Source organism: Scyliorhinus torazame, chromosome 19 (assembly GCF_047496885.1).
Source record: "Scyliorhinus torazame isolate Kashiwa2021f chromosome 19, sScyTor2.1, whole genome shotgun sequence".
Lineage (NCBI taxonomy): Eukaryota > Metazoa > Chordata > Chondrichthyes > Carcharhiniformes > Scyliorhinidae > Scyliorhinus > Scyliorhinus torazame.
The window spans coordinates 78008296-78152474 of record NC_092725.1 but is presented as its reverse complement, the minus strand read 5'-3'; positions in this window follow the sequence as shown (position 1 = coordinate 78152474).

Sequence of the window (144179 nt, the reverse complement as noted above, 5' to 3'; positions counted from 1 at the left end):
AAATGAGTCCGACACCCTCCTTCACCAGGGTCTTCGGTGGACTTTGGGGGGGAGGGATGTTATAACCTGCCTGCTTACCATTGGCTGGGGACTAATGACAATCCCACAATCCTGTGGGAGTATGAGCTTCCCCAATGAGGGAGGCGGAGAAATCATTAGCAGACTCCCTGTATAAATAAAGCTGTCCAGTTTGGAACCAGCAGGAAGGAGTGAGCAGCAAGCGAGGTTGCTGCTGCCGCTGTTGTACATGTATGTTATTGTAAATAAATGTTATTTCTTTGTATCCTTAAAACTCGTGCTGGATTCTTTGTGGCCCTCAGAAAAGGGGAATAGTGGGGGAAGTGGTTGGTGAAGGATGCCCCAGCTGATTATCAGCCCATTAAACCGAGTTACGAATGCCCCTTCTGTGGCCGACATGTCCGGCCGTTATCTGGTTTCGATGGAACACCTTGTTACCACTATGCATCGGTGGTGGAGGGAGTGAATGTTTAAAGGTGGTGAATGGGGTGCCAATCAAGCAAACTGTTGTGTCCTGGATGGTGTTGAGCTCATCCAGCATTGTTGGAACCTCCGTCATCTCGGCAAACAGAGAGTATTCCATCACACTCCTGACTTGTGCCTTGCAGATTGTGGACAGGCTTTGGGGAGCCAGGTGAGTCACTTGCTGCAGATTTAAATTTCTGGTGCTTGCGATAGCTCAATAGCGAGGCAACATTACAACAGTTGTTTTTCTCTGGTTGCCTCAACGAATGGGGTGAAATTTCAGGGTACTTGTTTCCATGCTGCTCTGGATTAAAGTGTTTGCTGTGGTCAAAACATTCTTTAAAATATTTCCATTACCATGTCACACTGGATGCCTATTGTATCCTGGCACAAACAGCTTCCAACATTGCTGAGGTGATAATTATGTCATGAATACATTATGTCATGCAATGTCATGCAGACATTAATATTTTTTTTCAAATTGACTCAAACATTTTCCTTCTCGTCCTCTGATTTCCTCTATACAAGAAGAAGAAGCAAGAATAAGGCTCCTTTTCTAAGCTAAGCTGCAATAAAGAGAAAGGAAAAAGGGACAATGACAATAAGTTAAGGGAAGCACACGTTCTGCAACAATTCAAGTTCTTAGTGAGATAGGAGATGTTAGAATTAGAAACAAAATAAAGTTATAAAAATCCAACAACCAAGTACCAAAATTACTTTTGAGTATAGCCTATATCACCCTGTCCCAAAATATTCAGTTTTATTCCCTATTGCAGAGTTGATAGGCCTAATGTAGACCACAGGCAGTTCCAGAAAATGATCCTGACATTAAATCGGTGCTAAATTTGAAAGTACCGAAACATATTTCTGGGATCATGAATTTCAATTAGCTCACCACATTGATTGTCATGTTGGGAACATGCAAACTTTGTACTGCCTATTTATTTCAGTCTCCAGTCAGTGCTAATCATTCTGTTTGTTGACTGGATGCATCAACAGGGAGCCTATATTGTGAGGTGCAAGCACCACTTAAAGCTAGCTTGAACTCCTATCAGTGAGCCTGCACCTCTTAAAAGGGACATACATTATGGCTGGAATAGGTGATAGCAATCGTGCCGGAAATAGTAACTCTGACCTAGAACATATTGAAGAATGGCAAACATGGAAGAAAGCCAGCTTCAGGTTTTCTGGATGAAGGCGGTGGAAAGGGGAAGAGATAACATTTATCTGCTGGGGACCAGAAGACCGTCCAGACACACCAAAAAAAACAGTGGAAACAAGTAGCCATAAGCATCAATGCCAGGAGGTAAACTTCAAGGTGGATGCAGTGCTGTAAAATGTTCAATGGCCACATATGAATCATAGAATTCGTACAGTGCAGAAGGAGAGAAGGAGGCCATTTGGCCCATCAAGTCTGCACCGACCCTCTGAAAGAGCACTCTACCTCAGCCCACTCCCCACCTCGCCTACGTATCTTTGGACACTAAGGGGCAATTTAGTATAGCCAATCCACCTAACCTGCACATCTTTGGACTGTGGGAGATACACGGAGCACCCAGAAGAAACCCACGCAGACATGGGGAGAAAGTGCAAACTCCACACAGCCAGAATTGACCCTGGGCTCCTGGCGCTGTGAGGCAGCACTGCTAACCACTGTGCCACTGTACCGCCCTGAGTAGTCAAGGTCAGCAACTACATTTTCAATTGCTATATCCAATCAAATGTACCAGTAGCTTCAAACACTGGTCAGTTCATCCTCTCCTTTCACACTCCTGCCAACAATCAGAACTCTGACATTCATCTGCTCTACTACACCCTCACACACTTAGTACTACTACAAATCTCACATCCATGTTTAAGAAGTTTCATACATTACCAATAATGAAAGCCACATTACCCCACTGATTCCACAACACTAACTCACACACTTCCCTTTCTCTTAGGAGACAGTGATGCATAATCAAAAGCAGCAGAAGCTGACCAAAGGAGGAGAGATGTACCTGCAAAAGCTCCATGAGGTGAAGTGCTGGCCATTATTGGAATGCCCATTCGTGAGGCAGTGGCTAGTACAGGCTGAAATCATTGAAGATGATTATGTTTGTAGGTAAATGTCCCTTTATAGGAACAGGCAGCAGAAGACATTCTGTGCTTCACCACTGTTTTATTATATTTTAGCCCAGTACCAACATTCTCCACTGTTCCTTCTGGATACTCTCCCTGTCGAGAAACAACTCCGTCACTGGGGATCAGTTTGTAAAACAAAGATAGTTTTACGGGATTTTTATTTGTATTGGCAAGGTATAGATTTAAGTGGGTTTATTTTAATGTTTTTTGTGGCTGGAAGGGTAAAACCTTCTTGAACCATTAGATCCATGCTGGACAAAGGTGATTGTACGTGTGCAGGCTGGCTTCAATTCCAGCTGTAATTCTTTTCATTTTTTATATTTAGAATACCCAATTCATTTTTTTTCCAATTAAGGGACAATTTGGCGTGGCCAATCCACCTAGCCTGGGTTGTGGGGGTGAAACCCACGTAAACACGGGGAGAATGTGCAAATTCCACACAGACAGTGACCAAGAGCCGGGATCGAACCTGGGACCTCAGCACCGTGAGGCAGCAGAGCTAACCCTCTGTGCCACCGTGCTGCCCTGATTCCAGCTGTAATTCTATTGTGCTTAGAAAGGGACAGGCCGTGAAGAATAAATTGGCCAATAGAGGTATGCAGTGTTGCTTAGCAACTGGAGCCGTGGAAGTTAGAGAAGATTTTAGGTTTTTATTTATATAATTTGATTGCAGTTGGAGATAGGACCTTGGGGAGTGAATATCTTTCCACTCTGCCAGAAGAAAGGACGGGAGCTGCAAAGAAGCAGGCTTCCTAAAGTACATGTTACAGTCCTTGGTAACCAAGGAATTGGGACAGAAAGAATGTTTAAGATGAGGGGTTGTGAACTGAGACCAAGGTATTGTTCAGAGGAATTCAAGGACGAGTAAAAAAAAGTGTTCTGAGGTAAAGAAACAATTGAAATAACCATATTTAAAGTGGGACTTCAGCCTTTAAAGATAAATCAAATGTCTGATGCCATTTTAATACAGTTGGGGAATTGAGAGTTAAAACAATTGTGAGGTGTTTGCACAGCAGTCAAGACAAAGGAATCCTAAAGGATTTGGTGTAAACTCCTGGGCTGGAATTGCTGTTGAAGGTGGAGTGGAAGCTTTGTTTAAAAGCGAATTAGGAAAACTTTATCTGGGTTTTGGAATGCAAACTACCAAGGGAAAGCATTGTTATGAGAGAAGATTTTAAAGGGTGTTTTGGGAGTAGAGTTTGGAAACTCTCACATGACAATCATTTTTTAAAAATTCATTTACGGGATGTGGGCATCGCTGGTTGACCAGCATTTATTGCCCATCCCTAGTTGTCCTTCAGGAGGGGGTGGTGAGTTGCCGTCTTGAACCGCTGCAGTCCTTGAGGTGTAGTTACACCCACTGTGCTGTTGGAGAGAGAGTTTGAAGATTTTGCTCCAGCGACAGTGAAGTAGTGGCAATATATTTCCAAGTCAGGGTGGTGAGTGACTTGGAGAGGAATATCTAAGTGGTGCGTTTCCCAGGTATCAGCTGTTCTTGCGCTCTCGATGGTAATGGGTTTGGAAGGTGCTGTCTAAGGAACCTTGGCAAGTTACTGCAGTGCATCTTGCAGATGCTATACATGGCTGCCACTGTTTGGTGGTGGAGGATTTGAATGTTTGTGGAAGGAGGAGTAATCAAGCGGGCAGCTTTGTCCTGGATGGTGTCGAGCTTCTTGAGTATTGTTGGAACTGCACTTACCCAGACAAGTGGAGAGTATTCCATTACACTCCTGACTTGTGCTTTGTAGATGATGGACAGGCTTTGGAGGTTGGGTTCAGGAGGTGAGTTACTTGCCGTAGGATTCAGTACCTTTGACCTGCCCTAGTAACCTAGTATTAATAAGGCTAGTCCAGTTCAGTTTCTGATCAATGACACATAGACACATCGGACATACAGTGCAGAAGGAGGCCATTCGGCCCATCGAGTCTGCACCGACCCACTTAAGCCCTCACTTCCACCCCATCCCCCTAACCCAATATTCCCTCCTAACCTTTTTGGACACTAAGGGCAATTTAGCATGGCCAATCCACCTAACCTGCACGTCTTTGGACTGTGGGAGAAAACCGGAGCACCCGGAGGAAATCCACGCATACACGGGGAGAACGTGCAGACTCTGCACAGACAGTGACCCAGCAGGGAATCGAACCTGGGACCCTGGCGCTGTGAAGCCACAGTGCAAACCACTACGCCACCGTGCTGCCAGCACGGTAACCCCTAGGATGTTGATTGTGGGGGATATTCAATGGTAATGCCATTAAATACCAAGAGGCGATAGTTAGATCCTCTCTTATAGGAGATGGTCGTTGCTTGGCACTTCTGTGACGTGAATGTAACTTGCCACTTGTCATCCCAAGCCTGGATATTGTCTACATCTTGCTGCATTTGGATATGGACTGCTTCATTTTCTGGGGTGTTGCGAATGGTGCTGAACATTGTGCAGTCATCCGCAAACATCTCCACTTCTGACCTTATGGTGGAAGGGAGGTCATTGATGAAGATGGTTGGGTCTGGGACACTACCCTGAGGAACTCCTACAGTGATGTCCTGGAGCTGAGATGTTTGGCCTCCAGCCACCACAACCATTCTCCTTTGTGCCAGGTATGACTCCAACCAGCAGAGAGTTTGCCCCCAGAGTCCCATTGACTCCAGTTTAACTAGGGCTCCTTGATGCCATATTCGGTCAAATGCTGCCTTGATGTCAAGGGCAGCCACTCTCAGCTCACCTCTGGCATTCAGCTCTTTTGACCATGTTTGAACTAAGGCTGTAATAAGGTCAGGAGCCTGGCCCTGGAGGAAGCCAAACTGAGCACCCGTGAGCAGATTATTGCCGAGTAACTGCCACTTGATAGCAGTGTTGATGACTCCTTCCATCACTTTGCTGATGATGGAGAGTAGATTGATAGGGCAGTAATTGGCTGGGTTGGATTTTTCCTGTTGCTTGTGCACAAGACATACCTGGGCAATTATCCACATTGCCGGATAGATGCCAGTGTTATGGGTGGCACGGTGGTGCAGTGGGTTGCACTGCTGCCTCACGGCGCTGAGGACCCGGGTTCAGTCCCGGCCCTGGGTCACTGTCCGTGTGGACTTTGCACATTCTCTCGTGTCTGCATGGGTCTCACCCCCACAACCCAAAGATGTACACGGTGGTTGGATTGGCCATGCCTAATTGCCCCTTAATAGTAAAAAAAAAAAAAGAATTGGGTACTCTAATTTTATGAAAAAGAAAGATAGATGTCAGTGTTGGAGCTGAACTGGAACAGCTTGGCTAGGGGTGCGGCAAGTTCTGGAGCACAATTCTTCAGTACTATTGCCAGAATATTATCAGAACCCATGGCCTTTGCAGTATCCAGTGCCTTCAGCCATTTCTTGATATCACAAAGAACACAGAAAAGTACAGCAAAGGAACAGGCCCTTTGGCCCTCCAAGCCAGCGCTGACCATGCCGCCTGTCTGAACTAAAATCTTCTACACGTGGAGTGAATCATCTGGGGAGATTCTGAGGAGAAATCCGCAGACACTAACTTGAGTTCAGTTTGAAGTGAGTATTTGAACACAGCCAATTTGTGTGTTTAAGGGGACTTTGCGTTAATGGGACCTTTAACTTTGTACTTTGTAATCTGCGTTAATATTAATATCGGTGTGTATTTGTTAAGCTAAGTGGGGAGTAAAGAAGTATTGCATGATAATCTAACTTTTGATGTTTAATAAATGTTTCTTTCTTGTTAGAACTAATTAGCCGTCCTGGGACTCTGTTCCTCCCCGTTTTATTTTTAAAAAGTAAAAGTTATGTTTTTTTGAGCCAGGGTTCCATTCTGCAATTACGTAAGCATGCAACTCTTACTTTTTGCTACTGCATCCTGCTACACTGTTGCTGCGCCACAGCAAGACTTGTGCCTTTCTCCTTACAAAATTACAAGAAGTGCATCCTGAACAGACAATGTATGAACAACGAGAAGACAGTGATGATAAAGAGGATCCATCACTTGATTTTACACTTGCACCTCAGATTCTGACACTGCATAATTTAGAGGATAGCATAGAGAAAGGATCCACAACAAGCATGAGTGCTGGGGCAGAGGTAAAAATTGTGCAGCTACCAACTTGCTGGAGGTTGAGGCCACAAATGAGGCTGCAAAGGACTCAGATGAGCACTTTAATGTGTTGAAGAAGGTTGAAGGAAATACACAACAAAATTATTGATGTACTGGGAAGCCTGCCAGAAAGTCTGTGGTCAATATCAAGGAGAATGGAAGAGTCCAGTACCAACTTGGCACAAGACTTTGTGCAAAACGTGGATTCTTTCCTTTCCATCGTGAAAATGGTGGCCAACTGTTTGCCCACTTGTGGGCCCAACCATGATGCAGCACCTGATGGCTAATGTTATAACTTCCATTGCAGCACAAGCAGCAGTCACCAAATGTCTGACTGCAAGAATCATAGCTGTGGATTAGAGTACACAAATTGGCTGTCACAGCAGTCCAGCAATTTGTCCCCCAAGAGATGGAGTGACTACTTTGGGGAATGGCAGCTCTCCTCCTCCTCACACTCCTAAGCTGCTTGCTATATAGCGGATAGCAAGAGCTCCTCCTGATGGTTAAAGTGATGGTGCAGCATGCAGAAGACCATGATTAATCTTGACACTGTTGAGTACTGCAAGGCACTTCCAGAGTGTTTCAGGTAGCAGAAGAATTTGTTTCACTTTGTCAATGATGTACTCTATCACATTTTATATGGCAGCATTGTATGTATGCTGTACGTGTATGCATTGGTTGCGCACCTGAATCATCAGTGATGTGGTCAGTAGAGGGCATAACACCCAGTAGCCATTTATTGGTATGGTGTGGGGATTGAAATGCAGCCAGCCAAAAAATGCTGTCAGAATACCAATGTTTTGCTGCCTATGATCATATACCAGCTGGAGATTGAGAAAATGGAATTCCTTTTGTTTCTGATACAGACCAGAGTTGATATGCAACATGTACAAAATGATGTCTGTGCATTCAATGATGCCCTGCACTGAGGGAACCCTGCAATCATAGTGAAGCTGCACACTCACTCCTGGCAAAAGGGAGTTAAATATACTTCGCTCTCACTGAAAAGCAAACCTCATAACCTCCATTATTGAAGACTTAATCTGCGAGATGTTGCAAATATATCCAGCTCCGGACTGGAAGGAGTCTGACACATACATGTTCTTCCCTGTAGTCACCATCAAAGCCATTGGCAATGCGGTCCTTGCTCTGCTCTGAGGATTCAGTTGTGGTTGCAACAGGTGGCATATTTCAGTAAGGACATCCTTAATGACAGGAGACATCTTACACATTATTTGTCACTAAGTTTCAGGTAGAAAAATTGCACACTATGGGCGAATGTGGCCTGCAGCTGAGAATCTTCTTTCTCTCCCCTTCCCTCTTCCAGCAGCATGGCCTTCTCTGTGTTCTTCATTTATTCTAATAATCATGCTGTATTCCATGTGTGGGGGCAACTGGTTTGTACAGAAACTTTGAAGTCAGCAAAAACTCCTTCAGTACTTACCACGCCATTCCCTGTAGATCTTTGCAAATTGAAACTATAAAAAGCACCAAATACTTACAGAATCAAAGCAACAGCCAGACGATATCAACCAGTAACCAACTGTAAGTAGATTATGATCCCCTTTAATTAGCAGTGGCAGGAGTTGTCCTTCCTGCTGCTGAATATATTTAACTGTGTAAAGAACATAAGAACTAGGAGCAGGAGTAGGCCACCTGGCCCCTTGAGCCTGCTCCGCCATTCAATGAGATCATGGCTGATATTTTGCAGACACAACACCACTTTCCCACCTGAACACTATAACCCTTTATTCCTTTATTATTCAAAAAACTATCTATCTTTACCTTGAAAACATTCAATGAAGGAGTCTCAACTGCTTCACTGGGCAGGGAATTCCATAGATTCACAACCCTTTGGGTGAAGAAGTTCCTCCTAAACTCAGTCCTAAATGTATTTCCCCTTATTTTGAGGCTATGCCACCTAGTTCTGTTTTCACCCGCCAGAGTAAACAACCTGCCCACATCTATCCTATCTATTCCTTCATAATTTTATATGTTTCTATAAGATCCCACCCCCCGCATCCTTCAAAATTCCAACGAGTACAGTCTCAGTCTACTCAACCTCTCCTCGTAATCCATTCCCCAACTTTGGGATTAACCGAGTGAATCTCCTCTGCACGCCCTCCAGCGCCAGTGTGTCCTTTCTCAGGTAAGGAGACCAAAACTGAACACAATACTTCAGGTGTGGCCTCACCAACACCTTATACAGTTGCAGCATAACCTCCCTAGTCTTAAACTCCACACCTGTAGCAATGAAGGACAAAACTCCATTTGCCTTCTTAATCACCTGTTGCACCTGTAAATCAACTTTTTGTGACTCATGCAGTAGGACACCCAGGTCCCTCTGCACAGCAGCATGTTTTAATAGTTTATCATTTAGATAATAATCCCTTTTGCTGTTATTCCTACCGAAATAGATAACCTCACATTTGTCAACATTGTATTCCGTCTGCCAGACCTTAGCCCATTCACTTAAACAATCCAAATCCCTCTGCAGACTTCCAGTATCCTCTGCACATTTTGCTTTACCACTCATCTTAGTGTCTGCAAACTTGGACACATTGCACTTGGTCCCCAACTCCAAATCATCAATGTAAACTGTGAACAATTGTGGGCCCAAACTGATCCCTGAGGGACACCACTAGCTACTGATTGCCAACCAGAGAAATACCCATTAATCCCCACTCTTTGCTTTCTGTTAATTAACCAATCCTCTATCCATGCTACTAGTTTACCCTTAATGCCATGCATCTTTATCTTATGCAGCAACCTTTTGTGTGACACCTTGTCAAAAGCTTTCTGGAAATCCAGATATACCACATCCATTGGCTCCCTGTTATCTACCGTACTGGTAATGTCCTCAAAAAATTCCACTAAATTAGTTAGGTACGACCTGCCCTTTATGAACCCATGCTCCGTCTGTCCAATGGACAGTATACATCCAGATGCTTCGCTATTTCTTCCTTGATGATAGACTCCAGCATCTTCTCTATTACCGGTTAAGCTAACTGGCATATAATTACCCGCTTTCTGCCACCCTCCTTTTTTAAACAGTGGTATCATATTTGCTAATTTCCAATCCTCTGGGACCACCCCAGAGTCTAGTGAATTTTGGTAATTATCACAAGTGCATTTGCTATTTCCTTAGCCATCTCTTTTAGTACCCTGGGATGCATTCCATCAGGGCCAGGAGACTTGTCTACCTTTAGCCCCATTAGCTTGCCCATCACTACCTCCTTAGTGATAACTATCATCTCATGGTCCTCACCTGTCATAGCCTCATTTCCATCAGTCACTGGCATGTTATTTGTGTCTTCCACTGTGAAGACTGACCCAAAAAACCTGTTCAGTTCCTCAGCCATTTCCTCATCTCCCATTATTAAATCTCCCTTCTCATTCTCTAAAGGACCAACATTTACCTTAGCCACTCTTTTTTGTCAAACCCCACAAATGGGCCGTTAAGTGCCCTGACCATTCCAGGTGATAACCCTGGTGAGGGTTTTTTGTACCCCCCCCCCCCCCCCCAGCCCTGTGGAATCAACCCACACTTAGCTAGTGGATGCGTCCCTACAGTCCTGAGTCTCCCCTTGTCCAAAGTGGCTGCTTACATCTTGTTCCGTCAACCTGCACCTTACCTGCTGAAGCCACCAAAACCATCCCTTTCTATGTATTTCCCTTGTGTTCCCTCTTACTCCCCCGCTACCCACTCTTTTTCTCTCCCCCCCCCCCCCCATGTCCCCCTTCCCTATCTCCCACCTTGCACTCCCCAATCCTGCCCGTGTGATCTCCTGCCACCCCCTCCCTCCCTGCTGGGGGTGCGTCGCGGCCCCCCCCTTGTTCCCATACTTCCTGCGGTAGCATTCCCCACTAATGAGTGGCCCCTTCCCGTGCTGATCTTACCCCTGTTGTGCCTTCTTTATCTAAACCACAGTGTGTGTTTAACCATATACGGTGGACAAATGACCACACAAGTTGTTTAGCACAATAATTGATTATTCACATACACAAGGTTATTTACTTAATCAATCACACATTAATGCTCATTGGACTATAAACTAATACACTTAAAACAACCTTAACTTAACTTCCAGGTGACTGGCAAGTACAGAGCAGATATGGCCTTATCTGAGATCTGGTAGTCTGGCAGTGCTGGAGTTCTTGTTGCTGGTCATCTGTGACCTCTGTTCCGGTCCCCTGTGGACGGCGTGGATGGTTCTCTTCTTGCCTGGTGATGAATTCACCGTTGTTGTTGGCTGTCGAGGCTGCAGCCAAGAGAGAGTTTCTAAGGTGGTGCAGCTCCTTTTAACCTGCTTTTCATGCCCTTTTGTGGTCAGCCTCTGGGTCATTGTCAATAAAGTTTTATTCCTTTTACAGGCAGCATGGTGGCGCAGTGGGTTAGCCCTGTTGCCTCACGGCACCGAGGTCCCAGGTTCGATCCCGGCTCTGGGTCACTGTCCGTGTGGAATTTGCACATTCTCCCTGTGTTTGCGTGGGTTTCGCCCCCACAACCCAAAGATGTACAGGCTAGGTGGATTGGCCACGCTCAATTGTCCCTTAATTGGAAAAACTGAATTAGGTACTCTAAATTTATTTTTAAAAAGTTTTATTCCTTTTAGTATTACTGGGCCTATTCACTGAGCGCTCCTCAGTCACCGTGCCCTGTACTGTGGCTCTTTGTGATTTTTGACTATGGCTTCTCTGCCTTACACTTTCCCCCTTGCTGCCTTTTGTTTCTGTCCCCATTTTACTTCCCTCCAACTTCCTATGTCAGTTCCCATTCCCATGCCACATTTGTTTAAACCCTCCCCAACAGCACTAGTAAAGCTAAGAGAGGACAATGGCTGGAGTGTTGAGCTCTAAAATAATACCACTGATATAAAATCAGCATTTAACACTGATTGATCTCATGATCTGCCCACTCTCCATCCTCCCGGCAACTGTTCATTGCCTGTGTGCTTTCTTCCTTACCAGAAAGGCATTCAGCATGATTTCCTCCAGAAGTGTGTGCACAGTACAAACAAAAACATGAGTAACAAAAGTCAAATCTTGTCAGTCACAATTTTTATAGTGGGTCGTAAAAGCCATACCAGCAGTTAGACTGCCCTCTCTCCTCCCCTCTGGTCCCCTGCTCTTCACACAACCTTGCTTCCCTACCTTCCCATCCTTTTGTTCCCTACCCCTCCCTTCCTTTCCACCCCTTCCCTTTCTTTCCCTCCATTTTCCCCAATTTTTCCCAATCAGTCTGCTTCTTAACCCAACTTTGTTTTTACTTCTGTCAATAATGCTATGTAGAGCATACCCAGTAAAACTGAAAAACTCAGGTTAACCCTTTGTCTGAAAGACCTTCTAATTCAATATGCATCCATTTTACATTTAAAACTTGGCTAATCTGTAAATTTCTAATTTAACGTTAAAAGACAGACACTTGTTTTATGATTCTTATTATGTCAAAGCAGCAGCGTTACAGCCGAATGACATTCTGTATAACAGTAACTTAGTGACGTTGTACAGGCAGCTAATGTCTGCAGACAAAGAAATTAATATAGAGAAGTTTCTTTTTCTGTTTTAATGTTTTGCCTCCAATAGTTCTCTATTTACAATTAGAGGCATGAGACTAGCCAAGAGCCATTTGGACACACATGTTTGAGTTTGTTATTTTTCTCTCTCTCATGCCCTATCCCCCATGTGGCAATCAATTGACATATTACTACCCTCCCACAGCAGCATGATTGAAATTGGGGATCCACTGCACCTGGGATCACTGATAAAGGTCAATGTTGTACCAGTGCATGTATACCAGCATGTCATTGCATTCTTTTTCTTGATTTGTTGGCACTCTTTTGCAATGCAAAGTGAGAAGAATAAAGACAAAGGGGTTTGACAAATATTCTTTCATAAAAATAGTGACTCTCTCAATTCCGTACTTTGAATACAAAATATTGGATTGTAGGTGGTAAATTTTTTTGTTTTGCTTTGCACATCATCATTATTCTGGGTCTTGAGGGCAACACGGTGGCTCAGTGGTTAGCACTGCAGTCTCACGGCACTGAGGTCCCAGGTTCGATCCCGGCTCTGGGTTATTGTCCGTGTGGAGTTTGCACATTCTCCCCGTGTTTGCGTGGGTTTCGCCCCCACAACCCAAAGATGTGCAGGGTAGATGGATTGACCATGCTAAATTGCCCCTTAATTGGGCACTCTAAATTAATTTTTTTTAAAATTATTCATGGACTTGAAAGTTCTACAAAACAAGATAAAATTTGCTTGTGGCTAAATACAGAACAGAGTCTTGTGCTTCACAGAATTAGGTTATACATTTGGCAACAGCTGACACATGATTCATGCTACTCTTGTTTTTGTTTGTTGTTTTTGTCATAGTAAATCCCAGAAGTTTTTACAGTTCTGCATTTTCCATTGAGTTAGATTAACAGATGTACCCAAGCATTAATCTGTACATCCCTATAGGTAGAGGTCTGGGATCAGGTCACCTTGAACTTTTGCAGTTCTGTGTTATTCACATCTGCAGATGTGAGTGTGTGTGTGTTTGTGTTGGGAGGTGGGTGGGATGTAGAGGGAGAGGGGGAGTGAATGGAAGATAAAATTTTAAAGTTTAACATTGGAAAATAAATTTATAATTGTTCCCAAATTATACCTGAAACCACAACAAACTGGAAACAGGATTCCTTTTTCAACCATATTCAGTGTTAACTGATGTAATTGTGCAATTACAAGAGAGTTGTATATTTCACAAATTACTTCTCCTATTTTTGGCTTGAATGTTTCCTTATTCTATAGAGATTCATAAAAAAACATGGAACCGTATTTTTAAGTTGAATCATGTAAAAATAAATTTGATTTATTCTTTTATTTTAAAAAAATTATTTTTGAACCAAAAGCAGTGAATTTCACTCAAAATGATTGCGACGCGACATACCTGCCCCAAGGTAAGCTGAGCAGCATAGGTAGAAAAATCAGATTAACAACTGTTTCTCTATTAGGGTCTTTTTTGGTTCTGAAAACAAATTATCCTGGTGACAAAAATTCAACTTTAGTTCTTCTGTGACAGGGGCAAGGATGAGTAGGTTTTTTGGGGTGGAGGACAGGTGTGTGAGGTGCTCGGGGAGCCCAGAAAATCACGCCCACATGTTCTGGACATGTCAGGCGCTGGAGGAGTTCTGGAGGGGCTTTGCGAGGAGTATGTCCAAAGTGGTGAACACCTGGGTCAAGCCGAGCTGGGGGATAGCATTATTTGGGGTAGCAGACGAGCCGGGAGTGCAGGAGCCGAAAGAGGCCGGTGTTCTGGCCTTTGCGTCCCTGGTAGCCCGGCGGAGGATACTACTAATGTGGAGGGATGTGAAGCCCCCAAGCATGGAAGCTTGAATTAACAATATGGCAGGGTTCATCAAGCTGGAAAGGATAAAGTTTGCCTTGTGAGGGTCTGTGCAGGGGTTCTCCAGGCAGTGGCTGTCATGATATCCAGATCAGCATATCATGGTGCAATCACACACACACTGATGGACAGGAAGTTGGACCAACCAACACACACACAACATCGCAGCCAATCACCAGTGAGAGCACACGCACTATAAAACAGGGAACACCACAGTTCCCGGTCATTCTACCAGGAGATAGCTCAGAGCACAGAGCTCACAGCGCGCCACTCAGACATAGACCATGTGCTGAGTGCCTCACCAAGATAGTGATAGGGCTGGGTCCACAGGTTAGCTGGTGAAGCACGTACCCAAGCCAGTAGATAGTTGTAACCGTTGATTAGACAATAAAACAGAGTTGTACCATCTACAGCCGTGTTGGATCATTTGTGCATCAGAGCACCCAACATGACAGTGGCAACCGTTCCTAGACTTTCTCGTGGAACGTTAGGTTGAGGTCAACAGCAGTAGCAACCCGGGGAGGGAGGGGGGGCGTTTGGTTTTTCTGTTTTGTTTAGGTTAGAGTGGGACGTTTTCCTAACTGGCGTGTTTATTGGTTAAATGGAGGTTATTGTAGTTTGTTGGATACTCTTTTATTTTCTGGTTGGAGCGTTTTGTTGAAAACCATTGAAAATTTGAATAAATATATTTTTTAAAAAGACAAAAATTCAACCACCAGGGTATTTCCTATAGCCCTCCCATTGAATTGCTGAAAAATCTAGTTCGCGACATGGTGCAACATGTGGGGTGATTTGATATCCTCACACAGTGGGATTTTGATCTTTGTCCTCTTGTTGGAAGAAGGTAGGAAACAGTATTTACCTACAAGGAGGAAAAACAATATCCCAGGTCACTTGAACCTCCTTGCTTGTGTTTTAGATCAGCATTGACAAGGCTGGAAGCAGGTTATATTTCACCAATCCGAGTTTTGGTGTTATGTTTCCCTTGAGAAGACATGGAGAAAGGTAATGGAAAGGTAAAAAAAAATTGAGTTCATCCATTTTTAGGAAACAAAGCCCTCACAAGTCATCTTGCATTTTATACTTCAGTTTGTTTCCCCTCTCTAAACTCCTCTCTTGAAAGTTCTTGCTCATAACAGGGTACAGTTTCACAGCCACACCCCACTAATAACTTTCTAAATGTGAGGTTTTGTAGGACTGCTTGACCAGTTATTTAATCTTGATTGTGTCCTTACCAAATATTTACACTAGTGTTTCTTTTCACAAGAAGTCGCTGAATTGTTTTGTTTCCCACTGAAACCAGTTCTACCATTCCAATGCGGAAACTGGGGCTTAAACGTAAGCATTTTGCAGTGCTTCTATTTATTGAGGAAGTAAGGAAACCTGCTGCCCAATTGCATGCCTAGTAAATTTTGTTTATTAATCTGTAGAGTTTTAAAGAATTTTGATTGTTTTCTTGCTAAGTTTTTACTTCAAACTTTTGTTTTCGTTGCTGGGAACCTTTCTCTGTCACAGGCATGGCCAGACACAGATCAGTAATATCACACATGCATGTTCCCCACAGTCTTGCAACAGGTCATCTGTCCACTCTTCTGTTTGGAAAATGGTGTCTGTTGTGGGGAGACTCAATGATGTTGAGTAAAATACTAATGTCCCCTGCAAATCCAGAAGCTCATGGCCTCTCATCTGTATTGGTGTTTTGATGGTAGAAAAGCGTGCTGCAGAGATCAGAAACAAAGATTTACGTTTGTATGAAAGAAACACAATGGCTTTGTGAAAAAAAACAACAGTCCTTCACTACCACAGACTGTTTCTCTTCATGCAAATCAACCCAATGGATAGGACCAATAGATTGTGCTGTAGACCCAGAGTTTTAAGATCATGGGCACAATTTAACTGCTGCGCTGGACCTGGGCGTGCTGATTAAATAGCCAACATCGAGATTCGCACGCAGGTTCCTATCTAACTGGTCCACTCCCGATGGTGAGTTCCGGATCACTCCCAAATAGATTGAGCATATCGCTAGCCTCCATTTTGCATTAATTTTCATCACATTAGCGGGATTGAAGTCGAATGTAACCGCCTCCTGGGAGTTAACTGGCTCCCCAGTGAAACAACATTGGGCATTCTTTTAAAAACATGAAGCTGGAGCAATGGCTTCTGAGGGGAAGTGAGGAGGTGAGTAGCCAATTCCATTTTCCGGCATCCAGATCAAGGGCATTGGAGATGCTGCCCCAGTGCTTGGGGGGTGGGGGGGGGGGGGGGTGCGGTGGTTGAAGCCTTCTAGATCGGGGGGGGGCCTGGGCCAGGGAGGCGTGAGGGGCTTTACATCTGTGAGGCCTTCAAGCCATCTTTAAATATTGTAGATACTGATAACTGGGGCAAGTACAGCTGTTGTCTGTGTCCTACCAAACACTTCCAAGACTTTGCTCTTTTCTTGGTTTAAAAAAAAATCATTTAATATACCCAATTCAGTTTTTCCAATTAAGGGGCAATTTAGCGTGGCCAATCCACCTGCCCTGCACATCTTTGGGTTGTGGGGGCGAAACCCACGCAAACACAGGGAGAATGTGCAAACTCCACACGGACAGTGACCCAGAGCTGGGATTGAACCTGGGACCTCAGCGCCGTGAGGCAGCAGGGCTAACTCACTGCACCACCTTGCTACCCTGTTCTTGGTTCTATGCTGAAGATCACTTTAACGTCCTTTGACTGTGAGCCACCTCTAGCTTCATAGCTGAAGGCTATTGCTAATGAGGGATTGGCCTTGTTAGTTGTGATAGCACTTCACAGCTGCAGGTTGTGTTTGCTGCCTTCTCCTGCTGGTGGCCGCAAATGCCTGGAAGCTGCTCTTGCCGTTTCCCACATTTTCTGTAGCTGGAAAAAAAGGACAATTTATTCGAAGATTCCAGGGTCTTGGAGCACTGGGTTCAGATGGACATGAGTCCAGAGGGCAATCCGATTTGAGGCAAGATGATGCTAGAGGTCCTGGTGCACAACATTGATCCACCTGCTGATGCCTTTGTTGCTAGTGTGGTGAGTGGCTGCATGTAGCTGGCACGTCAACACGGGTTGGACACGCTGGAAGTCAAGAATGTTCAACTGCACCTTGAGCATCAGTGGAATGTGTGGATGCCAGGATTCGGTTCCGGTGGGTTTGGGCCATGTGGGAGGGCCTGCACAGTTGTGGCTCCTGGACGGAGAATGGCACTGATAGGTGGAACAAGTAATACATTGATTATTATTGCATAGCATTTCAACCAAACTTTGAAACCTGAGGTTTGCCTGAAGTCTGAAAGCGTCAGCACAATCAAACACTCAAGAGCTGGACTTTAGTACTGGGGATATTCGCACGACCATAGGGTAAGTGTGTGGATTAGGAGTGGGTGAGCATGGTTTCTCTAATGTTCCTGGCAGGGGTCTGGGGTCTAGGGGCTCCTGGGAGTGAGCATGCAAATCAAAGTTTTCCAGCACAACTGGCTTGGTGGATGGCACTCTCATGAAGGCAGGACCTGTAAGGGTGGGGGAGTCTTGGTGGATTTGAGGGTCCCGGGATGGAAGCCCTAACTGATTGTCGATCTCTGTCCTTCTCCAATTCCTTACAGATGTACAAAATATGGCTGGTCCCGCAGAGGGTGACCTTGCGGGGCTGGTGGGCTGCCAAACGCCAGAGAAGGTGGCAGCAACATTGACGCAGGCTCGATGCGGCACCCCATGTGCAGGGGCTGCCACACACCCTGAAGGCCCAATTGCCCATCAGGCCACCCACGGTGTACAGGCGTCGTTGGTCTTTCGAGGAGATGCAGCATGTGCTCAGGATACTCCGTCTCAACGAAGAGACAGTGCAGTCCGTGTGCTACATCCTCATGGACTTGGCATCCTGTGGAAGAGGCGGACAACAGTTCATTCCAGGGCTTGAGTGGGGTCTTGTGCGACATTATGCAAGCTACAGCCCACAAGTGCATCCATGAGGTCAGGGATGCCCTGTATGCCCAGGCATCACACTATATCTACTTTGAAATGGACCAAGCCCACCAAGATGCCTGGGCTGCAGGATTCTTCACCATCACTGGGATGCCCCAGGTCCAAGGGGTAATTGTTGGCACATGTGTCGCCTTGTGTGCAAGAATGACTCTGGATGGCCCAGCCCCGTCAGAGAGAGATCCTGCGAGACAATGGATATGTAGTTAATGAGAGGGAAGGATCACTTTGTCTGACATGAACAACTCACTTGAGGCAGGTTATTTGGGTGAAAGGGCAGTGGATCCTCACCTCTATTGCACAGGCCAACCTCTCTGTCTGTGACTGCTCTCTCCTCTGACAATCTCCGATCTCCAGGGCCCGTAACTCATCAGCGACTAGGACTCTGATCTGTGGTGCTCCCCCCCCCCCCCCCCCCCAAACCCCCCGCCCCACCTCCCCAACCTTGTTGGCCCTTTCCTGCTTATTATGGGATATCATCTGTTCCTGCAGGGACAAAAAGAGAGAATGGTGAGCTGCATACTTGATGGATTGGGGGGGTCTAAAGCAAATGGCATGTGTGGGCGCCACACCTGGACATGAAGGGGTTATGCTGGTGGGTGCCTGTGTGTTCTGAGGAACAAACAGATCGGATGTAGGGAGGGTGCAAGGTGTCAGCCAGTGATTTGTTAGAAGAAGTCGGGGTTTGAGGGGTGACAGGGAGAACTGATGCCAGGAGAGAGGTGGCAACTTGCCTTTGCAGCTTGTTGGAGGTTGTTGGTCTTCTTCTGATATTGTACGGCGGTCCTCCTGGTCACGCTGCCTGCACAGACACCTGCTGCTGGTCCTCCGGCCCTCCCGGGGGAACAGGATGTCCTGTCTCACATCCACAGCGTTGAGATGCCTTGTGAAGTAGGCATCCCTAAAGTGAGGAGCAAGTCTGTGCGCTGCCATGCTTGTTTGACTGGGAGCAAGTGGTGAGGGACAATTTAAAACAGCTCACTCTTGTTCGCAGCAAGACTCTGAGGCAAGAGCCTGGTGAGATGGCCGGTAATGGCGAGAAGTTCGTGGGGGCTCATCCGGCACTAATACGTGCTGCGATCTTACCAAAGCGGCCGTCAAGAAACACCTCCCAATCATGCCCAAAATGTCACTTAAATCATGCCCCATATCTCTATCTTCCCTTGGGTACTTAGCCTTTGAAATGTGCTGGTTCATTGCTGTTTTGGAAATGGAGAAAGAAAACAATTCCCCACAATTTTCAATCGCCCTCCTGCATATAAACAGAGAAAAATCCAGGACATTTCATGATCCTGTTTTCATGATCCAAATATTGAGTGGAAACTCAAAGATCAAATAGTTTGGATGAGGTGGTGTTTGTGCAGTGTGTCCAGGAAGCTTTTCTTTTTTTTTTTAAATATGTTTTATTGAAATTTTTTTCCCAGGAAGCTTTTCTAACACCGTATGTAGATTGTCCGACCAGAGGAGGCGCAATATTGGATTTAGTACTGGGTAATGAGCCAGGGCAAGTGATAGATTTGTTAGTGGGGGAGCATTTTGGAGATAGTGACCACAATTCTGTGACTTTCACTTTAGTAATGGAGAGGGATAGGTACGTGCAACAGGGCAAGGTTTACAATTGGGGGGAAGGGTAAATACGATGTTGTCAGACAAGAATTGAAGTGCATAAGTTGGGAACATAGGCTGGCAGGGAAGGACACAAGTGAAATGTGGAACTTGTTCAAGGAACAGGTGCTACGTGTCCTTGATATGTATGTCCCTGTCAGGCAGGGAAGAGATGGTCGAGTGAGGGAACCATGGTTGACAAGAGAGGTTGAATGTCTTGTTAAGAGGAAAAAGGTGACTTATGTAAGGCTGAGGAAACAAGGTTCAGACAGGGCATTGGAGGGATACAAGATAGCCAGGAGGGAACTGAAGAAAGGGATTAGGAGAGCTAAGAGAGGGCATGAACAATCTTTGGCGGGTAGGATCAAGGAAAACCCCAAGGCCTTTTACACATATGTGAGAAATATGAGAATGACTAGAGCGAGGGTAGGTCCGATCAAGGACAGTAGCGGGAGATTGTGTATTGAATCTGAAGAGATGGGAGAGGTCTTGAACGAGTACTTTTCTTCTGTATTTACAAATGAGAGGGGCGATATTGTTGGAGAGGACAGTGTAAAACAGATTGGTAAGCTCGAGGAAATACTTGTTAGGAAGGAAGATGTGTTGGGCATTTTGAAAAACTTGAGGATAGACAAGTCCCCCGGGCCTGATGGGATATATCCAAGGATTCTATGGAAAGCAAGAGATGAAATTGCAGAGCCGTTGGCAATGATCTTTTCGTCCTCACTGTCAACAGGGGTGGTACCAGGGGATTGGAGAGTGGCGAATGTCGTGCCCCTGTTCAAAAAAGGGACTAAGGATAACCCTGGGAATTACAGGCCAGTTAGTCTTACTTCGGTGGTAGGCAAAGTAATGGAAAGGGTACTGAAGGATAGGATTTCTGAGCATCTGGAAAGACACTGCTTGATTAGGGATAGTCAGCACGGATTTGTGAGGGGTAGGTCTTGCCTTACAAATCTTATTGAATTCTTTGAGGAGGTGACCAAGCATGTGGATGAAGGTAAAGCAGTGGATGTAGTGTACATGGATTTTAGTAAGGCATTTGATAAAGTTCCCCATGGTAGGCTTATGCAGAAAGTAAGGAGGCATGGGATCGTGGGAAATTTGGCCAGTTGGATAATGAACTGGCTAACCGATAGAAGTCAGAGAGTGGTGGTGGATGGCAAATATTCAGCCTGGATCCCAGTTACCAGTGGCGTACCGCAGGGATCAGTTCTGGGTCCTCTGCTGTTTGTGATTTTCATTAATGACTTGGATGAGGGAGTTGAAGGGTGGGTCAGTAAATTTGCAGACGATACGAAGATTGGTAGAGTTGTGGATAGTAAGGAGGGCTGTTGTCGGCTGCAAAGAGACATAGATAGGATGCAGAGCTGGGCTGAGAAGTGGCAGATGGAGTTTAACCCTGAAAAGTGTGAGGTTGTCCATTTTGGAAGGACAAATATGAATGCGGAATACAGGGTTAACGGTAGAGTTCTTGGCAATGTGGAGGAGCAGAGAGATCTTGGGGTCTATGTTCATACATCTTTGAAAGTTGCCACTCAAGTGGATAGAGCTGTGAAGAAGGCCTATGGTGTGCTCGCGTTCATTAACAGAGGGATTGAATTTAAGAGCCGTGAGGTGATGATGCAGCTGTACAAAACTTTGGTAAGGCCACATTTGGAGTACTGTGTACAGTTCTGGTCGCCTCATTTTAGGAAGGATGTGGAAGCTTTGGAAAAGGTGCAAAGAAGATTTACCAGGATGTTGCCTGGAATGGAGAGGAGGTCTTACGAGGAAAGGTTGAGGGTGCTAGGCCTTTTCTCAGAAGAACGGAGAAGGATGAGGGGCGACTTGATAGAGGTTTATAAGATGATCAGGGGAATAGATAGAGTAGACAGTCAGAGACTTTTTCCCCGGGGGGAACAAACCATTACAAGGGGACATAAATTTAAGGTGAAAGGTGGAAGATACAGGAGGGATATCAGAGGTAGGTTCTTTACCCAGAGAGTAGTGGGGGCATGGAATGCACTGCCTGTGGAAGTAGTTGAGTCGGAAACATTAGGGACCTTCAAGCAGCTATTGGATAGGTACATGGATTACGGTAAAATGATATAGTGTAGATTTATTTGTTCTCAAGGGCAGCACGGTAGCATTGTGGATAGCACAATTGCTTCACAGCTCCAGGGTCCCAGGTCCAATTCCGGCTTGGGTCACTGTCTGTGCGGAGTCTGCACGTCCTCCCCGTGTCTGCGTGGGTTTCCTCCGGGTGCTCCGGTTTCCTCCCACAGTCCAAAGATGTGCGGTTTAGGTGAATTGGCCAATGATAAATTGCCCTTAATGTCCAAAATTGCCCTTGGTGTTGGGTGGAGGTGTTGAGTTTGGGTAGGGTGCTCTTTCCAAGAGCCGGTGCAGACTCAAAGGGCCGAATGGCCTCCTTCTGCACTGTAAATTCAATGATAATCTATGATTAATCTAGGACAAAGGTTCGGCACAACATCGTGGGCCGAAGGGCCTGTTCTGTGCTGTATTTTCTATGTTCTATGTTCTATGATGAGTGACAGTGTGAACCGATGATGTGCCCTTTAGCGACAATCGGCTCTTCCTAAGAGGCCACTGAATCATGAAGCTAATGGAAAATACTGAAACTAGCAAATGTGTGAGATCCGCTAGCTGACTATCTGTATCTGGGAAAAGGCTAACTGTAATTGCTAGGTTTTTTTTCCCCTGTCATTGGGCCTCTTGTAATCCACTCATTGATATTTGATTCATAATTTATAATTCAACTCTGATGTTGAAGCAAGTTACTGTCAGCACTACCGTTGACTTTTTTGTGGGGAATTGGTTCGCTCAGTTGACTGGACAGCTGATTCGTGATGCAGAGCAATGCCCACAATGCGGGTTCAATTCCCGTACTGCCTGAGGTTAGTCATGAAGGCCCCACCTTCTCAACCTTGCCCCTCACCCGGGGTGTGATGACCCTCATGTTAGATCACCACCAGTCGGCTCTCAAATAGGAGAGCAGCCTATGATTCTCTGGGACTGTGGTGACATTTACATTTTTTGTAAGTGTCTAAATGAGTGCCAGAAAATTGTTGCCTCTTAAGCTAAGAGAACCCAAGTCGATAAATCCATAAGAAGGCCAAGACTATTTTGGGTTTCATAAATGGTGTTAAAAAGCAAAGAAATAATGACAAATACAAAAACATGAGTTAGACCACAGTTAGAACAATATATTCTGCATTGGCATTCCACAACAGAAAATACATTAAAACTTTGGAGACCACACAGTGGGAGGGTGGCAGGGCTGGAAAGGTCCAGACAGAAAGGGCTAAATGGCAAGGGAATTGGAGTACAAAAATAAAGACGTCTTGCTACAGCTACACAGGGCTTTGGTGAGACCACATCTGGAATGCTATGTGCTGTTTTGGTATCCATATTTCGGGAAGGATATACTTGCATTGGTGACTGTAAAGCTAAGGTTCACTTAACTGGTCCCTGGGATGGGGGCTTGTCCTATGATGAGAAATTGAGTAAATTGGACAAATGTCCACTGGAGTTTAGAGGAATGAGAGGCAACCCCTTTAAAATATACACAAATCTGAAGGGGGTAGACGTTGTGAGATTGTTTCCGTTGGTTGGAGAACCTGAAACATGGGGGCACAGTTTCAAGGTAAGGGACCAATCATTTAGCATTGAGATGAGGAGAAATGTCTTCAGTCGAAGGATTTGTGAATCTGTCAAATTTTCTACACCAGAGGGTTGTGGATACTCCATTGTACACATTTAAGGCTGAAATAGACAGATTTATGGTCGCTCAGGGAATCAAAGGTTTTGGTGAGAGGGTGGGAAAGTTTAATTGAAGCCCAAGATCAGCCATGGTGATATTGAATGGTAGAGTGGCCATATGGTCTACTCCTGCCCCTATTTCCTATGTTCTTGTTTTAAGCATCTTTTTGTTTCTCTACTGCCTCCTTGTGATGCTGAGGCATTCCTGTTTTTGATGAAAGTTGAGTGAACATTGGTCAGAAGTTAAGCTCGAAACACAGAATTAGCAAATCGGAGAAGGAGTAGGCCATTCGGCCCTTCGAGCCTCCTCTGTCATTCCATATGATTATGGCTGATCCTCTGTCGCAATGTCATACTCACACCTCTCCCATACCCCTTAAGTTCTTAAGTTTATGGAATTGTACACTCAAGGATACTTGAGTCAGGAAGATTGAAGTCATGATATGATAATTGGTATTTTTGTGTTTGGACTGCGGACCTGCTTAATCATCAGAATGTAGATGTTCAATTAACCTGTCAACAGTGGCAGAATTTGCATTTCTATCCTTATTTAATACACCGGTTTTGTGAAAAACCTACCTTCTCTTAAACCCCATGGAAGTACATATTAACTGGATTTAGTACCGCTTGTAGTCATATGTGGTCCCCTGACACCCTTAAATATTTTGGAAAGCTTTAGTGTTACCACTAGCTCCCTGCTTGGGTTTTGTCCAGATTCAAAATGCTCTACCTGAAATAATATTTAAAATGTTCCATTTTGCTGTCCGCCCAGTTTGCTCCTCACAAACCTGAAAAGAACACTAAGCTATCATGTTGTCAGGAAGGCTCTTTATTACCAAATGAAGAATCTGGGATTTAGCAGTTTTAATAGTTAAAACAAAAAAGCCTGTAATCCAAATATGACAGTCATTTACTAAGGCACCCTTACTGGAGAAAAATGGCCCGAAACACTTCCCAAGAGCATAATTAAAGCAATGATAGTGAGGTAAATAAAGAAACATTAAGAGGTGTGGCCAAAATCTGGTTGAGCTAGATTTTGAGAGGGGTCTTTAAAGAGGGATGTGTCAGTCAGTAAGGCAATAACAACTTACGTTTAGCAGGTCCTCTGGGTGGAGCCCAGTGGTTCCTCACCTCTGCGGCGTCCGCCAGTCTACGCGTTGGGTGGCCGATCTGTCCTCAGCCTCACTGGTCACCTTCAGGAGCGGGCATGCTTGGGGGGTGGATGCTCCCTTGGGGGCAGGCAGATCTTGGGGGTGGGGGGGGGGGTGGTAGGGGCTGGGGGGCTGCGTTGGTGTCTACTTACTCTGCTGCCTGGTGTCGGTCATTGACCTATTTCCGGCACTGGAGGCCAGTCCTCCTGGTCACATTCCCCAAGCTCACAGCTGCCGCCACCTCGTCCCAGGCAGCACTGTGGCTAACTCTCCAGGAGCCTCTGGGAACAGGACATCCCTCCTGGCCTCCACTGTGTCTAGGAGCCTCCGCAGGTCAGTGTCCCAGAATCTTAGGGCTGGTCTCCTCTGCGCCATTATTGCCAGCTGGCTGGGGTTGGCTGTGCAAGTGCAGCTTAAGTGCTGCTCAACCTTGTTAGCGGGAGGCTGGCGAGCGCGGTCCCGGCGGATCGGCTGGCGAGCCTTCATTTGTAGCGAGAAGTCCGTGAGGCCTCATTAAATGGACCAATTAACATTGAATAGCTTTGCTGGCCTCGCTGGGCCAAGCACCGGGAAGCTCGCGGCAGTTCCCGCTCGCTAAAACACTTGGAAATCTTTCCGGGGAATCACGCCCATAGTTAGCTAGAAAGCACATAGAGAAGAGGACACATAGAGCCTGCACAAGGATACAGATAGTTTATGTTTGTGGCAGTTGGCTTACAATGTGGGAAAAATGTGAGGTTGGCAGGAAGAATACAAATGATTAATTAATTATATTACAATTATTTATTATTATAAATAAATGTTATTTGAATGGAGAGGGACTGCAAATGCAGCAGTACAGAAAGATGTACCAGGTGTCCTTGTACATTAATCACAAAAGGTTAGCATGCAGGTACAGTAAGTAAGTAGGAAGGCAAATTTTTGTTGGTATTTATATTGCAAAGGGGATGGAGTGTAAAAGTCGGGAAATTTTGCTACAACTGTGCAGGGCATTGGTGAGATTGCACCTAGAGTGCTGTGTATATTTTCTGTTTCCTTACTTTTTGAAAGCAGTGCAGAGAATGTTCGCAGGGCTGATTCCTGGGCTGAAGGTGTTGTCTTATGATGAAAGGTTGAGCAGGTTGGTCCTGTACTGATTGGAGTTTAAAAGAATGAGGTGACCTTATTGAGGGTATTTGCTAAGAAGATGTTTCTCCTTCTGGTGGAATCTAGAACGAAGGGGTATTATTTAAAAATAAAGGTGTAGTAGCTGGCTCCTTTAAGGGTCGTACATCGGGAGGGTCAAGTGATTCCTATCACCCAATGGGAATCGAGCGTGGGTGTTTGCAGCCAGAATAGATCCGAGAGCTGGTAATGATAACATCGTGAAAGACTCTGTGGAAATAATATTTGTAAATAAACCGTTATAATTCGTTATACATACTGACTGGTGGTTGCCAGTCATTCCTTTACTACACTGGCAACGAGGTAAATCGGAGAGACTTCATTAGTAGCAAGGAATTTAATGAGAGTGTCATTGAAAAACTGCTAAGTGAATCAGATCGTTCGAGGTTTGAGGAAGAGAGAACAAGAATGCCTCTCTTCGGGAAGCAAGAAGCCTTCGACCCAACCATTGACAATGGCTGGATATTTTTTCAGGGCGAATGGAATAGAGGGGGGAAAGAAAGTAATTTTACTTACCGCATGTGGGACGCAGACTTATAAACTGATTCCTAGTTTAACATCTCTGGAGGCCCCTGATACTAAGTCGTTTGCAGAGCTAGTGCAATTAGTGAAGAGGCATTATCACCCTAAATCCTCAGTGACACTGCAATGATATAAATTTAACTCGATGGGGAGGGCCCCGGAGGAAACCATCACAGCATCTGTAGCTAGGGTAAAGCAGGCTGCAGAGCACTGCAACATTGGATCAGCTTTAAATTAGATGCTAAGAGATCGGCTAGTATGCCATATGAATAGCGTGGAGATACAAAATAAACTTTGGGCTGAGTCCAAGTTGGCTTTCAAGAAGGTGTTAGAAATGACGACAGCAATCAAGAGCCCTGCAAAGAGTCCACAAGAGTTGCAAGGCGGACATAGCTTTTAAGTCTGCCAGACAGGGTGGGAAACTGGTAGTAATGTCATGGGATCAGGCGCAGGCAGTGAATTGAGTACAGAAGCAGGAGGAATGACTAAATACCAAAGATTAAAGCAGCCTAGGAGTAACATAGAGTTATTTCAATGTGGGGAACCCACTCCCCAGAAGTGTGTAAATTCACAGGAGCTGAGTGCTACAGGTATGGGAAAAGAGGCCATCCAAGGCACAAAAGCAGAAGCAAACAGGGCCAGCCCAATACAAACAGAGCAAGTAACCAAACATCAGTAAATAACATGGGAATTGTCCAGTGGGAGAAAGTAATGTCATGTCCTTAAACAACGTGGAAGAGGGCATGGTTGCTCCCATCACAGTAAGCCCCAATAAATGAAGGTGGACACGGGGGCATCAGCTGATGTTTTAAATGAATGTACCCATGGTACATTTGAAAGAAGGAGTTCAAGCCCTCAAGTTGCTGAATACTACAGCAAAATTAGCCACGTATACCGGAGAGGCTATAAAGATAGTAGGAACAACTACAACCCCTGTGAGTTACAGACAGCAGTCAGCACAGCTTCCACTGATGGTGGTGTCAGGCCAGAGACTGAGCTTGATGGAATGAGATTGGCTCTGGGAGATAAAATTAAACTAGCTGGAAATCCTTAAGATTAAAGGAAGGAGTCAAATGAGGGCTTAATGAAGTATCAAAGAATATTCCAAGAAGAATTTGGAAAGATTAAAGGATTGCAAGCTAGGATCTACGGAGATCCGGAAGCTGCACTTAGGTTTTAACGACTTATGCGTTAAAAGCTGAAACAGAATGCGGTGATTGGAAGGTCTGGGCATCATCAAATCTGTACAATTTTCTGAATGGGCCATACTCATCCTACCGGTAATTAAACCAAACAAGACAATCTGAATCTGTGGAGATTATAAATTAACAGCGGACTTCAAAGCTGCGAAGTTGGACAAATACTCCGCACCCAAAATAAAGGATCTGTATGCAAAGTTGGCTGGGGCGCTGACATATACTAAATTGGACATGAGAAATGTCTCCCAACAATTGGAACTAGATGAGGCGTTGAGAACTTATGTCATTTGAGTGGCACGGTGGCACAGTGGTTAGTACGGCTGCCTACTATGCTGAGGACCCGGGTTCGAATCCTGGCCCTGGGTCACTGTCTGTGTGGAGTTTACACATTCTCACTTGTCTGCGTGGGTTTCACCCTCACAACCCAAAGATGTGCAGGTGAGGTGGATTGGCCATGCTAAATTGCACCTTAATTGGAAAACAATAATTGGTACTCTAAATTTATTTTTAAAAGGAGAGAACTTATGCCATCATAATCACCCACAAAGGACTGTATCAGTATGCACATTTGCCCTTTGGGGTTTCATCAGCTTGTGCCATGTTCCAGCGGATTATGGAGAGCTGATTACAGGGTCCCCAGAGGAGGAACACCTGGGAAATCTGGATGAAGTTTTAAAGAGATTCTAGGAAGCCGGAGTTCGCCTGAAGAGAAAAAAGTGCACCTTTCAGGGGAATGAGGTGGCTTATGTTGGATACAGGGTGGATGTTCAAGGGCTACACCAAATGCAAGATAAAGTGAGAGCCATTAAATAAGCACCAGCCCCTAAGTACATCTCAGAGTACGTTGATTTTTCATTTCAAGAATAAAAAAAATTAAGGATGAGTATTTTATCATTCTCATAAATGTCTTTGTAAAAAACAAAAAAAAATGAAGTTTTCTCTTTAACATGACTTCACCCCACCTCAAGTGCTTCCCAGGAGATGTGGAGTATTTTCTGACAGTGAGCCACTGCCACCTCCTTTAATTTATGATAGTCATGGTACCATGTAACATGGCTACGCACATTGCGAACTTGGTGATTTATTATCCATGTTTGTGCTTTGATAAACTGCCTCATGTGCCTCATGTAGGCAGAATGCTTTACTACTCTTGGAGTTGATGTCCTTGTGCCCACAACTGCTGTCTTTGTCTTCACAACTGCTGTGGAACATGAGCAACTCTCCGACTAAGGAATTCACTCTGGTCTCAGTTACTCTACTGATTATATGACTTCCTGTACCAACGTTTGAGCAGGCAATGCTACTTTGTCAACTATGTGATGCGTTGACCCTCATCATGTTACAGTAAGCACCCTGATCAACAGGTATCATGCTCTCAGGATAAACAAACTTATTGCCAGGTTAGTGCCTTTTGCTTTCCTTCTAAACCTTCCAAACCGTGAATCTCAGCCAACCCTACTTGGTTCCCCATGACAGTCTGTGATGATTTGCTACCACTTTGCCTGCATCTGTTACGCTTACAGTTAATGCATAGGCTACCAGCATACACCCAACTCAACAACAAGCTGGTTCTTTAACCTTGTTGAAGCTAATCAAACCTCTTCTGCTGCCCAATGTTGCCACTGTCCATTGCAATCAACTGATGCTATTTAAAATTGTCCTTGGAATCCACGTCAAATCAGTTGGCTCTTCTGCAGATCTGAATTGTAGAATCATAGAATCATAGAATTTACAGTGCAGAAGGAGGCCATTTGGCCCATCGAGTCTGCACCGGCTCTTGGAAAGAGCACCCTACCCAAGGTCAACACCTCCACCCTATCCCCATAACCCAGTAACCCCACCCAACACGAAGGGCAATTTTGGACACTAAGGGCAATTTATCATGGCCAATCCACCTAACCTGCACATCTTTGGACTGTGGGAAGAAACCGGAGCACCCGGAGGAAACCCACGCACACACGGGGAGGATGTGCAGACTCCGCACAGACAGTGGCCCAAGCCGGAATCGAACCTGGGACCCTGGAGCTGTGAAGCAATTGTGCTATCCACAAAGCTATTGTGCTGCTATCATTCAATAGCAGGGTCTTTCTCTCCTTGCTTTTGGCTTAGGCTGCTTGTCTTCTTGCTTAGGACTAGCACTGACATAAAGAACAGGAAGAGACAACAGGACACACTATTAGCTAACATATTCTATCTCATTGAAGAGACTAGATAATGTAAACCATGGCAAGTGATTTTACCTGTCCAGAGATTTAGTGCCATTGCCATGTCACCCTACTTGGTACACAAGACAGAATTACAGAATTATTACAGCACAAAAGGAACCATTTGGACTATTGTGTCGCTCCACTGGCTCTCCAGACGAGCATCATGGCTAATCATAGAATTTACAGTGCAGAAGGAGGCCATTCGGCCCATCGAGTCTGCACCGGCTCTTGGAAAGAGCACCCTACCCAAGGTCAACACCTCCACCTTATCACCATAACCCAGTAACCCCACCCAACACTAAGGGCAATTTTGGACACTAAGGGTAATTTAGCATGGCCAATCCACCTAACCTGCACATCTTTGGACTGTGGGAGGAAACCGGAGCACCCGGAGGAAACCCACGCACACACGGGGAGGATGTGCAGACTCCGCACAGACAGTGACCCAAGCCGGCATCGAACCTGGGACCCTGGAGCTGTGAAGCAATTGTGCTATCCACAACGCTACCATGCTGCCCTTCTCCCCATAAATGCCTTCCCTTCTCCCCATTCTATTTTTATAATCATTTACAGTGCCAAGGATCCGTGTTCGATTCCCAGCTTGGATCACTGTCTATGCGGAGTCTACACATTCTCCCCGTGTCTGCGCGGGTTTCCTTCGGGTGCTTCCTTTGTGGTATCCTCCCACAAGTCCTGAAAGACGTACTTGTTAAGTGAATTGGACATTCTGAATTCTCCCTCAGTGTACCCGAACAGGCGCCGGAATGTGGTGACTAGGGGATTTTCACAGTAACTTCATTGAAGTGTTAATGGAAGCTTACTTGTGACTTGTGAAAGATTATTATAACGCCCTCTTGAATGCCTTGATTGAATCTGCCTCTACCACACTTCCAGGCAGTGAATTCCAAACCTGAACCACTCGCGTGTGAAAAAGCTTTTTCTCACATCACCTTTGCTTCTTTTGCAAGTCACTTTAAATCGTTCTTGGTCCTTTTATGAGCGGGAATAGTTTCTCCCTGTCTACTACTCTGTCCAGCCGCTTATGATTTTGAACATATCTATCAAATCTTCTCTCAGCCTACTTCTCTCCAAGGAGAACAGTCCAAATCTCTGCAATCTATTTTCACAACTGGAGTTTCTCTTCCCTGGAACCATTTTTCATAAGGTTGTCAGATTTCCTTCACCTAGTTTCAGCAGTTTTTCTTTCCTTTGCAGCATTTCATCGAGGAGTGTCTGAAGATTTATCTAATTAACATTTTGAACTTCTGTTCCTGCTTCCTTCCAATGCCATGCTCTCCTCTTTGAGTGCTTTTACCTACTCCTCCATTTGATCATTTTGAAATGTTTTACCAAAATTTACATGAGCCATCTATCAGTCACCTACCTAACAACTGGGCATTGGTAAGGATTTATTACTTACCTGCTGTCCGATGAGGCTGCTGCTGAAAGTTTTAGTCATTCCTGGCTATTTAAATATTGCACGTTTTAATTTTCAACCCTTCCACTTGCATAGTGCTCCCATGTTTCACAAGAAGTGCACTCAACCAATGTCAGTGAGGATGCAAATGAACAGAATTTTGATTCAATGACAGGGTCAGCATTGGAGTGGATCAGTGGGTGGAATGACCCTGTGGAACCTTTAGGTCTATGCCATTAGATGAATAGGGCAGTTGGTTAATTCTTTACTGTTTCAGTTCTGGGTCCATGGTTCAAATACAACAAAGAATGCTGAAGTGAAAATATGCCGTACTGCCTGTTTACAATGTTTTCATTCTTCTTCCCTCAATCCATTAACACATCCAATTGGAACACTTGGCATTGGGTTAAGAGACACAATCAGCTCTCTTCTATTTCCTCTGCTGAGGTGAAGTAACCCTATTATCGTGTCCCATTTGGAACTGTCCTCACTGGAAAATGTTTCTCTCTGCACTATGTGGAACAAAATCATAAACATGTTTACAAAGAACAAGTTTATGACACAGTGCAGGGATGAAATCTCCGCTATAGAGAGCAAGGGAGAATAATATACTTTCAGTTAGATTATGAAATCTAGTAAATTGAGTTTTTCAGAATGTATGGCGTTTGACACTTTAAAAAAATTTTTTTATTGGCATTTCTCATATTTATAAAGAATTGTGTATATATACATCACATTTTTCTTACCCGCTTTAATTTACTTTATTGTACAAGAAGGTTTATTTTGTCTTTCTTTTAATCAGTCCTATATACATTTCGCCGCCCTCTGAGTCGGTCTATGGTCCCCCCGCTCCTCCCCTGCCCCCCTCCATCTCCTACTCCCCCTGTCCCTTCCCCCCCTTCCCCTGTTGGCTTCAGCTGTGTTTTACTTTTATTTTCAGGCGGAGTTACCCTCTCCCTTCTATTCTCTTTTTGTGGTTTCTCCATCATCCTTCCGTTCCCGCCCCTCCTTGTTTCCCGTCAGACACTTGATGAAAATATTGCCACCACATCATGATGAGGATATTTTCCACATTTAATATGTCTGCTAGTAAAACACACCACTAAGTAATTCATCTTTTAAATTCACTGTGGAGCAGGATTGTGTAACAATATACAAAGAGTATATTTGAACACACCTTTTTAACATATGAGATGTGATTATTGAAAAAAAAATGGAAAGATCGTGGTCTCAGGGGCAGCATGGTAGCACAGTGGTTAGCAGGATTGCTTCACAGTGCCAGGGTCCCAGGTTCAATGCCCGGCTTGGGTCACTGTCTGTGCAGAGTCTGCACGTTTCCCCCTTGTCTGCGTAGATTTCCTCCAGGTGCTCTGGTTTCCTCCCATATTCCAAAGTTGTGCAGGTTAGGTGAATTGGCCATGCTAAATTGCCCTTAGTGGCCAAAAAGATTAGCTGGGGTTACTGGGTTATGGGGATAAGGTGGAGGTTTGGGGCTTAAGTGGGGCGCTCTTTTCACAGGGTGCAGACTCGATGGGCTGAATGACCTTCTTTTGCACTGCAAATTCTATGTTCTATGCTCATCCAAGGCTTTGGCACAAAAATCAAGGCTCACACTTGCTTAGAGTACTGAGTGAACTGTTGGAGGTGCTTTCTTTCTGATGAGTCATTGAATCAAGGCAGCATATACCTGCTTGAGTGGATGTAACAGGTACCATGCCATTATTTCAAAGAGAGGGAAGTTATCCCCAGTGATCTGGTCAATATTTAATCCTCAATCAACATCACAAATATCAGATTATCTGGATATTATTACATTGTTGTTTGTGGGAGCCTACTGAATGCAAATTGGCTGCTGCCTTTCGTACAATTAAAAAAAATCTTTTTATTCTCCTCATTTTCAATATTTTCATCAATAAGCATCCAAAGAAAAAACAAACAAAAACAAATATAATAACAATCCCCCACACACAAACCACACCCCGCTCAATATACAGAACAAAACATCCACCCGTACATTCCAGGTAAAAAAATACAAATTAGCAATCAATCCGTAAACAGTGTAACGAAAGACAAGAATACTGCCGACCCCCTCCCCAATGTTCAATTCTCGAAAGTGCATAATAAACAATCCCCATGAATTGTGAAACCCTTCCTTCATCCCCTTCAGCTAAGACTTCACCTTCCCGAGAGTCAAACAAATTCAAGTAGGTTCGCCCGCCAAACCGTGCCACAGGAGAAACTGACATCCACCCCAACAAGGCCAGCCTCAGGGCAATCAGTGAGGCAAAGGCGAAAACATCTTCCCCGCACCTGCCTACTGCCGTGCCGGCCCGACACCCTGAAAATGGCTTCTGGCGACCCTGGTTCCAAGTTCATGAGCTCTATCCCCGAGATGACACTGAAAACCTCCCTCCAACAAATCCCTCACTTTCCATGTAACACCTAACCGGGGGCCTCGGGCCCTCCACCCCTTCGGGCAGGCCCACAATCCTCAGATTTTGCCGCCTAGCTCTGTTTTCCAGGTCCTCCACTTTGGCTCGCAGACCCTTTTTGGCCTTCATCACCCTCTGCAGCTCCTCACCCATCAAGCTTATTGCTGTGTTGTGACAAGGCCTCCTCCGCTCCCTTCAGTTTCTCACCCTGCTCCCGCACCTCGGCCGATGACCTCGACGCCGCCGCCTTCACCGGAGCAATTGCCTCCTCCATCAGTAACTTCAATGATGCCATCATCTCCTTCCTCATCACCTCCATATGCTTTGCGAACTGTTTTTCAACTTCCAAAGCCATCACCTCAGTCATCTTTTCTGCCGTGAACAGTGCAGCCCCACCCAGCGGACCAGCCTCCCCATCCTTCCAGTTGCCGTGCAGACCCTTCCACTCGACGGTGAACCTTCACTCGCTCCTTTCTTCACGGCAGCTTTCCTTTGGGTTTTGGACATCCTTCTTCCTTGTGTCTTCCTGCAGTTATGAAATGAAAAATTGCCCCTGGGACCGGGCATTACATTCTAAACAATCAGGCCTCAAGCGGGAGCCATCTAATGTGCGACCTCCTCCTACATGCCGTCACCTTTCCTACAATAATATAGTGACTGCACTTTAACAGAATCTAATTGGCAATAAAATGCTTTGAGACATCTGTTGGTCATGACAAACACTATACATATGCAGAAAGAATGGATTGAACACAATTTCACAAATGATTTAAGAACAGGAAAATTGCATTAACTTCTCTCCAAAGCCCTCTTCCCCACCAGCATGTCAGCATGTTTGGTTCCATTGAATTTTATTTTCTGCGGGACAACAATTTTTCTCTTTCCTCGATGTGCAACCATAAGATATGCTGTATTATATAATTCCCGATGTGTGTGTAGGCTATATTTTTCTGGAATCAGTATGTGCAAGACAGTATAATAATTAAAGTGGATAGTGATAACCATGGATCGGTTCACATTGCAAGCTATGTACTTTCTCTTGATGCTTGTGGGATCTTTCTGTGTGCAAATGGGCTGACATGTTTACCACTTTACAACAGTGACTGCACTTCAAAAAACACGTCCTGGACTGTAAAGCACTTTGGGATGTTCTGAGGTGAAAGGCGTTGGGTGAAATTTTCCCAAAAAATGGTAAAGTGTCAGGTTCTGACTGAAAACTGGCGTGTTTCTCTCCAGAAACAATCGGGTTCTCACTCCAGATCTTCTGAAACTTTGTCAAAATAAAGGAGGGGGGGTGGCGTGTTTTGCATTGTCACTCTGGTGGGGCAGGATCTGATAGAGCCGCCATGCCCGTCTTCACAGAGATCAAAGGGCGCCTTGATTGCAAAGTGCAATTAAAGGTATCCCTGGCCCCACTGGACATCGGGACCCCCGGCAGACAAGGGGAACACTCCCAACCCTCGACCACAGAGGGCCAACATCCACCCCCTCCCCCCCCCCCCAACCTCCCACACAACACAGGCAACAGGGCGACCCGAACCCCCTCCCATCTTCACCGGTGTTGGGGCACCCCACCCCCCGTTCTTAGTGAATGGCCCCCAACACCGCCATGCAGGCACAACACCCCCAACACCATCCCCCCCTGATTATGGGAAACCCCAATTAGATTCCCTAGAGGCCCTTCACCTGGAATCACCTCTGACACTGCCAACCTGGCAGTCTGGTGGTGCTGAGTTAGCACTGTCTCTCATCACCCAGGGACTATAATCACTTCAATACCCCGGCATGGTCACCACGACTGGTTTATGTATTTTGGAAACCAGTAGTGATTTCCGCAGGTGTGAACATCTGATGTTGCCTGAAGATATGGCATAAAACCGTTTAATTACATTTAAATTCATTCTAATTCATTGAAATCCCATCATTGTGGTGGGCCTGGGAACATCGCGCTCGGAAATCTTGCCGGCACAAATCCCGTTATGGTCCTCACGTGAAAGTTAGCGGACATAACGAGATTTGTACCCACGGCTACGAGCCCTGAAAATGGTGGCCATTATGTGAATGCAAATTTAAAAAAACTTTGTGATCTATTGCTATTTTGATAAATTGGTATGAACGAATGCGGAAAGGAATAAATACTTTCAAATATTATTATTGTCTTTGATCACCATGACCATTAGTCAATAGCCTGGATAGATCTGGAACATCCCTGTCAGCGTTCTGTGATGGATTGAATGACATATGAATCTGTATATCCCTGAATTATTTCTTTAAATGCAGATTGTTATATCCTGCGAGCTTAGGGCCTCAGTTATTCACAATCTATATCAATTATTTGGATGTGAGAACCAAATGTAATATTTCCAAGTTTGTTGATAATACAAAATGAGGTTGGGGTGTGAGTTGTGAGGAGGATGCAAAGAGGCTTCAAGGAGATTTAGACAGACTAAATGAGTGGGCAAAAACATGGTGGATGGAATACAACGTCAAAAAGTGTGAAGTTATCCACTTTGGGAGGTAAAAGAGACGTGTGTCTTCTTGTTCATAGGTCACTGAAAACTAACTTGCAGGTGCAACAAGCAAGGAAGGCAAATGGTATCTTAGCCTTTATTGCAAGGAGTTTTGCATACAGGAGTAATGAAGTCTTGCTGCAGTTGTAGAGCCTTGGTGAGATCACACCCAGAGTCTTTTGTGCAGTTTTTGTCTCCTTACCTCAAGAAGGATACGCTGGTCATACAGTGAGTGCAACCAAGGTTCACCAGACTATTTCCTTGGATGGCAGGACTCATCCTAGGAGGAAAGGTTTAAAAGATTGGGCTGGTATTTTCAAGAGTTTAGGTGAATGCAAGTGATCTCATTGAAATGTACAACATTCTTACAGGGTTTAACAGTGTAGCTGCAGAAAGGATGTTTCTCCTGGTTGGGGGGGGGTGCAGGGTCCAGATTTTGGGGGGGGTTCCAGAAGCAGGGACTGTAGTCTCGATAAGCCATTTAGGATCGAGTTGAAGAGGAATTTCTTCAATCAGAGGCTGGTGAATCTTTAGAATCTTTGAAATTCTCTACTCCAGAGGGCTGTGGAGGTTCAATCATTGTGTTCAAAGCAGAGGTCAATAGACTTCTTGACATCATTGATATCAAGGGATACAGATGTTAAGGAATGGGTTAAGAGACATTCCAACGAGGGGACATAGCTTTAAATTGAGAGGAGATAGATAGAAGACAGATGTCAGAGGTAGGTTCTTTACTCAGAGAGTAGTAAGGGCGTGGAATGCCCTGCCTGCAACAGTAGTGAACTCGCCAACACGAAGGGCATTCAAATGGTCATTGGATAGACATATGGACGATAAGGGAATAGTGTAGATGGGCTTTAGAGTGGTTTCACAGGTCTGTTCTATGTCTCATTGATGTTAAGTATCCAATAATTGACACTGATATGTAAAGAGGCTGCAGGTGGCACTTGTTTGATGGGGTGTGGTGATAGAGTTTTGTACAGTGTGTTCAAGAAAAATAAAGATGTGAGTCTTGGGAAAGGAGCAGAACTCTTGCCTCTTTACTGAACATCAGCCAGAAGCTAACAACAGAGATCGAGCGGGAAGATGGCATGGAGGTAGAAGATCAGCCATGGTCTAGTTAAATGACGGAGCAGGCTCGAGGGGCCAACTGGCCTATTCCTATGTTCCTTTGTTACTGAGGAGGGTAAATGTGAAGTACAAAGCAATTCAATGCTAATTGTTGACAGGGTTAACAACCTCTCGTCAACAGAGACAAGAAGCTCTCCTTTATCTTCAGAAGTGATGTTTCAGAATGTGTATTTGGAATTTTAGTTACATATATATCAAGGATTGATTTGACCTATTTCTTTTTTTCTTTTTTAAAATACATTTAGAGTACCCAAATTATTTTTTTTCCAATTATGGGGCAATTTAATAAGGGCAGTCCACCTAATCTGCACATCTTTGGGTTGTGGGGGTGAAACCTACACAGACAGGGGGAGAATGTGCAAACTCCACACATACAGTGACCCAGGGCCGGGATCAAACCCGGGTCCTCAGCGGCATAGGCAGCAGTGCTAACCAACGTGCCGCCCCGATATGGCCTATTTCTGATAAACTTAGAGGAAGGATATTTGAGCCATGGAGAGGATACCTTAATAAGCAAAATACAGCAGATGTTGGAAGCTGAAATAAAAAACAGTGAATATTGGAAAAACTCTGCGGGTCTGGCAGCATCTGCAGGGAAAGAGAACAAGAATTACCATTTCAAGTCCATTTGGCTCATAATCAGAGCTCAGAGAGAGGGAAAATCTGTTAGATATTAGATTGTAGCTGGAAGAGATTGCAACAGAAGTCTTGCAAAGACCATAAGACATAGGAGCAGAATTAGGCCACTCGGCCCATCGAGTCCGCTCCGCCATTCAATCATGGCTGATATTTTCTCATCCCCATTCTCCTGCCTTCTTCCCATAACCCCTGATCCTCTTATTAATCAAGAATCTATCTAACTGTCTTAAAGACACTCAATGATTTGGCCTGCACAGCCTTCTGCGGTAAAGAGTTCCACAGATTCACCACCCTCTGGCTGAAGAAATTCCTCCTCCTCATCTCAGTTTTAAAGGATCGTCCCTTTAGTCTGAGATGGTGTCCTCTGGTTCTAGTTTTTCCTACAAGTGGAAACATCTTCTCCACGTCCACTCTATCCAGGCCTCGCAGTATCCTGTAAGTTTCAATAAGATCCCCCCTCTTCCAGAGTCCTCAACCGTTGCTCATATGACAAGTTCTTCATTCCAGGGAACATTCTCGTGAACCTGCTCTGGACCCTTTCCAAGGCCAGCACATCCTTCCTTAGATATGGGGCCCAAAACTGCTCACAATACTCCAAATGGGGTCTGACCAGAGCCTTATACAGCCTCAGAAGTACATCCCTGGTCCTGTATTCTAGCCCTCTTGACATGAATGCTAACATTGCATTTGCCTTCTTAACTGCCGACTGAACCTGCATGTTAACTTTAAGAGAATCATGAACAAGGACTCCCAAGTCCCTTTATGCTTCTGATTTCCTAAGCATTTCCCCATTTAGAAAATAGTCTATGCCTAAATTCCTCCTTCCAAAGTGCATAACCTCACACTTTTCCACATTGTATTTCATTTGCCACTTCATTGCCCAGTCTCCAAGCTTGTCCAAATCCTTCTGCAGCCCCTTGCTTCCTCAATACTACCTGGCCCTCTACAGATCTTTGTATCATCTGCAAATTTAGCAACAGTGCATTCAGTTCCTTCTTCCAGATTATTTCTGTATATTGTGAAAAGTTGTAATCCCAGCACAGACCCCTGAGGCACACCACTAGTCAACCGCTGCCATCCTGAAAAAGACCCGTTTATCCCCACTCGCTGCCTTCTGCCAGTCAGCCAATCCTCTATCCATGCCAGGATCTTACCCTTAACACAACTTATTTAACAGTCTCCTATGCGGCACCTTGTCATAGCCCTTCTGGAAATCTAAATAAATCACGTCCACTGGTTCTTCTTTGTCTAACTTCCTTGTTACCTCCTCAAAGAATTCTAACAGATTTGTCTGACACAACCTCCCTTTGACAAAGCCATGCTGACTCAATCCTATTTTACCATACACTTCCAAGTACTTCGCGATCTCATCTTTAATAACAGACTTTAAAATCTTACCAATGACCGAAGTCAGGCTAACCGGCCTATAAGTTCCCGTCTTCTGCCCCCTCCCTTCTTAAACAGGGGTGTTACATTAGCCACTTTCCAGTCTTCTAGGACCCTCCCTGCCTCCAGTGATTCCTGAAAGATCATCACCAATGTCGCCACAATTTCCTCAGCTATCTCTTTTAGGACCCTGCGGTATAGTCCATCCGGTCCAGGTGACTTATCCACCTTCAGACCTTTCAGTTTTCCCAAAACCTTCTCCTTAGTAATGGTCACTGCACTCACCTCTGCCCCCTGGTTCTGCTGGAGCTTTGGCATCCCACTGGTGTCTTCCACTGTGAAGACTGATGCAAAGTAACTATTCGGTTTGTCTGCCATTCCTTTGTTTCCTATTATTACTTCTCCAGCCACATTTTCCAGTGGTCCAATGTCTATTTTTGCTTCTCTCTTACCGTTTATATATTGAAAAAACCTCTTCCTATCTTCCTTTATATTACTAGCTAGCTTGCACTCATACTTCATCTTCTCCCCCCTTATTGCTTTTTTAGTTGTCCTCTGCTCGTTTTTAAAGGCTTCCCAATCCTCTAGCTTCCCACTAATCCTTGCCACTTTGTATGCTTTTTCTTTAGCTTTTATGCTGTCCTTGACATCCCTCGTCAGCCATGGATGCCTTGTTCTCCCCTTAGCATGTTTCCCCCTCCTTGGGATGAATTTCTGTTGTGCCTCCCTAATAACCCCCAAAATCTCCTGCCATTGCTGTTCCACTGTCTTCCCTGCTAGGCTCCTTTTCCAATCAACTCTGGCCAGCTCCTCCCTCATGTCTTTGTAGTTTCCCTTATTTAATTGTAATACCGTTACATCTGATTGCAGCTTCTCCCTCTCAAACTGCAGGGTAAATTCTATCATATTGTGGTCACTGCTCCCTAAGGGTTCCTTCACCTTGAGTTCCCTAATCAAGTCTGCCTCATTACACATCACCAAATCCAGAATTGCCTGTTCCGTAGTAAGCTCTGTCACAAGCTTCTCGAAAAAACCAACTCTTAGACATTCCACAAATTCCTTTTCTTGGGATCCACTACCAACCTGATTTTCCCAGTCCACCTGTATATTGAAGTTCCTCATGATTATTGTAATGTTGCCTTTTTTACATGCCTTTTCTATCTCCTGATTTATTTTCTGCCCTGCATCCTGACTACTGCTAATTCCCATCAGGATCTTTGTACCTTTGCGATTCCTCAACTCTACCCACAGAGATTCTATGCCTTCTGATCCTATATCGCTCCTTGCTATCAATTTAACTTCATTCCTTACTAACAATGCAACCCCGCCCTCTTTGCCAATCTGCCTGTCCTTTTGATAGGACATATATCCTTGGATATTGAGATCCCAGCCCTGATCCCCTTGCAGCCATGTCTCTGTGATGCCCACAACATCGTACCAGCCAATTTCAATGTGCGCAACAAGCTGATTTACTTTGTTCCGTATACTGCACGCATTTAGGTACAACGCCCTCAATCCTGCATTGGCCACCTTCCTTTTCACACTCTCCTCAGTCACTGTACCCTGTACTGTGGCCCTTTTTGTTTTTTGACTATGGCTTCTCTACCTTACACTTTTCCCCCCTACTGATTTTTGTTTCTGGCCCCGTTTTACTTCCCTCTGACTTCCTACATCGGTTCCCATCCCCTGCCACATTAGTTTAAACCCTCCCCAACAGCACTAGCAACCCCCCCCCCCCAAGGACTTTGGTTCCAGTCCTGCCCAGGTGCAGACCATCCGGTTTGTACTGGTCCCACCTCCCCCAGAACCGGTTCTAATGCCCCAGGAATTTGAATCCTTCCCTCTTGCACCATCTCTCGAGCCACGCATTCATCCTCGTGGCACTGGTAGCAATCCTGAGATTACTACCTTTGAGGTCCTACTTTTTAGTTTAACCCCTAACTCCCTGAATTCAGCTTGTAGGACCTCATCCCATTTTTTACCTATATCGTTGGTGCCAATGTGCACCATGACAGCTGGCTGTTCACCCCCCCCCCCCCCCCCCCCCCAAGAACTTAAGAACAACAGACAGATGACAAGGTGCCATGGGAGATCAGATGTAACGGTATTACAATTAAATAAGGGAAACTACAAAGACATGAGGGAGGAGCTGGCCAGAGTTGATTGGAAAAGGAGCCTAGCAGGGAAGACAGTGGAACAGCAATGGCAGGAGATTTTGGGGGTTATTAGGGAGGCACAACAGAAATTCATCCCAAGGAGGGGGAAACATGCTAAGGGGAGAACAAGGCATCCATGGCTGACGAGGGATGTCAAGGACAGCATAAAAGCTAAAGAAAAAGCATACAAAGTGGCAAGGATTAGTGGGAAGCTAGAGGATTGGGAAGCCTTTAAAAATGAGCAGAGGACAACTAAAAGTCTTCCCCAGATGACATGGGGGGTGGGGGAAGAGAGGAGGAGTGTTTTTGAGACAAATGTATGGGATATAAAAAAGGGATTAAGATGGAGGAGAAAGGTCACAGTCTAACATTGTTGAACTCAATGTTGGGTCCTGAAGGTTGTAACATGCCTAATCGGAAGATGAGATGCTGCTCCTCCAACTTGCGCTGGGCTTCATTGTAGCATTGCAAAGGCCAAGGACGGACATGTGGCAGGAGGACAAGGTGCTGAGTTAAAATGACAAGCACCAGGAAGGTTGGTCATGCTTGCAGACTGAGCAAAGATGTTCTGCAAATTGGTCACCCAGTCTGTGTTTAGTCTCTCCAATGTGGAGGAGACCACATTGGGAACGGCGCATTGAATAAAACAAATTGAAGAAGCTGTAAGTGAAACATTGCTTAACCTGAAAGGAATTTTGGGGCCTTGAATGGTGAGGAGGTAAAGGGGCAGGTGTTGCACTTTTTGCGATTTCAAGGGAGGTACTGTGGGAAACGGATTGGGAGTTGGGTCTGATAGAGGAATGAACCAGGATGTTATGGTGTGAGCGGTTCTCTGTGGAATATGAACAGGGGAAGGTGAAGGGATGATGTATTTTGTGGTGGTATTTCTTGCTTGCAGAATTGAGCATATTTACATGCTTCATTTTTTAAAGTAATGATTCTTTGCTGCAACTTCACACTGTACATTGACTTTCAAGGTCCAGTCTCAGCTTTGTCAGTCAGTAAACTCTGATCTGCCTCAGCCCAGCAGCTGCTAAAACACTCACCCATGCTTTTGCTACCATCAGATTCGACCATTCCAATGTCTTTCTGCCTGTCTTACCATTTTCTACTCTCAGTAAAATTGAACACATCCGACCCTCTGTCTCTCATATCCTAACTTGTGCCAAGTCCCATTCACCCATCATCCTTGTGATCATCACCAACCCCTTGACTCCCTTTCAAATTCCTCCAAAACCTCATCCCTTGCTAACTCTGAAACTTCCTTCAGTTCTACAACTCTTTTTAATATTGCATTTCCTTTGTCCCAAAATCATTGGCGATGACATCAGCTACCTAGGTCCCAAGTTCTGGAATTAAAGCTCTCCGTCTTTCTTTCCTCCTTTAAGATGCTCCTCAAAGCCCACATATTTGATCAAGTTTTCAGTCACATTTCTCAGTTGATGCATGATAATATCTGTCCTTCCATGAGAGGACAAATGAACAAAAACATCAACCATGACTTTGCAATTCATTTAAAAAAAAATATATATTTATTAAAGTTTTTTAACACAATTTTTCTCCCTTACAAACAATAACCCCCCCCCCCCCTCGTAACAAAAAAAAACGAGAAATCGCGCAGAGCAAGATATATACATGGCAAAATGATATATTTACACAGCTTTGTACACTGGCCCTCACCCGTCCGTGCCAGTTTCCCCAACCCTTCATGTTATCTCTTGCTCATCCACCCTCCCAGGCAGTCCCCCCTTCCCCCCCCCCCTCCCAGGACGTCCGTCCCCGTCCCCCCCCCCCCCCCCCTCCCTCCCTCCCCCAAGGTTGCTGCTGCTGCTGACCGACCTTCCTCTAACGCTCCGTGAGATAGTCTAGGAACGGTTGCCACCGCCTGTAGAACCCCTGCGCAGACCCTCTCAAGGCGAACTTAATCCTCTCCAACTTTATGAACCCAGCCATATCATTTATCCAGGCCTCCAGGCTGGGGGGCTTCGCCTCCTTCCACATTAGCAAGATCCTTCGCCGGGCTACTAGGGACGCAAAGGTCAGAATGCTGGCCTCTTTCGCCTCCTGCACTCCCGGTTTGTCCACTACTCCAAATATTGCTAGCCCCCAGCTTGGCTTGACCCGGACTTTCACCACCTGAGATATTGCTCCCGCCACTCCTCTCCAGAACCCCTCCACTGCCGGGCATGACCAAAACATATGGACATGGTTCGCCGGGCTCCCTGAGCACCTTCCACATCTGTCCTCTACCCCAAAGAACCTACTTAACCTCGCCCCCGTCAAATGTGCTCTGTGGACCACCTTAAATTGTATCAGGCTGAGCCTGGCACACGAGGCTTTGCAATTCATAGCTGTTTGTTTTGAGTAGGTACACATTTGCTAAATTTCTGGTTTATCAATTTGAGTTGATCTGTTCAGAAGTCCGACTGTGGACTGCATGCACAAGGTCAGTCTAAAAAAGGCATTTTCCCACAGGCTATATTTCTGCAGTGGGAGGACACCTACACCACATGGACTGTAGTGGTTCAAGAAGGCAGCCCACCGCCACCTTCTCAAACGCAATTAGGGACAAGTACAAAATGCTGGTGATACCCATACTCGGGAGTGAACTTTTTAAAAATAATAATCTTTATTAGTGTCACAAGTAGGCTTACATTAACACTGCAATGAAGTTACTGTGAAAATCTCCTGGTTGCCACAAACTGACGCCTGTTCGGGTACACTGAAGGAGAATTCAGAATGTCCAATTCACCTAACAAACACGTCTTTCGGGACTTGTGGGAGGAGACCCATGCTGACACTGGGAGAATGTGCAGACTCCGCACAGACAGTGAGCCAAGCCGGGAATCGAACCCTGGTTCCTGGCACTGTGAAGCAACAACGCGAACCACTGTGCCACCGTGCTGCACTTATAACATCAATCAATCGACAATGATTAAAGCATGCCACTGAGAATCTTCTTGATAAAATGCCGCACAAGTCAAAACTATGTGCATTTTACTTTTTGCAATGTGCAGGTCCGTGGGCTTTTTGAGGAGCGTGGTAGATATGACTAAGGGAGTTAGAATGTGGGGAGACTGGGACACACTGGCCCCAGAATTCACGTGGAGGGTGGGAAGGAGCCAAGGTGACTTCTAGCAAGTGGGAAAGCTGAGAATATGGTGAAATGGTCGACCTGCTGAAGTTAAGGGCCAAACCTTGTTTGAATTTTGTTTCCTGCTTGGCGACCGTCAGGTGAAGAGCAGAGAGAAAGTAAGATCTTGGGGTGGGGACGGTTGTTTCGTTGAAAGAGGGGCGGAGGTTGTAGTTAAGTTTTAAAATAACCTCCCATCTTGAATCGCCTGAGGAACTGGATGTTATCACCCGGGCCAATAAAGAACTGCGTTTGGACTATTTTAGTTAACTGCTTTGTTTTTACCACATTTCTGTCAGCCAGGTATATTTTGTAAATGTTTTCAGTTGGTCCTCCGTTCTCAGGAGATTTGCTGGTGAATGTACTTCCAATACTCACCATATCTCCATGTGGAAAAAAAATCTCTTGAAGCCATCTTACTCGGCTGTAAAATAACGATCACTAGTATTGAAAGGCACTGATGAACCTCGGGTTTAAACAACCTATTTCTGTTTTAGTCATGTTTTTTTCAAATCTGCAAATTCGAGTAATGGTTATCTTTTTACTTAATTCAAAATTCTCTCCCACTAATCACCATTTAACCAACTCAACGACAAGTAATGGGAACGTTTAACTGTTGAGTTAAAACGTGTTTATTCAAGGGAAGCTTTGGGGAGTGAGGCCTATGATTGTGAAGTCACGAACGACTCGGTTAGACCTGACTTGCCCAGTGTGGCGATGAAACAGCAGCACCAGGGACCTTGCACCTTGAATTTGTCAACAGACGTTCCTTGGAGCAACAAATTCCTGACGACAACAAGTAAATAGTTGCAAGTGTGTAAACTGAAACCATTCCTTCTACACACCCTTATGTTGATCAGGTTATGTTTTACACATTTGACGTGCTGTTAAGTCAACAGCAACTTTGGTTCATTTACAAGCTGGACTGATTGTAGCCTTTAAAAATAGCAGGGAAAAGTGGAGTGAGAGAGAAATCGAGGGAAATGTGAAAATGCTGTGAAAATTATTTTTATGTAACCCCCCAGTGGTAGAGACAATTGATATGATTATTTTCAGTGACACTGGATGAGAGAACTTGCAGGGCATCCATTTCGACAAGAGCTGTACTTGGATTAGCTGAGTTTTGTTGGTCTGTGTAGGTCAATTTGAGCCATGAGAATTGGGAGGAGAAAAATTTGGAGTAAAAAGGACACAACAGAGGGAGTTAGAAGGAGGGTGAATTCACAGAATTGTTATGGCTCAGAAGGAGGCCATTCAGCCCATCATGTTTACACCAGCTCTCCAAATGAGCATTATTTGTGCCATTCTTCTGCTTTTTCCCTGTCCCCTTGCACATTGTTTATTTTCAGATAATCACCTAATTCTTTCCTGAATGCCTTGATTGAAACTGCCTCCACCACACTTTTAGGTAGTGCTTTCCAGACCCGAACCACACACTGTGTGAAAAGGTTTTTTTTCACATTTCGTTTACTTCTTTTGCAAATCACTTTAAATCTAGGCCATCCTATTCTCGATCAGTTTACGAGCAAGAACATTAAATCCCGATCAAGCCTCCTCATGATTTTGAACAGCTTTAATCCTTCTTTGCTCCTCTAATATGTTTTTATACCTCCCCTCTGAACCTTCTGCATTTCTCTTGGTTATCAATTGTAATTTCTACCTGACACCTACTATAAACATGCACATTGTTTTCTTCTTTATCTTGATTTCTTTTTTTTTTTTAAATATATTTTTATTCTCCTCCTTTTTCACATTTTCTCCCGAATTTACACCCACCAACAATAAACAATCAGCAACAGATATGTCAATCCCCATAACAATAACAACTATCCCATCCTCCCACCAACCCCCAAACATCAGCCCGCATGTTTACAGAAACAAATGACAAAAAGGAATCAGGGATTAACCATAGTCATCCTTAATATACACACCTTCGGGCGATCAACGAGACGAAGTCTATGATATCTGCCTCCGCACCCCTTTCCAACCCTGGCTGGTCTGACACCCCGAATATGGCCTCCCAGGGACCCGGGTCCAGTTTCACGCGCACCACCTTGAAAATTACCCTAAAAACCTCCTTCCAGTACTCCCCTAGCTTTGGAAAGGACCAAAACATATGAACGTGATTAGCAGCCCCCTCCCCCGCAACGCTCACACCCATCTTCTACTCCTTCAGAAAATCAGCTCATCCTCTCCCTCGTGAGGTGCGCTCTATATACCTTCAGCTGTATCAGCCCCAACCTCGCACATGAGGTGGAGGCATTTACTCTCCGGAGCACCTCACACCAGACCCCCTCCTCTATAACCTCTCCCAGCTCTTCCTCCCACTTTGCTTTGATCCCTTCCAGTGGTGCCTTATCCTCTTCCAGAATAGCTCCGTACACCGCTGACACTGCCCCCTTCTCCAGTCCCCTTGTCGTCAGCACCTCCTCCAGCAATGTGGAGGCCAGTTCCTCCAGGAAGCTCTGTATCTGCTTCCTGGCAAAATCCCAAACCTGCATGTATCTGAACACTTCTACCTGCTCCAGCCCATACTTCGCTTCCAGCTCCTTCAATCCTGCAAACCGACCCCGAAGAAACAAATCTTTTAGCATCTTAATCCCCTTCTCCTCCCATTTCCGAAAACTTCCATCCCACCTCCCTGGCTCAAATCTATGGTTCCCCCGAATCGGCATTTCCCTTGACCTTGCCCCCAACCCGAAGTGTTGACGAAACTGCCTCCAGATTTTTAATGAAGCTATTATTACCAGGCTCCCTGAGTATTTCCCCGGATCTATCGGGAGCGGCGCTGTTGCTAGTGCTTTCAGCCCCGACCCGCTGCACAAACTCTCCTCCATTCACTTGATTTCTATCTCCATTTTCATCCAGGGAGCTCTCGATTTGTTTGCCCTACCTTTGCCCTTTGAGGAAATATACCATGACTGTGCCAAAGCCATTTCTTCTTTGAAGGGTAGCCAATTCTTAATGTTTCCCTGCCAGTCTTTTTTCCCCAGTTTGTCCTTCCCAGCTCCGTTCTTGCCTCATTGAAGTTGACTCTCCCCCAGTTAATTATCCCGACTCTGGATTGCCCATTGTCCTTTTCTACTATCATCCTAAACTTTATGGTACAGTGATCACTGTCTCCTAAATGTCACTTGATCTACTTGGCCCACCTCAGTTCCAAGAACAGCTCTAACAGTGCATCCTTTCTCGGACTGGACACATAATTTTCCTGAACACAATCTCGGAACATTTGACCCTCTCCACCCTTTACAGTACCTCTGTCCCAATCTACATTTGGGTAATTAAAGTCCCCCATTATAACTGCTCTATAATGTTTGCATCTCTCTGTAATTTCCCTGCAGATTTGTTCCTCTACCTCTTTCCCACTAGTTGGCAGTGTATAGACTGAGAAATATACACTGAGAAATGTAATTGTACCCTTTTTGTTCCTCCACTCAAGCCAAATTGATTTTGCCCTTGAACTCCCTTGGACATCCTCTTTCTCCAACACTGCAATGCTGTCCTTAACCAATACCGCCACCCCTCTTCCTCTTCGTCTTTTCCTATCTTTTCTGAGCACCTTTATACCCAAGAATATTATCCAGTCCTGCCTTTACTTGAGCCAGGCCTTTGTTATTGCCGCAACATCAGACTTCCACATGGCAATCTGCACCAGTAATTTCCAAACCTTATGCACTATATTCCATGCATTCACATATGTGCACAGTAACCCTGATTTAGATTTAATTACTTTCTCCCTTGATGAGACTTCACCTTTAACTTATTATTTTCTATACTAGTGTATCTGTCTCTCCCAGTATTTTGTGCACCCTGGTATTCCTTTCTAATGTTCTCTCCTTCCCACACCCCGGCTGAGTTAGTTTAAAGCCCTCTAGCACCAGCAAAATGCCCTGCAAGAAACTCAGACTGGGCTCTGTTCAGTCTGATAGTCTGGTTTGTACAGGTGCCATCTTCCCTAGAGCCAGTCCCAGTGTCCGAGGAATCTAAAGCCCTCCCACCTGCACCATCTCTTCAGCCATACATTCACCTGCCTTAACGTTCTATTTTTGTGCTTACTTGCAAGTGGCACTGGGAGTAATCCGGTGATTACTACATTTGAGGTCTTGCTTCTTAATTTTCTATCTAGCTCCCTAAATTCTGATTGCAGGACTACACCTACCTCCCTACTTAAGTCATTGTTACCAACATGGACCACGTCTTCTGGCTATTCATCCTCCCCCAGAAGAATATTCAGCAGCAGTTCTGTGGAATCTTTCACCCTGACATCCAGGAGTCACGTCAATGGTCATAGAAATGCCTACCTGTTCACCTATCACTTTTGCTCTTCCTTTCTTCTTCCTCCCGTCCTGTACAGCCAAGTTGCTTGTGGTGCTTCAAACATGGCTTTGACTGCGCTCCTCTGAGGAACCAGTTCCCTCACCAGCTTCCAAAACGGAAAACCAAGTTTCATGCTCCCAGGGGATTCCTGCACTACCTGCCTAGTTCTCTTGGACTGTCTGGTGGTCACCCATTCCCTCTGCCTTCCGGCTCCCAAGCTACGGTGTGACCAACTCTCTGAACGTGCTTTCCACATAGCTCTTAACCTCAGGGATGTGCCAAAGTGACTCCAGCTGCTGCTCAAACTCTGAAACCCGGAACTCAAGCTTCTGCAATTGGTAGCACTTCCTGCACCTGTGGTCACCAAGTCTCGAGTAGTGTCCATGACTTTGCACATATTATCGGACACGCATTCCACTTGATTGATCTGCCCTGCCATGCCTTAACTTTACTTCCTTTATGATAACTTTATTTTACTTTGGATTACTTATATTACTTTTCTATTGGCCCTGACTTTCCTTTATTCCTGGTATTTCTCATTAAAATCCAAGTGTAGCTACTTTAAAAGTAATACACTTTTCTAGTTTGCAGCAATTTACAGATAATCCCTGTGGTAACTTGACCACAGAAAGGTAGTCGAAACGTGTTAATCTTTAAGTTAATATATAAAAATAATGAAGTTTAAAATGCAATATGGACTCAAAAATGGGAGCAGCTAACCAAACATTAAAATACCAGTAACAAAATAGAATTAAATCTAACGACAGTTAAATATGAATATACACGGGTAACAACAACTAATGATGTCACAGTGCTTACTAATGATATCAGAAATTAATTTAAATAAGAAGATGCATAATAATAACTCCTCCGCCTCCCCCCATAAATTTCAAATTTCAATCCCCTTTCAAGACAGAAATACAATAAAACTAATGCCTTAATTATACATCAGTCTTAAGTAACTTTGCGACTACGCTGTGATCTTTGCAGTACCACTGCTGACTCTGTCAATTCTGGTGATGCCTGACCTGATTTAACTGAACTTGTGGGTGCATGAGTAGGTTGAGTATCTGTGCACGAGTGTCCCTCTCCTGAAGTAGAGTCCACTGGAAGTCCTGGTACATCAAAAACTACTTGTTGAGTTTTTGCTGTCTCTGAGTCATGGCGGAGTTGAATATGATCTTGGTGCCCGTGAACAACTCTTCCATTGTTCAATTTCACTACCAAAGATACTGGACCACTTTGGTTCAGAATAACTTCAGGTAAGGCAGCATGGTGGCGCAGTGGTTAGCACTACTGCCTATGGCACCAAGTACCTGGGTTCGATCCTGGCCCCAGGTCACTGTCCGTGTGGCGTTTGCATGTTCTTTTTTGTTATGAATTTAGAGTACCCAATTATTTTATTTCCAATTAAGGGGCAATTTAGCATGGCTAATCCACCTAACCTTCTAGGTGATGGTTACTGTTTCCACGTGCTCTTTTCACCCTGCTTTTGGTGGTCATAATAATCTTCATTGTCACAAGTAGGCTTACAACATTGCAATGAATCTACTGTGAAAAGACGCAAGTCGCCACATTCCGGTATCTGTTCGGGTACACAGAGGGAGAATTCAGAATGCCCAAATTACCTAACAGCATGTCTTTCGGGACTTGTGGGAGGAAACCGGAGCACCTGGAGGAAACCCACGCAGACACTGGGAGAACGTGAAGATTCCTCACAGACAACGACCCAAGCCAGGAATCAAACCTGGGACCCTGGTGCTGTGAAGCAACAGTGCTAACCACTGTGCTACTGTGCCGCCCAAATGTCTCCAGGCCCTCTTTACACGTTCTTCTCGGTGGTGGTAACTGTCTCCTGATCCTCTTTTCATCTGCTCTTCAAAAGTTTAGATTTTAGAGTCTCCTGAAACAATTTGCAATCATGGGCGAAATTCTCCGTTATCGACGGGAAGTCCGCCAATCGGCGCAAAAAACGGCGCAAATCCGACTTGCGTCACGTCGGAAAAATGGGTCGAAAGTCTCCGGCCCGAATTGGGCTAGCAGCGACGTAACGGGATCCGCGCTTGCGCAGTGGTTCACGCCGTGCAGCGTCATACGCGCCGCACGGCGTGACGGCTCATAAGGCCGCGCTGCTCCCCCCCCACCCGACCGGAACACCCGACCGCAACACCCGACTGGATGGCTGGTCGCCGTTCAGCCCCGAGGTTCGAGTAACGGGATGTGGAGGCGCTCCTGGACGCAGTGGAGCAGAGGAGGGACGCCTTGTATCCCGGGCACGGCCGCAGAGTTGCCCCACGCCACAGCCGGCGTCTGTGGAGGGAAGTGGCAGAGGCCGTCACCGCTGCAGCCCTGACACCACGGACAGGCACCCAGTGTCACAAGAAGGTGGACGACCTCGTCAGAGCAGGCAGGGTGAGCCTTCCCCATATCCCCCCTCCCCCAAATCCCCCCTCCCCCATATTCCCCCTCCCCCATATTCCCCCCTCCCCCATATTCCCCCCTCCCCCATATCCCCCCTCCCCCATATCCCCATATTCCCCCTCCCCCATATCCCCATCCCCATATCCCCCCTCCCCCATATCCCCCCTCCCCCCATATCCCCCATATCCCCCCTCCCCATATCCCCCTCCCCATATCCCCCCTCCCCCATATCCCCCCTCCCCCATATCCCCCTCCCCCATATCCCCCATATCCCCCCTCCCCCATATCCCCCCTCCCCCATATCCCCCCTCCCCCACATCCCCCCTCCCCCATATCCCCCCTCCCCCATATCCCCCCTCCCCCATATCCCCCATATCCCCCCTCCCCCATATCCCCCCTCCCCCATATCCCCCCTCCCCCATATCCCCCATATCCCCAAGTGAATCCAGCCCTAACCTTAACCTCTGCAATGCACGCGCAACCAATGGCATGCATTCATATACCTGCCCAACAGTGTTGCCTTTTACCCCTGCCACCCCCCCTCCCCACAGGATAAGCGCGCACACAACAATAGGGAGCATGTGAGGACTGGAGGAGGCCCCGCTGATGAGAGGCCACTGACCGAACACGAGGAAAGGGCCCTGGAACTGGCTGGCGGACCTGAGGACCGGGAGGTTGCTGATGCAGAGGTCGGGGGTATAGTAGCAAGTGAGCCACCGACAGCCCGCCCCCATATCCCCCCTCCCCCGATATCCCCCTCCCCCATATCACCTGATCACTGCCTGATGTCTAACCATGCATGCTTCATTGTGTATCGCAGGACCAAACGTCCAGGCACCCATCCCCGCAGATGCAGATCGCCCGCAGGATGCCCCTCGGAGGCCACGGGAGACGGAGAGACCCGGACCCTCCAGCATGCGACGCCCGCAGGATGCCCCTCGCACACCACGGGAGACGGAGAGACCCGCACCCTCCAGCATGCGACGCCCGCAGGATGCCCCTCGCACACCACGGGAGACGGAGAGACCTGCACCCTCCAGCATGCAACGCCCACAGGATGCCCCTCGCACATCACTGGAGTCGGAGAGACCCGCACCCTCCAGCATGCGACGCCCGCAGGATGCCCCTCGGAGGCTACGGGAGACGGAGAGACCTGGAGCAACAGGGAGACGACACCCCCGTCACGTGCGGGAGCGACCACCCAGCGACGAGGGGGGCAGCCACAGGCCCCCGTCACATCCAAGCCAGGACACCACTACCCAGGACACCACTACCCAGGACACCACTACCCAGAACACCACTACCCAGGACACCACTACCCGGGACAGCACTGCCCAGGACACCCCTACCTGGGACAGCACTACCCAGGAAGACGAAATACTGGACAGTGACTCAGAGTGGATGGGTGGAGACGAACCCCCACCCCAAAGTGCCATGGATTCAGAGTGGGACGAAGAGCACGACACAACGCCACTGCTGTCACCAACACCCTCTACCATCGCAGAAACACTCACCTCGGTTGGGCACTTTAGTGATGAGGCGTCCGGTACACTCACTGGTGCGCACAACACAGCCGTCCCGGTACAGCAGGTGGAGGTAGGAGCAGCAGAGGGGCCGGGCGGTCGGAGGGCAGCCCAGCCCAAGCGAATATCTGCCGCCCAGATGGATCCCGGGTTCCTGGAGTTACCACACCCACACATAGGTCCGATGCAACCACCGACCCGGAGACGAGCGAAGAGGGTGACGGGCGGCTTGCGGCGGCTGCAGTCGCTGGTGGAGGAGTCCACCCGCGTCCAGGAGCTGGGAGTGGTGCCGGTCATGCGTGCCACCCAAGCTGACACCGCACGGGTGGCGTCCGCGGTGGAGACAATGGGTGCGACGGTGTCAGACATGGGGAACGGTTTGCGAGGCCTGGGCTTTCCGTGCAGGCGGCGTCTGTGGCCCAGGAAATGGCTGCCCTCTCACAGGAGGCCATGAGCCAGTGCCAGCGCCAGATGGCAGAGGCGCTCAACGCCATAGCCCAGTCTCAGCAGGCCATGGCCCAGTCTCAGCAGGCCATGGCCCAGTCTCAGCAGGCCATGGCCCAGTCTCTGCAGGCCATCGCTGAGGGCATCGGCGCCAGTGGCCATGTGCGAGCCGGCGTCGCACTGTCACAGACAGGGTTTGCCAACCCCCTGGGCTCCAAGGCTGCAAACCTGCAGACCCCTGTCGATGCCAGCACGGGCCTCCAGGACTGGCAGCGCCAGATGTCGGGGGGGCGTCGGATGGCCAGTCCGTTCACATCCCCCACCCATGTAGAGGCCTGGGGGCCATCGGGCACCCCGAGGGAGGAGGAGGTGGTGTGGTCCGTCCCGGCTCCCCCTGTAGGGGAGGTCCCGGTACACCGCGACACCTCGGACTCCCCCCCCTTCCGTCCCAGGTGCATCGGGTGGGCAACGGGCAGGACAGGCTGGCAGCTCGCCATCCCAGTCGCCCGGGCCGCAGCCTGGCCCATCTAGGCCAGGACGCCCCAGGAAACGGCCGCCAAAGGGATCCAGTGTCAGAGGGCAAGAATCACAGGAGTCCACCTCCAGTTCTGCTGTACCGTCTGGGGAACCACGTAGACGTAGTCAAAGGGCCCGTAAGGCCAAACAATTAGACACTGAGTAAGTTGGCACGGGTGCAGGACACAGATGAGTTTTAGGGGCTAGGGCACGTGCATGAACTCCTTTGGTTACTAAAGTCAATGTTACACCTACAGAAGCTGCCTTTGTGCTCTGTCCAAAGCGTGCGGGGGTGTCATGTACGTTGAGCGCAAGTGTGTGTGTGAGGGGTGGTCTTACCTCAGCCCCAAGTGAGTCTGCCCTGTTCCCCCTGGGCCGCCATCAACATCCCCCCGGGCAGAGGACGGGACCGTGCGCTGCAATGTCACAGCCGCATGCAGGGATGGTCCGGGTGGATGGTGGTACTGTGGCCATGGGTCAGACATAGTCCAACGATGTAGAGCCATGAGCTCACCGCAGGGCGGATTGTCATCATCCTCCATGGCCTGCAATAGACACGCGTCCACCCGCAACTGTGTGAGCCCGGCCCGTTGTGCCGCAGGTGGATCGGCAATGGGGGGGGGTGGTGTGCATGCGGGTGGGGTGGGTGGGGTTGGGGAGGGGGGTGAGGGTGCTGGGTGGGTGGATGGGTGGGGGGTGTGGGTGGTCGGCTGTTGCCATGGTGTGCGGTCTGTGGCCATACTACCCGATTCCCACGCCCATCTAGTCAGTGAAGCGGGCGGCTATCAGTCTGTCCCATGCCTGCTGGGCCAGCCGGTAACGGTGGACAGCCACCCGCCTGTGTCTACCCCGTCTGCCCTGACCATTACCCCCATCCCCCTCATCTGGGGAGGACTGGGCCTCTTCCTGCTGCTCCTCCAGTCCGCCCTCCTCTGCCTGCGGCACATCGCCCCTCTGCTGGGCTATGTTGTGCAGGACGCAGCACACAACAATGATGCGCCGACCCTATCTGACCGATACTGGAGGGCGCCCCCAGAGAGGGGGGAGGGGAACGACGACATGTCATCATTGCCCATATCCCCTCCTCCCCCCAGCCAGGTGGCATGGACCACATGGGTCCAACTGTTGGAGGCTGGCACCTGGCCAGGTGGACCAACTCACTTGCCCTCGCATCCCCCTCCCCGGCACGGACCCCACCCCAACCTCCACCCCGGCACGGACCCCCCCCAACCTCCACCCCGGCACGGACCCCCCCCCCCAACCTCCACCCTGGCACGGACCCCCTCCACAACCTCCACCCCGGCACGGACCCCCCCCCCCAACCTCCACCCCGGCACGGACTCCCCATCCCCCTCCCCGGCACGGATCCCCCCAACCTCCACCCCGGCACGGACCCCCCCATCCCCCTCCCCGGCACGGACCCCCCCCCAACCTCCACCCCGGCACGGACCCCCCATCCCCCTCCCCGGCACGGACCCCCCCCCAATCTCCACCCCGGCACGGACCCCCCCCCAACCTCCACCACTGCACGGACCCCCCATCCCCCTCCCCGGCACGGACCCCCCCCCAACCTCCACCCCGGCACGGACCCCCCCCCAACCTCCACCCCGGCACGGACCCCCCCCAACCTCCACCCCGGCAAGGAACCCCCCCCCCCCAACCTCCACCCCGGCACGGGCTCCCCATCCCCCTCCCCGGCACGGATCCCCCCAACCTCCACCCCAGCACGGACCCCCCCACCCCCCTCCCCGGCACGGACCCCCCCCCAACCTCCACCCCGGCACGGACCCCCCATCCCCCTCCCCGGCACGGACCCCCCCCCAACCTCCACCCCGGCACGGACCCCCCCCCAACCTCCACCACTGCACGGACCCCCCATCCCCCTCCCCGGCACGGACCCCCCCCCAACCTCCACCCCGGCACGGACCCCCCCCCCCAACCTCCACCCCGGCACGGACCCCCCCCAACCTCCACCCCGGCACGGACCCCCACCCCCAACCTCCACCCCGGCACGGACTCCCCATCCCCCTCCCCGGCACGGATCCCCCCAACCTCCACCCCGGCACGGACCCCCCCATCCCCCTCCCCGGCACGGACCCCCCCCCAACCTCCACCCCGGCACGGACCCCCCATCCCCCTCCCCAGCACGGACCCCCCCCCAACCTCCACCCCGGCACGGACCCCCCCCCAACCTCCACCACTGCACGGACCCCCCCATCCCCCTCCCCGGCACGGACCCCCCCCCAACCTCCACCCCGGCACGGACCCCCCCCCAACCTCCACCCCGGCACGGACCCCCCCCAACCTCCACCCCGGCACGGACCCCCCCCAACCTCCACCCCGGCACGGAGATCCCATCCCCCTCCCCGGCACGGACCCCCCCCCAACCTCCACCCCGGCACGGACCCCCTCCCGGCACTCCCCCGGAGCCCAGCCTACTCTAACCACCCCCCCCACCCCCCCCCCCCGCCGCACACACACACACACAACCGTAGACACACCTCTCCTCACGCATTCAGACTGCGGCCACGCCATCGCCTGCCCAGAGCCAACCCCCCAGGCCGCCACTCACCTCCACGCTGGTCGGCGTGAACCTGGAGCACAGGGTCACGCCGATGAAAAGGAGGTTTAATTTACGTCGACGTGAACGGTCATCACGTCGATGGGACTTCGGCCCATCCGGAAGGGAGAATATCGGCAGGCCGAAAATCGGCTGCCTTGCGCAGACCCGTGACATTCTCCGCGGCAGCGGCGACATTAACGCCCCGCCGACTTTTCTCCCTTCGGAGACTTCGGCAACCGGCGGGGGCGGGATTCACGGCGGCCAACGGCCATTCTCCGACCCTCTGGGGGGTCGGAGAATGACGCCCCATGTTCTTTCCTTGCTCCCTCAACTCACTTTTGGGCAGTCACACTTTCTGCGTCCAGTTCCACGGGTGCAGGAAGTTCTTTCCTTTTTTGTGCGTACACCATATTGATGAGCAATTCCACCATTCAAGGTCGAGATTGCAGTTGAATCTAATCCTGTCGTCATCTCGCATTCATATACACAGAAGCATTTTGTAGTAGATAGACCAAAAATATTTGGGTTAGCTTTGTGTTATGGCTTGCATCTGTTGGGTGTGGGGATTGCTATTTGAAAGCTGTCCCCACCTGTTCAAATTGAGATGTGCAATAGGCAGTAGGGCCCTGCAGCATCAGTTGCAAACCACGTAGTACATCTAGCTACGATTCTCAAAAACAGCTTGTACCTTAAAGAGCAGTTTATTACAAAGTGAACACCAGAGCAGACAGAAAAATCCATTATGACAGTGCACTCTGGAAGCATTAGTGGTGATGGTGGGTGGGCGAAGAGAAGCCATGTGTTCACAATGGACCTGGAGACTTTCGCGATCCCCTTTGAGACAGTGGGAAGTCAACTGCTGGAGTATGGTCCCCAGGATCTGATAATAGTGTCAGAAGAAGTCCGATGGCCTCACTTGGATGACAGTATCAATGAATGTACCTTTACATGATATCTCTGACCCACCACATCACTCGCCTCTTGCTGCCCAGTGCAGCACACCTCTATCACCCACCCAGCAGCACTCCCTGACACTCTATCTAGATACTCCACCTGAACTTCACACTCCTACAAATGCTGTCAGACTCACAATCACCTCTCACTGTCTTTGCATGCCTCCAGTTATTCAGCTATGGAAGGCATGTCACCCAAACAGTTGCTACACAACCACTCACTGTCCAGCCTCTTGCGGGACAAGGTGGCTCACATTAGAAGGGAACAGAGCATACCTGGTGGCTGACATGGATGCCTGCATCTCCTGAACCCTATGAAGATGATATATGCCCAAGGCAGCCAACATCATTGAGATGGGGCTTTATCCCAGTACAATCTCATCCCATTGTCTGGTTGTCTGTTGTCTGAACAAGCTACAGATGTGACCATGATCTTCATGCCCCAACCCTACTCCCCCTTCTCTCACACCGACTTTCTCCAGTTCCTGCTTTCAGACCTCCCAAGGAGTGCTGCTCAAACCAAGGCCCTGTCTGCTTCTTAGGTGGATGTAAAAGACCCAAAGGCATGTGAGGGAGATATTGTGGACCAGTTCCTGCTTCAGAGCCAGATTCGAGCCCTACCCCAGGACGTGAATTCATACTGTAATAAACAGATAGATTGTTGAACCTGTACGTTCCTTCCAATATGCCCCTGGCAGATGATAAGAGAGGGAGTGTCTCCTGGTCATCCATATTTGACATAAAGTGGCATCCCTCAAGCCGTAGTCTCGGCTATAGTGACAGGCTAATGAACTGTTCCAGGAAAAAATAGCGACAGAAACGGATATAAGCAGCAGTGATTACCTGACTTATGCAATGGGCACTGGGAAAGATCTAAAATGTCCTCATCTGACTGAGGAAAAGTTGCAGTGTTCCTCTTTTGTGGGGAGGCATAGAGTGAATGACTCTGAACTTTGGGAGGTCCAAGCTGTTAAGTAATGGGTTAAGAGTTAAGTAATGCATTAAGAGACATTGCAATTAGTTGTCTCATTTATGTTAAGTATCCAATGATTGACACTGATATGTAAAGGGGCTTCAGGTGGCCCTTGTGTCAGGTGGTGTGTTAGAGTTTTGTGCAGAGGCTGTGGAAGGGAAATAAATGGTGTTTGGTGAAAAGGAACAGGACTTTTGACTCTTCATACAACGGTAACTAAAATGTATAACTAATAGTAGCAGAGGATGGTTGCTGTGCAAATGTGAAGGTTTGAAAGATACAACTTTAACTGATCATACCAAGGAGTGAGTGAGAAGGAAAAAAAAAAAGATACATGGCTGAACCCAGGATAAAGATGGCTGGATATGACTATTCTCCCTTATTTTCTGAAAGGGAATCGTACAACCAATGGAGAAGTGCAGTAGTTATGTGGCCTTGGGAAAGACAAAACAAGGTATGGCATTGGCTCTTTCTCTACCTTATGACAGTAAAATCCGAAACAAAGTGCTTTCTGAGCTGAAATTGGAAGAGTTAGACTCAGAAGAAGGTCTGGAGGCTCTATTACAATATATGGATAAGATTTACAAGAAAGATGACTTGTTAAGTGCGTATGAAGCATGGTCGGAAAAGTTCCAGAAAATAGAGGAATTCTCCATGGAAGACTTTATAATGGAATTTGGCAGACTATATAAAAGGCTGCAGAAACACAACCTGGAATTTCCACAGTCTGTGTTGGCCTTTAAATTACTTGACTGTGCTAGAGTGAGCAACATGGATAGGCCCCTGGTTTTGACAGGAGTTCAGTTTGTGGATGAGGATATCTTATTCAATCAGATGACAAAAGCTTCAAAGAAGTTTCTGAGGAAACATTCAATTCCGATGGCTCTGATGACTCAAATAGGTCAGCCTGCTATAAAGCAGAATATGGAAGATACACTACGAACAGGATGGCGAAATTGTACGGCTACGAACAGGGCCCAAGACTATAGAAGGTGATTGCGACAAGGAAATTATGAAGACAGAAACCCAGTTAGAACTTACAGTAGGAAGATGAACCCCAGAAATGCATGGGGCTTGATAAATCGATGTTTTCGATGTGACTCTCAATACCATCATGTCTTCAACTGTCCAAAACATTATGATAGAGTGTTTGAAGCGACACATGACATGGAAGAGTCAGAAGAGGGAAAAGATAGTGTTCAGAGAGAAGACATTGTCCTGTTAACAAGCAGTTTTACGCCGGTAATGAGGGTGTTGGTTGCAGAATCCTTCAATTGTGCTGTATTGGACAGTGGCTGCACATCTACTGTGTGTGGAATTGACTGGTTAAAATGTTACCTGGACTCCTTGAATGCTGAAAGTCGTAACAAGGTTAAGGAATTTGAAAGTTCCACAAGTTTCAGGTTTGGGGATGATAATACTCTGAAGTCGCTGAAAAGAGTGGTGATCCCTTGCAATATTGCCGGAGTGAATCATTTCATTAGCACGGATGTTGTATCAAGTGAGATACCTTTGCTTCTGAGCAGACCGTCGATGAAGAAAGCACACATGAAACTGGATATGGAACAGGATAAGGCAACAGTTTTTGGAAAGACGGTGGACTTACAATTTACACAGTTGGGACACTATTGTATTCCATTACCGAAAAATAATATTTCAAGTAGAGTGGTTAAGGGTGTGTTAATGGCCGTTGAAAATGGGACTTTCGCTGATAAAAGCTTCTTGTATTAAAACTGCATAGGTAGTTTGCACATCTGTCTCCTTGGAGGCTGAAAAATGTATTAAAGGATGCAGGGGTAAGGGATGAACAGGTTATCCTGTTAGAACAGGTTAGTGATTGCTGTGAAGTTTGTAGGAAGTACAGACGGAGACACCAGCACGACCGATAGTAACCCTACCTTTGGCCAGGGATTTTAACGACGATGTGGCTGTGGACCTTAAGATCTGGGATAAGGCCATTTTTTCCGAAAGGACAAGTACCAAAAGTTGGTACAAAGGTGACATACTTGCCTGAAGGGTCTAGTCAATGGAAGAATGCAACTGTTATTAGAGCAGGGAATGCCACTGGAAAGTATAAACATTGGTTGAATGTACAGCATTCAGGGGAGGGAGTTAAGACAATGGATTGGGAACACGAAGTTCAAAAATGGAGGTCACAGAAACGCAGTGCCAGTTCAGATAGTACATTGGTTAGTGAACAGGTCCGCAGGAAAAGGTCAAGAATTTTGAAAGGACATCCCACAGCAGATAGGAAAGATCAAGCAGTAGCAGTATAGAACAAGTTACCAGGCGGGAGAGGGGACATAGTTTATCAAGGTCTCGGAACATGAGTAAGACTACGAATACTAATAGGAGTAGAAGCCCACATGCACGTGAGATTTTGGTGGCTTCCAATAAATTATATGAAAAGTTATCAAAAATGCTAAACAGAATTTTCTGGAAAAATGCTAAACAGCAAGAACTGCATAGTTGGAGTGAATTTGGGGTATACACGGAAGTACCGGATAGGGGACAAAGAGCTCTGTCCCACAGATCGATTTGCACGGAAACAGTTCTTCCAGATGGAACTTATAAGGCAAAGGCCAGGCTTGTGTCCAGGGGATTTGAAGAAAGCTTAGAAGATCAGGATTCAAGGATAGATTCACCTACAGCAGGAAAGGTAAATTTTAAAGATCTTCTTTTAGCCACAAAGGCATGGGAATGCAAATCTATAGATATGAAAGCTGCCTTCTTGCAGGGGCATCAGCTCCAGAGAGACATTTTTCTCCGTCCTCCTAAAGAAGCAGCTAACACAGAAGGGGTACTCTGGAAGTTGAACAAGTGTGTATGTGGTTTAAATGTTGCTTCTAGAGTCTGGTATTTTTCGGGAAGGTCAGTTTTGTTAAAGTTAGGCTGTTACCAGTTGAAAGTAGATCCGGTAATGTTTTACTGGCACTATAAACTTTTCTGGCATCTTTCTGATGCATGTCAAATAGTTTTTGTGGGGTGGGACTAGTGATTTTGAAGCTTTTGTAATATCTGGTTTGAGGAAAGAATTCAGGGTCGGAAGTCAGACTACCGGTGCATTTAAATATATTGGACTGGAAATCGGACAGACTAAGTTAGGGGCAACTTTATGTTAGCAATCTTATTTGGAAAGCATCAGCCCAATAGCAATTAGCCGTGGCCGGGTTTTCACAAAATGATGCAAGGTTTCAAAGATGGAAAAAGAGCAACTACAAAGTTTAATTGGGCAACTGAATTGTTTGGGTAGACAAACTAGACCGGATGTGAGTTTTGATGTTTTAGAGTTGAGTACAAAAAATGAATGATCCCAAAGTGGAAAACATGATAAGAGCAAATAAAGCGTTTGGCCAAACTAAAAATGCAGGAGTGTATTTTGAGGTTCCCGGTTTTAGGTGACCTTAAGCACTTGAAATTCATAGTTTATAGTGATGCGTCCTATGCAAATCAAGCACAGGAGGTTTTATAAACAATGGTAAATGTTGTCCTCTTGTGTGGGAAACAAAGAAAATATGGAAAATGGTTGAAAGCACTTTGGCTGCTGAGATGTTAAGCTTTGTAGAGGCGGTCATTTATGTTAAGTATCCAATGATTGACACTGATATGTAAAGGGGCTTCAGGTGGCCCTTATCTCAGGTGGTGTGTTGTTAGAGTTTTGTGCAGAGGCTCTGAAAGTGAAATAAATGGTGTTTGGTGAAAAGGAACAGGACTTTTGACTCTTCATACAATGGTAACTAAAACACATAACAAAAGCTGATGGTCTGGGAATATGGATTCAAATCGTACCACTGTGGCTCATGGAATTTAAATGGAGGGTCCTGACCTGAGCATTACTGTTCATGTGTTCATACCCTCAGCAATTTAATAAGTGGCTTTGAATGAACACACAAGTATAGAGCACTGGGTGACTAGAGCTGGTTCAGATCTCAGGATTATTTATAAGAGGTGCTCCTCACCACCCCCCGATAAATAACATGATGCAAAACAAATTCTAAATTTAAAGAAATAACAAACATTATGTAGAGCTGCAGCCTGGTAGCATAGTGGTTAGCACTGTTGCTTCACAGCTCCAGGGTCTGTACACCAGAAATTCAGCAGAGCTGTACTTCCATTCCCCAGGCAACACCCTCTAAATTACTGAAGGCCACAAAAATAGATGTTGGTCCTGTCCTATATTACAAGGTTGAGGTGTTATTAAATAAATAGGTAGTGTTGGGCTCCTGCCTCCCTGCCTTCTGAATTGTGTGCCCACTATCTCCTGAATTTGAATACATTTCATTCTTCACAAGGGGAATGTAGGTTTCTTTTCAAATGTACTTGGAATATTTATTTATTTATTTATTTAAATTTAGAGTGTCCAATTCATGTTTTCCAATTAAGGGGCAATTTAGCGTGGCCAATCCACCGACCCTGCACATCTTTGGGTTGTGGGGGCGAAACCCACGCAAACACGGGGATAATGTGCAAACTCCACACAGACAGTGACCCAGAGCCGGGATCGAACCTGGGACCTCGGCGCCTTGAGGCTGTACTTGGAATATTTATTATCTTTTGCAAGCATAATCGATATTGACAGTGTGCCTTTAACTTCCAATTTTCTTAGGAATGAACAGTTGTTTTAAGCAGAATGTAAGGACAGTCAAGTTTAGCCACTTACAAATTTAGCCATCATGACTTCATCCTTGAGTGTACATCTGTTTCCTGGTTGACATTGATCTCAATCAACTGTGTAAATTATTACAGATATACTCTGTTCTACTGGATCTCAAACATTGGAACTTGATAAATATTGCAGTAAGGATTATGGTGTAAAGTTCTCTTTGAGAACGTACATGTTGTGTTGTGTTGAAATGCAGCAAAATACAGATTATTGTCCCTCTTAATTACTGAAACCACAAAAATAAATGACCCTTGTATTCGACAAGATGAAAAGTGACAGCTGTTAAAATTTAGACAAATGACGACTGATGGAATTCGCCATAAATATCATAATCTGAGTTTTACTGAATGGTTTTTGTTCTCAGTGAAAGTTTAAGACTACGAATGGAGTGCTTTGTAAATATTGGCTGGCATGATCTACACCGAGCACTCTTAGGTCAAATGGAGAGTAATATTTCATATTATTTATTCTAACAAAGAATATTAACCTGAACCTTATAGCAAGAGCACCTAGGGCCGTGATGCTGATAATATAATGGGGAAAGTACGGGGGCGGGACGGGTTGGGTGGGTGTCGCTTGTGGACATCCTGTTCAGCTGTAGCCTTTGGCAAATTTACTGTATCTTAAGCATTCCATTCATTTTCTGTCAGCTTTACAATATTAACAAAGTTTATTCCTTCTCCTCTTGCTCTTTGGCTGCGTAATTGCACCAATGCTCCGCTTCATCTTCCTCATAGCAGCATCTCACCCCATCACCCTGAAGCACCCCACTGGAGTGGAGCTAACCTACCGGACAAGCTGTTCAACCTCCGACGCCTCCAGGCCAGAACCAAGACCACCCGAACCTCTGTCATCGAGCTGCAGTATGCAGATGACGTCTGTGTGTGCGTATATTCAGAGACTGAGCTACAATCCATCGTCAACGCATTCAACGAGGCATATGAGAGAATGGCCTCAGACTAAACATCTGGGAAACAAAGGTCCTCTACCAGTCTGTTCCTGCCACACAAAACTGCCCCTGACCATTAAGATCCATGGGTGGGGCCCTGGACAATGTGGATCATTTCCCATACCTCGGGGGCCTCCTCTCGGCGTGACCAGACATTGACAGTGAAACCCGGCATTGATTCCAATGTGCCAGTGCAGTCTTTGGACCAAATCCAGCACCAAAGTCATGGTCTACAGAGCAGCTGTGGGTCCCGCCCTCCTATATGCATCAGAACATGGAGAATGTACAGCAGGCACCTCAAATCCCTGGAGAGATATCACCAATGTTACCTTCACAAGGTCCTGCAAATCCACTGGCAGCATAGGCGTACCAATGTGAGCATCCTCTCCCAGGCCAATATCTCCAGTAAAGAGGTACAGGTCAAGCTCGATCGGCTGCGATGGGCCGGCCACATTGTCCGCATGCCCAGCACAAGACTCCCGAAATAAGTGCTGTACTCCAAGCTCTGCAACGGCAGGAGACCATTAGGAGGGCAGAGGAAACACCACAAGGACACTCTGAAAGCCTCTCTAAATAAATGCAACATCTCCATTGACACGTGGAAATCGCTTGCCTTAGAACGCACAGACTGGGAGAGAAACATCCGCAAAGGCGGCAATCACCTCGAGTGTCACAGAGTGGAGGACTCAGAGGTCAAGTGTAAACAGCAGAAAGAGAGCGCAGGATCCGGAGCATTCCACCCACCCATCGCACAGAACACCACCTGCCAAACCTGTGGCAGAGTGTACAGATCCAGGATCGGACTATTCAGCCACCGCAGAACCCACCTACCTGGAGTGGAAGCAAGTCAATCTCGATCCTGACTGACTTCCCAAGAAGAACATAAGCTCTTTAGCCAGGGAAAGTAAAAGAAGATTAAAAGGAGACACATCAATTTCAGCATTAAATCTAATAAATTTATTGATTCTGAAGTTGCCATGATTGAAATTGGAAGCTGCCCAGATGGCGGGTTGGAACTATGCAACCAATGTTTCATACAACCTTTGCAGTCACAAGAGACAATAGCTGGGACTTTTCAGCTCTGCCTGCCATCGGGATCTTCTGGTCCAAAAGCCAGTGGACTTCTGGCTGGCACACTGCATCACCTGTGCCATGTCCTGCCACAGTGGGACCGTAAATTCCTGATCTCAGTATTTTTATCACTTCATTCAGGGCTGTATTTGTGATCCAGTTTCAGAGATGAAATTAATGAACCCACTAGGGTGGCAACAGGTGATAACCCATTTTCAGGCACAAGACCAACTGCATGCAAACAGCTCACACTCCAATGAAAGGCTCACTCACAATTGAACCTTCATCTTCATTTAAATAGATTGAGCTGCCAGCACCTGTCTTACCTCTAGACACAGCTCAGCCATTTGAAAAGGATCAATTATGGGACACTTACCTCTTCGATAGATAATATCGGCTCAATCCCAAGGAGGAAGAAGAACAGGAAGGTGACAAATTGTGGGGTGAAAGAGGTCTATAGGAGTCCTGTGGAATTGGAATGCACACTTTTGCTCTTCCAGGCTCCAAGTCAAACTTAGAACAAAATTACTGGCTCTTTTCATAGATTCATAGAATTTACAGTGCAGAAGGAGGCCATTCAGCCCATCAAGTCTTCACCGGTCCTTACGAAGAGCACCCTACTGAAGCCCACATATCTACCCTATCCCCGTAACCCCCACTTAACATTTTTTGGACACTAGGGCAATTTAGCATGGCCAATCCACCTAACCCGCACATCTTTGGACTGTGGGAAGAAACTGGAGCACCCAGAGGAAACCCACGCAGACACGGAGAGCATGTGCAGACCCCGCACAGACAGTGACCCAGCCGGGGATCGAACCTGGGACCCTGGAGCTGTGAATCAACTGTGCTAACTGCGCAACTCCCACTATGCTACCATGCTGGGAGGGTAGCTTGGTGCTTCGTAGCCACTCAAACCAGTGAAAATTCGTCAAGCATAGAGCTTGCTTTTCCCACACCAGCTAGTTTTGGCGAAGCTCGAAAACCGTCATTGGTCCCTCACTTAATTGCAGAAAGGGGCATAATTTAGGCAGCTGCCAGGGACCCCCTATCCTGCTCAAATTAATGCAGAACCAGACTTGTTTCCAACATTGGTTGGGTGCATGAAATAAAACCTGCATTTCCCACACTATTTTCAGAGAAAAGAAGCTTAAAATAGTAACAGAGGATGTGGTTATTTCCATGCATGCATGTGCTTGAGTTGATTTTAGGGGGGGCAATCAACTGGTTGCATTGCACCTGAAAAGCGGTGCAACGTGACCGGTAGATGTCGGGATAGCCCACTTCTCGGATCTATCTGGCTCGCCACGCCTCGCAAGACATCGCAATGTGATTCCTGCCCATTGTGGGCAAGATCACTTTCTGGCAAATCTGCATATTAGAGTGAGACAGCTAATCTCACTCAAATATGCTTTCCTCAGATCTAACGATGCGAGGGATTTAACTCCTTCACCCTGGAGACCTCGGACAAGCGGCATTCTGTGCTGGTCACCACAAACAGGGACCAGACGGAAAAGCACTCATGGTGGTCTCTTAGGAGATTGAATGGTAACCTGGCACTGCTGGTGCCACTTGAGCATTGCCACCTGGGTGCCATCCTGGCATGGCCCAGTTGGCAGAGTGCCAAGCTGGCATTGTTTGCATGGCGGTGATCAGGCTGGGGTTAGCCCTGTGTGAATGCGGATAGCCCGGGGACCTCCTTACAGTGTGGTGGGGCTTGGTTGGGGGGGTTCGGTTGTTGCGTCAGGTTAGGAGGGGCGACCCATCTCTCGCTGCACTGAGGAGTTCTGGCGAGCAAAGCTCCATCCTGAAAACAGGACTATGCGGCCTTGTTGGGGAATTCCCCTTTGAGGCCCCCGATCTACCCGAATGGGCATCAGATAACCGAGGTTTCTCGATGCTCGGAGCGCTGGGAAACACCAGGATGATCTCACGCTAAGGGACTCTGTCACCGTTCGGGTAGATCACGCCCTATATCTCTGAAAAACAAACATTAATCTGAATGTAAGCAGTTTGCCCATTGACCCTTGATTCCTGTTAAAAGTTACAATGGGGCTTTTGGCTCTTGGTGTTGTTTATGGTGCAGCGATTTCGGGGGAGGGGCCGATGCATGGTTGAAATTCCAAATGTTGATGTCTTGGGTTTGGCTGCTGCAGTGTTAACTTCACTGAAATTGCATCTGGATGCTGTGAAGTTGCTGTATTTGTGCAGTAGATAAAAATGAATAAAGTTGCTGCAGAAAGTTAAGCTATTGTTCAATCCAGCACCATTTTAATAATGTGATGAGTGTTGGTCACTGCCAATCAATCCTTCCTGCACTGAAAATTACTTCTTATTTCAATTTTAATTAAAAAAAATAATTTCTCCCCCCCCCTTCTTTAAACCAATCTTTCTTTCATTCTTTTCTGTTTCTGTACTTTATTGAATTTGCCCATTCTAATTAAGCTTCCCTCTCAACCTTTGAGCTGTTAATTTCACAATCATTCAATCGGATTAGGAAATACACAGGTGCTTGCACTGTTAGCTCAGGTGCCAAATGTCTTATTATTTTCTCCACAACAGTATCAGCTCGCACTATCAGAAACCTGTCATGCAAAAATTTGATGCCTGAATGTGCAATGGCACCCCTTTTCCACGCAATATTATCAGTTGGAGAGAAGAAATTTGGCCACCTTTTATAACAGCAGCACATCCAATAGCATCTGCCATTAGTTCAACTTATCCTTGCACGTTCAGGCATCAAATTTTTACCATATCGTGAGAAGGAGTTCTGAAGTTAGTTTGATAGCTCATTAAATGAATGCACTATCCATTGGCTTATCATCTGTACATATGAAGAACCTGACAGATTTGGTTCCTTACTTGTGCTAATCCAGCAGTGACAGCCGTGGTAGCCGAGAAGTGATTATGGTTGACCTCCGTACTTGGGCTAAAGAGGGCTCAGTGACCCCTCCAACCATTTCCTCATCTTCACCACTTTTGGAAAGAACATAGCTGTTGCTTTGCCGAGGCAGGATCAGACTTGACTGCGATTCTCCATCCCTCTCTGCAGCCTGAATTATGGACATTTTTTGTCCACAGGTTTTGTGGAGGCTCACATATGAAGGATGGTATCAGATCACTGGTATCTGTATCTCTGCACTTTCAAGACTTCAGAAAAATGAGGAACTGAAAGGGGAGAAAGTTGGTCAGAAGCCTTAAGATTTGAAAATAGTCAATGCATTTTAGTGAATACTTCTGTGAAATAAAAATAAATTGAAAGATGTTCAAATAATTTTATCCATTCCTTTGAATTGGGAAATCTTAATTTGTGTTCTCCTGCTAAGTGAATATTTTAATGGACATATTGCATATGAGGTTTATGATGCAGTTGAATATATGCAGTGAAATCAAACCATTCGTAATTGTGAGCCTAATTAACATACAGCAGCTGGACCTGACTGCAATGTCTTGCTTGGTGTCCTTTCAGTGTCCTGTTGACTGAGAGTTTGTGCCCCTGTTCTTCAATGTGTGCAATTAATAGTTTCAGATCCGTCTGGCACTGTCTCCACTCAAAACGCATCAGTATCAAAAAAACAACTGCGGGCTGGGTGTCTCATTGCATTGGAATACTATTCTTTCTCTTCTGGGACCCAGAGTTCAAATTCCATCTAAACTGAGGGGATAAAAGTCTCTTCTTTCTACCAGCTGTAAGAACCCAAGTTTAAAAAAATCTGGACCATCTCAGTTCAGGTTTTGTTGAGTAAGAGGCACAGAGCTTAATTCATGATCAAATAGCACAAAACAGATGCTCTCCTAAAATAGCTGAAATAGCTTAGCAGATTGGGTGTGGTAAATGGGATAGGCATATTGCTGCTGTTGGAAGCTCCTCTTCTAAGGTTGCAGTTAGGACAAAGTGAGGTCAACTAAAATAAAAACAGAAAATACTGGAAATACTCAGGCCAGGCTGCATCAGGAGAGTAAAAAACGGAGTAAATGTTTCAGATAAGTGACTGGAAAATATGAGAAACGAATGGGATTTAAGCAGGTATATAGGCAGGGAAAGGAGTATGAAAAATGGAAATATTTCATTGCCAGTACTTGCCTCCCTTCGGACGAGTACAAAACATGATCAATTGATCATAAAGACCAGTCAATTTAAAAAAAAAACATGTTTATAAACAGTCAGTTTTATTAGTTGTTGCAGAAAAAATTCTGAAACTTGCCAGAGTTCTTAGTTTTTTGAAAATGTGGCACAATAGTCAAAAATTGGGACATGGAGACCTGAGAAGTCATATATGCTAATAAAACAGCAGATTAGCTTAAAAAAAAATCAAAGGATTAATTATGTATTTTTAACTAGGTGAATATCTTTATTTTCTATATCTCTATTTATGTAGGGCAGCCTGATGAGACCCACATTTACATTGGGGTAGTAATGTAAATTGAATCCTTGTGTCATCTAAAGTTACGCATTCCAGCACATATAGTCTTGTGTTCACATAAATAGGCCTTGAGAACAGTGGATCCCTTCATGTTCAATGCTTTCTTGGGAGCTACGTCTCATAATTCTAAAATAACAGTAGAAACTGAAAAATCACGACGTGGGAAGATAGCATGCCAGCCATAGTTCAGAAATTTCATTCAGGATTTAAATATGTCACCATGAAGGCCAACAGAGAAACTAGCTAAAAATTGCCCTGGGCTTCACTTATTACCTTTGTGAAATAACACATCCTGTTTCTTTCCACAATTGAGTGTCTCTGCGCCGTGCATCTGTGTCTGGTGGATATTTCATTTATGGGCTTGCAATTTGAATACTGGTAGCTTGATACCTTTTTTGAGTTTTTGATTTGCTCAGTACATTAATGGGCTGTCTGTTAGAGACTAATATTCTGAGACTTGGCTAAAACTGGACATGTAACTCTTGCTGATCAAAGGAAAGCTTCATCCAGCAATATTTCGTTATTTGAGAAAGGATATAATTGCATTAGAAACAGTTCAGGTTCACTTCACTGATTATTGGGATGAAGCAGTTATGTTATGAGTGAAGGTCGGTCCTGTATCCATTGGAGTTTATGAATGAGTTGTGATCGTATTACAATATATAAGACTCTGAGGGGACTTTATAGGGTGGATGCTCAGAGTATGTAACCCCTTGTGGGAGAAAGCAGAACCAGGGGATACAGTTAAAAAATAAGGGGGGGATCTCATTTAAGACGGAGTTGAGGAGGAATTGGGCGGAATTCTCCATTCCCAGGCTACGTGCCAGCACCAACGGAGAATCCTCAGGTGGTTCGCGATGGGAAAATCAGCGCAAACCCCTCACCGATTCTGGTACCAGTGAGGTATAGCACCGGTGATGCGTGAACCACTTGCGGATCGCATGGAAAATGGCCGGAGAATCGCCGGGATCCTGGGCTGCATGCGCTGGGCAGACAGCCTGCACCGATCGGGCTGGAAAATGGTGCCGGCCGTGCTGGAACCGTAGCCCGCCCAGCCCGACCCCACAGCCCATCCCCTGGCCACCCCCCACCAGTACCCCCAGCCCTAGCAGAAGCCCCTCCCGGCCAGTGGTACGGACCCCGGACAGGTGTGGCGGTGCTGGACACAGACCGCAGCCGGCACGCTGGGTTCCCGACCGCTGGGACCACATGTAGCCCGTGCCATCGGGAACTCGGCCCATCGGGGGCAGAGCATCGTAGGTGGGCCAGCCGATGACGCACCAACGGCCTTGTTACTGCGCGCGGCGCACATCTCGATGATGCCAGTTTGGAGGGGGTGGAGAATCACGGACCAGCGTATGCCCGGATTCCGGCTAGTTGATTTTTCTCTGCACTCAAACTGCTCAAATAGTTGCCTCTTAATAGTCATCTCTTAATTTGAATTCTGGGGCTTGAGCTACTTTCGAACATATGAACATCCGAATGAGGAGCAGGAGGGGTGGCACGGTGGTTAGCACTGTTGCCTTACTGCATCAGGGACCCGAGTTTGATTCCCGTTGTGGGTGACTGTTAGTGTCGAGTTTGCACTTTCTCCCCTTGACTGTGTGAGTTTCTTCCCACAGTCCAAAGATGTGCAGGTTAAGTGGATCAACTAGCTCCGAGGCTTATAACAATGCTGCTCTAAAACCAGCCCTTAGCAAGTAAGCAAGAGACTTGAGAATAATTTTTCTTATGGTTGCTCCTCCTGGGGCAGCACGGTGGCGCAGTGGTTAGCATTGCTGCCTCACGGCGCCGAGGTCCCAGGTTCGATCCTGGCTCTGGGTCACTGTCCGTGTGGAGTTTGCATATTCTCCCCGTGTTTGCGTGGGTTTCGCCCCCACAACCCAAAGATATGCAGGCTAGGTGGATTGGCCACACTAAATTGCCCCTTAATTGGAAAAAATTAATTGGGTTATCTAAATTTATAAAAGAAAATATTGCTCTTCCTGTAGGGAAGGACTTGACTATTACTTGTGGCCTCAATGGTGTGAGTGTGGCAAAGCAGCACATCTCCATACTCAACCTTTGATGATTTTAGAACTATTTCCTTCCTCCATATCCTTCAATTGGCTGCTAAGTACAATCATCTTCCTCCAACATGATTTAGCAGTGGTTAATACCACCATAACGATCAAAATGAAAACAGTGTGATGAACCAGATAATCCTGCTCTACAGAAATGTCCCACTCTCTGCTGGGTTCGCTGGTCTTAGCTGAGGAAAATGTTGCCCACTAAACGTGATAGTGCTGCTGGGCTGAGGGAAAATCAAACGGTCCTCTTTTGTGTGCTCCTTCATGACTTTAGTAGAAGGCACCTGTGTGTGACAATATTATAAACACTGAATAAGCGTTGGTTCCCTGCCCTCCTCCCCCATCCACAGTTGAATATTCTCCTGACAATCACTCCCGATCAAGGTTATCACATGATCTACTGGATGAGGAGGTACGGAAGAGCTGTCTTTACCTGAGCAACTACATCCTCGTATGAGATGGAGAAAGGAGAAGATTGGGAAATCATTATCCTTAAGTAAAAAGAACACCTTTTTCTGACTCAAAACGGTTCACTTCTGATTTGTTTGTGCACCTAATATTTTGGTCAAATATTATTGTGGCTCAGGAAATGATCAGATGCAATAGGCGGCACCACTGTTCGGCTGGCGGGATGGATGAATAAATCTGTGGTGGCAGAACTTGGTGGCAACAGAGAAAAAGATCAGCTGAACCTGCACCAGAAAACATCATGTTTACTGCAATTGTGCAAGTATGAGATGTTATGAAAAATTAGGTTCAGTTATTTTCTCCTGAGAATTCAGAGAATACTGTGGAAATTTTAGAAGCATTTTATTCCCATTGTCTGTTCATGTGTTCAAATCTTTGTGTTGTCCGACCATCTACCAGATCTCTGTTTCTTGGGATTGGGGAATCAAATTGCTTGTTAAATTTTCAAATATCTTCCTAGTTGTAACTGAGACTCTAGGCAGCCAGCTGACCTTTCTGGCTTGCGTGATTGAAGCAATTCCAAAATATTGTTGGTAAATGCTTAATTGAATGCTTTTAATAAACCTTGCTGTCTCAAAGTGATAGGACATGAATGAAGTACCACTCTGGACAGGCATTTTGACTGGAAGTAATTTATATTCCTAACAGTTGGTGGTTCTGTTCATTCTAGGTTTAGTTTAAGTTAAATTTAACTCAATATTTTCACCAAAATTCTTGGGCTGATTTCTCCGCTCCGTGACACCAGCAGCTGGAATTGCAATTGGGTGGAGAATAGCCTGCAATGGAAAAATTGCGACTTGCGCCTGGTGACGATTCCATCACCATACCTTGGTCCCTCGCTGGCAGCATTATCGAAGTCTGCGCCCTGCGACTTTGGGTCCATACAAGACCGTCATGTGCATGGATTTAAATATCATTAGCAGGTTAGATACTTTGTGCTCCATCTCTCCATGATGCTCTGCCCCTCTTAGGCAGAAGTCACACGGGCGCGAATTGGTGCAAGTATTTACAAGCGGGCCTGTGTGCCATGGCTGTTGAGGGGGAGTGAGTAGATAAGAGAACTCTCAAAAGCTCTCCAGGATTGCGCGTGTGTGTGTGCGTTCCTCAGTCCCTCACTCCCTTTCCCTGTGTGTTCCTCAGTCCCTCACTCCCTTTTCCCTGTGTGTTCCTCAGTCCCTCACTCCCTTTTCCCTGTGCGTTCCTCAGTCCCTCACTCCCTTTCCGTGTGTTCTCCAGTCCCTCCCTCCCTTTCCCTGTGTGTTCCGCAGTCCCTCCCTCCCTTTTCCCTGTGTGTTCCTCAGTCCCTCACTCCCTTTTCCCTGTGTGTTCCTCAGTTCCTCACTCCCTTTTCCCTGTGTGTTCCTCAGTCCCCCCTCCCTTTTCCCTGTGTGTTCCTCAGTCCCTCCCTCCCTTTTCCCTGTGTGTTCCTCAGTCCCTCCCTCCCTTTTCTCTGTGTGTTCCTCAGTCCCTCCCTCCCTTTTCCTTGTGTGTTCCTCAGTCCCTCACTCTCTTTTCCCTGTGTGTTCCTCAGATCCTCACTCCCTTTTCCCTGTGTGTTCCTCAGTCCCTCCCTCCCTTTTCCCTGTGCGTTCCTCAGTCCCTCCCTCCCTTTTCCCTGTGTGTTCCTCAGTTCCTCACTCCCTTTTCCCTGTGTGTTCCTCAGTTCCTCACTCCCTTTTCCCTGTGTGTTCCTCAGTTCCTCACTCCCTTTTCCCTGTGTGTTCCTCAGTTCCTCACTCCCTTTTCCCTGTGTGTTCCCCAGTCCCTCCCTCCCTTTTCCCTGTGTGTTCCTCAGTCCCTCACTCCCTTTTCCCTGTGTGTTCCTCAGTGCTTCGCTCCACCTGGTGAATGGTTACAGCACACTCACTGGGTAAACTGTCATACAAGGCGGACTCACATGGGACATTCATGTGTCAATGAGGGTCCTACCCTGCCCCACTCTCCAGACCCCACCTGGCACAGCCTCTGCGCCCAATCCCAGCCCATCTCTAACACCCATCAGACAGAGTTTAGAGGCAGGTCAGACTGTTGGTGCAAAAGTGTTTAATGGTGCGTATGCACATTGTTGTGCCCTGACCCCTAACTATAACCTCTGAGCTACACCTGTGCCAATTCAAGTATTATCTAACTTTCTTACTTTAGGTGGCCTACTGCTCCTTCTAGGCGTTTTCCCAGAATGCACATCAGAGGTGGAGGTGGCCTGCTGCGTATCTCACCTCTGAACTGTGATGCCGTTGACGGTTGTCCTCTGGAGGGCCTGGGCTGAATGGACCCGGCTGGTAACGTGCCACCCTGCGCCAGTGTCAGGTAGGGGGCATTTGGAAGGGCTGAGGTGTTCCAGCACCTTTCCTAGTGGAGACATCTGCATGGGTCCCATCATTTTCTCCTCCCTCGGGGTGTTCGATGGTCCCCGGGCTACTCGATAGGACCACCACCATCACCTGGTACTGCCAGTCCTGGAGGCCATGGTCTTGATGCCCTTAGCCATGGATCACTGAGCTTGGGGCATATCCTATAGCGAGTGAGACACATCCCTCACTACCTCTGTCATGTACCTCACTACTTCGGTCATGTCATTCTGTGACTGTGATGTCGCTCTGCGACTGGCTTAGGTCATTCAGCACCCGGCCAATGCTCTCCATGCCCTCAGCCATGGGTCTGGGACATGTCTGCCTGTGACTGGGCTCCCCTGTCTTGCGCATCAGCCATCGACTGCACGGTGTGCCCGAAGCCTTGGATGTCTTGTCTCATGGCTCTGACGTCTTGCCCCAGGCCTTCTACGATGGCCACTACCCATTCAATGTTGGCACTCATTGTCGGTATCATCTCCTGCACCTGATGGTGGTAGGACTCCTCCAGCTCAACCTGCAGGGGCTGGAAAGTTGCTGACAGCCCTCCTGTAAATCCTGGCTCTGTGTCTGCATCTCCACCAATGATGGGATCATACTTTCTGGAAGTCTGATGAACGGTTACTGTAACACTGGTCATCGAGGCTAGCAACAGGTCTTGGAGAGCACAAGTGGTGGTCGTCTGTTCCGGGGATAAGAAACGGATGGTCGTGGATTATAGCCAGACCATGAACCGCTTCACGCAGCTTGATGCGTACCCCCTTCCTCGCATTGCAGAAATGGTCAATCGGATCGCCCAATACCGAGTATTTTCCACGGTCGACCTCAAATCCGCCTACCACCAGTTCCCCATCCGACCAAAAAACCGCCCCTATACTGCCTTCGAAGCAGCTGGCCAGCTCTTCCAGTTCCTCACGGTCCCCTTCGGCGTCACAAATGGGGTCTCCGTCTTTCAAAGGGCGATGGATCAAATAGTGGACCAGTACGGTTTGCGGGCTACATACCCGTACTTGGACAATGTCACCATCTGCGGCCATGACCAGCAGGACCATGATGCAAACCTCGAAAAGTACCTCCAGACCGCCCGAGCCCTTAACCTGACCTATAATGAGGAAAAATGCGTTTTCCACACAACCCGGCGAGCCATCCTCGGCTATGTCGTGGAAAACGGGGTCCTAGGTCCCGACCCCGACTGCATGCGCCCCCTAAAGCAACTTCCCCTCCCCTGCAGCTTCAATGCCCTCAAACAGTGCTTGGGGCTCTTCTCCTACACGCCCAGTGGGTCCCCAAATATGCGGACAAAGCCCGCCCACTCATAAAGACCACCACATTTCCCCTCTCGGCTGAGGCTCGATTGGCCTTCAGCCGCATCAAGGCCGATATCATCAAGGCCGCTATGCACGCGGTGGATGAAACTATCCCCTTCCAGGTAGAGAGCGATGCATCAGACATCGTCCTGGCTGCTACCCTCAATCAGGAAGGCAGACCAGTAGCGTTCTTCTCCCGGACCCTCACCGCCTCCAAGGTTCGACACTCTGCAGTCGAGAAGGAGGCATAAGCCATTGTGGAGGCTGTACGGCACTGGAGGCACTACCTAGACGGTAGGAGGTTTACCCTCGTCACCGACCAATGGTCGGTCGCCTATATGTTCGATAACACGCAATGGGGCAAAATAAAAAACAATAAAATCTTGAGGTGGAGGATCGAACTCTCCACCTACACGTACGATATTAAGTATCGTCCAGGGGAGCTGAACGAACCCCCAGAAGCCCTGTCCCGCGGCACATGCGCCAACTTGCAGGACGACCACCTGCAAGCCATCCACAATGACCTCTGCCACCCGGGGGATACCCGGCTCATCCACTTTATCAAGTCCCGCAACCTACCTTACTCAACCAAGGAGGTCACTGCCAGATCTGTGCGGAGTGCAAACCGCACTTCTACTGGCCAGACAAGGTTCGGCTCGTGAAGGCCTCGGGGCCCTTTGAACGACTAAGCGTGGACTTCAAGGGGCCCCTCCCGTCCACCAATCATAATGCCTATTTCCTCACCGTTATCGATGAGTTCTCCCGCTTCCCATTCGCCATTCCCTGCCCTGACATGGCCTCAGCCACTGTGATTAAGGCACTGCACAGCATCTTCACTCTGTTTGGTTTCGCCGCTTATATCCACAGCGACCGGGGTACATCATTCATGAGCGATGAACTGCGTCAGTATCTGCTCAGCAAAGGCATCGCCTCGAGCAGAACGATCAGTTATAACCCGCAGGGAAACGGGCAGGTGGAGAGGGAGAACGCGACAGTGTGGAAGGCTGTCCTTCTGGCCCTACGGTCGAGAAGTCTCCCAACTACCCGCTGGCAGGAGGTCCTACCCGATGCCCTACACTCCATTAGGTTGCTCCTCTGCACGGCCACGAATGAGACCCCTCACAACCGCTTGTTTGTCTTCCCCAGGAAGTCTACCTCTGGGGTCTCGCTTCCACCTTGGCTGACGGCTCCAGGACCTGTTCTTCTCCGGAGGCACACGAGGAGCCATAAAACGGAACCCCTGGTTGAGAAGGTCCGATTACTCCACGCCAACCACAGATACGCCTACGTCGAGTACCCTGACGGCAGGCAAGATACGGTTTCCTCCGGGACCTGGCACCCGCTGGATCCCCCACTACAGATGCCCCTTCCCACGCCGCTCCCCTGCAGGACCCGGCACCTCCTACAACACCCCCCCTTCCGGCCCCACTCCCCGTTGGTGAGCACCTACCGCGCGCGCTCCCTAGCGCCCCCCCTCTATACACCCCGCCGGCACCGGCACCGCTACCCCAGGCCCTGCCTATTCTCCCTGTGCCCCGTTCCCCTGCCCCGACCCAGACCAAGGCTCCAACAGCCATGCTCCCGGACTCACCCTCAACCAAGACATCCGTGTCCGCCGCACAACCGCCCGAGCTGAGGAGGTCGATGAGGACGATCCGGCCACCGAGACGAATGGACTTATGATGGCACTTCACCCCCGCCGGACTCTTTTTAAACAGGGGGTGAATGTGATGAACGGTTACTGTAACACTGTACCCTTGTTATCATGTAAGGTGATGTCCCCTTTAAGACCAGGCTTGGAACCCTGGGGACCCCGCCTCCGGCTCCGCCCATATGGGAGCCATATATAAGGGGCCGCCTTGTGGGCGGCGCCTCTGTTAGCACAAGTCTCGGCACCAGACTAGTTCTTAGCTTATTAAAGCCTTCTTTACCATTCACACTCTTAAGCGTCGTTATTGAGGGTACCACAGGAAGCGTGACACCTATCTGAACTACACGAGTTCCCTGGGATCGGGCAGCCCTCCGACCATCCGCTCCCTCGGGAGTCCCTGCCTCCACCAGATGCACTACATGTGTGAAGTGCAACCAGAAGGTGACCCAGTAGCCTCTTCACTAAAATGCCCTACCAGGATGATAGTCTCTGCGATGGTGGGGATTGCAGGTGACTGTAGCGAGGAGAGGTTGAGTCTTACCCGGACTCATGCCCGGGGTGTCCTGGGAATGTGGCTGGGGGGGGCAACAACTCTGGACGGTCCATCCTCATCTGATGGTGGTCCTGCAAGACAAAAGGGCACTGAGATCTTTAGATGGAGTGGTCTGTGGGCAAGGGGTGACTCACTTGCGAAAGGGACATCAGCATTGTTTTAGGCGCTCACTTGTTTGCCACATGCCGACCTCCTTGTCAGCCACTGCCCTTTCCTCGACCTTGCCTGCTAGCTGCATTGCCCTCTCTGTTCCGTTGGGTTGTGGGCCTGCAGTTCAGGGAGGTCCCCTCCAGTCTTTTGGTACTCGCGCTTATTATGGGCCACCTTATCCTAGGGATAGTGAGACGCATGGAGGCGAGTTCTATGGGGGTCTGGTTGGTGGCATGTGCGTGGAAGGCTCCTGACCTAAGAGGACAATATATGTGTTGGAGTTTAGTGGAGGGTTGGTTGCAATGGAGATGCAGACAGATTGGTATAGTTGGTGTGGCACGGCGCTGAGGACCCGGGTTCGATCCTAACCCCGGGTCACTGTTTATATGGAGTTTGCATATTCTCCACGTGTCTGCATAGGTTTCACCCCCACAATGCAAAGATGTGCAAGTTCGGTGGATTGGCCACACTAAATTGCCCCTTAATTGGAAAAAAATAATTGGGTACTCTAAAATTTTTTTTTAAAGGTTGGTGTAGTTGGTCACTTGGGGATTGATGGGGTGATGTGAGGGATGGGAATGATGCCAGAACACAGAGGCAGTGACTTACCTGAGCTGCCGTGAGGAGGTCATTCATCTTTTTGCAGCCCTGAGTGAGGCTGGGAGCACTAACTGCCTCTGCTACCTCCTCCCATGTACTGGCCACTGGCCTCCCCAGCGAGGTCACAGCCATGTGCCGTTCAGCACTGGTCCACACAAACGTGGACCAGGCGGAATGGCATCCAAGGGGTCTCCCGGGCCATCGGAAGACCCCTGGATGGTCAGGTGTAGTGCAGGGTGACACCCTTGTCCTCCCCTGGAACCTGGGCACCTTGACAGTGCCCAGTTGACACCTTGGCACTGCCACCCTGGCACTGCCAAAAGGTGCCCATATGGCACTGATCAGATGCTAAGATTTATGTGGTGTCCATGGCTACACTGCATGCACCTTAACAAATTAATAGACTGAAAACTGGGAAAGTCTCTCTCAAATTAGTTTGTTCCGTCTGCAGGGATTATCTTGGTAAAGCAATAAAAAGTGATGAAAGCTTTGAGGCTGTGGTGTATCACATTTCTGAAGTTCAGTCAATCTCTCTTTGTAAACATTGTGGAAAAGATTTGGGGCGCAATTCTCCCATCGGGAGACTAAGTCCCGATGCCGGAGTGAAAACCGGAGTGTTTCACTCCGGCGTCAGAGGCCGTTCCCAGCCCCCTATTCTCCTGCCCCCGGGGGCTAGGTGCGGTGCCACGTCATTTACGCACGCCGGGCCTTGGCGCCGCGTAAAAGCGGCGGCGCGTAAATGACGCGACCGGCGCCGCGTAAATGACATCACCCGCGCATGCGCGGTTGCCGTCCTCCCCGCGGCCGCCCCGCAAGAAGAAGTCGGATCGATCTTGGGCAGAGGAGGAAAGGAGGTCCTCCTTCAGAGAGGCTGGCCCGCCGATTGGTGGGCACCGATCACGGGCCAGACCCCTTTTGAGCCCCCCTCCCAGTGCAGGAACCCCCCTCGCCCCCCACAAGCCGCCCCCCCAGCGTTCCCGCCGGCAGCGTGGGGGGGAGAATTCCACCCACTATGTATAGCTCAATATCGCAAGAAAACCAGTTTGGTTATAGGATTGAGAGAGTTACACCAATTTGCATGTAAATGAATGATGTCTGGGCACATTTCACTCTGCCACAAGCACATTCTTGAAATTTGGGTGAAATCATAAGTTATGTGAAGCTGGGGCAGTCTTTGAATTTTATCCAATCCAAGAGTGTGTAACTGCCTTGATACATACCAGACATTTTTCTTCTGTAATTCTTTTGTGTGGTTTTCCTGTTTCAGTAAGCATGCACCAGGAAAAAAAACATGGAATCATTTAAATTGTTTTCTGTAATGTCTGTGGTGTGTTTTCAATTGTGTGTGTGTGTGTGTGTGTGCAGGAAAAATGTTGGTCCTACGTCATGACAAAGCATTTCAGTCACTTACATTTTCTCTTACTTTCTGCTATTCTCTTTTGTTTGTTCTTAATCATGCCTGTTTTCTGTTGGCTGTCCCACACACTTCTGTTACACACACATTAGCTGGGATATTTCGGAGTTGCTGCCAGGCACAAAAGCAGGAACTGACTCCACTTCATCGGCTGGTAGGATCCAGGGCCTCATTTTGCCACTAGTGGCTAATTAAGTGACTGTTGCCAAGGCTCCCATCATATTAAGGTTAATGGCCTGCTCTCAGAATTGCTGGTCGAATTAGAGGACTGGTAGCCTTGAGTGGTGGTCAGTGCTTAGGCTGCTAATCCAGGGTGAGGGTGCATCAGTGACTTGCGCCCTCGAAGGGGGCTAAAGTGGGAGTTGGGGGTAGCAGACCCTGGCAATTGGGCTGGGGGCTCGGTGGACCACTCCGTGGGCCAAAGTTCACCCAGAAAGGAGCACCCACCCCCCCTCCCCCGGCTTTCCTCCAGCGAGAGCTTCTCCGCCATTCAGTAAGATCATGGCTGATCTGATTTTAACCTCAACTCCACATTCCTTCCTACTTCCAATCACCTTTCACCCCCTTGCTAATCAAGAATCTATCTACCTCAGCTTTAAAAATGTTCAAAGATTCTGGGCGCGATTCTTCGCTCCCACGACTAAGTGCCCACGTCGTCGTGAACGGCGTTGAGGTTCACGACGGCTCGAAACGGCCCCGGTCACGACCGAATCAGGGCCCGAAAGTGGGCTAGGATCGGGGCCACGAGAAACTCGGGGGGCGTGTCGCTAAAGCAGCGTCGTCAGCGCGCGCCGGGCATTGGCGCCGCATAAAAGCGGTGCCGCGTCATCCGCCGCCTAACTGGCGTCACCCGCGCATGCGCAAGTTGGCCGGCACCAGCCGCCACCAACCCGCGCATGCGTGGTTGCTGTCCTCCCCGAGGCCGCCCCGCAAGAAGATGTCGGATGGATCTTGTGGGGCGGCGGAGGAAAGGAGGTCTTACTTCAGAGAGGCCGGCCCGCCGATCGGTGGGCACGGATCACGGGCCAGACCCCTTTCGAGTGCAACCCCGGTGAAAGAACCCCCCTCGCCCGCCCACAGGCCACCCCCCCCCCCCCCCAGCGTTCCCGCGCTGTTCCCGCCGGCAGCGACCAGGTGTGGATGGCGCCGGCGGGAAGCCGTCGCTTTGGGCAGGCCGCTCGGCCCATCCGGGCCGGAGAATAGCGGTTGTGGCGGAGAATCGCCATTTTGGGTGTCCCGGGCGATTCTCTGGCCTGCGCCCCGCAGAACTCGACGGGGCCGTTCCCGCCGCTTGGGTGCATCGCAGGAGCATCGGGCCGGCGTCGCGGGGAAAAATGGCGCGCCAGGCGATTCTCCAAACCGGCGCGGGAGCGGAGAATTGCGCCCTCTGCCTCTACCACCTTTTGAAGAAGAGAGTTCCAAAGACTCCACAAGTAATCTTTTTCTAGTCATCTCTGTCTTAAATGGCAGCCCCTTATTTCTAAACAGGGATACCTAGTTCTAAATTCTTCCACAAGAGGAGCATTATTTCCACATACACCCTGTTAAGTCTCCTCAGGATATTGTGTTTCAATCAAGTCACCTCTTACTCTTCTAAACTCCAGGGGATACAAGCCTAGCCTGTCCAATCTTTCCTCATAAGACAACCCTCCCTCATTCCAGGGAGAGTAAACCTTCTCTGAACTACTTCCAACACATTTTTTTTTTTTGATGAACAATTTTAATGAGGTATGAAAACAATGTACAAACAACACTCAACATAGTGCAGTCACCGACTCCCATCCCGCCAAGACCTGCCTCATTGACCCCCTATTCTACGCTACCAAACCCCTCCCCCCTTGCTGACGATTAATTCTCCGCGAAGAAGTCGATGAATGGTTGCCACCTCCGGGCGAACCCTAGCAGTGATCCTCTCAAGGTGAACTTAATCTTCTCTAGTCCGAGAAAGCTCGCCATGTCAGTTAGCCAGGTCTCCGAATTCGGGGGATTTGAGTCCCTCCAAGCTAGCTGTATCCGTCTCCGGGCTACCAGGGAAGCAAAGGCCAGAACATCTGCCTCTTTCTCCTCCTGGATTCCCGGGTCTTCCGACACCCCGAAAATCGGCACCTCTGGAGTCATTGCCGCCCTTGTTTTCAATACTCTGGACATGACGTCTGCAAACCCCTGCCAATATCCCCTAAGTCTTGGACACTCCCAGAACATGTGGACATGGCTCGCAGGCCCTCCCGCACATTTTACACACCTGTCCTCCACCCCAAAGGATCTACTCAACCGTGCCACTGTCATGTGGGCCTGGTGGACCAGCTTGAATTGGATCAAGCTGAGCCTGGCGAATGTTGCGATCATGTGATTCTTCTCAACGCATCCGCCCAAAAGCCATCCTCCATTTCACCACCAAGCTCCTCCTCTCACTTACGCTTCAGCTCCTCGGCCTGCGTCTCCTCCGCCCCCATGAGTTCTTTTGTAGATGTCCCAGACACTCCCCTCTCCAACCTATCCCCTAGACACTGCCCTATCCTGGATCACCCTTAGTGGCAGGAGTGGGAAGGATGATACCTGCGTGCGCAGAAAGTCCCGTACCTGTAAATATCTAAATTTGTTTCCCCTTGCCAACCCAAACTTCTCCTTCAGCGCCCTCAAGCTAGGGAAGCTCCCCTCCAAAAACAAAGTCCCCCATCTTCTCAATTCCCGCCCTTCGCCATACTCGGAACTCCCCATCCAAGCTCCCCGGGACGAACTAGTGATTGTCACATATTGGGGACCAGACTGATGCTCCCACTGCGCCAGCGCACGTCCTCCACTGACCCCAGATTCTCAGGGCCGCCACCACTACGGGGCTGGTGGAGTACCTCGCCAGCGGGAACGGCAGAGGTTCTGTTATCAATGCCCCAGACTGGTGCCCCTACACGAAGCTGCCTCCATCCGTTCCCAAACCGACCCTGCCCCCACCACCCACTTCCTTATCATGGCTATGTTAACCGCCCAGTAATAATTACTAAAATTCGGCAGCGCAAGCCCCCCCTCCCCCCGATTCCGCTCGAGCATCACCTTCTTCACTCGCGGGGACTTACCCGCCCATACAAAGCACAGGATGATTTTATTCACCCTCTTAAAAAAGGACCGCGGGATGAAAATTTGGAGACACTGAAATACGAACAGAAATCTCGGTAGGACCGTCATTTTTACCGTCTGCACTCTCCCAGCTAACGACAGCGGGAGCGCATCCCATCTCCGAAACTCACCCCTCATCTGTTCAACCAAACGGGACAAGTTCAACTTGTGTAACTGGCCCCAGTCGCGTGCCACTTGTATCCCTAAGTACCTGAAACTGTCCCCTACTAACCTAAACGGCAGCTCCCTCAGCCGACCTGACCCCTCGTCTGGACTACAAACATCGCACTCTTTGTCACATTCAGTTTATACCCCGCAAACTGGCCAAATTCCCCCCAAATCGCCATAATTTCGCCCATCCCTGCCCCTGGATCCAATACGTATAAGAGCAGGTCGTCCGCGTACAGCGAGACTCTATGTTCCACCCCCCCCACCGATCCAGCCCCTTGAAGCTCTCAGAGCAAATGCCAGCGGTTCTATAGCTAACGCAAACAGCAGTGGGGCAAGGGGGCACCCCTGTCTTGTTCCCCGGTACAGTCTAAAATAGTCCGAGATCGTTCTATTCGTCTTTACATTAGCCTCCAGGGCCTGGGACAACAGCCTGACCCAGTCGATAAAGCCCCTAGCGAACCAGAATCGTCCCAGCACCTCCCATAGATAGTCCCCCTCCACCCAGTGGAACGCCTTTTCCGCATCCATTGCCACAACTACCTCAACCTCCCTACCCTCCGGGGGCATCATGATCACGTTGAGCAGCCTTCTTATATTGGCCACCAACTGCCGGCCCTTGACAAACCCGGTTTGATCCTCCATAATAACATCCGGCACACAATCTTCAATCCTGGAGGCCAAAGGTTTGGCCAGCAACTTGGCATCCACATTAAGCAGGGAAATCGGCCCATATCACCCGCATAGTTCCGGGTTTTTGTCCCGCTTCAATATCAACAAAATAGTGGCCTGTGACATCGTCGGGGACAGCACCCCTCTGTCCCTTGTCTCATTGAAAACCTTGACAAGCAACGGCCCTAAAATCCCCGAGAACTTTTTATAGAACTCCACCGGGTACCCGTCCGGCCCCGGGGCTTTACCCGACTGCAGAGGTATTTTCTTTACTCAGAGAGTAGTAAGGGCGTGGAATGCCCTGCCTGCTACAGTAATGGACTCACCAACACTAAGGGCATTCAAATGGCCATTGGATAGACATATGGATGATAAGGGAATAGTGTAGATGGGCTTTAGAGTGGTTTCACAGGTCGGCGCAACATCGAGGGCCGAAGGGCCTGTACTGCGCTGTAATGTTCTATGTTCTATATGTTCTGTTGCCTTCAAGCCCTCAACTATTTCTTCGTCCCGAATCGGGACCCCGAGCCCATCTAACAGCTCCCTTCCCACCCTTGGGAAAGTCAGTCCATCCAAAAAGCATCTCATCCCCTCCAGCCCCGTGGGGGGTTCTGAGCGGTAGAGCCTGCTGTAAAAGCCCCTGAACGCCCTGTTTAGCCCTGCCAACTCCCCTACCAAGTTCCCATCCCCATCAACCACCCTCTCTATTTCCCTGGCCGCCTCCCTCTTCCTAAGCTGCTGTGCAAGCATTCTGCTGGCCTTCTCCCCATGTTCATAAATCGCCCCCCCCCTCGCCTTTCTCAGCTGCTCCACTACCTTACCTGTGGACAACATCCCGAACTCAGCCTGCAGCTTCCGACGTTCCCTTAAGAGCTCCACCCCCGGGGTCACCGCATACCTCCTGTCTATCTGTAAGATCTCCTTAACCAGTCGGTCCGTTTTTGCCCTATCCGTCCTGTCCCTATGAGCCCGGATCAAAATCAGCTCCCCTCTCACCACTGCCTTCAGTGCTTCCCAGACCACTGCTGCTGAGACTTCCCCCGTGTCATTAACCTGCAGGTAATTCTGCATGCACTTCCTCAGCCTCTCGCACACCGTCTCGTCCACCAGCAACCCCACATCCAACCTCCATTGCGGGCGCTGGAAGCTCTCCTCACTAACCTGCAGTTCCACCCAGTGTGGGGCATGATCCGAAATAGTGATGGCCGAATACCCCGTGTCCACCACCCCCGCCAGCAAATCCCTGCTCAAAATGAAAAAGTCTATCCTGGAATAAACCTTGTGAACATGCGAATAGAAAGAAAACTCCTTCCCCGTCGGCTACCTAACCCTCCATGGGTCGACCCCCCCCATCTGCTCCATGAACCCTATCAGTTCCTTTGCCATTGCTGGCACCCTTCCCGTTTTCAAACACAACCGGTCCAGGCCGGGTCGTGACTGCATTAAAATTCCCTCCCATAACCAGCTTGTGTGAGTCCAGATCAGGTATCTTCCCCAGCAACCTTTTTATAAATTCCACGTCATCCCAATTTGGCACGTACACATTAACCAAGACCACCTTCCTCCCCTCCAGCTTACCGCTAACCATGACAAAACGGCCCCCCCATCCGAGACGATAGTACCCGCCTGAAATTGCACCCGCTTGTTGATCAAAATCGCAACCCCTCTAGTCTTGGTGTCCAGCCCTGAATGAAAGACCTGACTGACCCAACCCTTCCTTAGCCTGACTTGATCCGCCACTTTCAGGCGTGTCTCCTGCAACATCACCACGTCCGCCTTCAGAGCCCTCAGATGCACGAAGACACGTGCCCTCTTGACCGGCCCATTCAACCCTCTAACATTCCCAGTGATCAGCCTAGTTTTGGGGGCACCGTGCCCCTTCCCTCTGCCGATCAGCCATCCCCTTTCCTGGGCCCGCCACCAGCCCATGCGTCGAGGCCTCCATCGGCCCGCCTCCTGGAAGCCCCCACCACCAACCTCCTCCCTGTTCCAAAACCCAAGTTCCTCCCTCGTCAGCAGAGTAACTCACCCCCCCCCCCCAAGGCAACAACACTTTGTAACCTAACCCCTGCCATAGATTAATCATATACACACCCCACACTTTGCTTCCGTAGACATCTCACCCAGCTAGCCTGGTGACCCTCGCCTCCGGTGCCAAGAAGTCTCCCACCTATTGTTCCCCCCCCACCCATCAAAACCACTTCCCTCATCAAACCGGCCCCAAACAATCGCCCAATTAACATAAGAGACAACCCAAAAAGAAAAACACACAGAAAAACCCCCAATAGTGTAAATCAAAGTAATACAAAGTAAAAAGCCCCACCAGCCACCCCCACCAAAACACCGAAAACCCACAGAAACCGAATAACTTTTACTTCCCCCTTCTTCAACCAAACTCAAATACAGAAGAGAAACGACAATAGAAACATATAAACATCACTCAAAAAGTTGCAACTTAAAACCAAAAGTTCTCAGTTCAACACCAGCCCTTTCCTCTTGGCAAAGTCCATCGCGTCTTCGGGCGACTGAAAATAATGGTGCTGGTCCTCGTGCGTAACCCCAAGACGCGCCGGGTATAACAGTCCAAATTTCACCTGCTTCTTGAACAGGATCGCCTTAACTTGGTTAAAGCCTGCCCTCCTGGCCACCTCCATGCTCAGATCCTGGTAGACACGCAAAATGCTGTTGTCCCATTTTCAGCTCCGCATACACTTGGCCCACTGGAGAACACACTCCTTGTCCAAAAACCTGTGGAACCGGACCACCATCGCCCTTGGGGGCCCCCCGGCCACGGCTTCCTCGCCAGCGCTCTGTACTCCAACGGTCGGGGAAAAGCCCCCTCCCCCAGAAGCTTCTGAAACATACTCGCCACAAACGCGCCAGCATCAGTCCACTCAGTCCCCTCCGGGAGACCGCAATTCTTAAGTTCTGCCGGTGAGCTCTATTCTCCAGGTCTTCTACCTTCTCCAGCAGCCTTTTTTGCTGATCCTTCAGCATCCCCACCGCCAGCTCAACCACCGGTTGGTGCTCCTCCTGGTCCGCCAGCGCTTTCTCCAGCTTCTGAATCGTCCAATCCTGGGCATCCAGCCTGCGCTCCAGCCGATCGATCGATTCCTTTATCGGATCAAGACAGTCCCGTTTCTGCCTAGCGAAGCCCTCTTGAATGACCTGCATCAACTCCTCCGTTGATGGTTGGGCCGTCACAGCAGGGGTCCGAACATCAGCCATATTGCCTTCTGCCACAGCCTCCACCCAGCCCTTGCTTGTCTTCCTATTTCTCCCTTTTCGATCCCTTGGGGCTCTTCGTTCCATACACCAATGTGAGGAATCAGTGCCACATTGACTACGCCTTCAAAGCCAGCGCTCAAAAACACAAAAAAGTCGGGGGGAAAGGTCCAAACGTCCGGCCAGAGTGGGAGCCACCAAATGCGAGACTTACTCCCTCATGGCCGCCACCGGAAGTCCCAACACATTTATAATCCTTCCTTAAATAAGGGGATCCATACTGTACACAGTACTCCAGATGTGGTTTCACCAATGTCCATTTTAAAAAAATTTTAAATATATTTCATTCAGATTTTTTGGCCAAACAAAACAATACAAAGGTTTTCCTTTTTACAACGATAAAACAGTATAAATAACAGTGGTCGTTTTAACAAATAAATAAATAATATATAAACTAAATGGCAACTGCCATATAAAAAATAATAACTCTCCAAAAATAAAATCAAACAATCCGATATACATAACCTAGTACAAATATCTATACAAAAACACCCCTGAGGACCCCCCCCCCCCTGGGTTGCTGCTGTTGCCTTCCCATTTCCTTTATCGTTCTGCGAGGTAGTCAATGAACGGTTGCCACCGCCTGGTGAACCCTTGAGCCGAACCCCTTAGTGCGAACTTTATCCGTTCTAGTTTTATAAACCCTGCCATGTCATTTATCCAGGTCTCCACGCCCGGGGGTTTGGCTTCCTTCCACATAAGCAATATCCTTCGCCGGGCTACTAGGGACGCAAAGGCCAAGACATCAGCCTCTTTCGTCTCCTGCACCCCCGGCTCTTCTGCAACCCCGAATATAGCCAACCCCCAGCCTAGCTCGACCCGGACCCCCACCACCTTCGAAAGCACCTTTGCCACCCCCACCCAGAACCCCTGCAGTGCTGGACATGACCAAAACATGTGGGTGTGGTTTGCTGGGCTTCTCGAGCATCTCCCACACCTATCCTCTACCCCGAAAAATTTACTGAGCCTTGCTCCGGTCATATGCGCCCTGTGTAGAACCTTGAATTGTATCAGGCTTAGCCTGCTGCACGAGGACGACGAGTTTACCCTATGTAGGGCATCAGCCCACAGCCCCTCCTCAATCTCTTCCCCCAGCTCTTCTTCCCATTTCCCCTTCAGCTCATCCACCATGATCTCCCCCTCGTCCTCATTTCCCTGTATATATCCGACACCCTACCATCCCCCACCCATGTCCCTGAGATCACTCTATCTTGAATCTCCTGCGTCGGGAGCTGCGGGAATTCCCTCACCTGCTGCCTCGCAAAAGCCCTCAGTTGCATGTATCGAAATTCATTCCCTTGGGGCAACCCATATTTTTCCGTCAGCGCTCCCAGACTCGCAAACGTCCCGTCTACGAACAGATCTCTCAGTTGCACAACCCCAGCTCTCTGCCATGCTCCAAATCCCCCATCCATTCTCCCCGGGACAAACCTATGGTTATTTCTTATCGGGGACCGCACCAAGGCTCCCGTCCTTCCCCTATGTCGTCTCCACTGCCCCCAAATTTTTAGTGTTGCCACCACCACTGGACTTGTGGTGTATTTCTTCGGGGAGAACGGCAACGGAACCGTCACCATTGCTTGTAGGCTGGTTCCCTTGCAGGACGCCATCTCCAATCTCTTCCACGCCGCTCCCTCCCCTTCTCCCATCCACTTACACACCATTGAGATATTGGCAGCCCAGTAGTATTCACTTAGGCTCGGTAGTGCCAGCCCCCCCCTATCCCTGCTACGCTGCAAGAAGCCCCTCCTCACTCTCGGGGTCTTCCCGGCCCACACAAAACTCATGACACTTTTCTCAATTCTCTTGAAAAAAGCCTTCGTGACCATCACCGGAAGGCACTGAAACACAAAAACGAATCTCGGGAGGACTACCATTTTGACCGCCTGCACCCTACCCACCAGTGACAGGGGCACCATGTCCCATCTCTTAAAATCCTCCTCCATCTGTTCCACCAATCTTGTTAAATTAAGCCTATGTAAGGTTCCCCAACTCCTGGCTATCTGAATCCCTAAGTACCGGAAATCTCTTGTTACCTTCCTCAGTGGTAAGTCATCTATTCCCCTGCTCTGCTCCCCCGGATGCACCACAAACAACTCACTCTTACCCATATTCAATTTGTATCCCGAAAATTCCCCAAACTTCCTGAGTGTCTGCATTATCTCAGGCATCCCCTCCACTGGGTCCGCAACATACAGCAATAAATCATCTGCATACAAAGATACCCGGTGTTCTTCTCCTCCCCTGAGTACTCCCCTCCACTTCCTGGAGCCCCTCAGTGCTATGGCCAGGGGCTCAATCGCCAATGCAAACAGTAACGGAGACAGGGGACACCCCTGCCTCGTCCCTCTATGAAGACGGAAGTAGTCAGACCTCTGTCTGTTCGTGACCACGCTCGCCACCGGGGCCCTATACAGCAGCTGTACCCATCCGATATACCCTTCTCCAAAACAAATCTCCTCAGCACCTCCCACAGATAATCCCACTCCACTCTGTCGAATGCTTTCTCGGCGTCCATCGCCACCACTATCTCCGCCTCCCCCTCTGGTGGGGGCATCATCATTACCCCCAACAACCTCCGTATGTTCGTGTTCAGCTGTCTCCCCTTAACGAACCCAGTTTGATCCTCGTGGACCACCCCCGGGACACAGTCCTCTATCCTCGTCGCCATCACCTTGGCCAGGAGCTTAGTATCTACATTTAAAAGGGAAATGGGCCTGTAGGACCCACACTGCAGCGGGTCTTTTTCCTTCTTCAAAAGGAGCGATATCGTTGCCTCCGACATAGTCGGGGGCAGCTGCCCCCTTTCCCTGGCCTCATTAAAGGTTCTCATCAAAAGCGGGGCCAATAGGTCCATATACTTCCTGTAAAATTCCACCGGGAATCCGTCCGGTCCCGGGGCCTTCCCCGCCTGCATGCTCCCAATCCCTTTTACCACCTCCTCCATCTCAATCTGTGCTCCCAGTCCCGCCCTCTCCTGCTCCTCCACCTTAGGGAATTCCAGCTGATCCAAGAAACACATCATACCCTCCTTCCCTTCCGGGGGCTGAGCCTTATATAACCTCTCATAAAATGCCTTGAACACCCCGTTCACTCTCTCCGCTCCCCGTTCCATCTCTCCCTCCTCATCTCTCACCCCACCTATCTCCCTCGCTGCTCCCCTCTTCCTCAATTGGTGGGCCAGTAGCCGACTCGCCTTCTCTCCATACTCATACAGTACACCCTGTGCCCTCCTCCACTATGCCTCTGCCTTACCCGTGGTCAGCAGGTCAAATTCCACATGTAGCCTTTGTCTTTCCCTGTACAGTCCCTCCTCCGGTGCCTCCGCATATTGCCTGTCCACCCTCAAAAGTTCTTTCAGCAATCGCTCCCTTTCTTTACCCTCTTGCTTCCCTTTATGTGCCCTTATGGATATCAGTTCCCCTCTAACCACCGCCTTCAACGCCTCCCAGACCACTCCCACCTGAACCTCGATGCACCCCCTCACCCTTAAACATACCCCTTCATCTGCCAATAAGCCCATATACATTCTCCAGAGTGGGTGCTGTTCTTTTTCCTCTCCTACCTCCAGGTCTACCCAATGTGGAGCGTGGTCCGAAATGGCTATGGCCGTATATTCCATCCCTGTCACCTTCGGAATCAGTGCCCTTCCCAAGACAAAAAAGTCTGTCCGTGAGTCTACTTTGTGAACATGGGAGAAAAATGAAATCTCCTTACTCCTGGCCTACTAAATCTCCAGGGGTCTACCCCTCCCATCTGCTCCATGAAGTCCTTGAGCACCCTGGCCGCTGCCGGCCTCCTCCCGGTCCTGGACCTCGACCGGTCCAGCCCTGGAGCAAGCACCGTATTGAAGTCTCCCCCCCATTACCACCAATGTCCTTTATAACTGAAGAATAACCTCCCTACTGTTGCATTCAAGCCCCTTGCAATAAACAATAACTTTTTATTTGCTTTCCTGATTGCTGTACCTGCATACTAACATTTTGCGATTCTTGTACTAGGCTACCTAGATCTCTTTGCAACTCACAACCCTGCAATCTCTCACCATTTAAATAATATGGCACTTTTTTTATTCTCCCTGCCAAAATAGACATCACTTTTTCCCATTTGCTTATCTTTTGTTCTCACCTGCCACCCATCTTTGCACACGTGTATGCTTTTTCTCTAAGTTTGATACTATCTTTAACTTTTTTAGTTTACATGGTGGGTCCTCCCCTTGGAATTTTTCTTTCTCATTGGAATGTATCTATTCTGTGTATTCTGAAATATTCCCTTAAATGTCCACCACTGAATCTCTATTGACCTATCCCTTAAACTAAATTGCCAGTATATGTTCACTAACTCTGCTTTCATGCCCTCCTAATTTCAATTATTTAATTTTAAAATATTAGTCTTAGACTCTTCTCTCCCTCAAACCAAATGTAAAATTCAATCCTATTATAACTACTGTTACCTTCATTATGAGATCATCAATTACTCCCATTTCATCTCGTGTAGCCTGCTCTCTGGTTGGTGAGAACTTGCTATTCTAAGAAACAATCCCGAAAATATTCTATGAATTCCTCGTTTAGGCTAAGTTGCCCATCAGGGGCGTCATTCTCCGACCCCCCAGCGGGTCGGAGAATGGCCGTTGGCCGCCGTGAATCCCGCCCCCGCCGGTTGCCGAAGTCTCCGGTACCGGAGATTGGGCGGGGGCAGGAATCGGGCCGCGCCGGTTGGCGGGCCCCCCCGCTCAATTCTCCGGCCCGGATGGGCCGAAGTCCTGCCGAGAAATTGCCTGTCCCGCCGGCGTAAATTAAAGTAGGTATTTACCGGCGGGACAAGGTGGCGTAGGCGGGCTCTGGGGTCCTGAGGGGGGGCACGGGGCGATCTGGCCCCGGGGGGTGCCCCCACGGTGGCCTGGCCCGCGATCGGGGCCCACCGATCCGCGGGCGGGCCTGTGCCGTGGGGGCACTCTTTCCCTTCCGCCTCCGCAACGGCCTCCACCATGGCGGAGGCGGAAGAGACTCTCCCCACTGCGCATGCGCGGGAAACTGTCAGCGGCCGCTGACACACCCGCGCATGCGCCGCCCGGGGATGTCATTTCCGCGCCAGCTGGCGGGGCAACAAAGGCCGTTTCCGCCAGCTGGCGGGGCGGAAATCCCTCCGGCGCCGGCCTAGCCCCTCAATGTTGGGGCTCGGCCCCCAAAGATGCGGAGCATTCCGCACCTTTGGGGCGGCGCGATGCCCGTCTGATTGGCGCCGTTTTGGGCGCCAGTCGGCGGACATCGCGCCGTTGGGGGAGAATTTTGCCCCTGATTTTTCCAGTCTAAATGTAAATTAAAACCCTCCGTGATAATTGCTGCACTGTTTTGACAAGCTCCCATTATTCGTCTTTGATAACCCACCCTACCGTGTGGTTACTGTTAGGTAGCCTGCGATTCCCGCCCCCGCCGAATATCCAGTGGTGGAGAATTCGGCAACCGGCGGGGGCGGGATTCACGCCAGCCCCCGGTGATTCTCCGACCCAGCGGGGGTCGGAGAATCTCGTCCCTTATCTTTAGCATTCTTCATCTTGGCCCCAACTACTTATCTATCCTGGTTTCCTGAACTTGGGTTACCTCTCTCTATAGTGCTAATATCATCTTTAATAACAGAACTACTCTCCCACGTTTTCCCAGCTTCCTGTCTTTTTTAAAAAACTATTTCTAATGAAGGGGCAATTTAGCGTGGCCAATCCACCAACTCTGTACATTTTTGGGTTTTGGGGGTTAGACCCAAGCAGACATGGGGAGAATGTACACACTCCATGTGGGCCGTGACCCGGGGCCAGGAGCGAACCAGGGTCCTTGGCGCCATGAGGAAGCAGTACTAAGCACTGTGCCACCCTGTTCTTCCTAAATGTCACACACCTTTCAATGTTCAGGTCCCAATCTGTGACATCCTGCAGGCATGTTTCTGTAATGACTACTAGATTTTACTTGTTTATCTCAATTTACACTATCAACTCATTTGTTTTGTTTTGAATGTTCCGTGCATTCAGATACAGAACCTTGGGCGGAATTCTCCCCCAACGGCGCGATGTCCGCCGACTGGCGCCCAAAACGGCGCCAATCAGACGGGCATCGCGCCGGCCCAAAGGTGCGGAATGCTCCCCATCTTTGGGGGCCGAGCCCCAACATTGAGGGGCTAGGCCGGCGCCGGAGGGATTTCCGCCCCGCCAGCTGGCGGAAATGGCGTTTGTTGCCCCGCCAGCTGGCGGAAATGGCGTTTGTTGCCCCGCCAGCTGGCGCGGAAATGCGGCGCATGCGCGGGAGCGTCAGCGGCCGCCGACAGTTTCCCGCGCATGCGCAGTGGGGAGAGTCTCTTCCGCCTCCGCCATGGTGGAGGCCGTGGCGGAGGCGGAAGGGAAAGAGTGCCCCCATGGCACAGGCCCACCCGCGGATCGGTGGGCCCCGATCGCGGGCCAGGCCACCGTGGGGGCACCCCCCGGGGTCAGATCGCCCCGCGCCCCCCCCAGGACCCCGGAGCCCGCCCACGCCGCCTGGTCCCGCCGGTAAATACCAGCTTTGATTTACGCCGGCGGGACAGGAAATTTCTGGGCGGTCTTCAGCCCATCCGGGCCGGAGAATTGAGCGGGGGGGCCCGCCAACTGGCGCAGCCCGATTCCCGCTCCCGCCCAATCTCCGGTACCGGAGACTACGGCGGGGGCGGGATTCACGGCGGCCAACGGCCATTCTCCGACCCAGCGGGAGGTCGGAGAATGACGCCCCTTATTTTTGCAACCTCCTAGCGTATCTGCTAATTTGCTCTTAGATTTGTACTCTCTGTCCCTTCCTGTTATAGGGTGAAATTCTCCCGAAACGACGCGATGTCCGCCGACTGGCGCCCAAAACGGCGCCAATCAGACGGGCATCGCGCCGCCCCAAAGGTGCGGAATGCTCCGCATCTTTGGGGGCTGAGCCCCAACATTGAGGGGTTAGGCCGACGTCGGAGGAATTTCCGCCCCGCCAGCTGGCGGAAACGGCCTTTGTTGCCCCGCCAGCTGGCGCGGAAATGACATCCCCGGGCGGCGCATGCGCGGGAGCGTCAGCGGCCGCTGACAGTTTCCCACGCATGCGCAGTGGAGGGAGTCTCTTCCGCCTCCGCCATGGTAGAGACCGTGGCGAAGGCGGAAGGGAAAGAGTGCCCCCACGGCACAGGCCGCCCGCGGATCGTTGGGCCCCGATCACGGGCCAGGCCACCGTGGGGGCACCCCCTGGGGCCAGATCGCCCCGCGCCCCCCCCAGGACCCCGGAGCCCGCCCACGCCGCCTTGTCCCGCCGTTCAAAAGGTGGTTTAATCCACGCCGGCGGGACAGGCAATTTATCGGCGGGACTTCGGCCCATCCGGCCCGGAGAATCCAGCAGGGGGGGGGGGGGGGCCCGCCAACCGGCGCAGCCCGATTCCCACCCCCGCCGAATATCCGGTACCGGAGACTTCGGCAACCGGCGTGGGCGGGATTCACGGCAGCCCCCGGCGATTCTCAAACCCGGCGGGGGGTCGGAGAATGACACCTCCATGGTTTTCTACACTAACACTTTTCTTTCTTGCCCTTTAATTTAACCCATCTTCCCAAATTTGATCCCTTGCCCCCAATAATTATTCGAAAACACTCTCTACTTTCTTAGTTTTGTGGTTTGCAAGAACATCACTCCCAGCATGGTTCAGGTATGACAGTCACAGATAATGTAGCTCACAACTTCCACAAAGGTTGACCTGTTGGCATGAGAAGGTTGGAGGAATTAAAATAAATGTCAAGAGAAAGATGGGCATGGAAATGTTAGGTGACAAAAAGACTGAGAACCTTAGAACAGATAGCATGGTTGGAGAGAACAGAAGGAGGTTTGGGTGTTAGGTGGAGGATGGCAGAGGAAAAGGAGCCACTAACCAGGTCAGTGAGCTATCCTAGGATGGGAGCTATCCTAAGAATTTCAGCAACTTCCAATCTTTCCCATTCTGTTCATTCCTTCTGCAATCATGTTACATGTGAATGTGCTCAACAATACATGTTCCATTGCTACATCTGCACTTTCTTTGTTCACTGTTCTCCACATCATTTTCATGAGTACTGAATTTTAAAATAGTGAGATGGTGCATACTAATATCCCCATTTAAAACTCTTACCAATATGTTGTGTACTCTTTCACAGTGAAACATATCAAACTGATGATAGTCCCTCAGCTACTGCTGTATGTTAAAACAATGATCCCATATAGAACAGAGAAAAAAAACTCAACAAAGAACTTATAGCTTAATCACTGATTTCCCTGACAACTTTTGGTACAGACCACCCTTATACTGGTCAACAATTACATGAGATGCTGCAGAAGCTCTTTGTGCAGCCCTGACCATTCCCCGAGCACAGCTGTTCATCTGGCATGTTCTCAGATAGCTTTGGTTCCAGGAACTGGTTGCTTTGAAAAATTCTATTGGATAAAGGAAATGCTATTGTGATATTGATTTTGTGCAGGTTTTCAATTAACATTCTCCTGCTGCTTAGTTGCTATTGGAATGTGGAAATGTGGCAGCAATTTTGCACACATATCAAGTGATGGATAAACATGGGACTTTGTCTGTCTTATGACATTAATACAAACAGTCCACCTAATATTTTTACAATAATCTAGGCAGCAAATTTAATAATAATCTTTACTGTCACAAGTAGGCATACATTAACACTGCAATGAAGTTACTGTGAAAAGCTACTCGACGCCACATTCCGGCGCCTGTTCAGGTACACTGAGGGAGAATTCAGAATGTCCAAATTACCTAACAGCATGTCTTTCGGGACTTGCAGGAGGAAACCAGAGCACCCGGAGGAAACCCACGCAGAGACGGGAAGAACGCCAGACTTCTCATGAGTTTGTGTTTATTCTGTTTGGTGAATATTTCCTCCAGTATTACAGAATTTGTCGCTAAGTATTCAAAAATTCCAATTTGAACTATTCCTACAACTGCAAAGCTATTAATGTTATAAAATGAAGTTAATTATCATCAAAAAACAAAGGAATAGCATGGATATGCACTTTACATCATTTGTAGGTTGAGACTGCACAATATTTGAAATAATTTGCTTTAAGGCATGTTCACCCATGCTCTGACCAATTTGCAACTTGACTTTAGGGGCGTCATTCTCCGACCCCCCGCCGGGTCGGAGAATGGCCGTTGGCCGCCGTGAATCCCGCCCCCGCCCCCGCCGAAGTCTCCGCTCCCGGAGATTGGGCGGGGGCGGGAATCCGGCCGCGCCGGTTGGCGGGACCCCCCGCTGGATTCTCCGGCCCGGATGGGCCGAAGTCCCGCCCAGGAATTGCCTGTCCCGCCGACATAAATCAAACCTGGTATTTACCGGCGGGACCAGGTGGCATGGGCGGGCTCCGGGGTCCTGGGGGGGGGGTGCGGGGCGATCTGACCCCGGGGGGTGCCCCCACGGTGGCCTGGCCCGCGATCGGGGCCCACCGATCCGCGGGCGGGCCTGTGCCGTGGGGGCACTCTTTCCCTTCCGCCTCCGCTACGGCCTCCACCATGGCGGAGGCGGAAGAGACTCTCCCCACTGCGCATGTGCGGGAAACTGACAGCGGCCGCTGACGCTCCCGCGCATGCGCTAGGAAACTGACAGCGGCCGCTGACGCTCCCGTGCATGCGCCGCATTTCCGCGTAAGCTGGCGGGGAAACAAACGCCATTCCGCCAGCTGGCGGGGCGGAAATCCCTCCGGCGTCGGCCTAGCCCCTCAATGTTGGGGCTAGGCCGCCAAAGATGCGGAGCCTTCTGCACCTTTGGGCCGGCGCGATGCCCGTCTGATTGGCGCCAGTCGGCGGACATCCCGCCGTTGGGGGAGAATTTCGCCCCTGGTCCTAGAGAGGTTTGTGTTAGTAACTGGTGTGAGTGAATGCAGGACATTTTCTAACTTCTGAATCCGATACACAGATGATAAGTTAAAAATTCATAGAATCATAGAATTTACGGTGCAGAAGGAGGCCATTTGACCCATCGAGTCTCCACCGGCTCTTGGAAAGAGCACCCTACTTAAGCCCGTAACTGAGCAACCCCATCTAACCTAAGGGCAATTTAGCATGGCCAATCCACCTAACCTGCACATCTTTGGACTGTGGGAGGAAACCGGAGCACCCGGAGAAAACCCACACAGACACTGGGAGAACGTGCACACTCCTCACGGAAAGCAACCCAAGCGGGAATTGAACCTGGAACCCTGGTGTTGTGAAGCCGTATTGCTAACCACTATACTATCGTCCTGCCCCAATTGATTGGTTTAAAAAAATTAAATGAGTGCTTCACCATTTGGTTTCAGAAAATTAGATCAATTATATAGCTTGATACAATGCCGATAATAAAAGGTTTTGCAAGGAAAAAGCATATTCCATTCGGAGCTGAAAGTCAATAATACAGTTAGTTACAGTAAGTGTCAATGTTTGAGCTTAAGATGATACAAAATAGGTGTAGGAGTCGGTCATTTGGCCCACTTTTGCCTGCTCTGACATTCAATGAGATCGTGGCTGATCTAATTGTGGCTGTAATTCTACTTTTCTGCCCCCCCCCCCCCTTCCCCCCCCCTCCCCCCAATAACCTATGCCTCCCTTGTCAATCAAAAACTGGTCTAACTCTGCTTTGAATATAGTTCAATGACCCTGCCTCCCCTGATTTCTGGGGAAGCAAATTCTAAAGTCCAACAACCCCGTGAACAACATTCCTTCTTGTCTCTGTCTTAAATGAGAGATACCTGGGGCGAAATTCTCCCAAAACGGGCGCCCAAAACGGTGCCAATCAGACGGGCATCGTGCCGCCCCAAAGGTGCGGAATGCTCTGCATCTTTGGGGGCCGAGCCCCAACATTGAGGGGCTAGGCCGACGCCAGAGGAATTTCCGCCCCGTCAGCTGGCGACAACGGCCTTTGTTGCCCCGCCAGCTGGCGCGGAAATGACATCTCGGGGCAGCGCATGCGCGGGAGCGTCAGCGGTCGCTGACAGTTACCCGCGCATCCGCAGTGGAGGGAGTCTCTTCTGCCCCCGCCATGGTGGAGGCCGTGGCGGAGGCGGAAGGGAAAGAGTGCCCCCACGGCACAGGCCCGCCCGCGGATCGGTGGGCCCTGATCGCGGGCCAGGCCACCGTGGGGGCACCCCCCGGGACCAGATCGCCCCGCGCCCCCCCCAGGACCCCGGAGCCCGCCCACGCCGCCTTGTCCCGCCGTTCAAAAGGTGGTTTAATCCACACCGGCGGGACAGGCAATTTATCGGCGGGACTTCGGCCCATGCGGGGGGGCCCGCCAACCGGCGCGGCCCAATTCCCGCCCCCGCCGAATATCCGGTACCGGAGACTTCGGCAACCGGCAGGGGCGGGATTCATGGCGTCCAACGGCCATTCTCCGACCCGCTGGGGGGTCGGAGAATGACGCCCCTTATTTCGAAACTGTGCCCCCATGTTCTAGACTTCCCACACGGGGAATCCTCCCAGCATACACTCTATTCATCCCCCCAGAAATCTTACATGGTTCAATAAGATCATCTCTCATTCTTCTGAACTCTAATGGGCATAGGCCTAACTTGCCTCAACCTTTCCTTGAGACAACCTCTTCATCATAGGAATCAGCTGAATGAATCTTCTTGGAACTGCTTCCAATGCAACTTTATCCCTCGAAGTAAGGAGACCAAACTGTACACAGTATTTGAGATGCCATCTCAGTAAGGCTGTGTACATCTGCAGCAGCACATACTTTTATACTCCTTCCCTTTGCAATAAAGACCAGCATTCTATCTGCCTTCCCAATCACTTACTGTACCTGCATGCAAGCTTTATGTGATTCATATACCAAGACACCCAGATCCCTCTGTACCACAGATTTCTGCAGTCTCTCTCCATTTAAATAATATCCTGCTTTTCTACTCCTCCTGCCAAAGTTGATGAGTTCACTACATTTTCCCACATTATACTTCACGTGTCAATTATTTGCCCACTCATAGCCTATCTAAATCCCTGTATGTTCTCTTTACAACTTGCTTTCCTACCTATCTTTGTGTCATCAGCATATTTATCACAATACACTTGGTCCCTTCTTCCCAGTCATAACAGTATGTAAATTGTAAATAGTTGAGGCCCCAGCACTGACCCAAGAGACACCTCGCTCATTCTCGTTTGCCAACCTGAAAATGACCCATTTATCTCAACACTCTTGCCTCCTGTTAGCTGACCAATCAGCTTTCCATACTAATATGTTGCTTCCAACACCGTGAGCTCTTGTGGCATAATCTTTTGTGTGGCACCATATTGAATGACTTTTGGAAATCTAAATATACCACATCTACAGGTTCCCCATTATCCACCCTGCTTCTTACTTCATTAAAACTGCAATAAATTAGTCAACACAATTGTCCTTTCACTAAACTATGGCTGAGGGGGATTTCTGTCCCTATTTTCAGCAGGCGGGAATGGCAGAAGGGTTGGAGAATCGAGGGGGAGTGTCAAAAGCACTTTCATACCAATGGGTTTTCCCCACTCGATTGTGCCCACCACCTACAAGCGATGTTGTGGGGTTCCTACCATGTGATGACAGGAAGCCAAGTATACATTAACATTTACTTAGCAGGCCTCCCCGCTGTATCGTTCCCCCCCACAGAGGTCCCCCCCCCCCCCCCGGGGTTTAGAACAGGTTTTGAAAAACGGGGATAAAAGCAGATAACTGCGGAATCTGAAACAAAAACAGAAAATGCTGGAAAATCTCAGCGGACCTGACAGCATCTGTGAAGAGTTAGCCAGACTCAAAACTTAGCTCTGTTCTCTCTCCACAGGTGCTGTCAGATTTTCCCACATTTTTGATTTTGTGCTTTGAAAAATGGGGAACTGGCAAACCGAACTCACTGGGGGCGTACAGGTAAGTACAACTCCCAGTGAGGAGAGGGTAATGCCCTGGCACTGCTGGGGGCACTGCCAGGGTTGGGCTTCCTTTCGGGAGTTTGGGGTGGGGCCACGTGGGGGGTGGGATTGGTGTTCCATGTCCATGCTTTTAAACATGGCACTCTGATCTGTCAGACAGGGCAGGTTCTGTGGTGGGACTCACCTCTTCAATTTTATTCCAAAGTGTTTAAAAATACGCAGGAAAGGGCAGCACGGTGGCACAGTGGTTACATTGCTGCCTCACGGCGCCGAGGTCCCAGGTTCGAATCCCGGCCCTGGGTCACTGTCCATGTGGATTTGCACATTACCCCCGTGTTTGCGTGGATTTCGCCCCCACAACCCAAAGATGTTCAGGGTAGGTGGATTGGCCATGCTAAATTGCCCCTTTCATTGGAAAAAAATAATTGGGTACTCTAAATTTAAAATAGAAAATATGCAGGAAAACCTGGCAAGACAGCTGGCGGGCTACCCGCAGCTTTTCCACTGGTGACAGTATTTTGAAACAAAATTGGAAAAATCCTTCCGATTTTTACTCCATCTGATTGTACTATAATTTTCTCAATGTCCTGCTAGTATCGCCTTCATGACAGATTGAAGCAAGCTAACTGGTCTATAGCTTACTGCTTTCTGTCTCCTTCCTTTCTTGTATAGGGGTGTTACATTTGCCGTTTTCCGATGCAGTCTAGAGGCAGAGAATTTTGAAAGTTGACAACCAATGCATCCATTGCTTCTGATTGCTACACAGTGACCACTACTGGAAAGTGAAGGTTTGTATACAAGGGATGATATTAGGGCAATGTGAACCCATGCAACTACACAAGGGCTTTTGAACTATGACTTCTGCAATGTGGTGGTTCTGGCTACATGGCTGAGGTTCAAGTCGGGATGTTCGCTGATGACTGCACATTTATGACTTCTCAGAAACTCAAGCAATCCATGACCAAATGCAGCAAGACCTGCACAATATCCAGGCTTGGGCTGACAAGTGGCAAGTAATATTCGCGCCACACAAGTGGCAGGCAATGACCATTTCCAAGAAGAGAGAATCAAACCATCGCTCCTTGACATTCAATGGCATTACCATCACTAAATCCCCCACTATCAATATCCTGGGAGTTACCATTGACCAGAAGCTGAACTAGACTAGCCATATAAATATGGCTACAAGAGCAGGTCAGAGGCTAGGAACCCTATGGCGAATAACTCTTCTCTTGACTATCCAGAGCTTGTCCACCGTCGACAAGGCAGTCAGGAGTGTGATGGAATATTCTCCACTTGCCTGGCTGACTGCAGCTCCCAACAACACTCAAGAAACCCAACACCACCCAGGGGAAAGCAACCTGCTTATTTGGCACTCCATATAGAAATATTCACTCCCTCCACTACCGCTGCACTGAGGTCGCATTGTGTCCCATCTACAAGATGCACTGTAGGATCTCACGAAGGCTCATGAAGCAGCACCTTCCAAACCCACAACTGCTACTATCTCTCGAAGGACAATGGCAGCAGATGCATGGGAACATCACCACCTGGAGGTTACCTTTCAGACCACTTGCCATCCTGACTTGGAAATATATCGTCATTCCTTCCCTGTAACTGGATCAAAATCCTGGGACTCCATCCCTAACAACATTGTGGGTAAACCTACACCACAAGGACTGCAGCGGTTCAAGAAGGCAGCTCAACATGATCTTCTCAAGGGCAATGCAAGATGGGCGAGGAAATGCTGGCCTAGCCAGTGATGCCCACATCCTGATTTTTAAAAATGGGACAACAGCCTTTTTCTATGGTTAGGATTAAGGTATATCACTGGACACCGAAAATGCACTTTGTGCAGTGCATATGACTGGCGAGTGCTTACAAAGTAAAGATTGGTCATAGAATCATAGAATTTACAGTGCAGAAGGAGGCCATTCGGCCCATCGAGTCTGCACCAGTCCTTGGAAAGAGCATCCTACCTAAGCGCACACCTCCACCCTATCCCCGTAACCCAGTAACCCCACCTAACCTTTTTTGGACAGTAAGGGCAATTTAGCATGGCCAATCCACCTAACCTGCACATCTTTGGACTGTGGGAGGAAACCAGAGCACCCGGAAGAAACCCACACAGACACTGGGAGAATGTGCAGATTCCGCACAGACAGTGACCCAAGGAATCGAACCTGGGTCCCTGGAGCTGTGAACCAACTGTGGCAACCACTGTGCTACCGTGATGCCCACAATCTCGAGGAAAAGCAAAATGCACATTTAAAATGGAAAGTAAATGAACAAAAAGACAATTTTTTTCTTGATTCAGCCTATGGTAATATTAATAATTAGATTTTTCTTTCATAGATGCTAAGATCATGCAGTTAAGTTGAAGATTGATGGCTCAACAAAATAGCTAACCTTTTGAAATCTATGAAGTGTTCAGCGAAATGGCCTAATTTACCATATTGCTAATCTGTAACAGGCAGACTGCAGCCTCTGATCTCAAAAGGAAACTCTTTACAGCTGTTGCTATTGTTTTCACAAGCTGTGACTTGTTCTGTCAAAATTATCTCAGAAATTTCAGCACAGAAGGAAACTATTTGGCCATCATACATGTGCTGACTTTTGCTTCTCCTGAACATCATACATTTTCTGTTGTGTTTATGTGTAAAATGTCATGACTTGCCAGGGATACTTACATATCTGTGAGGATGGGTAAACACCCTGGGCCCGATTCTCCACTCCCACGCCGGTTGGGAGAATCGCCTGGGCCGCCAAGATTTCCGGGGATGCCGGTCCGACGCCCTTCCGCGATTCTCCCAAGCGGCGGGAACGGCCCGGTCGGGTTTCGCGGGCCGCCGGCTGGAGAATCACCGGAGACACCCAAAATGGCGATTCTCCGGCACCCCTGCTATTCTGAGGCCCGGATGGGCCGAGTGGCCAGGCCAAAACGGTGGGTTCCCCCCGGCGCCGTCCACACCTGGTCGCTGCAGTCGTGGGCGGTGCGTGAACGCTGGGGGAGGGGGCCTGTGGGGGGGCGAGGGGAGATCCTGCACCGGGCTTCACCTGGAATGTGGGGTGGCCCGCGATTGGTGCCCACCGATCGTCGGGCCATCCTCTCTGAAGGAGGACCTCCTTCCTTCCGCGGCCCCGCAAGATCCGTCCCCCATCTTCTTGCGGGGCGGATTTAGAGAGGATGGCAACCACGCATGCGCGGGTGATGTCAGTTATGCGGCGCCGGCTGCGTCATCTATGCGGCCTGCTGTCAAAGAACCCCCTGTGGGAGGCACCTTTGGCGGGACTGGAAAATCCCGCGTATGTAAAATTATGGTGGATTAACAACAAGGAGAAGGCACAGATTTCCAGGATCTTCTGCAGGTTCAGGAAGTAATGAACTACTTTTTGAGAAGAAGTGTACAATGACTGAATTGCATGCACAAATAATGGGTGATTTCCTCTGTGCTTGGATTCTGTACAAACTCCAGATTAATATTGAATGTTGAGGTGTAACGACAGCAGTTCTTGAGTGCCTGATGTACGTATATCCACTATTATGGCTTTAATATCCACTATTATGGTACTATAATGTGAAAAGTCTCGAAGAGGTCAGAAATTCAGGGAATGAGCAGCCATCATCCCAAGCCTTGGGATCAGTCATGTGATGAACATTTTGCCATCAGCATGAAGGGAGGACTTATATCATGAAACTTTAAACATGCCAACCTTCTGGATGTGCTGGATACCCAAGTTCAATGTCCCTTGTGACTAGCTATTGCATCCAGGTCCTTGACAGTATTGAAAAGTGACATGACCACTGTGACATTGATTTCCCTTCTAGTGTAAACATTAATAGGTCAGTGTAAGTGTAAGCCCTTTTTCCACAAATCCACTTCACAGCTTGGTCCTGGATTTTGCTCATGTGTTGGAGAAAGCCTTTCCATTGCATAGTTGAGCGCTGTGAACCATGAAAGAAACAGCTTGGATGCATAGCTTATATACCACAAATCCTGAATTACAATGAGACCTCACTGTTATACCTGAAGGCCACAGTTCTCTTAAGAGTATATTGAATCCAAGAGCAAGAGATGGATTATTTCTGTACCCTGCTATATTTCCTCAATAATTAACCAAGGCTTTCTGAATCACTACGTTTCCTGCAAATTCCAACACTTCCCCAAGATTTTCCAGCCTTCTTAATCACTTGATGATTTCTTGGTACTTTGACTGAAATTACCATGTAATTGAATGTTTCTAACTCAACAAGCTTGTGATAATAGTGATAGCTAGCTAATCTCATAGAGAATACTACTTACCAAGATTTTTTATGTTGTTTTCTCAAAGTTTTTTTTAAAATTTAGAGTATCCAATTCATTTTTTCCAATTAAGGGCAATTTAGCGTGGCCAGTCCACCTACCCTGCACATCTTTGGGTTGTGGGAGCGAAACCCAGGCAAACACGGGGAGAATGTGCAAACTCCATACGGACAGTGACCTAGAGCTGGGATCAAACCTGGGACCTCGGCGCCGTGAGGCAGCAGTGCTAACCACTGTGCCACCGTGCTGCCTTATTTTCTCCAAGTTGAGGATAACACATTATTTGTTAACCTATTATCCCCATTTCATGATTGCTTCAGATATGAGGCTTTTCTCAGGTCTGACTTTAACCTCAATCAACAGTACCCTGTTTCAATTGCAGTTCTTCTTTGTTCCAGTTTTTACTTAAATTTTCCTGGAAACCTCTCTTAACTCTCTAGTTACTAGAACTAACTGTCCTTTCATTTCTGGAACTTGCGTTCTTGCCCATACTCCATTGTGAGACGTTTCTGCTTTAGCAGTCTCTGAGAGCTTAATAACTCCATCTGCCTGGATCCAGTTAAACTATAACCTGAAAAAGCCTTCCTACCCTAAAGGTGCCCATGGTTGCTAAGCAACAGTTCGTTCTTTCTCCCAAGATCATGTTTACTTTTCACATTGTAAACTCTCGCAGCACAATAGATTCTAGTCTAAACTGAAAATAAAACCCCCAGACACCTTTGTTTAACATGAATCTAACTAGAATTGTACCCTTTCCAACACAAAAACACTAAATTAAAGCCACTTAAATCTATACTTTATTTCTAATATCCAACAATATAAATACAGATCACTTAAAACTACCTCTGTTTCCTGATACAGGAAACTCCTTAAGATTCCTGTAATAATCCTCATGAGACCCACAAAGACCTGATGAAGGAGCTGCGCTCCAAAAGCTAGTGACAAACCTGTTCCTGTTGAACTTTAACCTGGTGTTGTAAGACTTCTTACTGTGCCCACCCCAGTCCAATGCTGGCATCTCCACACCTTGTCGCCACAGTTTGTGTATGGCTGATCTAGTTAAGTTTCTGGTCAGTGGTAACACCCCAGGATTTTGATGGTGGGAGTTCATCAATTTCACTGGGAGATGGTTAGAATCTCTTGGACGTGGTCATTTCCTTGTATTTGTATGGCATGAATGTTATTTGCCACTTATCGGCCTAAGTCTGAATGTTGTCCAAGTCTTGCATGCGGCTATGGACTGCTTCAGCATCTGAGGCGTCGTGAATGGTACTGAGCACTGCAAGAACGCACCACCTCACTTCTGATGGTGGGAAGTCTTGAAACAGCTGAATAGTTGGGCTGAAGACACTACCTTGAGGAACTCCTATCTTGGGGCCGAGATGATTGGTCTTCAACAGCCGCAACTACCTTCGTACTGGGTACAACTCCAACCAGTGGAACGTTTTCCTGCTAATTCCCATTGAAAATGAAATTAAATGAAAATTGCTTCTTGTCACAAGTAGGCTTCAAATGAAGTTACTGTGAAAAGCCCCTAGTCGCCACATTCCGGCGCCTGTTCGGGGAGGCTGGTACGGGAATTGAACCGTGCTGCTGGCCTGCCTTGGTCTGCATTCAAAGCCAGCGATTTAGCCCTGTGCTAAACCAGCCCCTATGCTCATTGACTTCAGTTTTGCTTGGGCTCCTTGATGCCGCACTTGGTCAAGTGCTGCCTTAATGTCAAGGGTGCTGACCTCTTCAATTCAGCTCTTTTTGTTCATGCTTGGATCAAAACTGCAATGAGGTCTGGAACAGAATGACCCTTACAAAACTTGCAAAAGTTGACCATCTGTGAGCAGGTTATTGTTGAGTAAGCGCCTCATTACAGCATTGTTGACAACATTGATGACGGTTGTAAGAAATGGAAACATGACAGTCAATTTGCGCACAATGAGAAACAATAATGAGGCAAATGACCAAATAATCTGTTTTAGTGACGTTGGCTAAGGGATAAATATTATTCAGGACACTAAGACAACTCTTCTGTCCTTTGAATTATATCACGGAATCTTCTACATCCACATGTGAAAGCAGGTGGCAGCTTGCTGTCTAATGGAAAGGCTACTTTTCTGGCAGTGCAGCACTCCCTTGATACTGCACAGAAATGTTAGGTTAGATTAAGTGCTCAAATGTCTGGAGTGGGGCTTATATTCACAACCTTTGGGTTCAGGCAAGAGCATTAATACTGTTCTAACGTCAAAACCCATATGACACCCGGTGCACCACTTCACCCGGTTGTTTCATAAGAACATAACAACTAGGAGCCGGAGAAGGCCATCTGGCCCCTCGAGCTCCACTTTCCGGCCCAAACACCAGAACCCTTAATCCCTTTATTCTTCAAAAAACTATCTATCTTTATCTTAAAAACATTTAATGAAGGAGCCTCAACTGCTTCACTGGGCAAGAAATTGCATAGATTCACAACCCTTTGGGTGAAGAAATTACTCCTAAGCTCAGTCCTAAATCTACTTCCCTTAATTTTGAGGCTATGCCCCCTAGTTATGCTTTCACCCACCAGTGGAAACAACCTGCCCGCATCTATCCTATCTATTCCCTTCATAATTTTATATGTTTCTATAAGATCCCCCTGCATCCTTCTAAATTCCAATGGTGGTTTCACTGCAGCTGTTAAAATTTAGTCAGTGTTCATAACAGGAATCATCTGCACTTACTCGTTGTCACTTTAGCCAACTATTGTTTTTTAAAACAGAAAAAAAATAATGTGATTGTACTTTAAAAGAAGAGACAACAGAGCAGATGTTTGGAGCAGTTATACAATATATTGAGTCAGTCAGGAAATGGTGGGACAGACACCAGGAAATGTGAATGTACCAATGGAAATGCAGTGGTTTATGTTTGTATTGCATGAAAGATTTGTGCAAATGAAGTGTCGGTAAAGTATATTGGTTAAGACAATTCCCAGAATTATTGTACTTTCGCAAGTAAATAATTTTGTCATTATACAAATTGAACTGCCAAAAACACACATTCTGTACATTCCCATTCCTTTCTTTTCCAGATGTTCCTTTCCAGTATTCCATTTTTTAGACAAGAGAATAAACTGCGCCCAGGTGCAGCTCCTAATCAGCTGTTTGGAGGACATGGGAGGATGCACAAGTGATTTACCCCTTTGTTTTATTTCCCTTTCTCAATGGTAGTCTGAGGCTGAAAATCTTTTCATGGAGAATGAGAAGCATGAAGTTACAACCTATTGTTGCATGCTGCATTGCATTTGTGTTCAATGACTCTTTGCCAGAAGAAAACTCAGTTAAAATCTTATGCAATGTGAAGTTTTCTCATCACAACTCTTAGAGTTCATCATAATTCAGCACAAAGAAACACTCTGGGCACGATTCAACTAAATGGGAACAAAGTCCATAGTCAGAGCGTTTAGTTGCGTGTTTCCCGGTGCTCGCAGCGCTGAGAAACATATGGCTATAGAACGGCACTCGCATGAAATAAGGTGCCTCAGTGGGGAACGTGAGGCCGCACATAGCCCCATTTTCCCCACCCCACCGTGGTGTCCCGATCTTCAAAGCCCCCAAATTCCCCCTCCTCCCGCCAACCCCCGGCCTAAATGCACCTGCGCAAAACATGTCAGCGTGGCAAATTGGCAGTGCCAATCTGGCACCCTGGCGATGCCCTGCCAGCTCGCAGTGTCACCTGGGCACCATGGCAGTGCCAAACTGGCAGGTGGCACTGCCTGGGTGGCACTAGCAGCACCAGGGTACCACCCTGCCCAAAGGAGGCATGCACCTGGGGGCCTCCAATTCCATGGGAGACCCCCATGAGTGCCGTTCCATCTGGTCCCTGTTTGTGGAGACCAGTACTGAATGGCACTCACCCAAGGTCTTCAAGATGAAGAGGATAAATCCCAAGCCTCGAGTACTTAAGGAAATCGCATATTAAAGTGAGACTAGCTGTCTGGCTCTAATATGCAGATTGTTAAAACTTTGAAAAAAATAAATTTAGAGTACCCAATTCATTTTTCCCAATTAAGGGGCAATTTAACGTGGCCAATCCACCTATGCTGCACATCTTTGGGTTGTGGGGGCGAAACCCATGCAAACACGGGGAGAATGGGCAAATTCCATTCCGACAGTGACCCAGAGCCGGGATCGAACCTGGGACCTCGGCGCCGTGAGGCAGGAGTGCTAACCACAGCGCCATCGTGCTGCCAGAATAAGCAGATTGTTAAAAAGTGATCCCGCCCACAATGGACAGGATTTCCATTGTATTGTCTTGCAAGATCACGTTCAATCTCGCGAGGCATTGTGAGCCATGTAGATCCTAGGAGCAGGGTCTCAGCCTTTATCAGCCATGCGAGGTGCTTTTCAGGCGCAGTATAGCCATTGCCTTTCCTTTTTTGCTCAAGATTAAAGATGAGAATAGGGATATGGGATTCTCTGTTCCAGTTCAAGCATCACAATTATTTCATTTTTTATCTTCTTTTTTCCATTTCTGTATCATTTTCTTTTTCATTGACTTGTGCAGAAGCTACAGAGGAGGAGATATGCCATTAATATAAAAAGGCCAAGAGACCCTGGAGGGAACATTTATTCAAACAATTTCCATTTTGTACATGACAAAACAACACAAGCCCCCCAACTCTCTCTCTCTCTCTCTTTCTTCCCCCCCCCCCCCCCCCCCCACTTAAACAAAAATACCTTCTGGCAAACCCGACACTCTGGGGACATGGCTCCCAAGTCCATTTCCAAATCTTGGTGCTAAAGAAGGAGATCCAGAACCCTACGAGCTTAGGGCATGTGCACAGAGTTAGCCGGACCCCTGCCACAGCGCTCGCACTTGTCCTCCACTCCCACAAACAAACCTACTCATCCTAGACTTAGTCAAATGAGTCCTAAGAACTCCCTTCAGCAGTATTAAGCCAAGCCTCACACACACAAAGAGGTGACATTCACCCTCGGCAGGGCCTCATTCCCCACCCATCCTCCAGTTCCAGCCCTAACTCCTCCTCCCACTTGATCTTAACCCCCTCCACCAATATTGCCTATTCAGCAATAATCCTTCCATAAATGTATGGCGACACCATAGGGAACATCGACGGAAAGACCCTTTTGCAAAATTGCGAACATGTAGGTATCTAAACGCGTCAGACCATGAAAGCCCAAATTTTTCTCACAGGGCAGCACGGTAGCATTGTGGATAACACAATTGCTTCACAGCTCCAGGGTACCAGGTTCAATTCCGGCTTGGGTCACTGTCTGTGCGGAGTCTGCACATCCTCCCCGTGTGTGCGTGGGTTTCCTCCGGGTGCTCCGGTTTCCTCCCACAGTCCAAAGATGTGCAGGTTAGGTGGATTGGCCATGATAAATTGCCATTAGTGTCCAAAATTGCTCTTAGTGTTGGGTGGGGTTACTGGGTTATGGGGATAGGGTGGAGGTGTTGACATTGGGTAGGGTGCTCTTTCTAGGAGCCGGTGATGACTCGATGGGCCGAATGGCCTCCTTCTGCACTGTAAATTCTATGAAAAAAACTCCTCCAAGCTCGCGAATCACCCCATCGCAAACAAATCCCTCCATTCCTTCCACCCCATTCTCCTCCCACTCCCTAAACCTGGCATCTAATCTTGCAGGCTCAAACATATGATTAGCACAGATTGGCGCCAGCTTCGACCCCGTCCCCAATTTAAAGGATTGTCGAAATTGTCTCCAGATCTTCAGGGTGGAACCCACCACCGGATTAACCGAATATTCCTCAAAGAAATTGGGAGCAAAGCAAAACCAACGCCCTCAACCAGTATTTTTCAAACCTTTTTGCCAACCAGCCATCCTTTGTGACCCACGCCGGCTGACCTTAGCGACCCATGCCAGCCGACCATCACAACCATTACTTTTAATGTGCTTCGTTCTCACGATCTCATTTGCTTTGTCATTCAATGTTAGATTTCTGCTAAGGACTTCAGCTGATGATTTAGATTCTCACTGCAGCCATTGAAAAATATCAAGATGGCTTGTCCTTGAACTCTTCATGTTTAGTCTTCAAATGCCTTTGAAATTTTGAGGGGCTTAAGCTTCTATTTGCCAGTACTTCCCTGCATATAACACACATGAGCTTTGCATCCTGATTTGCAGTGGCACAATTAATAAACACACCTCAAGAAATTATCTTTGTACTGCTTTATTCCTGATTTCAGCTTCTTAATGGGTTGTTCACCAGAGGCCCTGGAGCTCAGGCGAACATTGCTGGCAGCAACAAAATTGAGGCATCTCTCTTGCACCTAGAGCACCTGACGTCAGTGTCTAGGGTGCGTGACCTGCTCTCTGCCGCCGCTTCTGGAGAGAAGACTCCCGTCGATTTTTTAAAAGAATCTGCTCCTAGGTGCTCCTAGGTCAGCTGCCTCGCTGGGCTCCAGGCTTATGCATTGCTGAGGGGGCATGCATGCATTGGACAGTCGGAATTCTGAAAGCCTGGTCGCAGCCGGCATTTTTAAAAGCCAGTTGGGCACTTTTTCCCGTGATCGGGAATGCCATTACCAAAGTTCCTGCGACCCACCCGCAGGTCACGATCCTGAGTTAGAAAATGACTGCCCTCCATGATACCTACTCCATCTGCATCCATAAACCTCAAGATCCCCATACCACCCTGACACTTTCTCAGCAATATTTCAAGCTCGAAACGCCAAGCCTCTTGATGTCCGATCTCTCTGATTGACCGTTTTTCGAATCCTCTCTATTTTAATCGCCCAAATAAAGGATGGAATCAATCTTTCCACTCCCCCAAAGATGTACTTCGGCAGAAACACTGGCAAACACTAGAACAGAAACCATGGTAAAATATTGATCTTGACTGACTGAATTCTGCCTGCCAAGGACAGAGGAAAACTATCCCACCTCTGCAAGTCGGTCATGACCCTACTCACCAAGCTCGTAATTTACGTTCAATTTGCGGAGCTGGGCCCAATCCAGAGCTACCTGAACCACCAGGTATATATAGTGCGAATCCGCTAACCAGAACACAACACTGCCAACCTGGCTCCCCTCCCCGGCAGAGTGACCGAGAAACACTCAACTCTTCTCCAAATATAATATTTTACCTGAAGAAGTGCCAAAACGCTTCAACAATGCCATTATATCACCCACTGTGGGGATCGAGTCAGTCACATACAGAAGATCATCAGCGTACAAGGACACCCTTTGATCCCCCCCCCCCACCCCCGGGCCTCATTATCCCCCTCCACCTAACCAACTGCTTTAGGGCAATGGTCAAAGGCTCAATCACCATCACAAACAAGAGGGGGGATATAGGGCACCCCTGACCCGTTACCCTGTTGAACTGAAAAATACCCTGAACTTGTGTTATTTGTGTGGACACTAGCCTTTGATGCCTTATATAATAACCAAACCCACAACACAAATTTAGGCCCTATCCCAAACTTTTCCAGCACTGCAAATAAATGACCCCATTTTACCCTATCAAAAGCCTTCTCGGCACCAATGCAACAATAACCTCCTACCCCGTCCCCTCCGACAGGGGTAACACCACATTTAACAGCCGCCGCACATTAGACAACATACAACGACCTTTCACAAATCCCGTCTGATCCTCCCCAATAACTTGTGGGGGACAGCCCTCCAACCAAGATGCTAACGCCTTGGCCAAAATCGATGCATCCACATTTAATAAGGAAATCGGGCAGTACGGCTGGGTCCTTATCCTTTTTTAATAACAGCGAGATTGACGCTTACAGCATTGTCTCCGGAAGAGCCCCTGCGCTATTGAATCCTCAAACAACTTCACGAGTAACGGTACCAGCCGATCAGCAAACCTTTAAAAAAATTCCACGGAACCGGGAATTCCGTGTTCCGCCCAGCCCTGGCGTCATACCAGTTTGCATTCGCCCAGTAGCTGTCTGGAACTCCTCTGCCCCCAAAGCTCCTCAAACCCTTTCTGATCCTCCTTCTCCACCTTAGGACACTCCAATCCTTCCAGAAACTCCACCATATCCGACTCATCCCCAGGCGGCTCCAACCTATACAGATTCTCATTAACCTTATCTGGCGCAGACACTAACCCACCACTCAAATCTTGCACCCGGACAATCTCTCGGCTGTCTGCCGCTTCAACTGACCAGTCAAAAGGTGACTAGCTTTCTCCCCATAATCGTATATTACCCCCTCGAATGTCACAACTGGCGCACCGTCTTGTTAGTGGGTAAAAGGTCAAACTGCATCTGCAGCTTCTTCCTGCTACCCAGGCATTCTGGGGTGGGGTCAATTAAATATCTACCATCTACCTCCAAGATCTCATCCACCAACCATTGATGTTCCTCCCTTGCCTCCCTATCCGCCTGCACCTTATACAAAGTTATCTCTTCTCTCAGCAACGCCATCAAGGCCTCCCACAAAACTAAGGGTGAAATCCCCAAGTTTAAAAAAAAGATATTTCATTCCAAATGCAAACAATAACAACAAAACTACATTCCAACAAATTAGAGTTAATAGTTTGTACATTTTCCCCCTTCCAACTCCCCCCCCCCCCCCCTGCGATGAACAGCTCATGAACGCCCTGCCCTCTACGTGCATCGAAGACCCCTTTGACCCCCATATTTATTTAATTTTTTAGAATTTTAGAAATTTAGAGCACCCAATTATTTTTCTTCAATTAAGGGGCAATTCAGCGTGGCCAATCCACCTAACTTGCACATCTTTGGGTTGGGGGGCTCAAACCCACGCAGATATGGGGAGATTTGCAAATTTCACGCAGACAGTGACCCGCGGGAGGGACTGAGAAACAAACAGGCAGTACATTCATCTTTACCACCGGCACAGCCCTGGATCACTGTCGAAGTGGCCGAGTGGAGTTTGCACATTCTCCCTGTGTCTCACCCCCATAACCCAAAAATATGTGCAGGTAGGTGAATTGGCCACACTAAATTACCCCTCCATTCGGAAAAAAAAATTGGATACTCTAAATTTATTTAAGAAAAATCTTTACCACCTGCACCCTCCCTGCCAACATCAAGTGCAATGTATTCCACCTTTTAATAATGATAATTAATAATTTTTATTGTCACAAGTAAACTTACATTAACACTGCAATCAAGTTATTGTGAAAAGCCCCTAGTCGCCACAATCTGGCACCTGTTCGGGCACACAGAGGGCGAATTCAGAATGTCCAAATTACCTAACACCGTGGGCGGGATTCTCCACTCCCGCGCCGAAGTGCCCACACCGTCGTGAACGCCGTCGAGGTTCACGACGGCGCGAAACGGCCCCGATCCCGACCGATTCAGAACCCGACAATGGGCTAGGATCGGGGCCGCGTCATCTACACGTGCCAGGCCTTGTCGCCGCGTAAAGGCGGCGCCGCATAGATGAGGCGGCCGGCGCTGCATAACTGACGTCACCCGCGCATGCGTGGTTGCCGTCCTCTCTAAGTCCGCCCCGCAAGAAGGTGGCGGACGGATCTTGCGGGGCCGCGGAAGGAAGGAGGTTCTCCTTCAGAGAGGACGGCCCGACGATCGGTGGGCACCGATCGCGGGCCACCCCACATTTGAGGTATCCCCCGGTGCAGGGCCTCCCCGCAGGCCGCCCCCCCCCCCCCAGCGTTTGCGCGCTATTCCCGACGGCAGCGACCAGGTGTGGACGGCGTCGGGGGGGGAACCCGCCGTTTTGGCCTGGCCGCTCGGCCCATCCGGGCCTGAGAATAGCGGGGGTGCCGGAGAATCGCCATTTTGGGTGTCTCCGGCGATTCTCCGGCCTGCGGCCCGCGGAACTCGACCGGGCCGTTCCCGCCGCTTGGGAGAATCGTGGGAGGGCGTCCCGGGAAATTTTGGCGGCCCAGGCGATTCTCCCAACCGGCGCGGGAGTGGAGAATCTCGCCCCACATCTTTCGGGACTTGTGGGAGGAAACCGGAGCACCCGGAGGGATCCCACGCAGACACTGGGAGAATGCGCAGACTCCGCAAAGACAGTGACCCAAACTGGGGCCCTGCTGCTGTGAAGCAACAGTGCTAACCACTGTGCTACTGTGCCACCCCTATCCGAGAACTGGGACTCCCCTGCCCCCTCCTTCAAACCTAAAATAACTAAAACCCGACCCATTCCCAAAAAGCCATATACTCCCACAATACAAAAACAGAAATTTACCAAAATCTCAATTAACAATATCCATATGTGAAGAAGAAAAAGAGAGATAAAAGAATACACAATAGTAAAACGTCCCAAATAGGCCTGTTCCAACCACTGTCAAAGTACCAGCCAAACACCATCATTTCAGTCCAAATCATTGAGCTTTAATAAAAACCTCTGCTTTATCCGCCATCTCAAAAATATGGTCCCTGGAATTGTGCGTAGCTCTCAGCCTTGCTGGGTACACATCAAAATGTTCACTGCTCTTATATAGCGCTGACTTCGCTCTGTTAAAGGCTGCGTACCTCCTTGCCAATTCCGTCGCAGCATCCTGATATATTCGAATGCTGCTGCCTTCCCACCACACCCTGCACCTCACGATTTTCTTTGGCCCACTTCAGGACCCTCTCCTTTGTCCAATAGCTGTGAACGTACATGAGTATCACCACTCGTGGTGGCTCATTTACCCATGGTTTCGCCTGGAGCGACCGGTGGGCAGATTCAGACGCCTGTTCGGGTAAGCTGGTACGAGAATTGAACCCACGCTGCAGGCCTTGTTCTGCATCACAAACCAGCTGTCTAACCCACTGAGCTAAACCAGCCCAGATATCTCCTGAAAAAGGCTGTCAAATGGGACAAACCTGTCCATAATTTAACCACGGGGATCAGGTGAAAACGCCCAAAACCGCGGATTCTGTTGGGAGCTACTTTGCATGCGACCTCCTTCTGCATGTTGCCAACGGAAGTCCCAGTCTCTATTAATTATGACTCATATCTAACAGTTATAACTTCATATCAACCTCATATACTTAGCACTGCTTCGCTTCAAAGAGTTGGGAGGAATTGCCCTTGACATCAAAGGCAGCATTTTACGGAGTGTAGCATCAAGAAGCCCGAGCAAAATTGAAGTCAATGGGAATCAGGAAGTCATCTCCTCACTGATTGGAGTCAGGCCTAGCATAAAGGAAGATATTTGTGGTTGAAACCATAGCGAATGATGATAACCTCATTTGTAACCCTTTTTCTCACAACCCACCTCTCTTTCATCCCACACTATGTTCCACTTATATGCTGCAGATAATGTAAACGCAATTCTTGCTTTCCACTCTTCCCTCAAAACAACCCTACTCTTGCGCCATTCTCTTTCTTGATACAGAAGAACTGGAATCTGGTCAGGCAGTGATGCAGGAGCAAGAAGTGGAAGACAGTCTTGAAAAGAAACAAAGTCACTTGGCCTCATACCCGCAGCCACAAACTCAGATACTGACACTACCTAAAGAGGTGTGAACTGCATATGATGTGATTACTGGGTAGGATAGGCTGTCACCAGGCCAGACGCCAAAGGCGGCACATGCGCCAGCTTGTTGAAAGGCGAGGTCACGCTTGAGCTCTGCGTCAGAGAACTTTGATGAGGACTTCAATGGGACACCAGACAGAAGAAGGCTGAAGGGTATGCACAATAAAATGCATGGTGAAACGGCAGGCCTGACAGAAAACCTGTGGCCACTGTCAAGGAGGTGGACGAGAGAGCTTCACTAATGTGGTCACAGGACTCGAGATTGGAGCCCATCCTCCCAAGCTTGGAAGGAGTAGCCAACTGAAGCTCATATTGCACTCATACAAGTTTAGATTGCTGCCATTATAATTGTGGATACTAGTGTTCAAAGGGGCTTACATGGTGTTGCAGCAGTCCCACAATCTGTCCTCTAATACATTGCTAGGATTGCCGACGTGCCTGCTCAGGGGATTGGCAGTGGCCCTGTGGAAAATGAACCTTCCATCCTCTCTCAGGGTGATGGCATTTGTCCTTGCACCATTCTCCACGAGTGCTCTTGCTGTTACTAGCCAGCCAGCTAGTCCAAACACTGCTGGCCGTGCTTAGATGTCAAAGTCAGGTCTTTTACCCAGAGCTACTTCAGGTCTTCCTGTAAGCTCATCCACAGTCTAGGTGGTGACAGTCAGCAGCCTCCCAACAGACCTGTTGCATGGGTAGTACTGGGAGGGGCAGTAGGACAGGCATAGGTACAAAGATAGGCACTAAGGGAAACAAAAGTGATTAGCTAACATTTGGGTGCAATAAGGCATAGTTTTATTGATAAAATTGGTTTGGAATGTTTATTTGGTGGTGGCTTTAATTTTGCATTGTGGCCAAGCGGATATTGTGATGGTCAGTAACAGAGGGAACATAGGTTGTGAGATTGTTTGTGAATGAGAAATTGGGTTGCGTTTACTGGTATTGCACTTGAATGAATGGATCACAGACTGCCTAGCCAGAAAGGGTGTATATTGTTTGCCTCCCTCATTGAACCCCCTCTCCCCTTACTCTTTTTCAGCTGGTTACCTTTTAGCTGATGTCAAAAGCTGTTCCTTCATATGACAATGTTGTGCCGCATGTGGTGGACCACCAGGAATCTTATTACAGACTCTGCTGAGTATTGCAGGGATACTCCGAGCGGTCCAGGCAGCAGAAGATTTATTTAGTGGCTTGCTTGATCACATTTCATGTGGAAGCATGGCTTCTATTATATGTATGCTGCCAATATATGAGCGGTTGCGCACCATAGTATGTGGTCAGCAAATAAACTTCATCACCCAGTAGCCACCCTCTGGTTTGTTGTTGTTGTTGTTGTTTTGACTCAAATGGAGATGGCACAATGGACTTCTGCAGGACTAAGGCATCACGAGAGTGGGTATTGAACTGCATGATATAATGTTTACTGTCACACACAAGCTGCACATTGATTGAGGGGAGTTTTTTTTAGAGTTAGAATTAGAATTAGAACATTACAGCGCAGTACAGGCCCTTCGGCCCTCGATGTTGCGCCGACCTGTGAAACCAATCTAAAGCCCATCTACACTATTCCATTATCATCCATACGTTTATCCAATGGCCATTTAAATGCCCTTAATGTTGGCAAGTCCACTACTGTTGCAGGCAGGGCATTCCACACCCCTACTACTCTCTGAGTAAAGAACCTGGGCGAAATTCTCCCCCAATGGCGCGATGTCCGCCGATTGGCGCCAAAAACGGCGCCAATCAGACGGGCATCGCGCCGGCCCAAAGGTGCGGAATGCTCCGCATCTTTGGGGGCCAAGCCCCAACATTGAGGGGCTAGGCCGGCGCCGGAGGGATTTCCGCCCCGCCAGCTGGCGGAAATGGCGTTTGGTGCCCTGCCAGCTGGCGCGGAAATGCGGAGCATGCGCGGGAGCGTCAGCGGCCACCGACAGTTTCCCGCGCATGCGCAGTGGGGAGAGTCTCTTCCACCTCCGCCATGGCGGAGGCCGTGGCGGAGGCGGAAGGGAAAGAGTGCCCCCACGGCATAGGCCCGCCCGCGGATCGGTGGGCCCCGATCGCGGGCCAGGCCACCGTGGGGGCACCCCCCGGGGTCAGATCGCCCCGCGCCCCCCCCAGGACCCCGGAGCCCGCCCACGCCGCCTGGTCCCGCCGGTAAATACCAGCTTTGATTTACGCCGGCGGGACGTAAATCACGCGGCAGACTCGATGGGCCGAATGGCCTCCTTCTGCACTGTAAATTCTATGACTCTATGACAGGCAATTTCTGGGTGGGACTTCGACCCATCCGGGCCGGAGAATTGAGCGGCGGGTCCCGCCAACCGGCGCGGCCCGATTCCCGCCCCCGCCCAATCTCTGGTACCGGAGACTTCGGCGGGGGCGGGGGCGGGATTCACGGCGGCCAACGGCCATTCTCCGACCCGCCGGGGGGTTGGAGAATGACGCCCCTTACCTCTGACATCTGTCCTATATCTATCTCTCCTCAGTTTGAAGCTATGTCCCCTCGTGCTAGCCATCACCATCCGAGGAAAAAGGCTCTCACAGTCCACCCTATCTAATCCTCTGATCATCTTGTATGCCTCTATTAAGTCACCTCTTAACCTTCTTCTCCCTAACGAAAACAGCCTCAAGTCCCTCAGCCTTTCCTCATAAGATCTTCCCTCCATACCAGGCAACATCCTGGTAAGTCTCCTCTGTACCCTTTCTAATGCTTCCATTGTTTGGTTGGGGTACATCTCTGAATTGGCATGCATCACCCACAAAGCAAAATGCAGTCGATCACACCCTGCACCATGGGAAAACATGCAATGTTCACTTCACTTTCTTCTCTCTGATGAAAGAAAGTGAAATGGATTCAGCTGTCTTGGAGTACAGCCTCAGTGGGCAGCAATTTTGCAAGTTTTGCCTTCTCCAGTTAGAAGTAAGATACATAAAAGTTCATGGCTATGGTCACCTTCACAGCTCATGGCAATGCCATCCTTTGCCTCCTCTGAGGCTGCATTTATGGCTGCAGCAGGTGGAAGATTTCTGTGAGGACATGCTTAAAGACATTTGACATACTGTGCCTTACTGAGGTTCAGATAGAGGAATTGGTCCCTGAACGTTCTTGGGAGATGTGGCCTCCTGTTGAGAGCCATTCTCCTCTCCTCTCTTTTTTAGTTTGTTAAGCTCTTCGCTGTCTCTGCTCATAGGAATATACAAAATCGGCTCCACTGTAGGCCATTTAACCCCTAAATCTGCCTGTCAATAAGATCTTGGTTGATTTGATCATGGCCTCAACTTCATTCGTACCTACTGAGTCATTAGGCCAGTTCTTGGGATGAGGGTTTTGTCCAATGTGGAAATGTTGGGCCTTTATCCTTTGGAGTTTAGAAGAATTGAGAGATGATCTTATTAAAACGCGCAAAATCCTGCGGGGGCTTGACATGGTAGATGCTGATAGGATGTTTCTCCTTGTGGGGGAAATCTAGAACCTGGAGGCATAGTTTCAAAATAAGTGTTCTCGCATTTAACACTGAGATGAGGAATTTCTTCTCTCAGAGGATCGTTAGATTTCGGATTTCTCTACCCCAGAGACCGGTGGTGGCTGGGTCATTGAATATAATCATATTTGTGATTGACAGAAGAGTCAAATGTTATTTGGGGGGGGGGGGGCGGGGGCAGGTAGTAAAGTGGAATTAAGGCCACAATTAGATCAGCCATTCTGGAAAATGGGATTAGGATAGGTGCTGGGTGGCATGGTGGCGCAGTGTTTCGCACTGCTGCCTCAAGGTGCCGAGGACCCGGGTTCAACCCCAGCCCCGGATCACTGTCTGTGTGGAGTTTGCACTTTGTCTGTGTGGATCTCACCTCCACAATACAAAGATGTGCAGGGCAGGTGGATTGGCCATGCTAAATTGCCCCTTAATTGGAAAATTAATAAAAAAGGAATAGGTAGGTACTTGATGGCTGACACAGACATGATGGGCTAAAGGGCCTCTGTGGTGTAAAACTCTAAGACTCCATTATCTTATTGAATGGCAGAGCAGGCTCGAAAGGCCTGATGACCTACTCCTATTTCTTAATTTCTTATTTCTTGATTCACAGAAATATCGTGATTTTATTCCTGCGCTTTATATGACTTGAGTCTATTTGTCCTTATTGTAGAAAACAAATACTTATTTTGTGTTGATTTTACAAATAAAATACTCACCAAATATCTGACACTTGATTTCCACATGCGACATATTGCTTGGGCAGGGGAGTGGAGAATGACCTCCTTCTACTTCATCAGTGATGGTTGATCCTCAGGTGTCTATTTTTCCTTTCCCTGTCTGTTGAAACAAATTGCCTGGATTCCATTTAATGCTTCTTGATTTTCTGCTAAATTCCCGAAATCTCTGTGTGGCTTTTCCCAATGATGATGCCAAATTATTGAACTTCCTGAAGAATTCAGTAGGCTGATGAGTTGGCTGGTTAGATCGTACACACCATCATGCAAATGCACATCCCTGTTTGACCAACTTAAAGGAACACCGGGTATTCGGAAAACTTCTTGTTTAGGTTGGGGAAGAGCCATTTTCTTCAGGTGCAAGTGATATGAATGCATTTGAATCAGATTTAATTGATTTCATTATGAAATAAGTTTTTAAAATATAAAAGATTTGCCAGCACTGTTTCAAGGAAGATGGCACTCTTTTATCAGTATCACGGGCAAAATTCTCCCCCAACGGCGTGATGTCCGCCGACTGGCGCCAAAAACGGCGCCAATCAGACGGGCATCGCGCCGGACCAAAGGTGCGGAATGCTCCGCATCTTTGGGGGCCGAGCCCCAACATTGAGGGGCTAGGCCGGCGCCGGAGGGATTTCCGCCCCGCCAGCTGGCGGAAATGGCGTTTGGTGCCCCGCCAGCTGGCGCGGAAATGCGGCGCATGCGCGGGAGCGTCAGCGGCCGCCGACAGTTTCCTGTGCATGCGCAGTGGGGAGAGTCTCTTCCGCCTCCGCCATGGTGGAGGCCGTGGCGGAGGCGGAAGGGAAAGAGTGCCCCCACGGCACAGGCCCGCCCGTGGATCGGTGGGCCCCGATCGCAGGCCAGGCCACCGTGGGGGCACCCCCCGGGGTCAGATCGCCCCGCTCCCCCCCCAGGACCCCGGAGACCACCCACGCCGCCTGGTCCCGCCGGTAAATACCAGCTTTGATTTACGCCGGCGGGACAGGCAATTTCTGGGCGGGACTTCGGCCCATCCGGGCCGGAGAATCCAGCGGGGGGTCCCGCCAACCGGCGCGGCCCGATTCCCGCCCCCGCCCAATCTCCGGTACCGGAGACTTCGGCGGGGGCGGGAGCGGGATTCACGGCGGCCAACAGCCATTCTCCGACCCGGCGGGGGGTCGGAGAATGACGCCCCACATCTCGTGGTTCTTTAACTCCATTTGTGAAAAATTTTCGAAGCATTTAATCAATCATTTATATGCCCCAGCATTGAACCTACAATGACATCAGTTCCCTGGTAACAGATTCTGTTCGGCCATAGACATTGATTCTATTAAGCTGTTCTAAACATGCTGTGTTTTTGTTGATTGAGGGTTGACAGAGAGAGATTATGCTTACATGAGTTGGAGGCGGGGGAGGGGGGCAAAAAAACACAGTAAACAAATACACAGCAACCATGTGATGGTGCAGTGGAGCACACGTGAACTGCGGCAAAGCTTGTTTTGGATGTTTAAAATAGGAGCTGATGTTTACACAGCCAGGAAAACACCACGTGGCTATTCTGAGTCCAACCTCAGATAATGTGCTGTTAGTGAATTAAATAAAGGCAAATAGGGAACTGGCTGACATGAGCTTAAAAGCAGAAAATAAAACTGAAGGAAGCTCCACAGGAACTCCTCATGCATTAAGAAAGATAAAACAAAAAAATTGATTTGGGGCAGTTCCAGATATTTTCCATATTTTGCTATTTAAATACATACTAACGTGTGGCAGTTGATTCACAATTAGTTTTGTATCATGTCCCCGAGGGTGCGTGGGAATAATGCATAGAATTTCAGCACCATAGCAACAGCTCACTGTAAACTCCATGGGGAATTAAATGCTGTTATTCCGCAATGGGGAAAAATCTTGTTTTAAATGTAATGAAAAGCTGACCTTTCTCAGCACTTTGTGTCAGATGAATGCAGCGATTACTGCCCTGTATCCATGTGCACCTTTACATAGACCCAGTAAAACTGGTCATGTCTGTTAGGTAAATTGCTCCTGTCACTGTGGAGGATTGGCAGTTGTGGAAGAGACTTTAATGAAGTGTGTATAGCGTATAAGCAATTACTTCTCCACAAAATCTAAAACAACTAAAACTCCTTATGAGGTACTCTCTGGATGGGATTTCAGGACAAATTCCAAGTGCTGCCCAACTTCTGAATAGGGACATTTTGTGTTTTCAAAGCCCATCTACACCATACTGAAGTAGCTTCTGTCGTGTTGGGTGTTCTGGTCGCTGAAGTGTTCATCAAATTTTAGGAGCACTGTCTTGTATTTGGTTTTGTCCTCGCCGTCCGCGAATGTAAGGGAGTTAAAGATGTGGATGGCGTGTTACCCTGCCGTGGAGAGAAGAAGGGCAATCTTCCTGGTGTCAGATGCATTCTCCCTGTCTGTGGCCTCTAGGAAGAGCTGGAAGTGCTGTTTAAAAATCTTCCAATTCACCCCGAGATTGCCAGCGATGCGTAGCGGCGGCGGGTTGATGTTCTGCATGCTGCAGGATGGCGGATTGCTGATAAGTTGCAGGTAGGTCTCATTGGGGCTAGTATGCGTCCACTCCTGGAACCATGTTGTGTTGGGTGTTCTGGTCTACAAACAGGTCAACACGGCTGGAGATGGTGTAACTCTATTTTATTAACAACTCAACTGTAATAACATACTGTAAGCTTGGGTACGTGCATTACGAGCTTATCCGTGGACCCTGTCCCATCACTATATAGGTGAGGCACTCAGCACATGGTGAATGTCTGAGAGGCAGGCTGTGAGCTCTGTGCTCTGAGCTGGCTGCTGCTAGAATCAGCGGGAACTCTGGTGTCCCCTGTCTTTATAGTGCGTGTGCTCTCACTGGTGATTGGCTGCGATGTTGTGTATGCAGGTTGGTCCTACTGTATGTCCATCAGTGTGTCAGTGTATGTGTGATTGCACCATGATATGCTGATGTATATCATGACCGCTTCATCTTTCCCAACAAGATAATGCAAACTCTACCCTCACTGGATTCAATGGGATCAATTTCCCTATCCATAACTTCCAGTGTATATAAGTTCCTGAGGTATTTCAGGCAGGAAAATAGAGAAGATCCTTGAGTCTCTATCAGTTTTGTGACAATCATGTATTTCTGGCAGGCAATAACAGGTACGGGAAGCTTCTATCTAAATCAGAAAATGAATTTATACAAGACAATTCTCTCATTTCCCTGCATTAATGCTCTCTAGTTGCTGTTTAAAAGAAGGTCCCTGGAAATTATCTGTTACTTTGGACAGCTGCTTATGGTCTATTGGACAAGTCAATTTTACAAATTCTCTTTATGTGGAGGTTGTTTTGTTTCTGACAGAAATAGGCTAAAATTCCGTTTTTCTCCCATAGAAGGTTTCGCAGTGAAACACAATTTCTTGGCCTCTGTTTTGATTGGTTGCAGAGTCCAAGTCACAAATGCTGCCTGCCTATTGGCCACATCATTTAAATTAGCATAATCTGGAAATTGAGCTGGATTCAATGAAGTTCAGTTTGGGTAAATGTGTTCAGGTGATGAAAACAGTATTTCTTTAAACTGAGAAGCATGTGCTGACATAGTGAAAGCTGAAATAATTACTGGGAATCAACCCAAAATAGTTTTTGGTTCCAACTGACATTTTAGCTTCATTTTCTGCTATTAAATCACCCAACCCTGAGCCCTGCATTCACCCCAAAGCATTAATACTCGTATTGTATCCTGTTCCCTCCCTTTTTTAAATTTGTTCCTCATAACATTAGCCTGAACTCTCACTGCTGTTCCCTACCTTTCACTCCCTTTCTCATTACCATTTTACCTTCTGAAATGAAAATCGCTTATTGTCACAAGTAGGCTTCAAATGAAGTTACTGTGGAAAGCCCCTCGTCGCCACATTCCGGCGCCTGTTCGGGGAGGCTGGTACGGGAATTGGATATCCAGTTCTGATTGAATATCCAGTGGTACTTTTGCTTGCTGCCATCTCTTCATTTACCCTTTCAGTTTTTCTTTTTCCAACCAGTGTTAAAAGAAATGCTCTTTGCAAAAAGTTCTTGGCAAATGTCTTTGTCCCGCTGCAGATCAATTATTCAAATTGAAGCTCTCCATTGCATCATTGGCATGAGATGTCATCATGTTGTAACTGTAGTTCTGCTGACTTTACTTCCTTCACCCTCTGCTCCACTGAATTGTTTGGTATTTCAACTATCCTTCTCTTGAAAGTTTTTTATGTGCTTCTTTACCTACATCATAACATTAAGTTGGAAAAGTCCTTGACAAATCAATTTGTATGTGATAAGTTGGAAGGAATAGTTTCTGTCCGTGTTTACCATCTTTTTAACAGCATTTAAGTGAATGTGTATGCTTTTAACAGAACTGGCGTCTAAATGTAAATAGTTAACGGAAAAATGAAATGCTTCGATTACTTCAACTTCATTTGTGTATCAGTCTTTCACAACATGGTGCTGGAATGGGAGACTGCTGAATCAACAGGCACGGTGTTACTGAATCATGGCTGTGCATGAAACAAAAGGATTCATTGTTCAGTAGTTAAACCCATAGAAATGATAGAAATTAAAAGCTTTACATAAACAATTATCTGTGAATGAATATACAATTATGCACCAGTTCATTTCTGAAGTAAAAATATGGACCCCAGTTTGTTTGCTTGCCATCGCTTAAATCAAGGTTCTTGTTCAAATAAAGTGACTTCATTAAAATTTAGTACAACTGTAAAAGGTGAAATCAGCTTTCAGAAGGTTTTAATTCCACTATATACATGATAAGGGCAAATTTAATCGAAACAAATTCTGGTAGTTGAAGTCAATGGAGATTAATGTTGGTTGGAGTGTAAAAGCAGCATCCCACTGAATCTCAGGGGTTTCTTGCCTGTTAAGCTAAAATTACCCCTGTTTGAAATTTTGCTATCTACTGCGTTACTCCTGGTAATGTGGAAAAGATAATTAATGGAAGTATGATGGCGCAGTACGCTGACGCTCAAATGAAGTACAGTGGTAAGGCTTATTTTTTAGATAACCTTTATTAGTGTCACAAGTAGGCTTACATTAACAATGCAATGAAGTTACTGTGAAAATCCCTTAGTCACCACATCTCGGCGTCTGTTCAGGTACACTGAGGGAGAATTCAGAATGTCCAATTCACCTAACAAGCACATCTTTCGGGACTTGTTAGAGGAAACCGGGGCACTCGGAGGAAATCCACACAGACAGGGGAGAACGTGCAGGATCTGCACAGACAGTGACCCAAGCCGGGAATTGAATCCGGGTCCCTGGCACTGTTAGCATAATGGTGGTAAGACTGTTGCTGTTTTTATGTTAAATGAAGTGCTTGTGCCCAAGGCTTCTAACCTTCTGGTCTCCCAAAGCCAGTGTGACTGCCCCAGAGTAAATTTTGCCAAAGTCAGTGGCCAGGAAGGTTTTTCATGCTGATTCTTCCTTGCGGTAATTAGGATATCAGTCAGATTTATTTTGGGGTAACTGCTGTCTCTGAGGATCCCATGCATCAGGATTAAATGGCTTGAGCATAGGTATCACACAGTATAAATTTGGCTAAGATTCCCCACCTGCCTACATTGTGAACTATTCCACATAGCAATGGAGATCAAGCTCCTGCCTTCCAGGCATTATTCTCGCTAAAATTGCATAGCTTCCCTTCCTGGCTCCCATGTTAGTTGATATTGTTGATACTTCTCTCTCCTCGGGCATAGTTCCTCTCCTTTTCAAATCTGCCATTATCACCCTTCTCCTCAAAAGAAAATCCTTGATCCCGCTATCCTTGCAAGCTCACGTCCACTCTGCTTTTCTTCTCCAAAGGCTGGGATTTTCCGGCCGTTTACGCTGGCAGGATCCTCCAGTCACGCTGATGGTGAATTCCCACTTGGGTTTCCCAGGCGAAGGATGCATTCAACAGGAAACCCCGTTGACAATGGCTGAACCAGAAGAACCCACCTCCGGTCAATGACGGGCCACTGTGAAACGCACAGCGTGTTGCATGGAAAATCCTGTGTCCTTAATTCTTGTCACGTCTCAAATACGTGTCCATCTTTGAATCTCTGCAATCAAGCTTTCGCCTTGCCTCAGTACGGAAGCAACTTTCAGTAAAGTCACATGATACCCAAATGACTGTGACAAAGGTAAACTTTCCCACCTCATCCTTCTTGACCTGTCTGCATCATTTGGCATAGTTGATCATGCCATTGTCCTCCAACGCCTCCCTACCGTTGTCCTTCTGTGTGGGCTTGGATTTGCCTGGTTCCATTGTTGTCTCCTTAGTCTCCTCCTGAATTTAATTTACATGCTGTCCCTCGGTGACTTCATTTGAAAACATTAATTTTTCACATGACGGAGTTCCAGAGGTTTGGGCCTAAGCAACTGAAGGCACAGCCATCAATTAGTAAGATTGGAGATGTTTAATAGACCAGAGTTGGAAGTGTGCAGATTTAGAACAAACAAAGAACAAAGAAATGTACAGCACAGGAACAGGCCCTTCGGCCCTCCAAGCCCGTGCCGACCATGCTGCCTGACTAAACTACAATCTTCTACACTTCCTGGGTCCGTATCCTTCTATTCCCATCCTATTCATATATTTGTCAAGGTGCCCCTTAAATGTCCCTATCGTCCCTGCTTCCACTACCTCCTCCGGTAGCGAGTTCCAGGCACCCACTACCCTCTGCGTAAAAAACTTGCCTCGTACATCTACTCTAAACCTTGCCCCTCTCACCTTAAACCTATGCCCCCTAGTAATTGACCCCTCTACCCTGGGGAAAAGCCTCTGACTATCCACTCTGTCTATGCCCCTCATAATTTTGTATACCTCTATCAGGTCTCCCCTCAACCTCCGTTGTTCCTGTGAGAACAAACCTAGTTTATTCAACCGCTCCTCATAGCTAATGCCCTCCATACCAGGCAACATTCTGGTAAATCTCTTCTGCACCCTCTCTAAAGCCTCCACATCCTTCTGGTAGTGTGGCGACCAGAACTGAACACTATACTCCAAGTGTGGCCTAACTAAGGTTCTATACAGCTGCAACATGACTTAGAGTTAAGTTATTGAGTACTGTCAGACATGGTCAAACAAAAATTAGATACTGAGAAAAGTTTGAATAATGTGTCTCAGCTCCGTTTCTAATTAACATTCTCTAATGTAATGTGTGATGTTCCCATTGCCTACACAAGGCTAGCTTTGGGCTGTTTTCTACTGCATGGTTTCATTGTAATGAAGCCGGGTTGCCATTCCTTTGAATTTCACAATTATGAGAATTTAATCTTTTATCCAATCAATTTGGACTGCTTTCAAACGCAATTTCCAAGATTATGAGTGGAGTGCCATATTATCCTTCTTTACATATTTCTATTTGATTTTTGTAAATGCCAACATTATCGCCTTTCTCTTAACAATTAGCTGTAGCCACTGAAGGACCACAGGCATCTTACTCTTTTGGAGTCAAACAATTTTCTTTCTATCTTGAGGGGCACCGCTCTACATCAAGCTTAGGGCAAGATAAGGAGGCAGGACTCCATGATCTATCACATTGGTACAGGGATTGAACCCATGCTGTTGGCATCATTCTGTACCATAAACTAGCCACCTAGTCTCCTTAGCTAACCGACCCCCACATGCCTTTCCCTATTTACATCAAATCCAAACCATGGGTCAATATTTTGTGCGATGGCTCTTAACAAACAGGAGGTGGGAGGAGCAGAATGCAAGTGGTCTGAGGCCAATTTTAATGGTTGGAACACATTGGGAGTGACGGAACTAAATTCTGCAGCTTTACGGTATGCTTCAGGGAGGAAATCAGGGGAGAGCTGTCAAGTGCTTTAGGAGGGGGTTGGTTGTCTGGTCCTTAAACTTGCATTGAAGCCCTATTATTAATTATTTTTTGAAAATAATTATTTTTATTCAAATTTTTGTCAAAAACATAATTTTGTGCACAACCATATGCAACAATTAAAATAACAATTAATGTCAACCATATATACAGAAAAAAGAAGAATACTACGTAACAATGACTCCCACCCCACCCCGGGGATGCTGCTGTTGCTGACCTTTACTACTCTCCTAGAAAGTTGAGGAACGGCTGCCACCTCCGAGAGAAACCGTCATGGACCCTCTCAAGGCACACTTTATTTTCTCGAGACTGAGAAACCCAGCCACGTCACTAACCCAGGTCTCTACACTCGGGGGCTTCGAGTCCCTCCGCATTAAAAGGATCCGTCTCCGGGCTACCAGGGAGGCAAAGGCCATTACTTCGGCCTCTTTCACTTCCTGAACTCCCGGATTGTCTGACACACCAAAGATCGCTACCTCTGGACTCGGCACCACCCGCGTGTCCAAGATCTTGGACATTGCCTTAGCAAATCCCTGCCAGAATCCCTTAAGAACCAGACATGCCCAGAACATATGGACATGATTTGCAGGGTTTCCCGCACACCTCGGACATTTATCCTCAACCCCATAGAACTTGCTCATCCTGGTTGCCGTCATGTTTTCCCGGTGAACCACCTTAAACTGGATTAAGCTAAGCCTGGCACATGATGAAGCGGAATTGACCCTGTTTAGGGCATCCGCCCACAGGCCCGCATCCAGCTCCCTGCCTAGCTCCTCCTCCCATTTGCCCTTAAGTTCCTCCACTGGGGCTTCCTCCACCTCCTGAAGTTCCTGGTAGATGTCCGACACCTTCCCCTCCCCTACCCAGGTGCCGGAGACCACCCTATCCTGTGTCCTGCATGAGGGTAGCAGCGGAAATGATACCACCTGTTTTTTGAGAAAGGCGCGTACCTGAAAGTATCTGAAAGCATTTCCCGGGGGCAAACTGAATTTCTCCTCCAGCGCTTTCAGGCTGGGAAAGGTCCCGTCTATGAACAGGTCCCCCGTCCTTTTAATGCCAGCTTTGAAACCCTCCGTCTATCTTGCCCGGGTCAAATCTGTGACTGTTGCGTATCGGATCCAAACTGAGGCTCCCTCCATTCCCCTGTGCCTTCACCACTGACCCCAGATCTTTAATGCCGCCACCACCACCAGGCTGGAGGAGTAGCGCGCCAGCAAGAACGGCAGAGGTGCTGTTACAAGTGCCCCTAGGCTGGTGCCTTTGCATGAGGCCGCCTCTAACCGCTCCCACGTCGACCCCTCCCCCAGTACCCATTTCCTAATCATGGCTATATTAGCCACCCGTATTAGCTGCAAAAGTTCGGCAGCGCCAGCACCTCCCCCCCGACTGCGCTCTAGATACAGTCTCTTTACTCGCGGGATCTTATTTGCCCATCCGAATCCCGAGATGATCTTGTTCACCCGCTTAAAGAAGGACTTAGGGATAAAGATGGGAAGGCACTGGAAGACGAACAGGAATCTGGGGAGAACCGTCATCTTAATGGTCTGCACCGTCCCCGTTAAGGATAGCGGGAGCATGTCCCACCTTTTGAAGTCCCCCTCCATCTGCTCTACCAGTCGAGATAGATTAAGCTTGTGGAGGGCATCCCACTTTCGAGCCACCTGTATCCCTAGGTACCAAAAGCTCTTCTCGACCATCTTCAGCGGAAGCTCTCTTTTCCTGCCCCTTAGCTTGGATCACAAACATCTTGTTTTTCTTCTTGTTCAGCTTGTACCCTGAGAAATTTCCAAAGTCCCTCAGAATCTGCATGACCTCCCCCAACCCCTCTAGTGGATTTGAAATGTGTAGCGCACAAAGACTCCTGAGAGACGAATAGAGGTGAAGTCGATGAGGCTTTATTAAGCGTGACTCGTTCCCCGCAGTTCAGCAACAGACTGGAGCTGCGGGGAGAATTCCTGGTTCTTATACTCCGCCTTCAGGGCGGAGCTAGAGATCAACAGCCAACCAGGACCCGGGATCTGTCAGCCAATGACATCACGGCTTCACAGTCCCACATGACCCCTAATGCATACTACCACATTCACCCCTTGTTAAAAATGAACCCGGCGGGGTGGTGCTTCGCATGGTGGTAGGAGTTTACAAGGCTGGTCCTGGGAGGAAAAAAACTTTTGCATGTCATTACAGTGCCCTACACTGGGCTATGTACAGGGTTTTTTGTTTTGAACTATTTACAGTATTCGTAAGAGGGAAAAGGAAAAAAAAAACATTCTCGTTAAAGTCCACAACATTCTAGTGTTACACCGATGCCACGAGTCGGGCGGGCGGTCTGGTCGGCCTTGTCTATCGCCTCAGCCCCGGTGGTGGTGGTGCTTGTTCCAGTGTTGTCGCCTCCGGGAGCTTTACGGTTTCTGCTTCAGCTTCACTTCTGGTCGGACCTGGGAGGAGGACCGATCCTCCCGGGAAGGGGGCTGTCGCGGGGTGCGCCGGTGGCAGGGAGGGGGTGATTGGTGTCGAGGGGGTGTGTGTGTTGCTGGCGGGCGCCAGATCTCGCAGGGAGACCGTGTCCTGTCGGCCGTCGGGGTACTCCACGTAGGCGTACTGCGGGTTCGCGTGGAGGAGGTGAACCCTCTCGACCAACGGGTCCGACTTGTGCGCCCGCACATGTTTCCGGAGTAAGATGGGTCCTGGGGCCGCCAGCCAGGTCGGCAGGGACGTTCCAGAGGAGGACTTCCTGGGAAAGACAAGGAGGCGCTCATGGGGCGTTTGATTAGTGGTGGTACACAGCAGCGACCGGATGGAGTGGAGAGCGTCCGGGAGGACCTCCTGCCACCGTGAAACTGGGAGATCCCTGGACCGTAGGGCCAGTAGGACGGTCTTCCAGACCGTGCCGTTCTCTCTCTCTACTTGCCCGTTCCCCCGGGGGTTGTAGCTGGTCGTCCTGCTCGAGGCTATACCCTTGCTGAGCAGGAACTGGCGCAGCTCGTCACTCATGAAGGAGGACCCCCTGTCGCTATGGACGTATGTGGGGCAACCGAACAGTGTGAATATGGTGCTAAGGGCTTTAATGACTGTGGCCGCTGTCATGTCAGGGCAGGGGATGGCGAAGGGGAAACGGGAGTACTCGTCCACCACGTTCAGGAAGTGTGTGTTGCGGTCGGTGGAGGGGAGGGGCCCTTTGAAATCCAGACTGAGGCGTTCAAAGGGACGGGAAGCCTTGATCAGGTGCGCACTATCCGGCCTGAAAAAATGCGGTTTGCACTCTGCGCAGATGTGGCAGTTCCTTGTGACTGTACGGACCTCCTCCACGGAGTAGGGGAGGTTGCGGGACTTTATAAAATTGTAGAACCGAGTGACCCCCGGGTGGCAGAGGTCCTCGTGGAGGGTTTGGAGACGGTTAATTTGTGCGTTGGCACATGTGCCGCGGGATAGGGCATCGGACGGCTCATTCAGCTTTCCGGGACGGTACAAGATCTCATAGTTGAAGGTGGAGAGCTCGATCCTCCACCTTAAGATCTCGTCATTTTTAATTTTGCCCCGCTGTGCATTATCGAACATGAAAGCTACCGACCGTTGGTCAGTGAGGAGAGTGAATCTCCTGCCGGCCAGGTAATGCCTCCAATGTCGCACAGCTTCCACTATGGCTTGGGCTTCCTTTTCCACTGAGGAGTGGCGGATTTCTGAGGCGTGGAGGGTTCGGGAGAAAAAGGCCACGGGTCTGCCCGCTTGGTTAAGGGTGGCCGCTAGAGCTACATCGGAGGCGTCGCTCTCGACCTGGAAGGGGAGGGACTCGTCGATGGCGCGCATCGTGGCCTTTGCGATATCCGCTTTGATGCGGCTGAAGGCCTGGCAAGCCTCTGTCGACAGAGGGAAGGTCGTGGTCTGTATTAGGGGGCGGGCCTTGTCTGCGTACTGGGGGACCCACTGGGCGTAATATGAAAAGAACCCCAGGCAGCGTTTTAGGGCTTTTGAGCAGTGAGGGAGGGGAAATTCCATGAGGGGGCGCATACGTTCGGGGTCGGGGCCTATTATCCCATTGTGCACTACATATCCCAAGATGGCTAGCCGGTTTGTGCTAAAAACGCACTTGTCCTCGTTGTATGTGAGGTTCAAGGCTTTAGCGGTCTGGAGGAATTTTTGGAGATTGGCATCGTGGTCCTGCTGATCGTGGCTGCAGATGGTTATGTTGTCGAGATACGGGAACGTGGCCTGCAACCCGTGTTGATCAACCATTCGGTCCATCTCCCGTTGGAAGACCGAGACCCCGTTTGTGACGCCAAATGGGACCCTTAGGAAGTGGTATAATCGCCCGTCTGCCTCGAAGGCTGTGTACTTGCGGTCACTTGGGCGGATGGGGAGCTGATGGTAGGCGGACTTGAGGTCCATGGTGGAGAAGACCTTATATTGGGCAATCCGATTGACCATGTCAGATATGCGGGGGAGAGGGTACGCATCTAGCTGTGTGTACCTGTTGATGGTCTGGCTGTAGTCTATGACCATCCTTTGCTTCTCCCCTGTCTTTACTACTACCACCTGTGCTCTCCAGGGACTATTGCTGGCCTGGATTATGCCTTCCTTCAGTAGCCGCTGGACTTCGGACTGAATAAATGTCCGGTCCTGGGCGCTGTACCGTCTGCTCCTAGTGGCGACGGGTTTGCAATCCGGGGTGAGGGTTGCAAACAAGGATGGGGGCTCAACCTTGAGGGTTGCGAGGCCGCAGATAGTGAGTGGGGGTATTGGGCCGCCGAATTGGAAAGTTAGGCTCTGCAGATTGCACTGGAAGTCTAATCCCAGTAATGTGGGCGCGCAGAGTTGGGGAAGGACGTAGAGCCTGTAGTTTTTAAACTCCCTCCCTTGCACCGTTAGGGTCACTATGCAGAAGCCTTTGATCTGTACGGAGTGGGATCCTGCAGCTAGGGAAATCTTTTGCGCACTGGGACGGATGGTCAAAAAACACGTCTTACCGTGTCGGGGTGGATGAAGCTTTCTGTGCTCCCGGAGTCGAACAGGCATGGTGTCTCATGTCCGTTGATCAGCACCATTGTTGTCGTCGTCTGGAGCGTCCGGGGCCGTGCTTGGTCCAGCGTCATTGAGGCCAGACGTGGTCGTAGTGCTTCAGCGTCTTCCTCGAACCCCGTGGAGCCGTCGATGCTGGGGTCCATTGTTGCCGTCCAAGATGGCGGCGGGGGTGAACAAAATGGCCGCCCCCATGCATCGCACATGGCTGGGGGTCACAAGATGGCGGCGGTGGTGGACAAAATGGCCACCCCCATGCATCGCGCAGGGCTGGGGGGTCCCAAGATGGCGGCGCCCCTCCTCCCCTCATGGTGGCCGGGACCCAAAATGGCGGCGCCTGCGGGTCGCACATGGGGCGCTGGGGGGGTTGGGGAGCGTTTGGAATGCGCAGGACTCCTTCTTCTCCGTGGACAGCGGCGACCCCCCGGGACCGGCACACAGCCGCGAAATGGCCCTTTTTCCCGCAGCTCTTGCAAATCGCTGCGCGGGCCGGGCAGCGCTGCCGGGGGTGTTTCGCCTGGCTGCAGAAATAGCAGCGGGCTCCCCCGGGACGACTTGGCGTCTGAACCGCGCAAGCCTGGAGGGGGGGGGGAGTTTGTCGCAACGGGGGTCCACGGAGCCCAAGGGGCTGCCGCGCGGTCGGGGCCATAGGCGCGGGCGTTTCACGCGGCCACGTCCAGGGAGGCTGCAAGGGCCCATGCTTCTGAGAGTCCTAGCGACTCTTTTTCTAAAAGTCTTTGGCGGATTTGGGGAGAGTTCATACCAGCCACAAACGCATCGCGAATTAACATGTCCGTGTGTTCAATCGCGTTTACCGGTGGGCAGCTGCAGGCCCGTCCCAAAATTAGCAGCGCGGCGTAGAATTCGTCTAGCGATTCTCCGGGACTTTGCCGTCTCGTTGTGAGTTGGTAGCGTGCGTAGATCTGGTTCACTGGGCGAACATAGATGATCTTTAGTGCTGCGAACGCCGTCTGGAAATCCTCTGCGTCTTCTATGAGAGGGTAAATTTCCGGGCTTACCCTCGAGTGCAGGACCTGTAGTTTCTGGTCTTCTGTGACCCGGCCGGGGGCCGTTCGGAGGTAGGCTTCGAAACAAGTCTGCCAGTGTTTAAAAACTGCTGCTGAGTTCACTGCGTGGGGGCTGATCCTCAGGCATTCCGGGACGATCCTGAGCTCCATAGACCTTTAAGCACGCTTAATAAATTGTAGCGCACAAAGACTCCCGAGAGACGAATAGAGGTGAAGTCGATGAGGCTTTATTAAGCGTGACTCGTTCCCCGCAGTTCAGCAACAGACTGGAGCTGCGGGGAGAATTCCTGGTTCTTATACTCCGCCTTCAGGGCGGAGCTAGAGATCAACAGCCAACCAGGACCCGGGATCTGTCAGCCAATGACATCACGGCTTCACAGTCCCACATGACCCCTAATGCATACTACCACAAGATGTACAGGAGCAGAACATCCGTGAGACCCGATGCTCCTCCCCCCCCCCCCCCCCAAACCAACCCCTGCCAGTTCTTTGAAGTCCGCAGAGCTATATCCAGCGGCTCTATTGCAAGGGCGAATAATAACGGGGAGAGGGGGCACCCCAACCTCGTCCCCCGGTGGAGCCTAAAGTATTCCGACCTCACCCTGTTCATGCACACACTTGCCACGGGGGCCTGGTAGAGTAGCTGGACCCAACCTATGAACCCCTCACCGAATCTGAACCTTCTTAGCGTTTCCCACAGGTACTCCCATTCCACCCGGTCAAAGGCTTTCTCTGCGTCCATCGCCGCCACTACTTCAGCCTCCACTCCCTCTGAGGGCATCATGATGATGTTTAGGAGCCCCCGTACATTGGAGTTCAATTACCTGCCCTTGACGAAGCCTGTCTGGTCTGATCCTCCCCTATCACCCCAGGGAGACAGTCCTCAATCCTAGCAGCCAAGATCTTGGCCAGCAGTTTGGCGTCTACGTTCAGGAGCGATATCGGTCTATAAGATCTACACTGTAACGGATCTTTCTCTCGTTTGAGGATGAGTGAAATCGAAGCCTGTGACATTGTTGGGGGGAGGGTCCCTCTCTCTTTGGCCTCATTAAAGGTCCTTAGCAGGAGTGGGCTCAGCAGCTCCAAAAATGTCTTGTAGAATTCTACAGGGTAGCCGTCCGGCCCTGGGGCCTTGCCCGACTGCATGTTCCCGAGACCCTTTACCATCTCCTCCAGCTCTATCGGGGCCCCCAGTCCCTCCACCAGATCCTCTTCCACTTTTGGAAACCTTAGTTGGTCCATGAATTGCTTCATCCCCTCCCCTCCCGGCGGGGGCTCTGACTCATACAATTTACCGTAGAACGACCTAAAGACTTTGTTCACCCCCTCTGGATCTATGACCGTGTTGCCCTCCTTATCCCGTACTTCCCCAATTTCCCTGGCCGCCTCCCTCTTGCGAAGTTGGTGTGCCAGCATTCTACTCGCTTTCCCCCCGTATTCGTAGACAGCCCCTTTGGCCTTCCTCAGCTGTGCTACCGCCTTCCCAGTGGTCAGCCGGTCGAATTCCTCCTGCAGCCTCCGCCGCTCTTTCAGTAGCCCCGTCTCGGGAGTCTCCACGTAGCTCCTGTCTACTCTGAGTATCTCCTCTATTTGCCTTTCTCTCTCCGCTCTTTCTTCTCTCTATGGGATCTGATAGAGATTAACTCCCCTCTGATAACTACCTTCAGGGCCTCCCACACCGTGGACGCCGCTACCTCCCCTGTTTTATTTGTTTCCAGGTAATTTTTAATGTTCCTCCTTATCTGCCCACAAACCTTGTTGTCTGCCAGCAGCCCCACATCTAGCCTCCATAGTGGGGGCTGACCTCTCTCCTCCCCAAGACGCAAATCCACCCAGTGTGGAGCATGATCGGAGACTGCAATGGCCGAGAATTCTGTCCCCTTCACCCTAGGGATTAATGCCCTGCTCATCACAAATAAATCTATACAGGAGTAAACTTTGTGGACATGGGAAAAGAAAGAGAACTCCTTCGCCCTCGGTCGGGCAAACCTCCACGGATCTAATCCCCCCACCTGTTGCATGAATCCCTCAGTTCTTTAGCCGCCGCTGGTCACTTCCCCGCCCTGGGGTTTGACCAGTCCAATACAGGGTCCATAACTGTGTTAATGTCACCCCCCATAATCAGGTTATGTGAGTCTAAGTCCGGAATTTTACCCAGCGTACGTCTCATAAATTCCACATCGTCCCAGTTCGGGGTGTAAACGTTCACAAGCACCACCTGAGTCCCCTGTAGCTTCCCGCTAACCATTATGTATCTGCCCCCCTTGTCAGCCACAATATTCCCTGCCTCAAAAGCCACCTGTTTGCTGACCAGGATTGCTACTCCTCTGGTCTTTGAATCCAGCCCCGAATGGAACACCTGGCCCACCCACCCTTTCCTCAATCTTGTTTGGTCCGCAGGTTTTAGGTGCGTCTCCTGTAGTATGAGTCTTAACACTATGTCTGCCTTTAACCCCTTTAGGTGCAAGAACACGCGAGCCCTCTTGACCGGCCCATTCAGGCCCCGCACATTCCACGTGATCAGCCTGGATGGGGGGCTTAACCCCCCCCCCCCCCCCGCCGATTAGCCATCTCCCTTTTTCGGCCAGCCACGAGCCCGCGTCCCCCGATTACTCGCGCCTCCCATTGGAGGCCCCCCCCCCCGACTCTCCCTCTGTTCCCCCATGTTATCATAGAATTTACAGTGCAGAAGGAGGCCATTCGGCCCATCGAGTCTGCACCGGCTCTTGGAAAAAGCACCCTACCCAAGGTCAACACCTCCACCCTATCCCCATAATCCTGCAACCCCACCCAACACTAAGGGCAATTTTGGACACTAAGTGCAATTTATCATTAGCCAATCCACCTAACCCGCACATCTTTGGACTGTGGGAGGAAACCGGAGCACCCGGAGAAAACCCACGCACCCATGGGGAGGATGTGCAGACTCCACACAGACAGTGACCCAAGCCGGAATTGAACCTGGGACCCTGGAGCTGTGAAGCAATGGTGCTATCCACAATGCTACCGCGCTGCCCTTTTCTGTCAGCAAAGCAGCATCCCACCCCCGCCCCCCACCCCCAGCAGCCCCATGAACCCAAACCCCCAAGTCAAGCACCCGCTTGACACTGGCTCTCCCCCCATTGCGCTTCCGTGAGTCAGCTGACCCCCACCACTCCCGCCTCTGTCTCCGATTATTGAGATGCCTCAATTCTCAGGCCCCTCCCTCCCTGTGGAATGCCCACCATATCTGCTTCAGTGGCCCCCAAAGAACATTTTCCGCCCCCTTCCCCCAACGAAACAAACAACAAACCCTCTGCGCAAACCCAGCCCCCCAAAAGAAACGGCTCCAGCTACCAGGAGAGTAGCCCTACGTATAGGTTCCCTCTCCTCCCTCCGCGGCCGAGCTCTGCAAAAGCCAAAAACATGGCCGAAGAAACGGAACAAACAAAAATAAGAGGGAACCACATAATGTCGCTCCCTCCGGCTACTCGGCAATTAACATCCCCACCAGAGTAACGTCCCAGTGTAGCTGTCCTTTAGGTCGAGTCCAACTTTTCTTGCTTGATAAAATTCCACACCTCGTCCGGTGTATCAAAGTAATGGTGCCGATCTTGATACGTGACCCACAGCCTCGCCGGATGCAACAGCCCGAACTTCACCCCTTTGCTGTGGAGAGCCGCCTTAGCCCGGTTGAATCCAGTGCGCCTCTTGGTCAGTTCTGCTCCCAGGTCCTGGTAGATGCGGATTACGCTGTTCTCCCACCTGCTGCTCCACTCCTTTTTAGCTCATCGCAGGACTCGTTCCTTATCTGAGAAGCGGTGGAACCGTACCACCATGGCCCTCGACGGTTCATTCGTTTTGGACTTCCTTGCAAGGACTCTGTGGGCCCATCCAGTTCCAGAAGCCGAGGTAACGCTCCTGACCCCATCAGGGTCCCCAGTAACGTGGTCACGAATGCGCTCGCGTCCGACTCTTCCGCACCCTCAGATAGGCCCAGACTGCGCAGGTTTTGCGTCCTGGACCTATTTTCAAGGTCTTCCAGCCTCTCCTGCCACCTCTTACGCAGGGCGTCGTGTGCCTCCACCCTGACGGCCAGGCCCAGTATCTTGACTTCATTATCCGAGACCTTTTTCTCAATCTCCTTGATCGCCTTCTCCTGCATTTTCTGGGTCCCAACCATTTTCCCCATTGAGGCCTTCATTGGGGCCAGCACCTCCGTTTTCAGGTCAGCAAAGCAGCTTCGAAGGAACTCCTGCTGTTCCCGCGAACACTGGGCCCACCCTGCCTGATCCAAGCCAGCCACCATGTTCTGTTCCCGCGCCCGTTCCTGACGCTTCTCACTGGTCATTTGTTTGGCCGTCCTGCTCCTGGTCCCCTCCATAAAATGCTGTGGGGAGCCTTCTAGCGCCGTTTGCCTGTCGATTTGTGCTGAAAAGGGACCGTCAAAGCTCCTTAAAAGGGCCCATTAGTCCGTTAGCGGCGGGAGCTGCCGAAAACATGACCTAAACGCGCTTGGCCGCCACCGGAAGTTCTTATTATTAATAATAATCTTTACTGTCACAAGTAGGCTTACATTAACACTGCAATGAAGTTACTGTGAAAAGTCCCTAGTCTCCACATTCCGGCGCCTGTTCGGGTACACAAAGGGAGAATTCAGAAGTACCTTCTGTGTTCAAATTGCCTCCAACAATATTTTCTATTTGTGGTCCTACACATCTAAAATGCCTGAGACTTAAGTTCACATTGAGAGACATACTTAGGGTTAAAGAAACTCATAAGCAGCAGACTACAACTCCCATCATGCAACAGCTTCTAGAAGGTGCTTCTAGATCAGCCAATGTCTGCCAGGACTTGCTGTTTCTTTTTTAAAATAAATCTAGAGTACCCAACTTTCTCTCCAAGTAAGGGGCAACAGAGCCCATCCAATCCACCCACCCGCACATCCCTGGGCATAGGACTTCCTGATGAAGTCCTCATGTACTTATGGAAGGTAATTAGGACATCAATTACAAGGCCCAACCAAAATGGTTGTGATTTGGATGTTGGAGGGAACAGGGTGCTCAGTGTTGTGCTGCTATTTTTACCTCATTATTGCCCAGCAGAGGAGATAAAAATTGGGCCTTTGTTACCTTTGGAGATTTATTGATGGCAGAGACCCATGCCAGGTCTTTGTAGGAGCTAATGATTCATAGCATTGCTGAAATTATGTACATGCTTTTAAATTTATTTCAGACGTCAGGTAGTTATTTTGAATTTGAACAGTGCTCTAAAATATTGAATATTTGTTCAGATAAATAGATGGTGCACTTCTTATCCAAGTGGAAGAGTTTGAGCTCAGTTAAACAGCAGCAGAAGGCAGTGGAGGTGACAGCGTAATGGTAAAATGTCAGTGTCAATATCTGAAATATATCACAGTGAAGCCACTTAAATAAATTCCGGATAAGTGAAATAGCTTGTTTGAAAGAATAACATATTACTGTCCAAATCTTCAGATCACGGAAACAAACTGATAAGATTTTTGAATGAAGTGTAAGGAAATCTTATGGACAAGTTGGGCCGAAGGGTCTGTTTCCTTGCTGAAAACCTCTCTGACTCTATGACATGCTTTTTCTGTTGTAGTCAAAACTTTGATTCCTTTTTATTGTTTTTCTACTAGGTCTGCCTTGCCCCTCCTCTTGAAACCCACCATAATTTATTGGTCTCTCTATCTTAATCATTTATATTATCTTCTCAGTCGCTATTCTCTTCAGTTTCCTCTATTCTACACTCTGCTTATCTTTATGCTCTACCTAGTCTTCCTGACTGTACTCACTGGGGCAAATTCCTCACTCTTCCTTGCCTCTGACTCTCTGCTCTTCCCAATCTTTCCATCTTTCTGCCCTCCACTCTCCATACTCTTCTCAACTTCTCAACTCCACTTTATCCCCGGTTTTGCATCCCAATCTTGGTTCCCTCCCCCGTCTTTCCAGCATTGCATTTTCCCTAATTCCATGTTCTACCCTGCTTCCTTTGCCGGCACCCTCATCTTTGTGCTCTCTCTCCCCCTGGCTTCCTGACCCTCAAGGCTGCCCTAATATCTTGGTTTCAGCTGTCAATCACTTGCTAATCTTAATCCATTGTCCTGGGGCATGTTACTGTGCCAATTTGAAATGGCAAGGACAACAGAGCCAATGTGAGAATGGGGAAATCAGGAGAATGATTTGCATAGACATTATGCTCATCAGCAAATTCGAGCCCCTGGGCCAGCAACAGCTTAATTATAAAATTCTTATCCTTGTTTTCAAATTGCTACTTGACCCTGCCCCTCCCTATTACTGTAATCTCCTCCAGTTTTACAATCCTCTGAGACGTCTGTGCTCTTCCAGTTCTGGTTTCCTGCACATCTTTGATTTTAATCACCCCACTGTTTGTGGCTGTGCCTTCAGCTGCCCAGGCACTGAGCTCTGGAATTCCCTCGTAAACTCGCCGCCTCTCCACCAAACTCCTCCCTCTGTTAAAGAGGCTCTCGTACAACAATAGTTCAAAACAGTTTTTATACTTTGCTTACAGTTAAGGAAGCAATGAGAAAAGATCACTGGAATACCATAATAGTTGCCTAAAAAGAAAAACCATGAAGAACAATTGTTAGACATAGCAATAGAAAAGGAATTGGTTTGACAAAAAGTAAGCAAAACGTTGCCACCTGTTCCTGATTGAATGCACTCTGGCCTTTTGAAAGAGGTCAGAGTTCAGCTGATCGAAATTCTGACGACATTTTCTCAATGCTCTTTATGTATTCAAATTGTGTCATGTCACTGCAGAGTAGTGTAAAACTTTGTTCAAGAAGGGAAAGAAGGGTAACATAGATATTTGAAGACCAGTTGGATTAACATCAGTTAAGGGAAATTTTTCAAAATGATAATTTGAGAAAGATTAGTAAACCTTTAGAAATAGATGAGTTCATGAAGGACGCATAGTTAAAGGTAAATTGTGTTTGGCAAAGTGATTGAAATTTTTTGAAAATGTGACTTGATGGATAAATGGCATGCAATAGACAATGTGGATTTTCAGAAGGCAATCAGTGATGTGTTGGGGTTAAGAGTTGTTGGTAAGTGGTTGGCAGACTATTTAGGAAATTCAAAATTAAATCCGTTGCAAGAGTTCAATTTTACCTTGTCTGGACAATTCAAATATGAATTACCATCTTCCATTAACCTGGGTTGGGTCTACTGTATCAATTTGACTCTGCCATTGGGACAACGTCCATGGCGTATCACATCACTTACAGTGGCGGTGGACAAGCCTTCTTCGGGCCAAAATAGTGCACAATGTTAATTAATTCAGATTATGTAAATGCATTTAAGTATAACTGTAGTAAAGCAATCTATATTATAGTTTTTTTAAAGAGCTCCAATACTTTAAGGCATATCGACAGTTAAACAGATTCTTGGTCAACAATTTGTGAGAAAGTGTATAAAAGATCATGACTTAAAATTCAAAAATCATCTATCCAGCCTGAAGTTGAAAAACTACACAGTGTGAAGTGGCAACGGAATTCAAGTTTAATGCAGCTAATAAGGTAGTTAATATGGATTCATATAGCCAAGTGGACCGAGGCACTTCAGTGTTGTGAATTAGATCTCTTCAGGAGAAAGAGGAGAATTGGGGGAACAACCAAAATATGGGTGAAGTGGTAGGTTTTAAGGTAGCTTTTGAAAATTAAGAGGAATGAAGGAAGACAAAAGTGTTTTGGGAGAGCGGTCCAGAATATGGAGGTAGTTTGGCTGAAGAGTCTGCAACCAATGGTAGAGTAAAGAATTCTGAAACTTTCGAGTTTGTTTCTCCTGCAGTGCTATACTCAAACCCAATTGGTTTGGTAAGCCAGTATTTTTTAAATTTATGACTTACCTAAATATTTGTTGATATATTTGTTTTAATTATTTTCCAATCATTGGGATGAATGATCTCCAAGAAACACCGTTGACTGTAAATGCTGACAGTAAAAGAGAAGATTCATTTCTGTTGCTGCCGCCTCCTTCCTTTCACCTGCAGACTGACATCTGCAACCACAACAGGAAAGGGAGCAAACTCTTCATTTAATGAATAAAAACAAGATCATCTTCAGTACAGTAACAGGAGGATTTTTAGGTTCAGATTTGGTGACAGGAATAGAGTCAGGAGAGCGGCTCGGACAACAGATGAAGGGATCCTTTATAATTGCCAGTGTCTTGAGCCAGATGTATTTTTTAATTTATATTTTTATTAGAGTTTTATAAAATTTATAAATAATGTAGCAAACTCTCAAATACAAACTGGCAGAGTGCAAAAGAATTACTTCCGCTTACATAAAAACAGAAAAAGACAGGAGAACACCAGAACATTGGTTCTCAAATTTAATGCCTGCTAACTGTACTACGGGTCCACTAAAGAATTGTGTGTGTGTGTTTGGGGGGGGGGGGGTCACGGAAGAGAGAGGATAAAACTATGTAACCGAAGTAACAAGATGCTCACCTCTATGTATAACAAATTTGCAACGGTGCTACATGACTTATGGAAAAAGTTGTAGGAGCAGGTCAGACAGACATAGCGGAGCCTATAAATTTGAGATGGGGTCCCATGCCTTTTAAAATGTATCTGATTTAGAATGTAGTACAGAAGTCATGAATTCCATCGGAATACATTCCAGAATTATTTAATGCCAATTTTGAATCAAAGGATCCAGGAATAAAGGATATTCTTCCCTACTGCAAAAATTAGGATATTTTACAGCCAGATGTATTTTTTATAGCGAGAGATAGATTGATAGATAAATAGCAACATTTGGGCCAATCTGAAAGTAGGGAGGTTGAGTCAGTTGAGGCAAAGTGGGACTGCTTGAGAAGATAGGAGATGCAAAACTGAGGTGCTATGGTACCACCACTGGCAGCATGTTGTAATTACAGCATGACAGTTCCCATGAGAAACCTGCATGTATGAATTGATAGTGGAAAATTTTGAGATGAAATGTAATGTTTTTAACATAATGTTTTTAACTTATAGCAGGTAATTTGTTGTTATTAGTGGAATTAAAACATGCAGGAAGAGATATGCAACAAGTAAAACAGCTAATTCATAAATCTGAACATGGTGGTTGGTTGTTCAGTGTAACAGAAAGTCTTAGATATTGTAGTAAAATACTTCCTACAATGTAACTTGTATTCAGAAAGTGATAGATTTCTTTGTATTTCAACTCATTCATTTAAGGAAGAGAGCTTAGACAACAAAACTAAGGGACGAACAGAGGTGCAGAAGTTATTTTGTGTAGCTTCTGAGGTTCTGTGCAGACTCTCTTGATTGCTGAGTTGCTCAAAACACATCCAGTTTTAGTTTTCAAAGTTTACTCACAATCTGACCACATTTATTCAGGATGGGCCCTTCTTGCATGGAGTAGGCAGTCCTTATTCAGTTTACTTTTTGTGGCTTTACTGAGTCTTAGAACAGGAGGTTGGTTTTCTCTGAAAGCAATCAACTAGAGATAGAAGTTTTGTATTTATGCCATGAACATAAATAGAAATAAATATATTGTAGAGCTTAAATTAGGTTTGTAAACCACAATGAAAAAAACTATGGACGGTCCAAATTCCGAGTAGACAAGTCAACAGCAGAATTGTCCCATAATTGGTAGTAACTTATCAGCCTCACCTAAGATAGATCATAAGAATAACTGGTATGTTTTGTGAGGGCCACGAAGAAGCCAGCACGAGTTTCAAGGCTACAAAGAAATAACATTTATTTACAATAACATATATACACACATAACAGCAGCAACCTCGCTTGCTGCTTACTCATTCCTGCTGGTTCCAAAGTGGCAGGGTGTCTGCTCATGATTTCTCCACCCCCTCATTGGGGAAGCTCACATTCCCACAGGATTGTGGGATTGTCATTAGTCCCCAGCCAATGGTAAGCAGGCAGGTTATAACATCCTCCCCCCCCCCAGAGTCCAAGGAATCCACCGAAGACCCCGGCGAAGGAGGGCTTCGGACTCGTTTTGCCGCAGGCCAGACACCATTTGCACGCGGCGCTGGATCGGGCGGCTTGTAACGAGACGGAGACCGGCGCTTCCGTGGTGAACGGCGTAACGGTTGAACATCCACGGCCCGTGGGCCCAAGGATTCCCCCCTCTGATGCGTCCTGTGTCTCCATCTCGGAGTCAGAGTCTGCTGCCTCTGTCATCTCGGCGTCTCTATCTCCGCGCGGTTCTGTAACGACCTGCGCAGGCTTTGAGTGAGGCACCAGAGGAAGATTGCGAGGACTACTTTCCATTCTCTGCCATCTCTGGTCTCTGCGGCTGTAGAAATGAGCTCCGGGGGCGGGGAATCTAAGGAAGGGATAG